Genomic DNA, 144,179 nt, shown 5'->3' with positions numbered 1-144,179 from the left:
TTTTGGTTATAAATCCAAAGGGTTGAGTTAAAAAAAAAAAGAAAAAAAAAAAACTATTGCAACTAACCTCATAATTTTGAAACTTTTTTTTTTCAAAATTAAGAGATTTTGAATGATCCAAAAAATGTCATAAAATAAAGGGAACAACACATGCATAACAAGATACTAGAAGAAAAGAAAAAGCCCTACACTTGAGGTTTAATAAAATTATAGAAAAAGAGGAAATGCATTGAGCACAAAAATCGAGGACCACATGGTTGAAGTGTGGAGATGAAAATACAAAATTCTTTCTCACTTCAACAATGGAAAGAAGAAGCATGAACAATATAAGAGGTATTAAAGGTCCGAACAATAAATGGATCAAAGAAGTTGATTAGGTTAACAAAACAATAACATATGTCTTTAAATTAAGATACACAAAAGAAGGTACTTGAGACATGGAAAATTTCTGCAATGTCATCAATACTATAGTCATAGAGGAGGACAACCAAAGACTAGTAAGAGAGATTAAGGATGAAGGTTCTTGACTTAAATGGCTTAGATGTAGAATTCTTAAAAAAGTTTTGGTATACAATTGGTCAATTATTGAAGGAAAATATAAAGGTTTCATTTACTCTAGAAAAATGACAACATGTCTAAACATGACCTTCACTGCCCTCGTCTCAAAGCAAAAATGCCTAGAATCTATAGACCAATTCAGGCCTATTAGACTATGTAATGCTATTTACAAATCAATGACAAATATCATGGTAAATAGGTTGAAAATTTAGTATCTCCTTACCAATTTGCCTTTATTTAAGGAGGCAAATATGAGATAACATCTTAGTATCCCATGAAATCTTTCACCCTATAAGAAAAAGTTCATGACAAATTGGATTAGGACTACCACGAAGCAATTCTAGAAAATTTAGTATTGATATTAAAAATAATTAAACAGGAGAGTTGAACCTATAACTACTCTTCAGTAAACAAGCAAATCTGATTATAACTTACAAACTAATGGACCAGATTGATCCATTGGGACAAATGTCATTTGCAAACCTGTTACTGATATACCTTACTAAGAAAAGTAGAAAACCAAAAAAAAAAGAAATAAAAGGTCTTCTGAAATCTGAACCTTTTCAAAGATCTCAATTTCCATGGGCGGTAAAGCAAGAATTTGTCCACTATTGTTCTTAATATGTCATTTACAACTAACTATTTTAAGAACTAAATCTCATGACCACTTATTGCATAGTTTACTTCTAGATATAATTTTCTTGAGCATAATGTGGACTGAAGCAACATAACGAAGACTTCACCAAGGTTTTTTTGCTTTAGCCATATTATTGTAAAAGTTGTAGTGTAAATGGTAATTGACTTGTAGCAAAGCTTAGCTAGTAGGAGAGGCAATAGGAACCCAATACCAAACTACCAGTAGCCACAGAAACTAGTGTCAACATCGTTACTTTTGTTCGAAATTACTTTTGTCAATTGCCAAATGTTGATCATATTGATATGAAGATTCAGATTCTAATGATCATTCAAGCCTAAGTTTAGAAAAATTTTGTAAGTCTTTCAAACATGTTGACAACCCCATTACGACATGACTTCATGGTGGTATCAAACTCCATAGTCTATATAGAAAACGGAAAATTGCATATTACTAGTTATATTGAAATCAACCCCAGATTTAGAGACATGAGAGAGAAAGAGAAGAAGAAATAGTTTCCTTTTTCGGAAAACTCAAGAATAGGGCTTACCCAAAGGGAGGTGAGAACACTGAGATGTTGTGCTCTTGAGGATAAGACCTTGAGAACTAAAGACTTGGAGCTCGACGGTTGAGCTTTTGCATAGGTGAGGGTGAGCAACTGATAGAACACTGAGATGCTGAGCTTTCGAGGCTAAGACCTTGATAACTAAAGACTTGGAGCTCGATGGTTGAGCCTTTGCGTGGGTGAGGGTGAGCAACCGATCTTGCCTGCGTCTGCGTGAGACTCCATCCTTCTCACCCTTGACAACCTAATGGGCTGAAAATGAGCGAGAATTCACTAGGGTTGTACTATATAATGCCGATATTGCCCCGCTTTACGTCTATAATGGCAATTTCCACCTTAGACACAAAAACTAGTGCCAACATCATCACTTCAGTTCAAAATTATAAAGTAAATAAATCAACTGTTCTATCTCTACTCTTAGCCCCTACACGATATGATTTCATTGGCCTCTGTCAATTGTCAAATGTTGATCATATCGATAGGAAGAATCAGATTCTAATGATCGTTCAAGCCTAGGTTTATAAAAATTTTATCAGTCCTTCAAACATGTTGACAACCCCATTACGACAAGACTTCATGGTGGTATCAAACTCCAAAAACCATATAGAAAATAGAAAATTGCGTATTTTCTGGTTATCTTCAAAATTAACCCTAGATTCAAAGACATGGGAGAGAAAGAAAAGAAAAAAGAGTTGCCTTTTTCGGGAAACCCAAGTATAAGGCTTGACCAATGGGAGGTGAGAACACTGAGATGCTGAGATTTTGAGGCTAAGACCTTGAGAACTAAAGACTTGGAGCTCAACGGTTGAGCTTTTGCGTTGGTAGGGGTGACCGATAGATACACTAAGATGCTGAGCTTTCGAGGCTAAGACCTTGAGAACTAGAGACTTGGAGCTAAACAGTTGAGCTTTTGCGTGGGTGAGGGTGAGCAACTGATCTTGCCTGTGTATGCGTGAGCCTCCACCCCTCTCTCCCCCAACAACCTAATGGGATGAAATTGTGTGAGAATTCACTAGGGCTTTACTATGTAATGCCGATATTGCCTTGCATTACGTTTAGAATGACAGTTTTCACTGTAGTGTTTTTAGAAAGATTTTGGGTTAGAAAGATGAGCTTTGGCTTTTAGCTTTAGCCTTTAGGATTTTACAATTAACATGGATTCAAGTATGGGTGTAATGTGGGCTATGTCAGTTTGTGTCACACGTAGTTCCGAGGGAATGTGGTATATAAAAAGATCAAAATGAATGAAAGGGAACTACATATATCAATTATACAATGCAAAAATAATTAGAGTAACTCCTTCCTTTCCATGAAAAAGGTATTCATTGGGAGTTCAATTTTGTTGACCACAACAAATTACTGGTCATCTTCACCCATCCACATATATGGAACATCGGTTGTATTGTGGTGATTGATATTCTTAATGTGTAGATGAATGAGCATAGCCAGCAATGTGTTGTGGTCAACAAATCTGAACTCCTTAAGTGGTGCCCCATTGTCTCTATTAATGTTTAAAGGGTTCCTTGGAAGGGGTATGTAAACTTTGACTCAAGGAAGAAAATTAACTAATTTTTGGTTGAAGGGGTGATATCTCCGAGTTGGGATCAACTCTTAACAAAACAAGTTCCAACACTCTATCAACTTGATCTGATACTATATATCTCGCTATAAAACTGGGGCTCACCATAAAAGTGGGATCCGCCTTGTATGAGATGTGTAGTGTTAGATGTTGTTGGTAGGGTGTTGGAAATTATTTCATTGGCATGTGATCTAGACTCATATATAGAAAGGCCCTAATTTTATTTTGGTTCCCTTGCACAAATATAACACAAATACAAATTGTGTTATAGCTTACTTGTATTTTGTTGCAATTGGAAATCAATATCAAATTGCTTTTGTGATTACAAAACCTCAAAAAGGTGCACTTTAACTAGAAGGCTATTCCCTACCCTAACCCTTACCAACTTCCCATTTTTAAGCTCAAATTGTACCCCCCTAATTCTAAGCACAGAGGATGGGACAAATTGGGGGCCAAAATCCTTTCGGTTTTAACAAATGTGGATTAAAGGGGCTAGTATGGAGTGGTTAATACAAACTACTTTGGTTGTAAACCTGAAGGGTTCAAAAGTGTTGATTTTTCAAAAAAAAAAGTTATTATAGCTAACCTCAAAATTTGAAACATTTTTTTTTTCAAAAACAATAGATTTTGAATAATCCAAAAAATGTCCAAAAATAAAGGGAACAACACATATATAACAAGATATGGAAGAAAAAGGAAAAGTCCTATAGGTAAGGCTTAATAAAATTCTAGAAAAAGAGGAAATGCATAGGGCACAAAAATCGAGGAGCACATGGTTGAAGTGTGGAGATAAAAATACAAAAAAATTCTTTCACACTTCAACAATTGTAAGAAGAAACAGGAACAATATAAGGGGTATTAAAGGCCCGAACAATGAATGAATCAAAGAAGTTGACTAGGTTAACAAAACAATAACATATGCCTTTAAAATAAGATACACAAAAGAATGGAAAAATTCCGCAATGCCATCAATATTATAAACACATAGAAGGACAACCAAAGACTAGTAAGAGAGATTGAGGAAGAGAAAACCACTAGGGCCCTGCAGAAGCTGATAAATTACTGAAAATCCAGAGGAAGTTGGATGAAACAAAAATTATTCTTGTGAGTTTTTAATTATTGATTTTGATGTTTAACGTAGTGCTAGATCTGTTGTTTATTTTTATTGTCAATACCATGTAACTCCTTTCCACATGCAAATGTGTCCACTGTCACCATTCAATAGAGCCTGATTTTGTATTTGAGTAGGTACTAGTAGGTGATTCTCAGAGATATGATCTTATACTAAGAGATTTTTGGAAATTATTGAGGGGGATAATAAATAAATAATAGAGAACTTGCAAGTAGTGCTACAAATTGGAAAAAAAACTATAGATATCTAGATTGAGAATAATTAGAAAAATCTGTCGGTAACAGTTTGCAAGAAATAATTGTTTCTGACACATCGGTATAATGTGTTATATATTGCATAAGACATAAGTTGGTACATTAGGATCTCTTCTAATTCATACTTGTTTTCTCATTATGAGAGCGCTGACTGATAGAAATTGAAGCAACTTCAATTTTGAACCCGACTCTACTAAATTGGGGGGGGGGGGGTGAATCCGCCCTGTTCCATACCATAAACTGGCTTCAGGATGGGTTCACCTCAACATGAACCCAGCCGAAAACCCAATTAAGTATGACAGAGTAGAATTTTCATCATATCAACTAAACTAAATGGAAGAAGAAAACCTTCAATTTTTCTTCTGCTTATGCTTTGAAGGGTGTTTGTATTGAGCTTGTTGAAACTTTTGTATTTTTTGATCCATACTCTATGCATCAGTTACTATGTTTTGAGGTAATCTCTTCCTCTCTTAATAAAATTTCACTTTTACTTATCAAAGAACAAAGTATCTCTTCCAGTTATCCAGAATTTTGTGCAGTAAAGTCTTTTTAAATAGTGTCTTGGTTCATCTCTCATTGTATCAAAAAAAAAAAAAAACAGAGCATTGGTTCTCAGTTTCATACTTTTAACATTCTTTGGAAACATTTCAAGTTTTGTGTTGACTATATGACAAAAGTCTTTTGGATGGATGTGGGCTTCACCAAAACTTAATTTTGAGCAATTGCTCATATTTAGATATCAAGTTCTATTATGTTCTCTAATCATGGAGATTACCTGCTAAGGATTGAATTTTTGTAAATAATAGAAAACTGCATGTTTATTCACTTTGGACAAGCATGCATTTAAAATTGAAAAACAAAGTTGATAAATGATATCTTTTGCTTAAATCTAATTTCAAGGACAATTTTGATTAAAAAAAGTAGTCATGTTGATTGTTTTATTCTTATGTTTTTTCCTCCATTTTATTTACCTTTCCTTTTTCAGTTTAATACAGCATAAGACTATTGATAGTATGCCTGCACGAGGTGAGAAACTGGACAGTTTAGTTGAGAAGAGTTCAGATCTTAGTACAGCATCACAGGTACTACCTAGCTTACATTATTCATTTTGTATTGGTCTTAGGCTACATATTCATAGTCATTTATCTACCATTGTATCTATCTATGTATCCACTAGTCTGATTTGTTTGATGTTATATTCTGAAACTGAAAGCATGTTATAGACCATAAATGAATTAATATCCACCTTCACGTTATCAGGACTCTCTCACCTCCAATGTTCTGCTGTCATTTTTGTTCATTTGCAAATCTTTAATGTGAAACCCCATCTTTTCACATGCTCCCTGTTTGCAGTTGTGTATGTAATCATGAGGAAGCTAGAATTGTGGCACTTGTATTTATGCATGCATTATATCAACAGTCACACGGACATCAGCAATGTAGATAAACATGTACTAGCCAACAACTTATATTTTGACTGAGTTCATACCAGTGTTTGTGCATCTTAGAGTAAAGATCATTTCAAAGTATGTATAAGAAAGCTGCAATGCTGACTTGAAGTTCTGGGTGTTGAATGTTGGAACAGATGTTTCACAAACAAGCCAAGAAGACCAATCAATGTTGTACCATATTATAAGTTTATGAAATCTAGAAAAGGAACATTTATTCAACCCTTGGAAAAAGATCTATTTTTAAGGAGTTCATCATCCAGCTATGATCAGAAGATGGCAACCAAATGGGATTTGTTTTCTTATTTTATATATCATTTTTGTAAGTGTTATCGAATTTCTTGGACATGCTCTCCTTTTTTTCCCACTTTCTGCATTATGTCTTCCTTTCTAGTGAAGGAAAAATAGCTGGTTGATCAACATTGTTCTTTCTATAGTGTAAAATACTTTCTACAAATAGATGTGTCCAAGCTTTGGTGGATGTAATTTAAAGATGGGCTTGTTCCTCTCCCCTTATTTCAATTTGCAATCTATGTTTGTGTACTCCTAGGACTTCTAGAGGCCCCATCTTGGGCGACAAATTCAATCTGTAGTTGAAAATTTAAGGTTCATGGTTTGTGTCGAAATTCTTTGAGCTTTTGCCATATGATCAAACTAAAATGTACGTAGCAATAATCTCGATATTGTGAGCAAGATCATCAATTATCTTTCCCTCTTCACTAGCAAGCAAGCATCAACATGCCAGGTAAAATGCTAGACAATGAAAGAATCAGGAATAAAAGCCAACAAATCTCGATATTGTTCTCCATGTGTGGTTGCAATGTTACGTGGGTAAATGTGGGCAGGAGATCCAGATTCCATCCAATGAATCTTGAACACGTCATTTAAGTGGGAGGCAAAATCTATTTCCAAAACACGATGATGAACAACTTGCAACTTTTCCCAAGAATATCTTGTTCTAGGAGGTCCAAACTCAACGGAAAATTGATTGAGAATAAATTTATTTATTTATGGAAAAATTCTTGATTAGTACCCTGTACTTTGGATTTAGTGCTATTTTGGTCCTGAATTTTAAAATGCCACAATTCAGTGCCCGAACTTTCAAAATATGACAATCCAGTACTTGCTGGCTGTTGTTAACTAGTTAAATGGCATTTGAAAAAGACACAAATGCTCTTCGAGTATCATCTATTCTTTTTTATCAACCATCCAAACATTGACAAAAAATTAACAGTTTTAGATCATTGCCTCTTCTATTCAAGAAAGTTGGGGTCACCAGAATGTCCACCCAAACATGACCCCAACTTTCTTGAATGGGAAATGCAAGGATTTGGGAATGTTACTTTTTTGTCAATGTTTAGATGGTTGATAAAGAAAATTAAGTAACACTTGAAAGGCATTTGTGTCTTTTTCAAATGCCACTTAATGGTTGGTTAATAACTAGTTAATGGCAGATATTGGATTATCACGTTTTAAAAGTTTGGATACTGAATTATCGCATTTTAAAGTTTGGGAACCAAAATGACACTAGGCCCAAAGTACAAGGCACTAATTGAGAATTTTCCCTTTATTTATTATTTATAGGAGAATAAGGTAGGATTGTTTGAGTCCCCAAGTGACAAGCAAAGCTATTGACTCTTGATTGTTGTTTTCTATATGCAAAACTCTCGAGATTGAAATAGAGTTCTTTATTCCGCAGATACTGCAAAATAGTGCTGCCTTTGCGAGTTGAGAAGATTTCAGGCGCAAAAAATAAAACAAAATTCAGGGTTTGTGAGGAGAGCTTTGAATCTGGTCTGGTTGCCTTTGTAGGAGTGGCAAAAGCAATGTTTAAAAACCGATCCCTAAGGCCGAACCGTTTTTGTCTCCAAATTGTGGTGAGTCATTGATTTGATTGTCTGATTGGATGGGCCAAACCAGTTTTACATATATTATATATAGAATATAATTATATATTATTTTATTCATATAATACAATGTTGGAGGGTTTTCATGGAGGGTTGAATGGGTTAAACCCATTTTAAATGCATTACATGTAGAATATAATTATACCTTATTTTATTATATGAGCTTTGAAATTGACTTTACATGAACTACAATATTGACTTTTCCATGAAACTTTTTTTTCCGTGCTTTTTCAGAATCTGTACACGCGGTTGGTCGGGACTGTTGGGTCCAAGGTTCAAAAAATCAACACGATCCGACCTGTTCGGTTGTATCATATCGAGAGCACCCCGATACGCCCTTACGAGGGTGTATTGGGGTTCTAATCGGTTCAGGGGGTGGAGGAACCTTAAACCGACCCTTGAACCAGTTTTGAAAAAAAATAAAAAAGTAAAAAAAAGTATTGATACTACCTGTTACGCCCCTACCGACATATCGGGCATATCGATATTTAGAACCTTGATTGGGTCTTCTTCATAATAATAAGAATCACCCGTGGCTAGTGGTCTCTAGTCATCCAAGGCGATCCCTAAAGTCACGATGATGATGAACTGTTACCTAGATTATACACTTGGGTCACCTAAGCAATTTTGATGATGTTTGGTTGATGTATTTATAGGCAAAATCTATGTTGCATCTAAGGGCCTGTTCATTTGCTCTGACGCCTGACCTTTGAAAGTGCAATAATTACATTAAGAGGTAATTTGGTGAACTTTTCTTTTCTCTGAACTCTGAATGTAGAGAATATTGTTCTAAATTCTGAATTTTGAAAAATGTCAAATGTCCAATTTAACCCCATATAAGAGAATTTTGGTTATCTACATAATTCAATAAAAAAACAATATTAAAAATTATTATAATAAATATTACCTAATACTAATTATTAATAGTAATTAATTAATAATAAATTAATGATTAATTCATTAATTATTAATCACTAATTAATAATTAATTATTTTATGATTAATTAATACTTATTATTAATAATTAATATTTATTACTAACAATTAATTAAATATTATTAATAATAAATGATTAATTAATTAATAATAAGTAATAATCATTAATTATTACTTAATTATGAATTATTATTATTAATTAATTAATAAAATATTATTACTAAATAACAATTAAATAGTAATTAATACTTAATATTAATAATTCATAATCAATTAATAATTAATTCAATAATTATTCATCACTAATTATTAATTAATCAATAATTATTTATTTTTATGATTAAATAATACATATTAAATATTTTTATGAATAACAATTAATTAATTATTAATAAGTAATAATAATTAATTATTATGATTAGTTAATAACTATTATCAATAATTAATTATTACTTAATTATGAATTATTATTATTAATTAATGAAATATTATTAATAATTAATAATTAATGAAACTGTATGGTGATAACTAATATTGTAATTAATTAATTTCTATTAGAATATTACTATAACATATTATAATGAATATTATAATATTAATCATTAATTTATAATGTTAATAATATTATATGATTGTATTATAATATTAGCATTAAGAATATTATATTAATATTATATTAATACTATTCATAATTTATAATACTATTTAATATAAATAATTATTTTTTCATTATAATATTGTAATTGGTAAATAATATTCTAAATAATTAGTTATAATAATTAATATAAGTATTATTAATAGCACTATAAGACGATAATGAATAATATCGTTAATGAACTATTATTATAATAATAATATAATATGAATATTATGGTATATTATAATATTACATTTATAATAATATTATGGGGAGAATAAAATATTGGTGGTGGGTCCGATGGGTCTTCATATGAGATGTTATAAGTTAATTGAGTATTAGAGGGGCAATATTGGTAAAATCTATTAAAATAATGGCCTGAGCCATTTGTACTTTATCTATAATTAGACTTCAGTGTTAAGAGCCATCGAACACCTCTTTAGCGCTGAAAGTGGTACAAAACCACTTTAGCGTTAATAGATCAGAGGCATCAAACAGGGCCTAAGTCTAACAAAAGACATGATTTGTTAAACATGATGGTAAGTACATTTTGTTAAATGTGAAAGTACACTTTGTTAAAAGTGAACTAATGAAAAATAAGCATACATGATTGATTAAGATTTGGATTTAATGTGCATGCAATCACTACTATAAAAGTGGGAACAATTCCCCATGGCTCTGTTTTTTTTTTTTTTTTTTTTTATTAAGTAAATTACCCCTTGCTTCAAAATTGATCACTCTATTGAAAGGGAAGAAATTGTAAATTGAATGTTTATATTCGGTCCATTCTAGTCCCCATCATTAAATCTCATATTTAAGGTATTAATTCCTGTTCTTTCTCATTAAATCCTATATTTCAGATATCTTTGCTTCTCAACATTAAATTCTACTAATTAAATCCATGATAATCAATAATTAAAAAAAATAGGAAAAATCTATGATATGGGAAAGACATGGTACCAGAAGAGCTTTGACCAATCAGAGCACCCCCATGAATTTTGATGAAAACCACATGATTGGCCACCTCTTTTATGATATCAATTGATTGACTATAAGTTTTTCCAGTATCATGTCTTTTCAGTATCATATTCAAACAAAAAAGATAAAAAACAATATGGTGAATGTATAATCCATTAAAATTATAGGTTATAGATTTAATTACTGAATTTTCATAGGAAATTAGTAGAATTCAATATTAAGAAACAAAAATGCTTTAATTATTGGATTTAATGAGAGCAATTAGAGTTATATCTTAAATATAGGTCTTAATGAGAGAGAATAAGATAATTTAAAAATTAAGTGACAATCCTAATTAGGTTTTCTACGGTCGTAATAGAAAAGGGGCCAAATTTAAAAACAAAGTATTTCATTCAAGAAAAAGTCTAAAAATTTGGAACCCATTCATACTTTTAGTAGTAGTATAGATATAGCTGCATATAACAAGTGATGATGATTTAACATCGTCATATCAATTGATGATTCATTTTCTAATTTCACTTGGCCAATTTTCATGCAAAATAATGGTTGTGCATCACCATTCTAATGATGTTTTTGTTTTTGGTGCATTATTAATGTGGGAATAGTTCCCCATGGCTTTTGGACTTTTTCTTAACTAAAATCCCTCATTTTGGAATCAGCCGAGAGGGCATAAATTGTAATTTGGATTCTACTATTCAGTCCATTTTCCTCTCATCAAGTCCCATACTTAAGGCATTAACTATCATTTCTCCCATTAAATCTCATACTTAAGGTATCTTTGTTTCTCAACATTAAATTTCATTAATGCCGTAAATAATACTAAAATTTTAAATAGATAAAAATATAAAAAATTATGAGAATTTATAAAAAGATTTGGAGACATTTCTAATATTATATGTTCATCATGTTAAACAAATTTGAAGACATTGATGGTAGCAGCCTAGGTAACCCAAGACTGTTTGGAATTGAGGGAGTTTTCAGAAATGCTGAGGGCCAGACCATAGCCTTATATTTTGGTCCTATTGGTGTGGGAGATTCAGTTAATGTAGAGGTCTAAGCTGCTCTAAAAGGAGTAAAGCTTGCAAAGGAGATGGGGTTGGAACACTTAATCATTGAAAGAGACTCTAAATTGGTTATTGGGTGGATAAAAGAGAACTGCAACCTGATTCTACAAAGGGGCTTTGAGAAGATTCAGATGGTTAACATCAAACATATCAGTCAAGGGTAAATGGGAAAGATCATCAAATGGATTGATAAATTCTTTAGCTAAACAAGGGGTACATAGGAATTAGATTTTTTGGGCTCAATTATAAGCTTGTTGATGCAGTTTAGAGGCGTCACCTCGCACCTCTTTGTGGGATCTTGTAATATGTACCCTTTGTAATCTTTTTAATAAATTCTTTATTATCTATAAAAAAATTAACTATGATAAGTAAAAAGTATTTTTATTAATGATAAATAAGTGGTAGGCCAATATCTCAACCATTTGACTCATATTCGTCTATCCCATGATGTTATAATTAAATAACTAAATTTTTAAAAATAAAAAACATATGAAGAAATATTTGAAAATATAAAAAATAGAAAAAACATATACATATCCCTAATATTATATAGGGTTGGACTATGATATGGAAAAGATATGATATCTGAAAAACTTTTGACCAGTCAATTGGAATCATAAATGTGGTAGCCAATCAGGTGTTATTTATCAAAATTCATGGGTGGATTTTGATTGGTCAAAACTCTTCCCATACCATATCTTTTCTACATCATAGATTTTCCCTATAATATATTGATCATATTAAAAAAAAATAAGTGTGGTAAATAAGAATTATTTTCATTAATGATGTAAATAAAATACAAAATTTTAAATTGAGATAAAAATGAAATCATTTCCTATCTAAATATTCTAACCTTCTAGATTAAATAGGTCAACCCATTATGTCATAATTAAATAATAAATATTTAGAAAGGATAGAATCTTATTATTGACTAAAATATCATTATTTTTTAATTTGGTCACTTTCTAATTGTAAGGGAAAACATGTAATTTGAATTAATATCTTTCACCTCATCCAATTCCCTTTCATTAAGTCTGATATTTAAGGCATTAATTCCTTTGTTACCAAAAAAGCATTAACTCCTATTTTCTCTTATTGAGTATTTTATTAAGTTATTTCTCTTATTAATAAATGCTATTAATTAGATCTATATCCAATATTTTTAGCAATATAAAACCCATATTTCTTAAAATTGGTTTAAAAATGAAGCTATTTTTATGTCTTAGTCCACATGGGCCAAAATGGGTCACCTCGTGATGTTATAGTTGAATAATCAAACTTTTAAAATAGAAATAGATACAAAAGTTATAAAACGTGTAAAAGAATGGATGCATATAAAATATTATATATATATATATATATATATATATTAATCATATTAAAAAAAAGCAATAAGCAATAATTATTTTGTTTATTTTGGAAATGAAATAAAATATTTAAAACCAACCCAAAATTAAAATCATTTCTCTATTTGGTGGCAAATCAATAGTTCAATCTTTTGGATCAAATATATTGGTTCTTGATGTTAGAATTAAATAATAAAAATTACAAAAAGATAAAAATCACAAATATAAAAAATTATAAAAATCCACTAATAAATTGTATTTATAATACTAAAGAATGTGATATACCAAAATTGTTTTTATTGATGATTGAAATAAAAGACAAAATTTAAAATTAACTAAAAAATTAAATAGTTTTCCTATTTGGTGATAGGTCACACTATTTAACATTTTTGATCAAATTGTGCCAACCCTTGACATCATAATAAACAATAAAAAAAATTAAAACATTAAAAACACAAAAATTTGAAAAGATACATATATTTAGTAGAAAACATTTAAGCATATATTTAATAATATGTCCTCATCATCTCAAACAAAAATACAAAAAAAAAATTATAGAAAAAAGTTAAATACATCTCTAATATTTTACATTAATATATCAAATTAAAATAAATATGATAAAGAGAAATTATTTTATTAATAATGGGAATGAAATATAAAATATAAAATTAATCTAAAAATAAAATTGTTTCCTATTTGATGGTAAGTTAACAGTTAAACCTAGTTGTTATAAACTTATAATTAAATAATAAAAATTAGAAAAAGGAAAAACACAAAAATAACAAAAAAATTATACAAAACATTTGACACATCTATATTCATCATATTGATCAAAAAATAAATATGATATGTAAAATGATTTTTATATAAAATAATTAAAGACTTATTATATATCACCATCATCTAAAACAAGTATATACATTTACTGATTTACAAACATTATAATATCAGTTGATGATGAGGGTAGATTTGGCCCTCCAGTGAAATTGCGACACGTGGCACCTTATGACAACTAGGCAAACACCCAAGCAAACAACTTACCAAGTTGGTGTCCCACCTGGGCACCGGTCTGGCTGGCCTGGCGCGACCTGCACGCGGCCAGGCGCAGCCCGCGCGGCCTGCGTGCGACCTGGCGCGGCTTGCGCACGACTTGGCGTGGCCTGCGCGACCTGGCCGGATTAGCTTGGCACATGATCCGACCTGGCCGACCTAGCAACCTATAAGACGCCCACCGAGAACCATTAACGGCATACCCCGTGAGCTCGGTAGCTCACCAAGGAGCTCGGTAGCTCACCAAAGAGCTCGCCAAGGAGCTAGGCAGCTCTCCAAGGAGCTCGCCACCAAGGAGCCAGGCAGCGACATAGCTCCCCCGGGCTTCTCGCCACTTGTAGGGTAGTTCGGTACAAAAGAGTAGTTTGGCGTATCGCAAGAAGATCTCCTGCCTGACAACCTGGCCCAAACACCGACCCGACGACTGACACAGGCGCCAACCTGACAACCTGGTCCGGACACCGACCCGCCGACTGACACAGGTGCCGACCTGACAACCTGGCCCAAACACCGATCCGCCAACTGACACAGGCGCCGACCTGACAACCTGGCCCAGGCGCCGACCTGGCCGCTTGACAACCTTGAGGAGTTCATCACCATACCCCGGTTCTGACGGGATATGACGAGTCTTACCGTTTGAAGGCTTTTCACCCACCTAACCTACGAGGACACCACTATATAAGGACTCCGACCCCCAAAGCCAAGAGAGAGGAAAAAGGATGGTAACCCCTGCTCTCTAGCTCTCTCATTTCTCTCCAAGCTCTCTGTAATCAGAATGCTAACTTAGGCATCGGAGAGTCCCCGCCGGGAAAATACCCCCGAGTCCTCTGATTCAGTTCTCGCAAGTCCCTCAGCTCCCGCCGCCTACAAAGGAGAGGAAATCATCTCACGCAGAGGATAGTCGGGTTGTGCTGCACCAAGGAGCTCCACCATCCTCTGAGTTGCAGGCCGCCTAAGAGCAAATCAAGTGACGAGTCCATCAGAGAATTCGCCACCAGACAGTTTGCCACCAGAGAATTCACCACCAAGCAGCTCGCCACCAGGCAGTTCATCACCAAGTAACTCTCCACCAAGAAGCTTGCCACCGAGCAATTCACCACCAAGTAGCTCATCACTAAGACGCGTCACCACCAGGTCAAACAACAAGATACGTGACCAGAAACGGTTACATCAATTCCCATTCACTAATCATGTGAAAAAAGTCCTAGTTAGACCCGAGTCCTCAAAATCAATAGTGGAAATCATCCTGGTTGATGATATATTGATATCTGAAACTTCTTTAATGCGAATAGCCAATAACCAATTGCCAAAATGAATGAAACCGCCATGAGAGTCCGCACTTGGTGGGCGACAATTGCGATCACTGACGTAGCGTGTCTCCTCCTTCAGTTGCTTCATACAACAGTCAAGACATCCTGTTTTTCCTCCCTTTCATTCAAGCATAATTTTTACCAGAGAAAACAGCAATACTTCAACTCCCTCTCACCATTTTTGTCAATTACCAAAAGAAAGCAAACACTGTATTAGAAAACTCCAAACCAAACATCTACATTTATCCAAAGTTCCAAATAAAGACTTATCCTCACTAATATGGGGCTGGGTTGGCCCAAGTTCCAAAAAAAGAAACCCAGAAACCCACAAAGTTTCACAGCAAACCAAATGAACAAAACCTAGATGGAAATGGATTCACACTAGACAGCTTAATTACACTAAACAACTTTACATCCAAGCAAACTATCTTTATAGGATTTGGAGAAAAAAGAAAAGAAAAAAAAGAAGGCCCGAGAGCGCCTATGGGTTTCCTCTGATGCTTTTGTTCTTTTACTCTTGTTTCTTTCTTCACTAGTATCTTTTCTTATTTTCCAAAGATGGATTTGATCCACCAAATGCCTTTGGTGTCATTGGGGCTTTCTGCTTCCGGTGGAGGGTTAGTGTGAGTTGTCCTGTGGATTTTGCTTACATCATAGCCTTCATCTTTGGCTTTCTGGAGGAGCTGATTGTAGATATCTTCATCCAAGTGGTTTTGCCTGCATAAGATCTGAACAAGCATAAAAGAAATATCAGAGCTATATAGAAGCACTACAAGGACAAAAAAAACTAAAGAATAAAATATTAGAACACACACAGAGGACAAGAAACCATCACAATGCTTCAAGAATGGCCAAAGCAAGAAACTTTCTAGCTAACCCAAAATAAAGTTAATAAGAAAAAGTTCCTTTTTTTCTGTAAGAATGAAGAGAAACTCAAAAATCAAAGATTGCATTTGCATTTACAGACAAAACAAGGCAGAAAGCAAGAATTCATCTCAAGAATAAGAATCAAGGGTAAAATGAATTCGATGCATTAGGATATTAAAAAAAAAAAAGAACAATCATATTACCCATTTCACGAAATAAAAAGATCATAACTCAGAACATCAGAGAGCAGTAGTAGAACAACCGAGGCTCAGCTTGGAAGGAGTACAAATACAAACATGTAGAGTGCAAAACCTTGTATTTTGAATGTATTTGTACTGTGCATATATTTGCATTTTCTCTCCTTCCAAACTGAGTCTAAGAAGCTCAATACCAGGAACATGCAGAGATCTACCATGAAAACACATCCAGAAAACAGGATCAGAAGAAGAAAAGAGAACCATAAACATACCCAGAGATAATTCCTGCTGGGCTGTCCAATCAACGCATACCGGTAATCATCATCAATGTACAGAACCCAATAATCCCCAACAACAGGAATTATAGGCAGGAAAGGAGGAACATAGAATTTAACTTTGAGCTTGGCCTCATCACTTTTGGGGTCGGCCTTATAAGCAGTCCCCTCTATGTACCCTCTCTTTCCACCGCTCCAAGTTTCATTCAGGACATGAACAGTAACATCACTGTTGAGAGTATAAGTAGCCCTCGTGTTGATTCCGTCCTTGGGTTGGAACCTTGAAGGAAAGGAAGCAATCTCGTACCACCGTCCCATGTATCTCTGCAAATCCAAGCCCTTTACAACGTCCATTTCTTTTTTTGCCATTGCTGAACCGTAGAGAGGAAGAGAAAACCAATCAATTCGGAATATTTTGCGATTTGTCTGTCTGGATGGATGAGCTCTGGCTTCCAAAACGAGAGAGATATATAGAGATAAGGGCAAAGCTGGCTGCCGAGCTGTGTCAGATGGGCTTAGATTCTGGGATGAGACGTGGAGCGCTCCAGACCCTACAAATGGGCGAGAGCTTAGCGCGTACGAAGAAGTTTGCTTCACGCTCAAGGCTGCCGGGTGGACCTCGTGGATTCTAGAATCTAGAGACTGGCCGAGGCAAGAGCAGTAGGGGGGCCCGGGCCGGGCCGGGCTTTCTAATTATGATAACGGTTATAATTTAGGCTCACGCCCGGCCCAGCCTGGGTTCCGTGCCTGAAACATAAGTCTTACCTCACATATATATGGGCGTGAGACAGGTTGGGTCTGATTTTGGGTTAATGTCTTTCATATATAAAATATTAAATATTTATAATATTTTATATTAAATAACATAATATACATATAAACTTATTTTATACATTATATAATATAAAATATTACACATAATATAAATTATACATGTCATGTTATAACATTTATATATAAAATATATAATCTAATGTAAAATAGCATGTATATATACGTATACATTATACATAAAATGTGTAAGTTTAAATATATGCAAAAGGGGTTGAGCTTGAAGTATTAAGCCTAAACCCGACCTTAAAATTTACGGGCCTAATGTGGGCCCGGACCCAAGCCGGGCCTGAACACAAACCCAGGCCCAAGCCCGGAATTTCCGGGTTGGGTTGAAATGATCACCTTTAAAGAGTAGGGGTGAGTATTATTCAGTTAAAAACCGAAACCGAACTAAAATTTTTGGGTTTTGGGTAATTCGGTTTTTAGTAATTTTGGTTTTTAGATTTAGAAATTCGATTAACCGAAAAAACCGAATTAATTAAAATTCATTATATAGTATATAATATATAATATATAATATGTTATATATTTATATATTAATATATTATATATAATGTATTATAATGAAATTACATTTCATAATATATATTATAGGTTATAATATATAATATTATATATATATAATTTGGTTTTTAATCAAAATAACCAAAAACCGAACAAAATATTTCGGTTTTATTCGTTAGTCCAATATAAATCCAATACAGATGGATCGGGTCCAATCTAATCCAGATCATGACGTTTGGAATTGTCCAATTCAGTATGTCTTATTCATTTGTCCAATCCATTCTAATTGATTTTGATTTGGACGGAGCTTAACCCAAAACCAATTCATTGACACTCCTAGGCCCAATTCTCCCACACATATGTATACACATGTATATAAATATTAATATTAATATGACACTTATAATCAATCACCCCTAGGAGAGACTTACCTGGCTAAATTTTGTAAAATTATTAAGGACCTAGAATTGATGTAGTGTAATATAAAATCAGGTATCTAACTTGCACTTTAGGCCACATTGGTTTTGTGGTAAATGATTTACTTGGCTAAATGTATTTATCTGAGCAAGTGTTTTTTGGAAAAAAACTTATCTGGATAAGAGCAGTTGCTAGTGTTGTTTTATTCCCCAAGTAAAGGTGTACAATGACCAATTTATTCAAAAGAGTGACAATATTATTGAAGGAACAATATTGTTCCATCACATATTAGCGATTTTTGATGTACATGGATGAGTAATTTGCCTAAGTCTAAGGAGAGTATTACTTTCCTAAGTAAATAAGTTGCTTGGGAATTGTTCTTACAGAAAATGAACATAGGTTTATTTCTTTTTCTTGGGACCTACCAATTTATCCACCCCCACTTTTCGGAAACGAACAAAACATTAGTGCCTTTAGCCCTTCGCCCATCCCTCTCCCTAGATACCATCAAGGTCCCATTCCTTTTTCAAGAGGCCACTTTCTTGGATAAGTGCACTTACCCATAATGTTCTTTTTTTTGTTAAAATTTACCATGGGTAGTTTTGATTGCTTGGGATTTTAGCATTTATTCTCTACTTGAGGAAATCAACTTTCCCAAAGTGGAGAAGGATGGGTAAGTGATACTTGAGAAAACAATTTAAAAACAAATATGAGTATTTTGGTTAATAAGAACCACAATCCTATTGACCAACTTTTACGTCAGAATATAAAAAATGACAAGAGCCCATGTTATGCCTTAGTAGTTCAGATATCCCCTTCTCTCAAGATCTCTATTTCACCTTTTTATGGACATTTTACAGGATGGCAAGTCTTTGCAAGGCAGATAAGACCGCTCCTGCTGTTGCTTCTGTATTTGTCAACCCCATATGGGCAAATACAGGAGATGAAGAGATCCAACCATAGTTTGTTTGGTGATGCTAATTCTAATTATTAATTTATTCTTTCTACTCAAAATCATGCGATTTAGAGGGGTGATACTCATGGATTGAAATTGTTTGTCACCTTTCTAGCTTCAAACCAAGCTATATATTTGGGAAGAATAGATAACTCTTGAATACGACCATTTGTCACAAATCCTTATATTTGGTGTATTATAGACATTAAAAACTGACACTTATTCAAGGTTCAAAGTATCTATACACCCAACATCGTATGTTTTATTTAATGATACATCTATATATTAAATGTATTTTTTTAGAAAATCTTTTTTTCAATAATTAAATAACACAAAAATTAATGACCCATATAAATTTTTGAAAAGAAAAAACTAAAAAATATAAGGTTCAAAGTATCGATACACCCATTTTGAACCATGCACGTATAAAAGTGGCTACTGTTGAGGTTGAAATGGATCCGCCATAATAACCATATTCTTAGATGAGTCGCTTCATCAAAAGGGCCATACCCACACAACTATCCACAAAAATGTGATATTTTGTAATAGAATGAAAGCCATGTAATTGTACCAGTATCTTTGCATACTAATATCAATATCTTGATATATGATATATCCCAATCAGGCCATCACTCTTTCCACTATTAAACCACAATATAAAATGATTTTCTATACAAGGCTTGGTCTGTTTGCGGTGCAATTTTCTATGTACTGGTGTAAAAACATCACAATGCAAATGAGTTGAAAGCAAATTTTCTGTTTTGCTTTTGTTTTATTACATTTTTGCAAAGGGAAATTGCCTAAAACTCACCATGAGTTTTCAGCAGCGTTTCTCTTAAACTCACCACAACTTTTCAAAATGTCTAAAATTCACCATGTCATAACTTGATGTTAAACAAACTAACGGATGTTACCGTGTTAATATTTACCATTTTAACCTTCGTAGAAAAATATAATATATATTAATACTTGAAAAAAAGGAACAGTTAAAAAATATTTTCAAATATAAAATGCATAAAAACACACAAATTACAAAAAATATAGAAATTGCAAACAAAATAAAAAATTATTTTTCAAACTATAGAAACTATAGAAATTGAAAAACAAATTCAAAAAATAAAAATTGTAGAAAAACACCAAAAATATAGAAGGACACAGAAATTGCAAATAAATAACAAAAAAAATACAGGGAAATTTATAGATAGTAGAAAATAGAAAAATGTAAAAAACAGAAATTATAAAAAACATTGGAAATTATATAACAAAACACTAAAAATGCAAAAAAAAAATAAGAAAATTGAAAACTGAAAAAGACTCTTTTCCTCTAACTCGCCTTTCAAGGGTAATTTGGTCATGAAAATTGTTATTTATATTGACATGGACAACTCTGTTAAGAAGCAAATAAAGTAACTAAAACCTGAGGCAAAAAATTAATGAGAATTTGCATTCTCTTTATTTGCACTCCTATACATTTGTGTTAGTGTAAATGAATTTGCACCGTGCCAAAAGGACAAGCAAGCCTCCATTAATTATCATAAAATATAAAATTGTCAAGCACCCTAGAACATACTTTTCATGATTTTTTTTTTCACTGAGTAAACAACATATTCATAAACAACCAGAAGAACAACAGTCAGAAAACAAAAATAACCTCTAGCCAAGCTAGAGGATTTGAGAAAATATTGAAATTCTCGTCTAGAGGAGGACTTCATTTTTTGAGCTACCAGATGAAGGAGTTGGCCAATGTATACACATGGTTTTGTTTTTAAAAAACAAAATCAAAACTATACACATTGCCTAACACCTCCTAAGGCTATGTTTGGTTTGATTTGAAGGAAAAAGTAAGGAAAGGAAAGATAGGAAACCTTTATAAACCTTGTATGGGTTTTCCTACCTTTCCCTTCGTTTCCCTACCTTTTCCTTTCAAACCAAACGTAGCGTAAATGTGCAGCTCTATTCTGATATCTAATTCTACCCAAAAAAAAAAAAAAAACATAACAGAACCAGAGAACACTTCTGAGTTGAGAAATCCTGTCCAAAAGATTGAAACAAAACAAGGAAATGCAGATGAATGCCCTAATTAAGAGAGCCAATTAGCATGAGCTTCAGTTTTACTTTCTGCAATTCTTACGCTCCCCAGGCAACAAACATGACGTTCAGACCAACTAGATCCGCATCCATAGCAGAACTCGAACCCGCACCTGAAAATTCAAACAAAAAGCTTCAATGTATCATCATTTCATCAACCACTACAGAGACGACTACGAAAACTAATCACTACATGGTTCAGAGGAAGAACCTGCAGGTAATATGTATAGAACCATCTCTCTTCTCCACAAAAAAACTTGCACTTGGGGCATCTCTTCCATTTCTTCTGTTTAGCAAGCTCCATCACCATGAGATGTTCTTTCTTACTTTTCTCCTTGTTCAATCTCTGAAACTCCTGACACCCCATCCCCGAATGCCATGGTACCTTACAGCGTGCGCAAAACAATCTCCGGCAGTCTTCATCAGATTATCAGTCGAGGACCCATTGAGAGTTAGCTTTTAAAATCAATATTATGCCTACTAGTAAAGTTGGTTTGAATGTTAATGGCTAGCTTGCATGACACAGAATTTCATGTAGTTACAGATCCTTCATATCATTGATGGTGGACATTATTCATTCAATGTACAGGTAAAAGTTTTGCCAAAGGATTATGTTAAAACTTCACTTCTAAAACATGAAAATAATAAACTACTCCAAAAATTCTGATGGAGGACCAGCTCGAGATCCACCGAACCAACCGGTGCCAACTCAAGTTTAGAAAGGACTCCTTATGCCAACCAACCTGCATCGGATGAGGGTGGACATCGAACGGTGGACGTCAAAGGCATTGACATCGGACGAAGGGCATCGAAGGCATACCGAAGAAGAGTTCGAAGTTGCCTTACAAGTCAAGTTTCCTAGTTGTTTTACAAGTCTAAATTACCTAGTTATTTTACTCTACAAGTTTACCAGTGTCTATTATAAATACTTCTGTTTCTGAGCTTTAATAACACACAAGAACTTTTTTTTATCACTTCTCTCTCTACTAAGGCTCTACGCCTAGTTCTTTTCGTGAGGCTTCAAGTCCGAAGTCGACTCGATCGTCCGGGGGCTTGTATAGTTAGCCTGGTCGAGTACATCACGCTGCGTCAGGTGGTATTAGAGCGGGAGTTCGTCCAGTCAGATGACCAACCAAGACGGTAGCAGTCGCAACCAACCCCGTGACGGAGATCAGGGGTTACAGGCTGTTTGGAGAGCAATCGAAGAGCAGCGAACAACCACTCGTAACATTGAGCAACAGTTGGCAGAGATCGCTGGACAACTACGGACTTTGTTGCGGGAGGATGTTCCAAGGAATAGGGATAACGCATTGCACCAAGCCGGGGGAGACGACCACAGTAGGCCAATCATTGATCCTATACCCAGGAACCCTATTAGTGATGATGATAGCGACGGCGAGCTAGAGTTTGGCGTTGCTGCAGTTATTCCCGATGATGGCAGGACCGGTAGGAATTGGCGAAATCATGACGATTTTAATCGCTGTTGGAATGATGATGAGTTTAAACTCAAGGTGGATATCCCTACTTTTAGTGGAGATTTGGATATAGAGGGCCTTCTAGATTGGATCACCGAAGTCGACCGTTTCTTTGAGTACATGGAGATCCCGGAAGAAAGAAGAGTGAAACTAGTAGCTTTTCGATTGAAGGGAGGAGCATCTGTCTGGTGGGAACGAATGAGGGAGACTCGGATCAGAGAAGGAAGAGGTCCAGTTCAAACGTGGAGACGCATGAAACAATTAATAAGAGGTAGGTTTTTGCCTCCTGATTATGAACAATATATGTTTGAGTCGTATCAATGATGTGCACAGGGAACAAGAAGCGTGAACGAGTACACATCAGAATTTCTGAGATTGGCTGAAAGGAACTAGTTGTCAGAAAGCGACAATCAGTAGGCAACCCGTTATTTGAGTGGTTTGAAGCCTGCTATTCGAGACAAGATTGGAGTCCAGATGGTTATGAGTGTGCAGGAAGCGAGGAACTTAGCTTTGAAGGCTGGGTTAATGTTCCAAGAGAGGACTCGAGCCGATAATTATCGACGGTATAGCGGGAACGACAACAGGCCCGCAGCGGTTGACAAGGGCAAGCCAACTCAAGGGGTACAACCCTCCCACCCGCCGAATGTAGCTAACACTAGTAAGGCCGCCACGGGAGGAAACACTCGAGGTAATACTTCAAACCCTCCTAAAACTATTAATCCCTATGCAAAACCTGCTCCTTTTAAGTGCTTCAAGTGCAATGAAGTTGGGCATAGGTCTAGTGACTGTCCCAGGAGAAAGGCAGTTAACATGGTGGAGAGGGATGAGAAAGAAGTTAGTGATGATGAAGTATATTGTGGGCCCGATGGAGAGGACGAAGAAGGTACTTATGAGCATGAAGAGTACACGTGTGTTGTGAGGAAGCTCATGCTATCTCAGAGAAGTAAAGATGACATACAACAACCAGCTGTTTTGCACTAGGTGTACGGTACAAAGTCAATTGTTTGAATTGATTATTGATAGCGTCAGTCAAGAGAATATTATTGGCAGAGATGTGGTGAAGAAACTGCAACTGATTCCTGAGAAACACCTGAACCCTTACACGATTGGTTGGATCAAGGAAGTCGGGGGCGTACGTGTGGAGGAACGCTGCAAGGTTCCATTCTCTATTGGTAACTATATTGATGAGGTTTATTGTGATATTGTGGATATGGATGCTTGCCATATTTTTCTTGGTAGGCCTTGGCAGTTTGATGCAGATTCCAAACACTTGGGTAGGAAGAACACATACCAGCTTGAGAAAGAGGGTGTGCTACACACTGTTACCTATGACGGAAAAGAACTAAACCAAGGCTTCAAAGGTAGAGGAGAGGAATTTTCTTACCATAACACATCGCCACTCTGAGTTTGTAAGGGAGTGTGAAGATACCCGCGAGGTCCAATTACTGGTTATAAAAGGGGAGAGTATGAGTGAACCACTAGGGGAGAACAAAATTCCAGTGGAAGTGTAGGGACTGCTCGACAAGTTTCATGATGTAGTTCCTGACGAGTTACCCAATGAGCTTTCACCCATGCAAGACATTCAGCACCACATTGATTTTGTTCCTGGTGCTAGCCTACCTAATCTGCCACACTACAGAATGAGTCCTAAAGAGAATGAGATTTTACGGGAGAAGGTAGAGGAACTATTGAAAAAGGGGCACATCCAAGTTGGCATGAGTCCTTGTGCGGTACTGACATTATTAACACCGAAGAAAGATGGGAGTTGGAGGATGTGTGTTGACAACAGAGCAATCAACAAGATCACTATTGGCTACAAGTTTCCCATTCTTAGGCTGGATGACATGCTTGATCAACTTGATGGGGCTGTGGTCTTTTCCAAGATCGATCTTAGGAGTGGTTATCATCATATCAGAATCCGTCCCGGAGACGAGTGGAAGACAACTTTCAAGACAAGAGATGGATTGTTTGAGTGGTTAGTCATGCCTTTTGGACTAACTAACACACCAAGCACTTTCATGAGATTGATGAATCAGGTACTATGCCCTTTCATTGGTAAATTTGTTGTGGTATATTTTGATGATATTTTGATTTATAGCAAATCTGTTGATGAGCACATAGGACATATCCGAGGGGTATTGAGTGCGTTAAGTGAAAATAAACTATATGCTAATTTGAGGAAGTGTACTTTTATGAGCGATAGTTTATTGTTCTTGGGTTTTGTTGTAAGTAAGAATGGAATTAAAGTGGATGAGGAGAAAGTGCGAGCTATTAGGGAGTGGCCAACCCCAACGAACATCACTGACGTAAGGCGTTTTCATGGGTTAGCAACTTTCTATAGGCGGTTTATCAAACACTTTAGTAGTATTGTAGCTCCTATCACTGAGTGTTTGAAGAAAGGCAAGTTCCAATGGGGAGAGGAACAAGAGCAAAGTTTTGCCCTAATAAAAGAGAAGTTATGTACCGCTCCTGTCTTAGCACTACCAAGCTTTGACAAATTATTTGAGGTTGAGTGTGATGCTAGCGGAGTGGGCATAGGGGTTGTGTTATCACAAGAGAAGAGACAAGTTGCTTTCTTTAGTGAGAAGCTATGTGAAGTTAAAAAGAAGTGGTCCACTTATGATAAAGAGTTTTATGTTGTTGTGAGAGCATTGAAGACATGTGAACACTATTTGATTGCTAAAGAATTTGTCCTCTACACCGACCATCAAGTTCTTAAGTATTTAAGTAAGCAAATATAGTTGAGTGTGATCTGCATGCTAGGTGGTCTGGTTTTATTGATAAATTCCCATACAAAATTGTGTATAAGGCTGGACAACATAATACAATGGCAGATACTTTGAGCAGGCGTGTGGACTTGATTAAGACTCTCAGTATCGAAATTGTGGGCTTTGAATGTTTGAAAGATCTGTACGCCTAGGATGAAGACTTCAAGCAGGTTTGGGAGAAATGCATGAGCAGGTAGCCAGCGGGTGATTTCTACGTACATGATGGATTTCTTATGAAGGGAGACCAATTGTGTATTCCTTGCATATCCCTTCGCGAGAAAGTCATTAGAGACTTGCATGGTGGCGGCTTAGCAGGACACCTCGGGAGGGACAAGACGATTGAGGCTGTCAAGGGGCGTTACTACTTGCCTAAACTGAGAAGAGATGTGACCAGTATTGTGAGTAGGTGCTATATATGTCAGACAGCTAAGGGACAGGTCCATACTACTGGTCTTTACATGCCTTTATCAGTTCCTACTGCTATTTGCAAAGACTTGTCTATGGATTTCGTGCTGGGCTTGCCGAAGATCGTGGATGCAACAACAACAGCCAAACTATTCTTCAGGGAGATTGTTCGTTTACATGGGGTGCCTAAGACCATTACGTCGGACCGAGATACGAGGTTCCTAAGTCACTTCTGGATGACCTTGTGGAGGCTATTTGACTCGTCATTAAATTTTAGCAGTACAGCTCATCCGCATACTGATGGGCAGACAGAAGTGGTAAATCAAACTCTAGGTAACCTGATCCACAGTATTTGCAGAGAGAGGCCGAAGCAGTGGGACTTTGCCATTGCTCAAGCAGAGTTTTCCTACAACAATGCAGTTCATACATCTACAGGTAGATCCCCATTTTCTATTGTTTATATGAAAGTCCCTAACCATGCGTTGGACTTGGTGAAGCTACCCAGGGTACCAGGTCTTAGTACTTCAACAGAACAGTTGGCAGGACAAATTCAGTCAGTACAGGAGGAAATACAACATAAACTTCAACGGACCAATGCGAAGTATAAACTTGCAGTTGATAGGCATCGAAGGTACCAGGTGTTTGAAGTCGGGGGTGAAGTCATAGTGTTCTTAAGGAAGGAGCGCATACCCATTGGGAAGCATAGCAAGCTAAAGCCTAGGAAGTACGGTCCGTACAAGATTATTAATAAGATCAATGACAATGCTTACGTAGTGGACTTGCCAAATCACATGGGTATTTCCAAAACATTTAATGTTGCTGATCTTAATCATTATTTGCTGGAAGTGACACTTGCCTATCCTGATCATGACTCGATGTCGAGTTCTTTCCAAGTGGGAGAGAATGATGGAGGACCAGCTCGAGATCCACCGAACCAACCGGCGCCAGCTCAAGTTTAGAAAGGACTCCTTATGCCAACCAACCTGCATCGGATGAGGGTGGACATCGAACGGTGGACGTCAAAGGCATTGATATCGGATGAAGGGCATCAAAGGCATACTGAAGAAGAGTTCGAAGTTGCCTTACAAGTCAAGTTTCCTAGTTGTTTTACAAGTCTGAATTATCTAGTTATTTTACTCTACAAGTTTACCAGTGTCTATTATAAATATTTTTGTTTCTGAGCTTTAATAACACACAAGAATTTTTTTTATCACTTCTCTCTCTACTAGAGCTCTACACCTAGTTCTTTTCGTGAGGCTTCAAGTCCAAAGCCGACTCAATCTTCCGGGGCCTTATATAGTTAGCCCGGTCGAGTACGTCACGCTGCGTCAAATGCTTACAATAAATGTCAATTAAATGTTAACTAGATATTGGCTCATGACATATTAGAGCAAGAGAGAGAATTTTGAGAAATACATATTCGAAAACATCATGCTATTTTTGCCTGATGTTAAATATTTTAAAATCAAGAACAACAAAAACATTTTACTAGGATTCCAAGTTAATGGGTTTCCTGGGAATTTACATATGGGTGCTTAAAAATATCTCTAAAAATCTTGTTTAATGAAACTAACATCCCCACCTTCCTTTATCTTTTCCTGCTAAAAGCTCACCTTATTAACTTGCAATCATAAATAATAAAATAAGCATAATGGTCTCAATCTGATATTGAATTCTTGTTTGGTGACCACCTTCCTTCTCCTCCACCCCGCATAATGAAGGGAAGAAACAAGAGAGATTGATTTCTCTAGATGGCTTCATGTACTAAAATATAAGTTATTCCAGTGAAAGTTGTGATCAAACAACTGCAGCCTATGATCAGTCCGGACTGTTTCTCTTTGGGCAATGGGCCCATCTTCAGCCTTTTCAAAATAAAGAAAGAAAAATCACAATTAGGAGATGCCAACCATTAACCGTCACACAGTACTTGGTCTAAGGAGGTCTACTTAAGCAGGCCCACTGATGGTGATTAAGAAAAGGAAAAAAGAGAACAAAGAAAGCAAGAAAAGGAGGGCCCCTTTAATGCTGTAGACACGTAATGGATAAGATACTAACTCTGTTTTCACAAATTTCAGGCTTATGCTTCAATCAGTGTCATTTAATAGAAGATTAGTGGGTAGAAGTTCTAACCATTGCAACATCTTGAAAAAAGCAGGAACACCTCCATCCTTAGCAGATGAGAAACCACCCTCCAGCACTTGATTTTCCCTTATTTCTTTCTTCATATTGTTGGTTACTCTCTCTCTCTCTCTGTTGGTGATTTAATTAATCGTTTGTTTAACTTTAGTTTTTAGTTAAACATCTCAGCTGATAATTAACTTTTGAAACTACACCTGCACCGACTGTCCTACCTCCCTCCATCAGAGAAAATCTTTGTCCGAGCTATCTGGAGTCTTGCGAGGGGTGGGCTGGACGTGGACCTACTGCATATATTGCACAAAGTGGCATGATGTTTATATAGGCTGGCTAGTTCAGTCATTTAACTATCCACAGAAACCGAAGGGACCCAAAAAGAGTGTCCCCATAGGGTTGTAAACCATATCCATTTCTCCAAATTTGCATTAAAATTTAAAAATCTGATTAGACTAAGGCAGCCAAAATTTGACTTTTAACAGTATTTTAAAATTTTGAATATGAATCCATCATAAACTGAATCAATCGAATTGGTATCAAAAAACATTAATTTGTATGTACTACAGTATTAGCACCTTTCTACAATGGCACAACATGCAACATGGTTATACATTTCTGCATTGTCCATGTGGCAAATATGGAAAATCTGTCCTAGTAACATTTATTTGAAGCAACAACTTACCAATAATAATTCTTGTAAACAGCCCATATAACCTTATCAATATGAATTTAGACTATAAAAAAATATAAAATCATGAAAGCAATGCAGGCATGATTCTCATAACATGAACAAATGAAAATAGAATATTACTAATATTATTGTCTTAAAAAAATAAGTTATGTCATATTTAGAAGATCAGAAATACCTAAGCTTTATCTAGCCATTTCATGAGACTTCAGAAGTTTGTATAGTTCCAGAGGATGGAAGTTATGAGTCAAATTCTATCTGCTTCAAGTGGAACAGAAGATATCAGCTCAAAAACTGCGGTCACATAATCACCGGGCATCACCATCTTAACATTTTCAGGCAATTCCACCTTTCCAGTAACATCTGCAATTCTCATATAAAACTGAGGTCTATAATTTGAAAAGAAGGTTGTATGATGGCCACCATCATCCTCTGAAAGGACATAGGTCTCTGCCTCAAACCTCTTATATGTTTTCACAGTACCAGGCTTGGCAACCACCTACCATTAAACTAGTGGATTTTGTTACCAATCTTTCTTCACATTTTTCATTGTATACTGTATATTTAATTAGATCATCAAAGTAATCATTGTTCTAATTTTTTTATTTTTTGTTTTTTTTTTGTATGTTAAAGATGCAACAAGTGATCTTAAAGCATAGTTGAAGACAATGGATAATTCTTTTATATTTAGAATTTCTCTATTTTTTTTTGAAAGTCATGTAGACTTTAATATGTATTGAGGGAAATTTGACATTTGTAATACATTTTAAACAATGGACGTATTTTTTTGGTAAAACAATGGATGGACATGTATTGAATTATTACAATAATATAAGTATTTGCTACAAGTTATTATATAATTTTTATGTGGTGTATGAATAAAATAGGTGTTGCTTTAAGGTGGCGGTCCTAATTGTCATTATTTTACCATATGAACCTTTTAGCTATGGTTCAGCCCGTGGCTAAAGGTTCATATGGTTTGCGTTCACCCTTTAGCTACGGATAGATACCGTAGCTATAGATGGGCTATAGCCATGCGAACATAGGCTACGGTTGTCTATCCGTAGTTAAATTGTAGCTATAGGTCTATAGCTACGATTTTTTGACCTTTAGCCACGGTTTTGTTCGTAGCTAAAGGTCATATTTCTTGTAGTGATATATTATATGACAATATAATTTAGGGAAAAGTATGGACATGTCCAACTCTAAATTTTGAATTCCGACCCAATCATAGCAGAGTCAAGAAAGATACATAAATCCACTTTTTTGAAAAGTTAGGATAGATTCTCACACAATGTAGGAATTATTGTCTTGATTGATTTGGTGTTAGGCAACATTGCTTCCATGTCAGTCTCCCATTTCCCCTTGAAAATACAATGACTAAATGCCCTTATTATAAAGCAAGATTCATTCGAAGAAAATGTTTGAAAAAAAAATGCAATCTCATCCTAGTAAATGTTTACCAGGTTGGCACAAATGGCCCATCTTCCAAATGGCCATTAAGGAGATGGTGTATACACAATAACCAATATATACTATTACATCAATACCCTTAAGTTAATTGTGATGAAACAATATTACCCATTTGTGATAGTTTTTGCAAGTTTTCAAATTTGAAATTAACCCCTTAATCCCATCTTGGTAAAATTTTACTAAGTTGACACATATGGTCTATATTTGCTAGACGACTATTAAGGAGATGGTGCACATAATAACCAATGCTATTATGCCATTGCCTCTGAGTTGATTGCAATGAAACATATTATCGAAATGAGGATGGCCATGTTCTTTCCAATGAAGTTAGACTATTAGACAACACCCTAAACCCATCATGATAACATTTTACAAAGCTAGCAATTAAAGCATATAATGCCATTATAAAAGGATAACCAAAATAACATCGCCATACCTAGTATATCTTTCTTCCATTATCAAACAATATTACGTATTTATAATGGTTTTTGCATGTCTTTAGATTAAAAATTAATCTATTAATTCCATCTTACTAAATTTTTACCAAGTTGGTTGATATGACTCTTATTGCCAAATGGCCAAAGAACACACAATAATCAATATTGTTATGTCATTGTCCTTGAATTAATTGTCATGAAACATACTATCCAAATGATGATGCTAAGGGCATTTTAGTCTGTCTTTTAAAGGGGAAATGAGAGGTTGATATGGAAGCAATGTTGGCCTGACACCAAATCAATCAAGACAATAATTCCTATGTGGTGCGGAAATATATCCTAACTTTTCAAAAAGTGGATTTGTACGCCTTTCTCTAAATTGGGCATGTCCGTACTTTTCCTAATAATTTATTATCTAGGGGAAGGGGGGTAAAAATTTATGAAATTTTGTCCGTATCTATGACTTGTGCTTGTATTAGTATATCCATGGATTTTTCCCAAAAGAACAAGTAGATCCAAAAATCATAAAAATAATTATTTTAAATGATTTTCATGATAGGAAAGACAAATAGGCCTATGAATGGTCTACCAAATTTCTTGATCCATCAACAATTCATGTCAAAAAATATTTTGTTTTAATTTTTGGTAATTTGTAAAAATAATATAGATAGAATAATTATTTTAGCAATCAAAATTTATGAACTACATATGATATTATATGTACCTTAGAAATTCTAATAGATCTAATATAGTTTTTCAAACTAAGATTTTATATTATTGTAAACTATCAATCATTTAATTCACAATAAATAACAATATATTTATTATTTATGGGAATAAAAATATTACAAACAAAACTAGCTTAAGTTAAATTAGTAACTTTTAAGAAGCTATATAGACATTAACTAGCATATTAAGAATTTAAGGTTAAATTAACATTTTTGTATAATATAAAAAAAGGTAAAATCATAAAATATAGAATAAATTAGGAATCAAGTTATTATATTTACATAAGATTTGCTTCTTAAACGCTTGAATTTATGTCTTTGGAATTTAAGAATTTTTAATATTCCAATGTAAATTCATTTAAATCTTTCTAACGTCCACGGGATACCAATATTTTAAACCTTATAATAAAGACCTGATGCATCTTTCAAAATTGCCAATGAATCCAATAGAAACCACATCCATACATATCTCAATATTTTCACTATATCCTTGTGTATCCAAAACATGTTTCTTAAAATTGCTTATCTTCTAATCTTTACATTTTTTATACTTTAAATTTTGTATATGACGAGTTTTCAACTTCCAACTTTAGTTTTTATTCAATGTCCGCTTCCTTCCACAATAGAATTATAATCATACATACCAGCCTCACAAAAGCAAGAAAGGAAATTGGTTGGAGGGGAGGAGAACACAAATACGCATTCTCAGTTCGTTGATCCATGGGTTCGGAATCACTAAAAGCATTTGAGAATCAATCTATTAAGATTCCAATACCGAGTCTTTTGAACTTCAACATTCCTCTGACTGAATATGAATGAAGGAATATGAGAGAGAGAGAGAGAGAGAGAGATGCCATGGATATTGAGAAGTCCTATGTTCCAGAAAATAACATACTGTAAGCAAGCCTCTTGATACAATATAGAAGCTGTCAAACAACATTAAAACTAATGATTTTAAATGAGGTAAACGAGGAACCGGTATGCCATTCCATGTGACCAGACAGTAGACAAACTGTTACATCCTCCAGAATTAATTAAATAAAACAAAAAGGTATAATACATTATGTCTTTGACACGGTCATCTCTTCCAACTATTACACATGAAAATTGGACCTTTTTGGTCTACCCCTAACCCTTCCAGCCCTTCAACTTGCATGTGGAGACACATAAATGGAGGGAAACCAGAGAATCAACAAGCCATGAAGCTGGCAACACCTTTGAAACCCCATTCGCAGTTTTCAGTGATTTCCCATTGAAATTTGACATGCTGCAGTGAGGACAAATGTAATCTAATCCATCTCTTTTTGCATAGTCCTGTCATCGCAATGTGATTTAATCAGGTATAATACAACTTAAACCTTAACCAAAGGAGTTGAATCCCAATACAAAACATTTAGCTGTTGGTTGCTCTTTTTTTCTAATAAAAGTAAAGCTGGAAACTCCAGGCCTAAAACTAGATACACGCAGAAGCACAAAATACAAGCTCCGATGCTTCAGACATATCAAGGTCAATATAATAACAATATAACAGAATATCGACTTTCCCCTGCACAATACGATCCAAGTCACGATGAAAAAGACTACAACAATTTGACAACATCCAATAGTAATAAAATATCGATGAAAAGTAACTAAACTGATAGAAGATTAAGCCTTAATTACATCTTTAATTTTCAATTTATATTGGGGTTTCTTTTAAATGCAGACTTAGATAACTGCAATAATTCAACATGCAGTTTCTATACGGTAGGTGCACCATACCTTGAAGGCACCGAGGCCTTTACCTGATCGCCTGCTGCACTACTGGTGCAAGGTAGCACCCATTGTCAGAATGTATTTCAGACCCACACCCACCGGTCCCACACTGACACATGCTATGCTAAACATAATTACACTACAATCTAAGATCTTAATGAAGGTACCCAACTATTTTAGCCACCGGGATGTATTTTATGGCCTTTCCAAGCTATCCATCGATAATCTGTACTAAGGTTCTGTAGAGGATTCTCCACAGTCATCAAAGGCAGAACAAGTCATTGAAAAGGCTATTTTGGCTTGCTACTGCTGTTATCCTGGCAAATTGTTTGTCCAAGAGAGAGTACAAACCTGTGATATAACCAGTCTTTTTAGTCTGTTTCTGACTTCTCAACACCCTGTTGCAAGCAACCAAAAATAATGAGACTCCAAAAATCATATTAAAAGGACTAGTGAACACTCAAGAAGAGCAACATAAAATGATATAATTAAGCAAATTAGACCAGGATATTTTACTTATTTTTCTAGTAAAAAACGGTGAGATTTTACAATTTATCACATGCAACATTCCTACATTTTCATTGATATGGAAGCCATGTTGCTCTAGTGAACAACCAACCCCACTAGATTTGCTGCCCACTTAATCCACTATTTTTCCCAATCCAGACGAGTTTTCAAATAGAGTTAACATAGCAATAATTCGACCTTCTTCGTTCCTGAAAATATCACCTATGCTTGAAAGACCTGGGTTTCTTTCACTACTACCATCAAAGTTCAATTTGATGAAACCAAGTCTGGTGCAGTCCAAACAGGTCTAATATCACTAGACACAGGAGCTGACCGAGCCACTTCTTCCCAGTTTCTAATGATGTCTCCTACTGAATAGGCTTCAGAAAGCTTCAAAATCTTGACCCAGTGGGCCACCCTAACATATACAAGTTCTATGAGGGCTTCCTTGCTTTTTTCTTTTCCATGAAATAATCTTTGATTTCTTTCTTCCCAGACCGTCCAGCAAACAGCAGCTCTAGCACATCTCCACAAGATTTTACCTCTCTTCTTTAGACCCCTCACCGAAGTGGAACTGAACAAGATTTTCCACTGGTAACTGAAATAGAAGATCACAGAAAGTTGAACATCCATAGCAAGAAAAAACATATGCATTATAAGAATGCAAAACAGAATTCGACTTACTTTGTTATGCCCAAGTGGTGATCTGAGAACAAGTTGATCAAGGGTCAAACATTCACCTCCAACTTTAAGAATTCTAGTCCTAGTTGTCTCTGTAAACCTCAAGGCAGTCACCTTCAAAGCAGGTAATTCATAAACTTGTGTATTCAGTAAGAGCACCAACAACAACATCAACCTTAGCTTCCTGTAGAATCAGCAAGAACACCACTGTTCCACTTCAGCTCACAGATCCAGCAAAGAATAACAAGGAAACAAACAATAGAGTGAGAGGAAATGCCCAAAAATGTCTAGAAAGCAAGAAACAATGAAAAAAATCTAGATAGAGAAAATTAATTCGGAGTTAATGGTTGTCCACATGACAATCATTCAGAGCTGCCATGGAGACAGAACATCAAAATACTGAAAAAACTAAGGTATGGTACCTGTGGTTGCCAATCAACAAATATTACTCTCTCCATATCTGTTAATTTTTGCTTCAAGCAACCCTTCCTCAGATGTAAAATACACAATTGATGATCTGGATTTCATTGACTATGATCCAGATAAAATCCCCAGGCAAAAAGTCAAATCAATGATCCTCATCATCTTGCACACAATCCAATTTGGCAGTATGAGATATGAATGAATAATCAAGAAGACAAAACACCACTTCCATTTCTAACTTCAAAAGAAAATCAGGAATCAAATGATCCCTATTTACCCCTTGATTTGCTAGGTATCCACCATCCCATTTGCTGATCTTCTAACCTATTGTACCCTCAAAGTCTTGCTGTTAGTTAGCCAGTTAAACTTTTTTATTTCATCCCCATAGGCCCAAATTACCGAACCCGGCTTCTTTAACCATCCCACTACTAACTTGGAGTCTCCCTCAATAATCAACTTATCCATGTTTAATCTTTAGCTATCTGCATTCCTTGAATTACTGCAAGAAGTTCAGCCATGATGGAGTCCGCCACACCCACTGGACCTGAAAACAAAGCAACAAACCTTTATTTCTAAACACCATCCCCACTCCAGGAGTGGGACTCCATCAGACAACGATAAAAGTTGCTTGTTCACCTTGTTTATGAACAAATTTTTCAATATGATGGCATTGAACTTGTATGCTACAATATAACTCCCAAAAAAGTAAAAATCATATCAATGGACTAGAAAAGCTAAAACAAGAATGGAACATGGAAGTAAATATCAACCCATTGGGTGAGGAACTCTGTTTCTCTAAAAGATAAAAGACTGCATATCCCTTCAGAATCCCAGAGAATCCAAGAGTCCAAAGCACATGAAAGAAAACCAAAATAATAACCTCATTACCTCAATTTATTAATGCCATTAACACATAAAAAAACAGATCCCTGCTTTGAAGAGAACAAATGAACCACCAAGCTGTTTATAAGTAATTAGAAGCAGCAATTCATAGAAAATCACCAGAATATATGAACCCATTAAGCATACAATAATAAATAATAACACAACAAAAATGACATAGATCATATGGAATTTTGTAAAAAAACATAAAAGATCATAGCACCCACATTTTTAAAAGGATCCAAAGGCTATAAAACAAAAACCAGAAACAAAATTTCAATGGATCAATGCCTTTAACAGGTAAAATTAAAGTTCCTAATTGTACATATACTTGGTAATACAGAAGTTGGAGATGACTTCGTGTTTGAATGGGTTAGTTGCACAGGCGCATTACTTTGACACCTTTCCACACATTATTTTTCCAAGAGGAATATTTTATATCCAGATAATCCTCAACCATTGTAAAGCAAAGGACTGGGCCACCTGTCAAGGAACAAACTTAACCTTCCTACTCAATTAATAATAGCTGCTGTTTTAACAGAAAAAATATAACTACCATGAATTCAAAGCCATCAATCTCATCCTCCATTTCCGACTGATGAACTTGTATACTAAGGAGGGTTCTAATGCAATTCATAGAAAATGACAAAAATAACATACCGTGCTTTGACAATTTCCGTTGCTTGTGAACATTTCATTTCTGTAGCCCATCTTTATGCCTCCCTTGTAAGGTAGAATGGTTGTGGGTCATGACCAACTCAACTGGACATTAAGAACATTTGGAATGTGGTTCATCTAATCATCTTGCAGTTCCATTGGATGCCACTGTCTGTTGCAATTACAACTTCAGGGATTGATCTCAGGTTGCCACCAATAAAGATAGGGCTGCATCATCTTGTCTCTCCATCAGGTCAGATGCAGAAGACAGGAGGATCCTCACTCTGATATCCAAGTGCTGTAGGAGGTCAAGATTGAAAGAGAATTCTATTTCATTAAGCCCAATGAATACATGTGCTTGAACAATTGAATTGCTTCTAGAATGAATCCTTTCCTCCTCAGCTCCAACATTAGGGAATAATAAGTTGAACAATGGCTTGCATGCCCCTTATCAACCATTTCTTTGTAAAGCTGGAATGCCTTTTCTGGTTCTTTCAATTTGCAATACTTCTTAATGAGTATTTGAAAAGGTACATGGTCAATAACTAAACCAGATTTTTGTACCTTATTGAAAAGTTCTGCTGCTTCCTTCATGTTCCCCTCCATACAATGACCTCTTATCAGCTCAGTGTATGTAATAAAATCTGGCTGGCACCCTCTTCTCAGCATTTCATTGTGCAACTGCAATGCACAACGAACATGCCCAAAATTACAGAAAGCCCCAATTAACAAGTTATAAGTTATGGTATCAGGGAAAAGCCCATTTGAAAGCATTTCTTGCTTTAAGGATTGTGCATCAACAATATTTCCTCCTTTTATTTGTGCATGAATTAATGCATTATAAGTGAAGATATTCGGTGCAACACCAAATGCTATCATCTGATCTCTAACCAGGAGAGCATTGGTAAGATCTCCAGATCTCCCATACCCATCTATCAGTACATTCCAAATGATTGACTCTGGTTTTACAGAATCTTCCAGCATGTAGATGAGGAACTTATTAGCTTTGATGACATCTCCATGAATACAAAGGCCTTCAATAATCATTTTGTAAGAAAGATGATCTGGATGAACACCCATTCTTGACATCATGTTGTAGATATCATAAGCCTCATCAAAACTCCCTTCTTTACAAAGTGCACTGATTAGAGTGTTGTAGGTAAATACATCAGGAAGAAGGCCCCTCTTCAACATGTCACAGACATATCTATATGCAAGCTTCATATGCCAATTCAAACAGAGTCCATGAATGAGGGTGTTATAAGCAACAACATCCATTTGGATACCCTTTTGGGACGTATTATTCCAAAGCTCGAGAGCCTCAATCATATCTCCCTGCCTGCAATAACCATCAATAAGTATTGTTGAAGTCATCAAATTTGATGTCTCATCACTCTCACCTAATATTTCTCCAAGAAGTTTCTTAGCATTGTCCAAAAGACCCTTTTTGCACAATGCATTGACAAGAATGTTACAAGTAACTCTATTTGGGCTGATGCCATTGCTATACATCAATTTGAAAAGATCGAGAGATTTGTCTATGTTACCAACTCGGCAGTATCCACCAATCAAAGTATTGTAGGTAATGCAATTGGGAGGAGGACCAATTTCTAGCATCTCCTTAATTAGCCAATCAGCCTTCTCCAAGTTGCCCACTTTACATAGTACATTTACCAGGTAATTGTGTGTAAGCACATTGGGAATAATGCATTTATGTATCATTTTGTTCCGAAGCCAAAGTGCTGCTCCAAACTTGCCATTCATGCATAAAGCCCTGATTATGCCAGCATCTCCAGTGATATCATTGCCTTGATTACAGTCCCAAAGCCCAGATCCCGCCATCAAAATGCTTTCCCTGTTAAAATTTACAAAAGCAAATGAGAACTAATCAACTAAGTACAAAATCCAGGAATCTAGACCTTGTCCTCCAATTGCATCTAAAAAAAAAGCCCCCAAGAATTTTTTTTTTGGAAAAAGGTAATGTAATATTTATTGAATCAAAAGCAGCACATACAAGCTGAGATCAGTCCCGGAAAGGCAGACTGATCAACTCAGCAATTACATACTCCACCAAGAACTAGAATGAAAAGCAACAGACAAATTACAATTTCTAAACTCCTCAGAAACTGACCCGAATGAGAAGAAAATCCCATCAGACAACTAAACCTGTCTTAAAATCCCAAACAAAATGACATGAAAAGGTTCAGGTGGTCTGAAGTACTTCTATATTAATTTTTTTATAAATCTTCTATCTTAAAAAATTTTGAACCAGATTTTTTTATAATGAGACAACTTTTATAAAAGAAAAGATGATACAGTCTAGGTGATAAGGAATCACCCAAGATTGATAAGAAAAAAACTATGTATTCCATTGTCTCACCGGAAACAGCAAGCCTTACCCTGATCAATCCCTTAATCAAAAACAAAAGAACAGCCCAAGCTGACATCCTCACATTCAGCCCAAAAAGAAAGCCCTCAAACAACAGTAGTCTGCAGATTACCTTTTGAACAACCAATCCCTCAATCAAAATTTTAACCAGATTATCTCAGCCTTCATTATGCATCTTACCTTTATGAGTAGTCAGCTGTTTGGATCAAGAGTAGAGAAAAACTTCTTTCCAAGTTGCAGATATCAACCAGTGGATATAGTAGGATTCAAGAAGTTGTCTGATATAGGATTGTTTGCAGATCTAGAAAAAAGAAGTGGATATCCAATATTTAGTCCCCAAAAAAACTTCAAAAGACTGAGTCTACTAGCAATGGGTGTTATGGCCCCTAAATATTAAAGTGCTTTTGGCTTATTTGTCAAGCATGTAACAAAGGGATATCACTCATATTACCACCAGGAATGATCACTAGTACCAACTTTTTATCAGTATGCCTTACAGGATCAAATGGCCATATTATGGTATAAGCTATCAAATGTTAGATTAAAAAGGCTGACACAGGTGAGAACAAAGTTTCTCTTAAAATTTAATCTCACCAATTAGAACTTTTTTCTGCATGTAGCACAACTTAATTTTTCAACCCAACAACTTTAAAATTAAAGAGCGGGATCTGTGGGCAGGTGTTCTTATAACCAGAGTACCTAAGAGGCAGTTAAATTTCAGAAACCAATTGAAGGACAAGTGTATTAGAAATGCAATTAATTGTTAAAAGAAAATTTCAAAATAGGCAAAACTACAGTAGTATATAACTTCCAATTAACTGAACTGAATGATGACCTAATAATTTTCAGACGATCCAAAGTGTCCTTCAGTATTGTATCCAATGCACTGAAAACAGCCTTAGTATTCTCCTTATTATCATAGTCCTTTTCTGAACACCAATCCCGAGTTTTGATCTGGTGCACATTGTCAACAGACACCATCAAATCTTCATGTATGGTAGGTAATATCTTGACACACCTGGAAAAAGTCCATTAAGCAAATTAATAAAATTCGATTTTAAGAGTTTGTGAAAGTATGATATTTTAAAAGGAAATGACAATTAAGTTATTTCCAGATCCAGCTAAACTGAACCTTGATAAAGAACAGGTCTCCCTACCAAACTACTAAAAAATCTCCCCACTACTCTCAAGGTTACATAATTATTGTCATTTTCTTTTTCTTTCTTCATGCTATGGTTTCCTAGCTGCTATGCTAGACAGAAAGGAGAGAGAGAGAACCCACAATAACTCAACAAACACCTAGAATCAATCTAAGGTTTATAACTATTTACTATAAGCACAATATTCAGAAGATTAATTCTGACACCATTCACCATTTCTTTGATATATATGAATGCTATAGGGGTAGCCAATCCAACATTCCAAGTAAGAAAAAATAGAATTAAAAAAAAAGTGCAATTATCATATTTTGGCACAAAGAAAAACTCCTAAGACAACTTAATCAATGACTTTGAAATTTTAAACATAACTAAACTACAATTAAACAAAGCAGACTCTAATAGACAAGACACCATACATGATTTAAAAATGACAAAAGTACCCTTATTATCCAGAGAAAAATGCATAAAATAATTGAACACAACATCTGACCACTTGGCTCCTATATGAAGGATGCTTGCATTAAGTATTAACCTCAGCAAGAAGTTCAAAACCCTCAAGTTGGACATCAAAGGATGGATCAAGAAAAAACTACAGAGAACCTCAAGTTGGACATCAAAGGATGGAACAAGAAGAAACTACAGAGCAGTGAGATGCAAAAAGGCAATATTTTGCAAAATCAAAGAACTGGATCAAAAAAGAAAAGACATAGACTTTAACTGGGAAGAAAGAACGGAAAGAACTATTTCTAGAGATGAATAGCATAATATGACTCATAGGAGGAGATACCATGGAGACAAAAATCCAGATTCTTAGTATGTAGGGAAACAAAAACACAAAATTTTTCCATAGAATGACATGCACCCACAAGAAACAAACACCATCTCCAAAATCATAATAATTAGCACCCTCTATGATCAAGGATCATAATCCATTGGAAGGCAAGTCGAGTGCCATCCGTTGCAGTAGTTCCAGCTCAATAGCATATTAAATTGTAAAAATTTGGTAAAATCTCCCTTCGTTATTGCTACTGCTTATAGAAGGAAAGAAATTCCAAAACGTTTTATAAAAAGAGTTTTCTGGTAGAAAGACTCATAGCAAGAATTAAGAGGATCATTTTTTGGAATTCCAAGATCTTTATTATTCCGATTATTTTAATTATTGGGAACCTGTAATATTTTCAGCTCTAGATAATGAATAGGACGAAAATATCGTACATGGGTCTTATAATTAGCATAACTTTATTCTTGTAACTAGGATAATCTATTCCCCCTTTCTAATATATAAATACACTTGCATATTAAAAAATTCACCTATCAAAACAAAACCTAGACATGAATTTTATGGGCATAAAACCCAATAATGTGCACAAATTCTATAGGCTCCATTTGTTTCAGCGTAAAATGGATAGGAAACTTTTCATGTCAAAATATATGGGCTACATATTTTTCTCTTTTATGATGACAATTTAAAGGTGAATTTTGACAAAAGCTGTATAGTAGGTCTGAACTTAGAGGAGAGGGAGGTGGTTGAGTGTGCATGCATCCTAGGGTAAGGGTGAGCATTCGATTTAGTCAATTAAAAACCGAACCAAAACTGAAATTTTTGGTTAAAACCGAAGTCAAATTTCATTTTATTATATATTAATATATAAATACATAATATATTATATATAATAATAGAAAATTTGGTTAATTCAGTTAACCAAATTTCTAATTCTAAAAACCGGAACCAAAATTTTTGGTCTGGTTTTTTGGTTTTAACCGAATAGATAGTGCTCACCCCTATCCTAGGGTGTGAAGTTTCTAACTGGCCATTGAAGTATCTTCGATTGCCCCTTGGGGATAATCCACTAAGACAAAATTTCTGAGACCCAGTAGTAGAGAGATTTGAAAAGAGACTAGCTTCTTTGAAGAGAAATTATTTGTCTCTTGGGGGAAGAATCACTTTGATTAAGTCCACATTAGCTAATCTGCCGGTCTACTTTATGTCTATTTTTAAAGTGCCAGAAAGGATTTCTAGGAGAAGAGCTGTTAGGGATTCAGAACTGAATAGTACCTTATCTCTCCTAAACATTCTTGCAGGGGTTTTCTTAGATCCCACTAAATTAGGGTTTGGACTCTGTTAGCCTCTGGGGTCTTTTCTTGTGCTTCCTATTTCAAAGGCTTAACTCAATCATCTATTCTTTTAGGACAGCCTTTTACGGTTAAGGAAGTCTGGTGTAAACCTATTCCACATAGGGTTGGGAGCTTCTGTTGGGAAGCATTCTTGGAAAGGTTCAACACTTGTGATTTACTTCAGAGAAAGAGACCTAATTGTTATTTATCTCCTCATCGGTTTGTTCTCTACAAGGCTATGGGTGAGACTGGTTACCACTTATTGATTTCTTGCTCTTTTACTGCATTTGGAAGTGGTGTTTCTCTTTGTTAGGGTGCAGGTGGTGTCCCCTGTTGGATGTACAAAGTCTTTTTGCCCCTACTCTGCTTAGTTGGCCAAAGAAAAGTGGAAGAGTAATGTGGATATGTATAAGGGCCACTGTCTGTTGGACTATATGAGAAGAAAGGAACAGGAGAATTTTTTCAAATAGACAAAGAAGTCTACAAGATCTTTTGGAGATGATTCTTCTTAGAGTGGTGCATTGACTGAAGACTTTGAACCTGTCTAACAACTTTACAGCGGTGGATCTGGTGAGGAATTGAAATGAAATCACAAGATCAGCTCCAAATAAGGATACCCACTACCTACTTGGATTCCTCCTCCCGGTGGTTTCTTCAAATTTAACTTCGAATGAAGTAGCATTAGAAATCCAGATCCCTCAGGTATTGGGGGTGTTCTAAGAAGTGAGGAGGGCATGGTAATAGCTCTTTTTTCGGGGCTAATTGGAGTGGTGATGCTCTCCAGGCTAAGATTTCTGCTGTTGTAGAAGGAATTCGAAGGGCTAATGAGCTGAACATCACTAAACTGGTTATAGAGGGAGATTTAAACTGGTAGTGGGCTGGATAAAAGAAGATACTGCAAGCTTATGGAACTACAGCAATGAGAAGAAAAAATTCAAGTGGCTGACTAAGGATATTGAAGTGAAACTGAACTGGGTAAAAAGAAGTGCTAACTCCTTTGCTAACAGGTTAACCAAACAAGGGGTGACTAGAGATTCTATGTTTTGGGCTCACTTGTAATTTTGTTTTCCTTTTTTATCTGTTTGTCTAAGGGTGGAGGAGTTAAGAGAGTTTATCTCCCCTTTTTCTGTATTCAATTCTTTTTCTCTTAATGATAGTAATGAGTTATTGATAAAAAAAATGACAACTTTGTTTTCATTGTCATTTACATCAAAACAAATTAAAAGGGGTGGACAAGAAAGTTTTGGAAATAACACCTGAAATATTTCAATCTGAAAAAATAAAAAATGTGTCCATTTTATGGAGAAATGAACTGAACCCAACTCCTATATGGTCATTCAAATAAAAAACATACCATAAAAATAGGGAAAAGTAGAGCTGAAACCAGCAATCCCCCACAATCAAAAGCCTAAACCATTCTAACCTTTCAATTCAATCAAGCTGTCAGATTTTCAGATAAGAATGATCAAATTGGAAAAATACAAATTCACAATAAAACCCAACCTCTATGGTCATTCAATCAAAATCCATGCACCAAAAGGTGGAACCAGTAATCCCCCACTATTAAAAGGTCAAATCTCAATCTTTCAGTTCAAGAAAGTTGCATGTTTTACAAGCGACCAGCCACAAGCCCACATTAGAAATAGCTCTACCATTACACAACAGACAAAATAGCCAATGAAAGCTACGTTGATGGAAGAAGAAAAGTAACCTTTCGTTCAGAACAATGTTGGGTTTGTCGCAGAACATATTTCTGAAGATCTGACCGATGCCCTTGATAATATCTAGGGTCCTGATGTTGGTATTGAAGAGCCAAAGAATAATCTGGAGATCTCCATTTGCAGTTAAAGACTGAAACTTCAAAGATTGAAACGAAATTCAGAAGAACCATCAAGAAGAAAGTTTGAGAATTAAGGAAAAATAACTTAAAAGAAGATGAAGAAGGAATCTCTACTCACCCCCATTTTGATGATTTATCTATTCTTTGAGTTTATTTATATTCTAGCTACGATGGAGGATTGCTCAATCTTCTTCAATGACTCAGCAAATCCTCTCTCTCTCTCTCTCGCTCGCTCGCTCGTTCGCTCGTCTCCTGTGTTGGTGTTAAACCAGATGCAGTGGGCAGCAGGAGTATGGGCGCAAATCGGGCCGGGTTCCCGAGCTGTGGAACCCCTAAACCCTAACCTTAATACTTACTAGCTTCGGGGGAGTCCGGATCTGCTCTTTACAAAACACACCTCACAATGACCTCACAGATTGTTCTAACCGCACATCGAGAATATCTCTGATACTTGTATTAATTATTGATAGGGAGATGATCCCAATACGGGGAAATGTGCTCTGTGAGATCGGTGTAAAGTGTGCTCTGTGAGGAGCATATCCCAATTCGCCGGTTGGGCTCGGATTGTCAGTTGGTATTATTTCTTTTCTATCGTTTTGCTAAGATGCCGTTTGGGAAGAGTGCATATACAAATATGTTAGCTCTCTTTTTAAGGACAATTTAATTATTATCATTAAATAAAAAAGATATACTAATCATACTTCTAAAAATTTTGTCCAAATTGTTTGACATACTTTATGCATAAATATATTCACATATTAAAAAAATAAATATATACTCTTCCCAATTTAGTAATAAGAATAGCAACAATTCACTTCGATGGAAGAATGGGGTTTGAAGCCAAATGGGGAGGTGAACACAATTGCTGAAATCGCCATCGAAGGGATACTCAACGTTGATCATGATCATGGGTGCCCTTGGTGTAGAAGACATAGGCCTACAATCCCTCTTGTAATGGGATGCACGTGATGAGTGGATATGCCTCACATTAGACATGCCTAATAAAGGTAATTTAGTTAGTTATAAGGTTCAAAGTATGGGAAATACAAGGTGCATTGGAAAGGTAATTTTAAGAGACGTATTGAGATATGCTTTGGAAATGTATAAATACGGACGGAAAATCAAGATATGCATGGATACACTAGAAAATAAAAAAAAATCCTTAAAAATATGAACAATAATAAAAATGAGTTTTATGTGAGTATAACTAATTTATTTAAACATAAAAACCATTCTTTAATGATTTATATAAAGTATCGGGACCATTGAAAAATAATAGAAGAACTAAAATGTGTGTGTATGTATATACTAATATTTATTAGTTAATATTTATTATATATACATTTAGATAGTATTTATTATGTACACAAGTTAATATACCTTAATTTTTAATAAATAAATATAACTTGGATTCATGTTATTATTATATAAATATTAATAATCAAATTTATAGCATTTGTTGGGAAACATCCACCAAGGCAAGAAAGATTACTTTAAGTATAAAAAAACATATTGTTCTATAAGTAATTAAGGTTGGCATAATGGTTAATTAATTATTATTATAAGCAAATGACTTGGGCTCAAAACATGTTACCTTTGGTTTGTGATTTTTAACAAGTTATTTCAGTTAAATAACATTTAATGACATATTAAATGTTGTAATTAAAGGTAACTTAAATGAGCATTTATTTAAATTATATTAGCATTTAGTGACGTCTATCGGCGTGTTTCAGTTTTAAGACTTTATTAACTTTTCATTAATCATGTCATTGGCTCAATCCACTAATTCCCTCACCCCTCAATTATTCCATTAATTTGCTTAAAATTCATTGACTCTATTTTTTTTTTGAGAAAAGGAATAACAAACAAAACATAATTAGTTTAGGAATGATGATTAAAACAAAATGACCAAAATGGTAGCATTCTGCTCTATGGTTTTGGTTTATCTCTAAAGTGAGGGCAGCAAATGTAATTTAAAACACTATTACTTTTCACTTCATTGAATTCCCTCTCATTAAGGCTTAACTCTCTTTAGATTTTTTATTTGATTTTTTTTTTTGTTTTTCATCAAAATTCTCCACTAATTAATCTATATCGATTAATTTTAATAACAAAAACTTATGTATTCAAAACCAATATGAAAATTAAACTCCTCTTTTCGTTTGGGTGGCAAGTAGTTCAACCACCCACCTCCAATGGGTCAACTAATGGTCTCATAGTTAAATAATAAAAATTTAAAAAATAAATAGAATTATAAAAAAAATATAAAAATTTTAGGCACATCTCTAATTGATGGTCAATGCCCATAGGGGTGCAACTTGGGGAAAATGTTTTTTGCACCTAATTGATGGTCAATGGCCCATAGAAGTGCAACTTGGGTAAGATTAACTCAAGCCCAAATGACCCAGCTAACAATTTTAGACAACCTAATTGCATTTTCAATCTTCAAGTAGGGCCTAGCCCAATTGTTTGAGTTTTTCTATTTTTGGGTTGGATTGAAGCCTAGCCCTTAGGTAGCTCAAGCCAGGCTTGACTATATACATACATGCATATGTAAACAAGTATTTGCATACATGGATGCATACAAATACATTGGTGTCAAATTTTGTTGTGACTTTAATTGACAAACCCAAGTCTAAGCCCAACCCAAGTGCATCAAATCTCATTGTGGGTTGGGTCAAGGGTGGATGGGTCAAACCTGACTTTGGACTTGAGGCTTAGGCTGCATAAGGTTGAGCTTAAACTCAGCCCAACCTACCTGACTTGCACCATAACAGTCAAGTCGTTTGGGTAAATGGGTCAACTAATGATGTCATAATTAAATAATAAAATTAAAAATAGATAGAAATACAAAAAATTACAAAATACATAAAAATTATAGAAAAATTTGATGTATCTAAAATATTATAAATTTATCATAGTAAACAAAGGTAAGTGTGGTAAACAAGAAATATTTTTAGAATTAATTATGGAAATGAAATAGAAAATTTAAACTTGTCCAAAAATGTGATTGCTTTTCTTTCAAGTCAAATAGGTCAAACCTAATAAAAATAAAGATAGATAAATACAAAATTTTGTCAAAAACACAAAAAATAGAGAGAAATATAAAAATGTAGGAAAACACAAAATTTTGTCAAAAAAATTGTTCATGTCTCTAATATTATATATGTATAATATTAAACAAAAATAAATATGATAATTAAGAAGTATTTTTTATTAACAATGAAAATGAAATACAAAATTTAAATCCACAAACGTATCATGCTTTGATTACTTTTCTTTTTAATGGGTTTTCATATGGATACTGAAATTATTATTATTATTATTATCTAAAATTGTCATGTACAATACATGTGCATATTTACTGGTTGAAGGAAGAAAGCAAATTGCATTAATCAATGTATGTAACCTCTTTCCACCACCATTAAATCCCCCTTTTCCCCCTTCTAAATCCCTCTTAACTCTCTCTAATGAAGAAGGAATATGAATCAGATGGATCGTGTTAGGTTAAGGGATTATCGCAAGCCCAACCTTAGACATGGACCTTGTACCCAAACCCAAACCTATGTCTAGGCCTAAGTTTGTCAACCTGAACCCCACTTAAGCTTAAACCCAACAGAACTTGGGTGGGTTTGGGCAGATTATTTAGGTATCAAAGTCTTCTCACTCATGTTTGCAATTTTTTATTAAAACAAAAGAGAAAACAAATATGGACTCCAAACAACAAGGACAGCAACAACAAGAAAACATAAAACTCAAAGGTCCCCCATATGAACTAGAAACATGTTTAGAGTTTAAATATCCATCTGAATTTCTTCATCTGCTCATGAAAAGGGGATTCCCAAGACACTCCCCATTCTTACACAGCCCTCTCTTAGCAATCTTATTTGCTGTATGGTTGCAAGATCTTCTCATAAACACAAAATGGCAGCTTCTTCATAGCCAGATCCAAACTAGTGAGACAATAAGAAAAAAAAATATAGGGAAGCCGATCAGCTCCTTAAAATCTGATTCCAAAACAAAATGACAAATTCCAAGCCTTTGAGCCAACAACAATACTTGTTTCAACTTACAGCTTCAGCCTGAACTTCAGAGGGGAAATTCATCTTGATGTTCCAGCACAACCAACTACAAAAAATCCACTGCTGAATAGTAAAATAGGATACCATCATCATTCTAAAATTAAATAGCGCTATCTATGAGGAGGATCATTTTTTTTTCTTTTCCCTTAGCCTTTTTGTCTATTTTAATATATATTAATTATTTATCATCATTCATTTCACTTGTTATTAAGCACTATAGAACAACTATTGTTTTGAATAATGTTTTATGACTTATTTTTTTTAAATATTTTAGCGATACTTTGAGTTCAGTCCACCTTAGAATTCATAATGCGGTTGTACAGTTTGGGTCGGTGTTAGGGGGGGGGGGGGAGATTCCCAAGGGATGCTGTTTATAAAGGGAGTGGAAATACATTTAGCTTGTTGGTTTGAAAAAAGGAAAGGAAAGGTAGGAAAACCTGTTCTTTCCCTACCTTTTTCTTTCCAAACAAACACAGCCTTAGGGAATTAATAAATGAATTCTGAGGTGGAGTGGACTAAGGCCAATATTCTATAATCATTGAGCACTTTTTTATTAGTTAATCAATGGAGAGCTAACTCATTGATGTATTAGCTGGTTTGTTCTAGTATTCACATGAAATTGAATCTCACAACTAGCACTTTGGGGAAAATGGGGTAAAGGGGAAGTTATTAATGATGAATGGCACAAAATACAAAAAAAAATAACACTTATTTATTAGTTAATATGCATATAAAACCTCTTTATAGAGCCTATACTGGTTCATGAGTCGTAACACTATAATGATTATGAGGAATATCACATCCTCAAAAGTAATATTTTTCATTGTGGGTTAGTAAAGTTCCCTATAATGGACTGAGGTCAAAGATGAATAATAGAGATTAGACCTAATTAGGATAATTGTTTAGGAGTTCGAACAAATTGCCAGAGGTTTTTAACACTCTAGGCTTTGTTACTCACAAGTTGTTTCCACATCCCTATTCATAGAGCACCATCACCATGTATTGGGAACATCTCTCATGAATGACAATATAGATATTCCCCTTGCGCAGCTGTAATATCTCGTGGATAAAGATGTAAGAACAACTCATGGATAGCAGATTGAAACCCGGTTTTTGAGTAGGTTCATGAATCCTTTATATCTCTTCACTCTAGGGCTGTCAATGGGTTGGAACAGGGTGATTTCAATCCTGAACCGATTATTAATTAGGGCAAAATCACAGATCTAAAATGGTTCCAGTTAATACTTGGGTCTATCGAGGGAGACTCGATACCCTATAAACCCAATTATACTCCCAATTATACTGTATGATGGAGGATTTGGTGCAATGAACTTGTCTACAAGCCTTTTTTTTTTTTAGAAAAAAAAAATCTAACATCGTAAATGTACAAGGGATGAACTATTGACAACCTAATACATTTTTTTTTTAAATTATTTTCATTAATGGAAATGGCGAAAGAAGATATTAGAAGGATTAGGTTAGCAGACTTGAGTCAAAGTATAAAAAGGGTCACCACTCAGTGATTGTCCTGGTCATCAGGGGTCTTGAAAGGGGTTGACTGGACATGGACCTAACCATGCCAAATTCCTGCACCAATGTCAGTTTATTTGTTTTCATACTTCAGAACTGGGTTGTGGGATTTATAAACTTATATTAAATCCATCATTCATATAGGAAAAGAAAAGTAAATCTATGATATCTATCATTCATTTGTCAGGAAGTTGGCTTCTTCCTCTTGTATTTTCTTTGCTTGTTTGGGCTTCATGTCTTTAGGCTGTAACGCATATACACACTCTCTCTCTCATTCATATGAGAAACAATCAAATCAGTCGGTGTCTTTATTCTGGATGGCCGTATGGAAAGTCTTCAATACGGCCAATGACCCAATAGTTGAAGATAGACCTGTTTATCTTCAAATTTTGGTAAAAGTCAAGTTCGAGCCCAGCACATGAATAGGTCTAATTGAATTGAAAGCAAAAACTATACAAACATTGTGAGAACACAAACACCCAATTGCACATCGGGATTATCTTTTCATGAAATTAATATACATGTATTGGGAGATATTTCTGATGTGCAATTAGATGACATACTATCTCACTGATAAAAAAAAAAAAGATAAAACGATGACATGCTATCATAGTATTTGCAAAGATTTTGCTTTTAGGAGAATTGAACTCATTGCTGAGATGGCAATTCATCACCCCATAAAAATAGGTGTAGAATCAAACCCGCAAAACTACAAACTCTCAGTGGAATGGCCAAGGGACCTCCTGTGTGCCTGGCTCCGGACTGGACGATTGAACTAGTTGACCTGAGAATCGGTTAGACAATCACTTTCGTTTCACCCTAAAAAACCACTCCTAAGCCAAAAACCGTTGATTTATCGCTGACCTGGGTGATTGAACAATTGACCCATTGACCTAAACAACATTTTATGACTTTTTATTTTAATTATTATTGTTATTTTTAAATCAGAACTGACCATCCATTCGAACTATGGTCAAACCATTTGACAAGGGAACCGATCGATAGCCAAAACGATCCCGTATCCCATCTGATTTTTAAAACCTTAGGTCTAAATTAGGTACAATGAAAATAAGTGATTATTTTTTAAGTGGAAAACCTAGTTGTCTCAATAAGGATGCAAGGACTAATTCACTAATGGCTTCAGAACTTTTCTAACACCAGACTTAAATTTGCTGCCCCACTTGATACCAGTAAAAAAGGTGAAAACCATCTTATCACGTGGAGATGTTCTTTTGAATGGGCTCACTACATTCAGAGAGTCGTGCAACTTGTCCGGACTCCGGACTGAGTCGGAGTAGGGCTAGCCTAAGCGGCTAAGCCCAACTTTGATAGTCCAATATGTGGCAAACTCAAGGTAGTTAGCCCATGTCCAGCCCAAAATAAACCTTGTATATAGATAAAAAAATCTGCTACTACTGTGGTCACATGCGACCCCAATGAAAAAAAAAAAAGTTGATGTGGGGGTGGCTGCAGTATGTATACTAGTGAGCTGAATGGGAGTCTTCAAGTGGGACATAATTGATATAGGATCTCCTGCCAACACCCTACCAACAATATTCAATACCGTACATCTCACCATGAGATTAGGACCCTCAATATATGAGATGTGTGGTATCAGATCATGTTGGTAGGGTGCTGGAACTTATTTGATTGGTAGGTGACCCAGATTCCTATGAACTGTGGGGTTTAATGGTTCCCCTATCTGATGGATGGTCATCAGATCCCTCCAAGTGGCCAAAATAGGCTGATATGCATTGAACCTGTTAGAGATGGGTGGCATTGAAGAGATCTTTTAGGCTTCCAAAACAGTAATTAAAAAGTAGACGAGATATATGTGATGCACGGGCTGGTGTTAAAAAATGTTTATGTTACATTTTCTTTCCTTTCCCTATCTTTTCCTTTAAACTAAACATAGTCTAGTGTTGCGTTGTTTGGTTTGAAGGAAAAGGTAGGGAAAGGAAGGGAAAGACAGAGAAACCAATATGAGGTTCGTAAAGGTTTTCCTACCTTTTCCTTTCTTTTCTTACATTTTCCTTCAAACCAAACATAACCTTAATTCCTTAACTGAATTGGTTGTGGGTTAACTTAAATAGCCCCCATGTTTAATTTTTTTTTATTTTAAAAAAATTTAAAAAAAATCACAAAATTTTAAAAGGTTTGAAAAATAATTTGAGGAATTTGAGTGGACAATTGCATTTGACTAAGGGGTATGTAAGAGTATAAATATGCCTGGTTTCATGGACTTGCTAAGGCTCAGTTTGGAAGGAGTACAAATACAAATATGTATTGTGCAAATACATACAAAATACAAGGTTCTGCACTTTACATATTTGTATTTGTATTCCTTCCAAATGGAATCTAAGTATTCATTTGGATCTGATGTAAAACGTCATCAATGTAAAAGTACACTGATGACTTTTTATACTTTACACTGAATTGTATATATAGGTGACCTTTACATTTTGAAAATCGATGTAAAAAAGTATAAAGTTTTATATTGATAAAATCGGTGTAGTTTTACACCGATTATTGATGTAAAACTTTATGCTTGATGAGGTTTTACACCGATTCACGTAAAACTCCACTTCATCCAAACGTCAACAAATCTAAATCGGAGTAGAATTTTACGTTGATCATAATTACATGCTCCTTCAAAATACCTACAAAACCAAACCGATGTAAAATTTACATCAGTTATTGATTTACATCACTTCCAAATGCAGCCTCAAATATCTTGTGAATCTCAGTCCTATATATATAAAGCCACTAGATAGGCTTTCTGAGATTCGCGAGATGTGGCTGTGAATCTGAAATAGGCTCGTGCTTATGCCGGAAAAACCATGCGGATGCGGGTCAGTACCAAATCCCCTCATGTCTTTGTCCATAACCAGAAAGGGCAAATTGGCAGGGCAGGGGCAGGTTTTTGCATGCCCCGTCCCAGAACCAAACTCAAATACCTCATTCTGAACCCCACTAAAGCTAGAAATCCTGACCCCATCCCCAGTCATTTCTACTTGTAAATTTATTTATTTATTTATTTTTAAACTTATCTAAAACTAGATTATATTATGTAATGTAATATAGTATAATATAATTTATAATATTTGAATATAATATAATCGGGGTGGGTTCGGGGGTGGACAAATACCATCCATGCCCCCAAAATTTAAAGTTTTCCCAAAACCTGCCCCAAACCCCAAACAGTTGTCAAAAAACCTGCCCCAATCGGCGTGGACAGGTCAAATTGCCATCTCTAGAATTCCATTTGAGGTTGTGCATGAATTGCATGACCATCCTTCCCAATAAATAGGGTACATGAGTCCACTCTTGAGGACTTATTTGATACTTCTTCCTTGACATCCTTTCCACCGATTTAGATTGTATTTGATACCATTGCTGTTTTTACATGAAACTTTTGGGTTGATCAACATAAAGTGGCATACAATTGTTATTCGACACTATTTAATTATGGTTGAAATAGACATACCTTAAAAATGCATGTGTTAGAGGCTGTTTGCAGAAACATCGATGAAGTTGGTGTTTCTTACTCTTTGGGTGAAGTCTAATCATTCTAGCTTAAGTATCTCTCACATATGATGTGGCAATACGTTTCTCCCACCAATTTGTATTGATAAACCCAAAACGTTTTCAGTAGAAATAGCAATGATATCAAACTCGACCTTAGATCCTAAGGTTCTCCAAACTCTAATCTATTCATTCTCGCCCAACTTCCAGGAGTTCACAAACCACAGCCACACTACTGTCTTACAGGATGTCTTCTATTGTCTTATAAGCAACAGTCACAGGAGCCAGAAAGATTTCTGGCTTTTAAAGTAGAAGCTCAAAGCCATAAGTTGAAAAGAAGATTCAATTGAAGCCTTTATTCTGTCAAAATTTATTCTTTGAGAGGGGGAAGGTGGGACTGTACTGATGTAGCTTCCACAGGGCTGTGGCTTTCAAATAAAACACCACATGACGATACCAACCATAAATGATCTTTCATTCTTTCTTAAAGCCTAACCACGATTCAACCAAAAAGGGTATGGCAATTTGGCTTGAATTTAAATGGTCCGGGTTTGGGCTGTGCAAGGCCTCGACCCAAGCCCAACTCAAGCTAGGTCAGGCCTGACTATTTGGGCCCATGTCCAACTTGTGCTACACTTGGGATTTGGTTCGGCCTACCTTGCTTGCTTTTACACTCATAAAGTCAGAGTGAGGCTTGGGGCCAGCCGGCCAGGGGGGACACACCCTGATCCCTGCCAGAGGCTTGGGGCCTGGGGGTTTCGTCGCGGCTCCACGAAAGAAAAAAAAAAAAAAAATGAAAAGCAGGGAATCTCGTCTGTGGCTCTTTTCCCTCAGAGGTAGCTCTCCTTTTCCACTGTGAACTCTGCTAGATAAGGACGTGACCGCCCGTCAGCCCAACCTCGTGTTGGCAGCTTCTGCACATTCTCCTCTCTCTCTCTCTCTCGGGTCAATATACAATCATTAAACAAATATCTTATCAACAATTCACGGGAATAGCAGGATCAATGTTTTATTCAGTTTTCACCATAAATTTCTATAGTTTTTTACTGATCATGTTGCCTTTAATTCACTTTCATCATTGTTTGCCATCTTCTGTTGGTGGGTCGATTCATTTTGAAGGGTTGCATTTAACTAAAATTGTTTGCTCTCAAGTTTAACAGTTCAGGATATAGCTGTGCGACTGTTCCGTTTGAAAAAGGTACAAAGCTGTGCAGTTCTGTTTAACTGCACAGTATGTGCTCAAGGGATAAACTGTAAGTAGCTAAGCCGAAGCACAACAGAGAGAAGGAAAGGGATGGCTCAATCTCCAGCTCTTCTCTTTCTGCTTCTCTTCATTTTTGCAACTAAAACGATAGAGTCAACCCAAATATTCTTTCCAAGAGCCACCCATCAATCTCTGATCAAGCAAGCCAAGGATCCAAAACTGAGCATCCCATACAAGACCCAATTCTTCCCTCAGCTCTTAGACCACTTCACCTTTCAGCCCCAGAGCTCCAAAATATTTTACCAGAAGTACCTCATCAACGACCATTACTGGGAGCATGGAGCTCCCATCTTCGTCTACACAGGTAACGAAGGCAACATCGAATGGTTTGCGGAAAACACTGGTTTCATGCTCGACATTGCTCCCAAGTTCCGAGCTCTGCTCGTCTTCATTGAGGTACTGTTTTATATCACAGTATCTAAATGGGTTCTCCTTTTTAGCAGCACTCTGTTTGAAGTTTCAATGGATGCTAAGATTGTTTACTCTGCCTCCCATTTCAGCATCGATTTTATGGAGAATCTTTGCCATTTGGTAAGGACTCATACAAGTCAGCGAAGACATTGGGGTATCTGAACTCACAGCAAGCACTAGCAGATTTTGCAGTTCTCATTCAAAGTCTGAAGAAGAACTTATCTTCTGAAGCTTCCCCTGTTGTGGTGTTTGGTGGGTCTTATGGAGGAAGTAAGTTGAAAGAATCCCCAATAGTCAATACCTCTTTTGTAGCTTCCTTGCTTCTAACTTTTTGAGGAATCAATATGACAGGAATCAGAATTTAGAATGAATAATTCCATTTTGTAATTTTTGTTTTAGTTTTTCCATGTTGTGTGGTCTATAAAAAACGAGGCTTTCTCAATTCTCAGTCTTGTTATTGCAACATCAGTTCCTTTATGATTGCCATTAGTGATCGGCTGTTAATGCTCTACCAAGTTCCAAGTTCAGCTACAACGAATTTCTCAGTGGCCCACTATTGTTATTTTCTATTTAGATTGTGTTGCTTTTGTTTTGCTTTCTATGTAATTTTGACTTTCTCCCTCTCTCTCTCAGTGCTGGCTGCTTGGTTTAGACTGAAATACCCACATGTAGCCCTTGGAGCTTTGGCATCTTCAGCCCCCATTCTGCAGTTTGATGACATTACTCCATGGACAAGCTTCTACGATGCTGTAACTCAGGACTTCAAGGTCTGCCATCAATGGAGAGTGGTGTATACTTAGCAGAATTTCTTGTGCTGCTTTTTTTATTCTTATTTTAGCTTCTGCAAAGGTGCTTTTCCCGATTTACTTTTTCATTATTACTACTTTAACGGGTATGCTTTCTCATCCTTTTCCTTGTCTTTCCTTGCTTTTTCATTACACTATTAATGGGTATCTGAAGCAGGACGCAAGCCAGAATTGTTACGAGGTGATAAAGGGAAGTTGGGCTGAGCTGCAAGCAGTGTCTGAGCAGAAAGGACTGGCGGAGCTCAGCAGAAGTTTCAGGAGTTGCGAGTAAGACTTCGAGCTCATCAATCAATGAAGTAATAATAATAAAGTAATAAGCAACTCAAAATATACATCTGGGTACTGCACTCTGGAACTTGTAAGCCTTATAAAATTGTACTAGTAGGCAGCATGTGAGAGTTCAGTCCCATCTGTAAGTTGTAACCACTCCCTCTCCATGGTTGACTCTATGCCTCCATCAACTTAGAAGGTTGTTCCTCTCTCTCTCTCTCTCTCTCTCTCTCCTTCAAAGAGGATGTTGGGCATGAATAGAGGGTGGAGAGGGGGACATGTAGGGCAAATACTGTTTATAAATTAGTTCTTCTGACTAACTTAAACCAGAGAAATAGACTCTGGACAGCTAAAACCACTCAAGGGAAAACTCAGAATAGAGCAGATGTGTATTGGAAAGGGAGTCAAAACTTGGTACACGGGGAGGTAGTACAAATCTCCTGTAATCACTGTTACAGCCTTACAGGTATCTCCTTTCACCAATAACCACCAAACAGAAAACAACTCACTCACCTAATTCGTGTGACCACTGACTACGGAGTCTGACTACATTTTGGATAAACTACATAAACTGTTAATCATTTATATCAGGACCATTGATCTTTTTCTCTGCCCCAATTACACCCATACATCACCCATGTTCGACATCATTCTTTTCTTTATTTATTTTTTATTTTATTTTCTTAGTTTATCTTCACATGTTTTTGTCTTAATCTCGAACCGTCGTGGCTCCCTCTGTCACTCTGCAACTCTTTCTATCCACACTACTGTGGAAACACTTAATCCCATACCAAGACTAATCCGAACCATCTATCCCACGAATTTGTCTGAGCCTTTGGAAAGAATACAAAGAGTTAAATGCATACAAAATAATACAAAATACAATGTTTTTCATTCTACATATTTGTATTTGTATTCTTACAGCCTTACGAAACCGAGCCAATTTACATCTGTCTAGTTATGGAATCATCTGCTCTTTGGCCTAAATGCAAAATACATCATTTGACCCATTTACTCCCCTAACACATATATGGGTTGGGCCATATGGGTCATATACCCAGGGCTGTTGAAAATTTTTCATGCCCTACAAAATGGGCCATGGTTCACTAATTACCAATGTTTTAAAAATCAACCCAGAGGCCAAACCGTTTTTGCCTCTGGGTATATATATAAACATATTTTACCAATAAATAATATATATTTATATAATTATATTTTATATATAATGTATGTATTATTTTATATTTTTAATTTTTTATTTATAAAAAATATTAAAAATTATAATTTGAGGCCAAAAAGCTTTTTGGCAAAAATAGCTGGGCATGGCACCTATGATTTCTTGAGATGCATAGATTTAAAAAATAATTATCCAAATAAAAAAAAAAGAATCACCTCATTTGGACATCTAAATGCAAAGTTATAATCACTGAAAGTTTAGGCATATATTGAGTGTGCAACTTGTGACTTAGTAATCGGGTTAAATGGTCAACGTCTCAACTGCCCAAATTGAATGGCTTTTGACTAAGTCAACAGATTTTGATCAAATCCTAGGTTTTAGCCAAACTACGGATCAACGTTAAGTTGAAAGCAGAGCTAATTACCATGGTTGTAAGTTGTACATTGTAACTTTTCAGCATGGCCCATCAAATATCATGGTGATCTGCATCTACGTACCAACTCTAGAATAGGAACTAATCAGCAATTAATCAACTCATGGTTTTTAAAACCAAACTGGTCATAGGTTCGGTTATCGGTTCGAACGGTTCATTCAAATTGAGTGCTCAGCCCGTTTTGACAAAAAAAATCAAAAAAATCAAAAAAACAATCAAAACGGTTTGAACAATTAACCACCCAATTCAGTGGTTCGCTGATCAAAATCAACGGTTTTTGGAAGAAAATCCGGTTTTCTTGGGAAAATAGAACCGATTCCCAATTTTTCCAGTCCGACCATCCAATTCAGTCTGGTTTTAAAAACCATGAATCAACTTATGTGGCGTATATTTTGTTATAATATAATTAACTTTTCAGAATTAACGAAATATTGGGTTAATTAATACTTGATGTAATGATAAAATTGTGGGCTGACAAGTGAGAGAATATGGGTTTGAGTAGAGAGCCGTCACTGTTGATATTCAGTTGAGCTCCTCTCCAGATAACTTGAACCAACCTTCGGTAACTTTATGGCCTTTTAACATCCTAAGTTCCATACCATCTAATATATAACAACCTGTTTGTATAAATCCCTGAGTTGAGAGATCACTTCAACATTATTTCTTATATTTGTTTTAGGAACCTTCATTCAATGTATTCGGCACGGAACTGGTTATGGACAGCTTTTGTTTATACAGCCATGGTGAACTACCCAACAGAAGCCAATTTTATGATGCCATTGCCTGCTTACCCTGTAAGAGAGGTATGACTACTTCTTCATACATATTTACTTCAGAAATATATCCAAATTTGAAATTTATTATAGAACTGGAATTGCTTTCATCTGCTTACCTTTTATTTTTGTGGGGTGTTGAAGATGTGCAAGATCATTGATGGGTTCCCTCCCAGGGCTACCAAGCTTAGCAGGGTTGTTGCAGCGGCAAGCTTGTACTACAATTATTCTCGTACAGAAAAATGCTTCAAAATAGAAAATGCAACTGATGCTCATGGGCTCCATGGTTGGGATTGGCAAGTAAGAATCCTAATTATGTTTCTTTATACCGTTGCCCCCAGATGCAGCATCACAATTTAAGGGCCATTGTCTGGTGCAATGGTAAAGTAAAACTTGAGGTTGAGGTTTGAGTTTGAAAGTGGCCATTTTGTTTAATGACAAAAGAAGTCAATGGTTAGGCCTATATCAAGTTTATCTCCTGAGACCCCAGATTATCAGGACCATTTTGTAATGTGAATGTGGATGCAAGTAATGATTCATCATCATCATTATCATCATCATCATCAAGCGTTGTTTCAATCATAGAACCTTGTTTTGTCATTCTGTTCTGTTTAATGTCATATCCAGTATTAAATTATAGCTCTTAAATAATTTTTCACACTACAAGTCCTGGTTTTTGAACCATTGTTGGCCTTGATGGTCACACCGTTTGGCCTAAAAACCATCTAGGCAATCTGTTCTGTTTCACCCCTGAACCAGAAATTTGCCAACAACCATTGATTTGATCAGCGACCCGCTGATCTGGCTGGTTGAGCTGTTGACCTAGACAATGTTTTTGACAATTTTTTTTTTGTTTTTATTAATTTTTTATCTTTTATTTTTTAAAATTGCAATGGATCATTCATTCAGACCAGACACAGAAAGTAATGGCCAAAGCGGTTCTGGTTCTAAGCTGGGTTTTAAAACATCGCTACAAGTAGTGAATATGCCATTGGTTAAGGAACATGTATGAGATTGTATTTATTTTAAAAGAAATCAATTTCTGATCATTAGGCATGCACGGAGATGGTTATGCCTATGACTTGCTCTAAAGATAGCATGTTCCCTCCATCTACTTTTGACTACAAAGCGTTCAGTGAGCAATGCATGAGGAAGTATGGAGTTCTGCCTAGACCCCACTGGATTACAACAGAATTTGGAGGCAATGTATGCTATTTTCTTTTTTCTTTCTTGGTTCCGTTTTATGGAGTTCACAGTAGCTCAATCATGGGTTAAACCATTTTAGTTATTTATACTTCTTTTCAATGTCCATGCAGAGGATTGAGCAAGTTCTTAAGAGATTTGGAAGTAATATAATATTTTCTAATGGAATGCAAGATCCCTGGAGCAGAGGGAGGTGAGTGAGTATCTTAGGTTACCAAAAAAGTTATGCTCAAATACCCTGATTTTCCAATCAAAATAGCCATTTGATTCTATAAAAACTTCTGGCCTAACCCAATAATTTGCCCATTTTCAGATTTCAGGGAAAATCTTTTTCAGAAATGAAATGTGAAGCTCTTAGCCTTTTTGTTTTCTTCTTCCTTGAAAAGAATGGAACTGTCATGGAGTGCCCTCTAAGGTACAAAGGGGCAATACTCCTAGTGTCCTCTCTAAGAAGGGTATTAATTTTCAAAAGTGGCCAAATATCCTAATTAGTTCATAGTATATATCAGATAGTTCAAAAACCAATATGTATTATATAATATGCACCGATAATTGATCAAAAAAAAAAAAAAAGAAATGCATCAATACATATCAATACTTTGAGCCTTGTTTCTATCTAGTTAAGAGTGTTAATGGACTGGTTTTGGATTGGACCCCGTCCAGTCCAAAATCAATTTGGACAGATTAGACAGACCAACAAGACATTGGATTGGACCAATCCGATCCAAAATATTTATTAGATTGGATTGGACCTGGTCTGTCCGTAACAAATTTATATTGGATTGGGTTGGATCAAGCCAATATCTGGTCCATTGATATAAGATAAGAGTATATGTGTTAATGGACCGGGTTTGGGTTGAAACCAATCTAAATCAAAATGAATTTGAACAGATTAAATGGTCCAGACATTGAATTAGACCAGTCCAAATTGGTCCAAAATATTCATTGGATTGGATTGGACCTGGTCCATTTATAATGGACTCACATTGAATTGGATCGGATTGGATCAAATCCAGTCCAATTGACACCCCTATTAATCTAGTCTCTTATTATTGTTTGGATCCTTTATTTAGTCCATTCTTCCTAAACTTAATCCAACTTAAATTCGGGTTAGGCTGAAGACCTGTATGTATAGCTCCTTTGCTTCTCTTGTATGGTAATATTAACTTAATTGTTATTTATTTGAAAATGTTCAGTGTGTTGAAAAATATATCAGCCAGCATCATAGCACTGGCCACTGAGAAAGGTTAGTCATGGAGATTCAATGAACTTCCTTCTCTTATTTTTTATGTTCTTAGCTTATCAGTGATATATATATATAGAGGTTTTCTTTAAATGTCATCCTAGTGTAGCTGTGGATTTTTCTTTTTTCTTTTTTTTTTTTTTCTGCTGCAGGAGCTCACCATGTGGATTTCCGATCTGCTACAAAAGAAGATCCAGATTGGCTTGTAGAGCAAAGGAGACAAGAAGTGGAGATCATCCAAAGATGGATTAATGAATACCATTCAGATTTTAAATGAGGATGGATTATGTGAAGATCTAGTTAACTTGAGAGCAAATTATGACATTTATGACTCAGAGATTTCTGTTGGTTTCAACAAAATAATCTCTTTTAATTTCTCCCAAATGAAAGAAAAAAAAGGAAATGATCTTCCCTCTAACAAGAAAAGTTTATTCGGTTATTTAATTGTTTAGTGAATGACAGATTGCACTTTAGGTTATTTAATTGTTTAGTGAATCCTTCAAAGTCAGGTAGTGAAGACAGCCACTTCTCAGGGTTGAACACATCGATGCAAGCACAAACAAGAGACAGATAAAGAGCTATTACTTCATTATTGATGTAGCCTTCCAACCACAAGATAACATCTCTTCATATGCCAAGTTGATTCCAAATGGCTGAATTGGCCAACTCCAATAAACAGCCTGAACTATTCACAATGGCTGAATTGGCTGAATAGGATTTCAGACAGCCCATTCTATTTCTAGTGATTCAGATTGATTGATATAAAAATATAAAAAAGTTGAACAACCATGAAAACATTAGAATTACTTATTGTTCAAAGAGGGAGCACTTTCTTCTAGTTGACAGAGCAACAACATACTATGGAAGATGGGGAAGCTTGCAGACAGATACGGTTTTGTATCTTGAAATTCAATTATGTTAGGAGTGGTTCTAAAATTATGCATACTATGACTTGAAGAATCCATGGAAATCTAGATCATATACCTTGGTTTACTCTGAGTAGCAATGCACCTACCTCCGAACCATAATTAGTGAAAAGGGTAACTTTGAAACAATAACAAATAAGGAGAAAAAGGAAAAGGAAAAAACACCATCAAATAAGAAATTACCTATATTGCTTCATTTTTGGCCATTTTTACCATAACTGTCTTCATTCTTAGGGCCCATTTGATTCTTGGGAATAGGGGTCTCTGATTCCAACTGTTTGGTTAGGTAGAATCGGAATCCCATTCCCATTCTTGCTGGAATGGCTTCCCCATCATTCTTTGGGAATAAAATCCCATTCTAGCTTATTTCAATTCTGATTCCAATTCCAGTTTGAACCAAACAGACTAATGGAATAGACCATTCTGATTTTGATTTCAAGGGATTTCGATTCCAGTTCTGATTCTGATTACAACTGCAAATTAAATAGACCCTTGGTTTTGCATGCAAATAAGAGGTCAAATGAGTCACGATCTTAAGCAGGTCTATTCAATGGTAGAATGTGCTTGTGGCCTAGTCTTGGGGTAAAATAATGGTTTTCAAACCACTGTTGACCCGGATGGTCATACCGTTTGGTCCAGGAATCGTCTAGACAACTGGTTCCGTTTTTCCCCAAACTTGACCCCTGGCCAGAAGCCGTTGAATTGGTCAATGACCCAATGATCTGGGGTAGTTGAACTGTTGACCTGTTTTGACCTGGTCAATGGTTTCGGCCATTTTTTATTTTAATTATTATTATTTTTTTAAAATTTTAATTTTTTTGTCAGAATAGGCCGTCTATTCAAATCGGACAATCGAACCATTGACCCAAAACCTGATGGCCAAAATGATTTTGATTCTATGTCGTTTTTTAAAAACATTGGGTAAAAGTGATATAAATAATTTGTATAGAGAAACTATGATAGATGAAAAAGTAAGCTAAACTCGAATGCCATATTCCAATAGATTGTAACATTTTTTTTATGCTTACAGTAATAAATGCTTTACTAAAATGGAACCAAACAAATCAATCTTTTCAGAAAAAGAGAAACAGAAAATGAGATGGGGATCGAGAAAGGAGGGACATGTCCCGTTTGTTTTAGTATATAATATAGATACTTGGTTCAAATGCTACTAAAAATTAATGAAATGATTTCATTTTTATGTTGCATGTGGATTTAATATATTGGTAGAAGATAGGGGTGCGATTTGGGCCGGGTTAATTCAGGTTGAAGTCAACCCTAACTCAATTTGAGTTGTTGAATCCCTAATCTCAACCCTAACTGAATCTAAAGTTTTTGAGTTGGGTTGGGATTGGGTTTGCCCGACTCTTCTACTTTAGCCAAATGTACTTATTCACGAGTATAGGTAATTAATAGAAAATCAAGAGAAAGAGACCAAATACACAGCCTAAATAAACAAGCATGCTTGGCAATAGAATGAGTCACATGGTCACACATACAATGAATGAAAGAGATTGTCGACTGATTAAGGTCATGTTTGGGAGTGCTTATTTGAAAAATAGGTACTTAAAAACAAATGCTTATACTGCATAAGTACTTATTTGTTTTTGCTACCCAATTTTTTCAAATGAATATTTTAAAAAATAACTATTTATTTTATATTGGGCATTTGGTGGTCTTTTTCTTCAATAAGCACATATTCATTTAGAAAGACAAATTTAACCTTCATTTTAGGAGTGCCACATCACGAAGAATGTTCACCAACCTAGATGCGAGGCTTTTGGTTTGAGTTTGGAAAATCCCTAACCTTTTAGTATTCACACAAAAAGAACGAGTAACATAGTTGGATGAATGTAATGATTGTTTGGTTGAAGATGAGAAAACGAAAAAAAAAAAAAACTGAGTAGAGAAGAATGTCCACCAACCTGGATGCACAAGCTTCTGGTTCAATCATGGAGTAGTTTTGCCGTTGCAATGGAGTTTGTGGGAAGAAGAGTAGGGAAGAAAGCTTCACTGAATAGAGAAACTCTATGTTATTTGAGCAAAGGGCAGTATTGACATTTTAAAATATAATCAGGGAGTGTTTTGAAAGGAAAAATTCAAATAAGTGCTTATTGTATGTACACTTAAAAATAAGCTGGAATTTTGAAGTTTATTTCCCAAACACCAATAAGTGCTTTTTTGTGTGGTCTCAACCCAAATAAGCACTGCCAAACTTGGCCTAAAATGATGCAAAAGTTCTCTACAATGGAATTCACCAAGAAACCCCATGACTTGGGTCCAATAGAGATATGACAACCTTTTGTTAGGGGTGAGCAAGAAAAACTGAAAAATTAAAAAGCTGAACTGAACCGATGAGACCAAATCGGTCTGCTTGATTTCTGTTTGGTATTTTTAAAAAATCGAAAGTATTGGTTCGATTTTGATTAACCAATATAAAAAACCGGTAGTTAACTGAGCTGACCGATAATACATATATTTCTATATATTATATGCATACTTATGTATATTATATATTTTTCATTTATTTTATATTATCCATATATTATAAATTAATAAATATATATTATATATTATTTATTATTTAAAATATAATATTTTATATGTATTTCTAATTTTTTATTATATATTTATATATTCATTTATAATATATAGTATAAATATAAAAAAGCCAAAAAATCAACGAATCAAGCTGATGACTAACTGAACCAATCAACTAATTAATCGATCTGCTTTGATTTGGTTTTAGTTACTGATTTTTCTAGAAACCGGTAATACTGGTTCAGTTTCAAAAGTAAGTTCACGGTTCGAATAACCAAACCGTTATTCTAACCGTGAAAACCCCTACCTTTCTTGCATTTCCTTTGAGACTGAAAAAAGAGAAACCAAGATCATGAACAAATTGAATACCATCTTTAAATGCCAAGGCTTCAAGTGTCTTTACTCTTTAGGATGGACTTGATTCTCCATCCATGTTGATCTTAACCATAGGAAATTAAAAAAAAAACAAATACAACAACAAAATGAAGAAAAATAGAAAAATGGGCAAAATATAAAAAACAGAGAATCATTAAAAATACAACAAAGTAACAAAGGAAAATACAAAAAACACTAAAAATTACAAAAAAAAAATCTAAAAGTACAACAAGAGATAACATGCTTTAACATGCAATTTTTTGTTAAGGATCATGTATGGGCTGAATTCGATTTGAGCTTGGCTTAAGTGGGATTTCAAGAAATGTAGTTAGTAATAAATGTAAAAGATTTTTTTTTGATAGTAAAAGAAATTACTGGAATGGATAAAAGGAAAATTAAGCAAAAGATCGAATTGAAGAAACATGTCCCAACATCTTACATATTCAAATCAAACGGATAAAGAAAAAAAAAAATCTTAAACGAAAAAGAAAGATCTAGAAGATTATCCATCACCTAATCCATAAAAAGGTATATGATATCAATAGAAAGCCTCTTAATTTTCTGTTTCTAATCACCAAAAGTTCTTCAAAAAAAAGGGGAAAAAAAAAACAGTAGGCCTGAATGGTTATAAGGCAGCCTTATAAACCTTCATCTTGAACCTTGGCCCATTCCCCTAAATTTGATACCTTGAAAAACTTCATTTTCAACTTTCATATTGCATATTTACAGATTAAAATCTTGAATGAAAAGAACTACAACTTATTCCTCTTTCCAAAATTTTGACCTGCTCCCTTCTATGAGGGTCCCACTTACTCCCTATTTTTCTTCCCATTATACCCCATTTTTTTTTCCTTCAATTTTCCCATCCTCTTATCTATCAACCATGATTTCCCTAAACACCTTTATCATGGCTGTTGCAATCCCTCAACACCTTTATCAAATCAATAGTTACATTTTTTTTTTGTTTTTTCCTTGTTTTGCAGGGCTGCTCTAGGGCTGTTTATGGGTCGGGTTGGGTCGGTTTACTGTGATTTTTCCAATCGATCCAACCTGGTCGGGTTACCTGACATAGAAACTGAAATCGACCAAGTGTTAAGCAAAACCAACCTGGTCGGTTTGAGTCGAGTTGAGTCGGTTTCGGTCTAAGTTCATCCCTGTGATAAAATCTTGCTAATTTTAAAAATAGTCATAAATTGAACATTATTTCAGCTATCTCCTATGATAAAATTTAAATGAAAAGTTAATCACAAAAGTTGTTCATTAATCACTATTCACTAATCCAAAGTTTCTTGCAACCATTCAAAAACTAAGTGGACTAATGGGCTTTGAAACTTCATGTTTGAACTAAGTTGGTTTGGTTCGGGTCGATTTCGGTTTTCTTGTGTGAAAACCAAAACCGACCCAAATCATCGGTTTAGGAATTTACACAACCCGAAACCAACCCGTGCTAATGAAAACCCGGCCGACTCGGGTTGAGTCGATCCGGGTTGGTCGGTTTGGTCGGGTTGGGCCTTCTTATGAACAGTCCTAGGCTGCTCAATCTTTCTATTAGAGGTTAGAGAAGAACAATTGATATTTTATGCTCTTGGTTCTATGATGAAATTGAGTATTGTGTTTTGTATGCCACATATGTAGAAATGAAATTAATTTATTTTCCTTATGTTCCTTCTTAACTTGTTTCTAATGCTGTCTCTTAAAATGGTTTATATCTGTTAGGCAAATATTTCATCTTGCATGTTATTGAAACATAATTAAGCTATTGAATGCAGATTTTAATAAACCATAAGAAAAAACAAACAAATAAACTGCTTTCAGAGTTTGGGCTAAGTTTAGCATGTTCATTATGGGTTTTGTATTAAAATATAATTGTCATTATCTTATTCAAGTTTGGAAAGAAGTCCATATTCTTATTAGAATGAGAAGCGAAATAAAAAAACAAAAAAAGTTTCATTAGAAGAATTGATGTCTATGCTATCTTAGTTATTTAAGAACACTACTTGTGTCACTTTTGTTATTGGAGAATTTATATTTAATTGGGGAATTTAAAGGGCTAGGATATATTTGGAAATTGGAGATATTAATGTGTCATGTAGTTATGAATTCTCTCTCTCTTAGAGTTCAATTACATTTCATTGGTATGTTCACGTCTTTAGTCTGCATAACCTTTAATTAGTTTAATGTAGAGGTGCAACTTGGAGAGGTTTGGGTTGAGTATTTAGTAAGTTTTGAAAAGGGGTGTGAGCCATGTCACCTTCTTTAAATTGGGCATCTGACTTTCATCCCTAATTTATTGACTCAACTATGTGTTTACGCCCATGGAGTTGATGCTTAACAGAAAAAGGGGCTTTATTTCATTTTCTAACATAAACCATAAAAGGAAACATTTGCAGTTTGTTTCTTTTGATCTCTCTTATAGATTCAACCAAAATCTTATTCAATAGTGTTTGTAACTCTGGCCCATTTACTTTTGCCAATTATTTACTTGTCTAATCACGATACCTTTTACATATTTTGTACACATATTGTGGTAAAGATGACCCAGATGTTAATGAGGAGATGAACAAGTAGTTTGTCGACCTCTTGATAGAGGAGTTGTTGCAGAAGAATACTTACACGTAGAGGTGTAAACGGTATTCTAAAATTTGATTTCGAATTCAATATTTAATATATAATCAAATTGAATTTGGATAATTTAAATATTTAATTGGTCAAATTCGGATAATCTATTCTTACTGAATAGTTAATCAGATTCGAATTTGGATATAACCTGATTCGATTCGATAAATATCCGAATTCGATCGATTATTTAATTCTTATATATAATATATACAATATTTTATATAATTTATATATAATAATTAAGTTATATAAATAATTTATATATTTATATACTTTATATCAATAAAATATTTATTTTATTATTTATTAATTATTTGAAATAATTAATTAATCAAATTCGTATCGAATCAAATATTCGAATATTTAATCCGATTCAAATTCGGATATTAATTTTCAATATCCGTCGGATATTGAATCGAATTCGAATTCAGATATTGCCTGATCCGATTTGAATTCGATTCATTTACACCCGTACTTACACCACATGAATATTACATATGCAGAAGCAAGAATTTTGGGTTATCAGTACCAAAGGGAGGCTGAGAAATGCAATGTTTCAACATAAACCATGGGGAAAGGATTACTGGTGGGTGTCGAATCCAACCAAAGATAAATGTCCTGTTCAAATTAAATATTTGTATATAGTGATGAGCAAGGTCGTCTCCATAGGGATTGGGTGGATTTATTTCCAAGTAAATGACGTAGGGGGTTGTAAAGATAAGGAAAATAAGATGAAATAAAAGAAAATAATAGAAAGCAATGATCAAATCGATGGGAGATAGCTTTTGGTTGAAGGGACAAGTTCAGCTTTGACTCTTATCATTGATCATCGATGCAAGGATAAATTCATATGTTTATGAATAAATTTGTTATAGCCATTAACAAGCTCTAACAGCCAGCCTCTATTCGTATTATTCGGCAACCAAAACAATATCTTTGATTGCTTCTCTTATTAATAGACAGTCCTAAACAAGCTCTTAGGATTTAATCTATTAATAGCACTAAAAGGGGAGAGACCCAATTCTAGTCAGCGATATCACAAGCTCAGACCGTTTAAACCAGATCATATATCTTCCTAACATAAATCGAAAATTTTTCTATAATCAATTATGTTAGTTGCCACCATGATTAAACCTACCAATCATATACAAAATTGGAGGTTCAATCGGCCATAGATTATTCTTGTTGAATGAGCAAGGGCGCCTTCTTGCTTAATCAATAAAAATAATCTTCACAGGAAATCGTAGAAAACATATGAATACCCATAAACAATGAACTGAAATAAAAATCAATTAGATCTCACAATGTTTATAGAATCAAAGCTTTACTAACATTTCAACCAGAAAATAAAACCTTACACACACTTCATGATGAAATCGTAGCTTCCAAATGAGAGGGGGCGAACTTTACTTCTTCCTCCTTGGTTGCTGATTGCTCTCTTCGAAGGTTGAAGCTCTCTTGGAGGATTTAATGATGCCTTGGGTGCTAATCTGCCCCCCTTTATATAGCTTTAGGAGAAGGGGCTGTTTCCAACTCCTTTTTAGAGTTCTTTCTCAAAAATAGAAAGTCTTATTTTCTAATGGGATAATGATTAATTCAGATCTAATCTTATCTTTATCTCTAAACAAAAATCCTTAACTAAGATGAACTCTAACTCTTTCTTTCTTTTTCTTTTTAGAATTACAAGAATTTGAATATAATAAAACTCTTTGATGATTCAGCCGAATTTTTATTCTTGCATGTTAAATTCGTATTGGGCTTTCTCAACAATTTGGGCCGCTGCAAGGCTTCTCTTTGAACTGGGCTTCTGTTGTGAGTTTTCTTAGACATCGGGCCCGAGTTTGACATCGATGCAGTTCGAATCTATCAAAACTTAAAATATAAAAGTTGTAGAGTTTTTCTTTATCTTTCCAATACATCTTTAATCATATCAATCGGAGTTCGGATGAGAGAGTTATGCCCAAATTACCACACGGCACCGAAACTGTGAAAAATTACCCGATCAACTTTATTTTTCTCCTAGCGCCTCTTTTAATGCCCTAAATCAAAATACAAGAATAGTGGGTCCAATTAGGTACTAAAGAAGTATAAAAGACTGAATATTAAGGGGTAAAAATATGATAATTTTCATTCTCATCAATTACTCCATTAGACAAGTTCTTCAGTAATTGGAAGCATGGTTCTAAATATCGACATGGGCTGGCGTATTGGCCTGTGTTGGTGCTTTTTTTTTATGTTTTACTTATTTTTTTTGAAATCGGTTCAGAGGGGCCGATTTAAGGCCCAGCTACCCTTTGAACTAGTGGCTGACTCGATGCAACTCCTATTGGGGCCTATTGGGCCACCAGCACAATACGTATCGACTAATACAGGCTGATACATGTCGATACTTTGAACCTTGATTGGAAGCTTTCATGTATTCTGATTAGGGGCAGTTGGACCCTATTTTCTTGTAGATATCTTAAGCTCAACTCATCTCTACCATGCCCTTTTCCAATTATATGGGGTGAGCCATGTCAATTCTATTCCCTCATTTCACTCTGTTCAGTGCCATATTTCTTAAATGTTCCGTCTGGTCGGCCCACTAGCTCTTACCTTTCTGCTTGCAACAGAGAACTTCTCATCTTAATGAACTATGGGCTAGTTTGGTTTGTGGAAATAGGGGTCTGAAATTAGAATCCAACCATTTGGTTGGGTGGAAACAGAATTTCATTCCCATTCTTAGTGGAATGGCATTCTTCATTTGAGGGCTCTCCCCCTCCATTGGGAATGAAATCCTATTCTAGCTAATTTCAATTCTAATTTTGATTCTCGTCTAAACCAAAGTAGTTAATTCCAATTTCAATTATGAAAGATTTTGATTCCGATACTGATTTCAACCGCAAACTAAACAGATCCTATAATATCCAAAATTTTTCATATGGAATGTTCATATGGAGTACTAATCAGTGACCCATTGGGCCTTCGAAAATCTAGGCTGCACATAGTTTTGTTGGCACCTAAAGAAAATTCTCCAATTAAAGATAACTAAGTCTGGATAAAAGAGGGTTTTGTCAGGTTGGCAGTTACACACTTAGACACAATAACCTCGTCCAATATAAATACAAGTTCAAGATCATTCCATGGCTAAAACCTTAATGCAAATTTAAAATCATTCTGTGGCTCCTGTGATTTGAAAAACAAAATCATACGCATCGGCAAACACCCAAAGTTTAAATATGAGTTGACAAGAAAACCATCAATTTAACTTAATACTAATGAAGATTAAGAGAATATGAACTGAAAATACAAGAGCAAAATTCATTTGAAACTCTCAGATATGGTTCAAAACATCGAGTCTGATACGCCAATACGCCAATTGGGGCATGTATGACTGTATTGAGGCTTGCTTCTTTTTTGTTGGGTGAATCAGGTCAGACTTCGAAACACCCATTGTAGAGACGTATCAAGAGGCTATTAATATAATGTGTCAATTGATACGGCCTAATGCATATGGAAATTTTGATCCTTGCTCTTAGATATTGATTTAAAACAATAAAACTGAAATAGTACTAACCTATCTTTACCATTTTACTATTTCTCAAATATGCGGTTGGTTGCATGTGGTTGTGCCTTGAACAGACAATTTCTTACCCTACAAACCTGGATGCCATAACACCTAATCTTGATGTTAGAACTTTTTAACAACTCCAACTTAATATGTAAAAACATCACCAGACAAGGATTGGGATAGGACGTTAGGTTTGTTCTGAATATGAAGTAAAGCTAATAAATGTCATACTTCCATTTATGATGCTTCACTAGGGCAGGACCATCATCTGATGTAGAGGTCTTGGTCACAAATCAACCCAATAAATAATCATATAGCCATCTCATCTTATGCCTCTACATCTTTTTTATTTCTCTCTATAAAATTGCATCAGATGATTGATTCACTCAATAAGGTCAATTTCTGAATAGGAGACTTCTTGTACAGGAAAGGAAAAATGGTGTTACACCTACAGTTCCCTTGCAATTGTTCTGCTTGTAGCATCTTACCTCTTACAAAATTCAACTACGACTTGGAACTAATTTTTCATCAGTATTCTCAGTTTTGTAAAAGAAGTGCCTATTTCCCACTTTCGCTCCTCCAAGTATTACTGAGGAGCCTTGGGGTGATTACAGGTCTCAAGTTGATTCAATGGTGAAACAGCATGAGAAAACCGGAATCACATAATGGAAAATGATGGCAAAAACCTGCTGAAGTTCCCAGATATGGCTAGAGGTGTCCACTGTTCAATTAACTGAACCATGTGCAGTTTTTGTAAATCGAATTGGTATCACCAGTTTTTTCATTTCCCCAAATTGAAACCCAACTGTTTTTACTGGTTAACCGGTTTGTCGGTTTCGGTTTTTTAATTTTTTATATTTATAATATATATTATATAAATATATGTATAAGATTATAATAAATATAATATATATAATGAATATATATTTATATATAATATATAAAAAATATGTGACATATATTAAAAATATATATAAAATATACATATAAATATATATATACCGATCGATTTGGTTAACCACCATTTTTTTGTAGATTAATTGAAAACCAAACCGATTATTCAATTTTCAAAAATACCAAACCAAAACGGAGCCAATCGGTTTGGTTAATCGCATTTTCTAATTCGATTTTTTCGATTTTTCAAATTTTCATGAACACCCCCTACATATAGCTACTACTAGTACGGACAACGATGCTCTTCGAGATTACTACTTCCTGGACCATCAGTTCATTGAATTCCCATATGAAAGATTGGATCCTACGGTACGGCTGTCACTCATAGCCACACAGACATCATTTAGTGACATCGACTATCCCTCTGTTGGAGCATCAGCACTAGTTGGCTCTTATCAGTCAAGAGATTTTGCTCATCCTCGTGAAGGGAAGGCTATAGAAGATTTGTTATCTGAAGAAATTCGACTACAGAGAGAGTTCAGACTTGTTGGAGAATGGTGACATGCAGCAGCTGCTGAGGATACTTAAAAACAGGTATTGGGGTTGGGGTGTAAACTGCTTTGGTTCATTTACATGAGGCTTGCTATTCCTCCAACGCTCCATGTTAGCCTTGATAAAGCCTTGGGCAACATGGACAAACTGCTCTGAGGGGTTCTTGGGCCGTTGGGCTCTGAAATCTCCCCTGAATTTTCTAGTTGTTTCTGAAATCTTACTTTGAAGTTTGATAATTGTAATCATCTCCTTTGAACTTTTTAACATAGTTGTAATTGTAAGTAGAGTTCTTTTGTTAGAATCTTATAAAAAAGGAATGAAAATATCCAAAATACCCATACAATTATTTTTGACCAAAATGTTTATTTTTCCAAATTTTCTCTTCATATGAATCATTAACCCAAACCCTTCCAATCTCTTCTGAAAATGATTTATTTTTCAAATTTGCCATTCATATCAATCGCTCAAATGTAAAGGTGCAACTTTAAATTCTTTATTTTTTATTGTTTATAATGTTTGTTTTTTTTTTTTTTTTTTTTTTTTTTTTTTTTTTTTTTCTGTTGAAACCAATCTCAATAGTAATTGTATGGGTATTTTGGACATTTTTGTCTCTTTTAAAGATTTTAATAAAGGGGGTCTACTTGCAACTGTGTTAGAAAGTTCAGGAAAAGTTACAACAATGGTTAGAAACTTCAAGAGAGGTTTCAAAAATTTACCTTTTTTTTCTTGATGATAAACCTCTTGTATTAGTTAATAGGAGTGTCAACAGACTTCAAAAACTGGATACCCAATTTTACATTCAATCTGATTATTCTATATTTTTGAATATTAAACTTGCATATGATAATAATTGGATTTGATAATGGGATGTAAGATTTAAGCCTTCAAAATCCAACTCATACATATGATACAATTAAATAAAGTATATGAACATTTGTTTTTTTTTTTTAATTTTTTCGACCACTCGAATTTAATTCAAATCCCACAGGATTTTAGATCGGATTTGGATATAACGTTTTGATAACTGGATTTGGATTAACGTTTTGAGAATTTGAGCCCATTCAATAGTTCATCATCCATTGTTTACTCAGGGTGAGCTGTTATTCGGGGATAACAGAATGAGAACTGTGAGAAGGTACAATATTTATTCAGTAGAGAAAAATAGTCACTTCCAAATAATTTGTTTCCGGTCAAGATTCAAAATATCATCACGTATTGATTTGTATCGGCTGATATATATTGTATTGGAGTCTTATTGATATATCGTTACAGCAAGTGTTTTGGGTCAACGAATGATTCAGGGGATAGACCAACCTTAGACCAGTCCTTCTGAATCAAATAAAAGAAAAAAATAAAACAGTACCGATACAGGCCGATATGCCCTACCAGCGTATCACCCTGTATGAAGCTTACCTCCAGCCAAATACTATTAGTTTTTTATTCGAAGAACCAAGAGTGGAGATAGTAGTCGACACTTATCATTATCAGAGAGAGAGGTAGAGGGTTTTGGGTGGGGACAATAGTGCTGTAATCACCTGAGAGAGGAAAGAGAAGGAAGGTGGGGAGACAAGAGGATTCCAATTCTCTTCACATAAGTACTTCCAAAATTTTCTGTTCTATCTCTTAGTTTTCTAACCAATTTGTTACTTGGAAAATGCTTTTGTTGCTGGCATTGCCGGTGAATTCTTGACCCATTAAAGACCCAAAGCTTAATTGGTCGAGTTGTCTTATATTATTGGGCCAGTACGTAGCTCTTCTCACTGACCTGGAGAGAGAGAGAGAATACGGAGCCATTAGACAGTCTGGATAGTGGATACCATCTCTGCATATGGAGACATTAAACTGCATTAATAATATCAACTTTTCTCGGTGGAGTTGCTGGTCAGATTGTTTAGTGAAGTGATTATTTATTTATTTTTTACACAGAGAAAGCAACTACTTTAAATGGGGTGTAGCCCTGTCCCAATAATTTGCAAAACCTACATAACTGTCTGTTTATGTTTCCTTCTTTATTTGGTAGGAAATTAAAACATTGTTTATGGTTCCCGCTCTACACACAGAGTGTTGCTTAAATCTTCTTTTAATCATTTATATATTGAAGCTTAGATCACCCATCAAACTTCCATCTTGTTGTTTTTGGGCCCACATATTCTTCTTACTACCCCATCTGGTTGAAGGACAAACTCCACCAGATTAAGATCAAATTCAGTATATTGAATGTCAATTATAATTAGTTAATAAAAGATATCAAAATATTATTTATTATTAATATAATCTATATCTATACTATATAAAGTGTGGATGTAAAGTGAAAGTTTTTTTTTTGGACTAAAATTATACTCTACTTATTTATTTGAAAAACGAGTATAAAAGTCATTTTATTACAACTTTAATGTTAGCTTGAATGACTAATAAAGTGCCCATATTTGTTTATTTAGTATATCTCTAATTGTAAGGGATGAAAATATAATTTCAATTATTAATTTTCACCTCATTTAATCCACTCTCATTATAGTCTTATACTTAAGGTATTAACTCCAATTTTCTCTTATTAAATCCTATATTTAAGTTATTTTTCACTAATAAATGCTACTAATTAGATCTATATGCCAATATTTTTAACAATATAAAGACATATATTTTAAAACTGATTCAAAACAAAACCATTCTTTATCTAAATGGTAACTAAGCAATTCAGCCATCTGAATCAAATTGATCAACCTTTGAGGTCATAGTTGGGTAATGAAAATTTTAAAATAGAAATAAAGATAAAAAATTACAAAAATGTAGAAAAAACTAGACACATTTATGATATTTTTGTTAATCAAATTAAAAAATAAGTGTAATAAACAAGAATTATTTTTATTGATAATGAAAATGAAATACATAATTTAGAACTAACCAAAAATGAAATTATTTTACCGTTTGAACCAAAGATAAAAATTCTGTTAGCGTATCATCATATCGACCCCTCCCTGATAAGTGAAATATTAAGTATTTTAATATTTTAATATAACCACGGGTAGGCCTTCATAAGACCACCACCCTCTGTAAAATTTTGAAAAAAGTTAAAAATAGGATGGGAAGAGTGTTGATCAAAACCCTATATGTCTGCATATCTGGATATATCGATATTTAAACTTCTTTTTTTGGGTGTTAAAAATGGAATTCAGTCTTGTGTTTAAATCTTAGTTAAATGATTATTTCTTTATTTTGTTAAGGTCAGGAGTGTTAGATCAAGCTCTTGCATGGTAATAGATGTTGCTAAGGTAGGGAGTGCCAACCATTTCTAGTTTTCTGTTCTGCAAGCTAAACACAAGATCTATTACTCCTGTTCCATAAAAATTCTTCTCAGACGTGTGAAAGGTTTCCCATTAGCCCAATAGTTTATCAAATTTGTACGAGACAAAGAAAGAACATGATTCTGATTCTTCGTATGAAAAGAGTTGGCATAAAAAGACAAGGGAAGAACAGAAAAGAAAGAAAGAGAATTCCATATTTGGGAATTATTATTCCTGATTATTTGACAAAGAAATACTACAATTGCGATGATGATTTATCCTAGAACGTTTCAAATTGCGTTTTGAGTTTCTTTCTCTAAAATGAATCTTTGACAACTTAGAATTATTCTAGCCTGCTTTATGCTTAGTTACAGCACATGATTCAACGATTCAACAAGTGGCCTCATGGGAAATAGACACATTGGGTTGGATTCAAGGTGGGGGCTTAGATGTTAAACAGATTGAAGTCTGTGAATAAAAACCACAACAACCTGCTACCATCCTCACACAAGAACACTTACAAAGAAAAACAAAGTAGGAAAAAAAGTATATAATTAAGAAAGACAGTGACCTATGTTATTGATTTAGTTAGTTTTGTGAAAATAGAACAGTCTACTCAAAAGAAAAAATGGGGTAAATTGAAACCACAATATTATAAGAATCAATTAAAGGTTTTATTTTTCTCCCTTTTGACCACTAGAGTGGAATAGCCCGGCCCCAAAAATCCTTAGGCTGTGTTTGGTTGCAATGCAAATAAATTTGCACTGATGCAAAACTATGACAGTGCAAGTGATTTGAGTGTATATTCTGATTCATTTTTGTTTCAAATTTTAGTTTATTTTGTTTGATTGCAGTACAAATGAAGTAAATTAAGACATAAAGCAGAATAAAGTAAAACCTAAAATAAAATTAAATAAGAATTTGCATTTTTTTTCATTTACACTTCCATGTGTTTGTATTAATGCAAATAAAATTGCACTTTAACCAAACACAGCCTTAGGTTCAATTTGGAACGAGTACAAGTACAAATGTGTACAGTACAAATATACATACAAAATAATACAAAATACAAGATTTTGCACTCTACATATTTGTATTTGTACTCTTTCCAAACTGAACCTTAAATTCAATACTGGTTTCCATCACAAGCCATCTTCCAAGCATCTTCTATATTGTAGGTTAAGATGGCATTCCTAGTAACCTATAGAAAAAAAAAAAAAAAACATTATTCAATGTTGGTCCCAGGTAGGGTCTTGGGAGGAGTAAACAAAGGATGAAGCATTATTCTATAAAGAAAGTTCTTTCGTGGTATATCTGTCTATTTATTAATTTATTTATTTGGGATGTTTTAAAACCTCCCAATTATAATATAAAAAATAATGCTTGAATTATAAAATTTTGCAAGTTGGAACATATATAATTTATTCTTGTTGTTTTTATCAAGAAAAATGTTCAACTACCATGCCCAAGTTATTTTAATAGGGCTGTCAATGGTTTGGATCAACCAACAGACCAGAAATGATCAACCCTATTATCTATCTAGGACCTAATTCTAGGGTTATATTTTAGTCCTGATTATAATAAGACCGGAAACGATCAACCCTATTAATACTTTAATAGGACCAGAACAGACCCGACTCAAGGAAATTAAACCCAATGCCAAATTTGCATAGACACTAACAAGTAGAGTTTAGGAGTGTTTATTTGAAAAATAAGTGTCTATTCTAATAAGTGATTATAAGCCGTTTGATGAAAAAAATACTTATTTCAAACAGGGGGTAATATAAGTATTTTCAAAATGACCTGTTGGGTAAGACAGGCCAGAAATCCAATAAGCACTAAAAATAAGCTCAAATATTTGGGCATCTTTCTTTTAAATAAATGTATTCCATAAATACTTATTCAAATAAACATCTATTTTCAAACACTCTCAAATTCGGCCTGAGTCCCTGACTTGAGTTGGTCTGACCTGATATGGGTTAGAGGGTCGATCTGGTCTATTACAAAGTTGGTCCAGTCTATAATATAGCTTACAAATTAACGAGTAATTAGTACTAATTACAGTACTGAGAGCACACGAAATGAGGCCAAAACACTAAGAAATGAATTTTAAGTTATTAATAAATGGTAGTGATCCAAAGTTAGTCAAATCATGAACTTAATCATCACAGCAAAACTAGACACCTGGTTTCGAGCCAGAAGTCACTTCTTTTTGTGTTACTTGTAATGACCTCCTGTCTTATCTTTAAAGATTCGATGGAGTTCAGTAAACTTCTATTTGTTTTTCTTCATTAAAAATCTTTTAACTCTGTTTGTTAGGCACAAGTTTCCAGTTTGAACACTTTTTATATCTTTTCTTTTGTTTTCCTGTGAAGAAAAAGGAACAAACCGCAGGTCCACAAGCACATTTTGATTCCCTGATTCATTCTTCTTGGAAACATATATTTGTATGATATGTTCATACATGCAGCCATGAGCATGCATGCATGCATCATGCATACCCAGGTATATGTACATCACATGCTGCATGGAGGCATGATACAGCATATGTGCATGCAGTCCATCCATGCAAACTAAATGTGCAAAGCATGCAGGTCTTGATATTCTGTGATTACAAGAAAGCTTTTAACTAGAAGACATGAAGAAGAATACATTCCTGTAGAGTTGTTTAACACACACACTATAGCATATAGGAGCTAAGCATTGTCAGAGAAAGATTTGATTTATATGAATTATGTTGGGGAAAAGCTGAAAAGGGTGGATGGGAGAGGGGAGGAAGAAAAGGAAGAATAAGAAAGATTAAAGAAATGGAAAAAGTGTGTTTGAAGTCTCTGGGAAAGGGCCTATTGCTGGGAAAGAGGAGACAGTAAGACAAGAGTTGGGCTTTAGTTGCACGCATGCTCTCCTACAAACCAACAATACCCAACCCCACCTCTCAACCTCTCTCCCTTCACTAAACCAATGTCCAAATTCTCTCTCTCTATATATATCTATCTCTCTCTATCTATCTACAGTGGGAGGACAATGAGACATGACAACCTGTTATGTTATTCCAACAAAACTCCAACCCCCCATCCGTCCTTGATGCTTCAATCACCACCAACCTTACTTTTCTCTTAAAGAACCAAAAAAAAATCGAACTTCTTTCTCAATGGCTTTTGTAACGTGTCTGTGTGCTTATTTTCTTCTAAAGCTCTCACCTTTGAACACCTGAACCATACAAGCAGCGACTAACCAAGATCTGAGTAGCCTTCTGGTTCTTTGCTGGCATGTTCTGATCCGAATTTCAATTGGGTCAGTTCCAATCCGGATATGGTTATCTGGGTTTTGTTTCCCCATCCCAGATGATCGACCATCGAGTCACTGACCATTGAATTGAGCTCGGGTTGGGTTTCTCAATTTGACCCGGCTGTGATCATCACCTGCCCAACTCGTTGCCACTTGCCACCCCAAATTTTTATTGATACTTTCTGGATTCACACTCAGACAACAACAATCCCCACAACAGCTGCAGCAGCAGCAATATTATTACAATAAAGAAAATCAACCAGATTTGGACCATTGTATGAACAGATGACGAAAGTTGGGTTTTAGGTAATGATCATGTTTATCAGTCGTTGGATGGCCAAATGGGACCCACACTAGGCCCTACAGGCTACAGTCCTGGACTAGTTGGTCAACCCCCTTCCATTCAGTGGGAGACAGATAATCTAGTCGGTGAAGAGCAATTGGAGCTTTATTTTTGTTTATTTTTTTTCATTTTCTTATCACGAGTACAAACAGTACCATGCAAGGCACTAGACATATTGATATAAAAGAAGCAAAAACAAATCATTCTTGATCATGTCATAAAGAAATGCAGAAGGAGACACAGGTCGCTTCCTAGGAATCTAAGCTCTCTCTTTATATATTGCAATAATCCTTCTCTGTCGAGGAAGACCAGGCCGAGAGAACAGAGAGGTGATCAAGAGAGTTAGAACCCATGGCCACCCAAAAGCAGAATTGTCAGAAAGTCTCCATAACAAAGACAGTATCCGTCCACCCCAAATCTCTGCAACCTCTAGAACTACTCAGTCTTTCCAATCTTGACAGGCAGTGCCCAACACTCATGTACTTGGTCTTCTTTTACAACCCATGTCATGCTAACCAAAACATGTCAGTTGGGTCGCTCTTCAGTGGCCTGAAATTGGGTCTGGAGGAGACTTTGTCAGTCTGGTACCCAGCTGCAGGGAGGCTGACCTTGAACCAGACTAATGGAAAACTAGATCTCTTGTGCAACAATGCAGGTGCAATTCTGGTTGAGGCAGTCACACAAGTGAAGATCTCAGAGCTTGGAGATCTCTCAGAGTACGGTAGCTTCTACGAGAATCTGGTGTTCAAGCCTGTTTTCAATGGCAGCTTCTCTGAGATGCCTCTGGTTGTTGCTCAGGTGAGAACATGAACTGAAAATTACAGCTCAATTGCAATTCTTTCGAATTTGCAAGGTTGTTAGTAGAGAAAGGAAATTAGATTAGTCGGGGTTAACCAATTAAGAACTGATCAACAGTCTCAGATAATCTTTCTCTTTTCTTTGTCATGTAGGTGACAAAATTTGGATGTGGAGGGTATGCAGTGGGTGTTGGGACGAGCCACTCTTTGTTTGACGGACCATCAACCTTCAATTTCCTCAGTGCATGGGCTTCTAAGGCTGCTAAGAGATCAAATGGAAGTTTAGAGCTTCATGAACCTATCCATGACAGAGGCAGATTGCTGGTTGGTCGCAGCCCAACACAACACCAAATTACTAAATTTTGTAATAACTACAGTCTGGTGACAAGGGTTGCAGCCATTGAACATCTACTCCAGTTGATAAAGCAGGCAGTTACTGACCCGAGTCTAGACCATGAAGAAAATCTTGGAGGGTGCAGGTTCTCTGAAGTAGGGTGCACTACTCACTGGGAGAATTATGTTCAGAAGACATTTCGAGTAAGCAGTGCAATGATCGAGAGCTTGAAGAGTAAAATCTCCTGCTCAAAGAATGGGACTGGTGCATGTTCATCCTTTGAGGTGGTGGCAGCCCATCTGTGGAAGGTAAAATTCTGAACTTTTTTATGCACCCATTAAGGTTCAACAGACCTTCATGTATATTATGTATTATATACATGAGGAATACTTGGTAAGTTAGGATTGACAGACATAGTTTGATATATTAATTGTTGAATGGTGGCAAACCTCTAGAAAAAATACTGTTACGGTTAACAAATGGAGCCTTGCACAGTTTCACTGATTGGTGTTTGGGGAGACTCTGATAAGACCACCCTAGGCTATGCTTCAGTGGAAATCCTGTTGGAGACTCCATTGCTTTGTTCCAAGAGGATTCCCCAACTTGTTATATATAGGGTTTAATGACTTAATCATCAAAGGAAAAGTATTTATATTCTGGTTTTGTTTACAGTTTGACAGTAATCATGATCTGATATAGGGATGCAAAACTTCAGCATCTCTTAACAATTGTTAACAGTTTCAGTATGATTGCATGATGAACTATTTCCGAGGTTTGAAATGATGTATCCTTCAAAAATGGAGTTTGCTAGTACAATTTACTATAGGGATTCGACTGAATTCCTGAAACTCAATATTAAAAAGTAGAGGAAAATTTGGATGAACTCTTCAGATGAAAAAAAGGTAAACAAATGACGGAACTTTTCTCTGAATGGAGTGCGTCAGCATGATTACTACCTCTGGATGTGTATCCACTCTAGTGGTATTGATCAAATCAGGTAGGAACTTCTGAAATGTTATAATATTTGTTTGGTTCGTAGATTCAAGTTGATTTCTCGTAGCATGGTTCAACTCTTAGGATCTCAAGACTGGTCGTTACAGATCTTTTTATCTTGTTTGTAATTTCTTTTCCTTTTATGCCGAGTTGATACATACGAGTCGCAACTCGCAAGTAGACATTGATTCAAATCATTTACGGCCCGTTTGGTGTGTCTTTTTGGAAAGATCTTCGAGTAGTTTTGACATGCAAAAGACGTAATGAGCTTTTGTATGAAGATCTGAGTAATCTGAAGCACGTCTTTTTGTGTCTTTCTGTGTGAGAATAAAATGTGAAAGATACGAAAAGCTTTTCGGCGCTCCAGCCAAATCTTTTGCAAGTCAAACGGAAATAGACTGAAAATCACTTTCTGACTCATAAACAACTGAAAGACCGTGCAAAAAGATATGCCATATGAGCACTTAATTGACTGAATGGAAATCACTGAATCGACTCGGTGTAACTAATGAAGTGCTGTACCCCTGCCACCTAAGACCAATTGCGTGAATTCATCTGTTCGGTGGATTCCAATTTAGATTTATGTGAAATCATCCAAACAAGTCAGGGAGTTGGACACAAGCCGCAGAAGCCATTTTATTTATCAAGGGTTTTACACCATCCCTACTGCTTTAATTGACATAAACACTCCCAATATTTTGACTTTTCTTCTTGCCAAAAGGTGGCTTTTTTTGTCTTTTCACTAGGGATTTGCCTAGTTTATCAAAAACCCAGATGCGCCCAAATCAGCAATCAGTCCCCAGAGAAACATCCAGCTTTTGTTTTGATGCAGAAACCCCAATAAAGTCAAACCCATTGTATGATTGGAGGTGCGGTTGGGCCTTACTTGGGGCCCATAACTATCTCTTTACCCAGACACGTAAACAAATCATGGCAAATTATCCAAATGAGATGCGATCTTCTGTGATTTCATGCATTATATTTACTTACATTTGAAGCATTTTTCTTATCTCAGGCAAGGACAAAAGCTTTGGGACTGACAAAGGAGAAGATGGTTTGCCTGCAATTTGCCGTGGACACAAGGAACAGGACGGTGCCACCATTGACTCAGAGGTTCAGTGGGAATGCTTATGTGCTAGCTTCTGTAAGTTGCAGTGCAGGAGAACTTGAGGAAGAAAGTCATGCCGCCATTGTTGAAAAGATAAAGGAAGCCAAGAGATCTGTGACTGATGATTATGTGAAAACTTATCTTGAGGCATTGGAAGGGCCACAAGCTACCCTTCCCCCACTGAAGGAGCTAACTATAGTCTCTGATTGGACGAGGATGCCGTTCCACAAGGTTGATTTTGGGCATGGAGAAGCGGCCTATGCGTCTCCTTTAGTCCCTCCATTTGCGCAGGTCGCTTACTTCATGCAGAACCCAACCGAAACCAGGGCCATTGATGTGAGGATTGGTTTGCTTCCCCAACACCTCCAAGCCTTCTCTCACTTCTTTCTCACCAAACTATAATAAATGGAGCAACCACAGTCTGCGGTTCTTCTGTTGCTAACATGCATTACCTTTGAAGTTTACTCTAGCATTAATGCTGGTTTCTATCTTGTCTCTTGATTCCAAACACCAGCAGTAAACCATCACCACTTCAAGCAATAAACCATCCGTTGATGCTAAAACCTAAATGTAAAAGATGTTGGTTGCCAAATGATGCAACATGATATCAATTGTCAACGTTTCTAAATAATGGAGAATAATGGAAACCACCAGAACCCTAAGGTTAAGGGTCTCTCTCCATCTCTTGCTCCATTCATTCCATCAGGAAAGAGAATAAAGAATATTGAAAAAAAAAAATGAGGAAAAGGAAATGAACAAGTAAATAACAATTGGAACCTGGGAATAGAATTTGATGACATACAGAGATAAATAATAAACAAAAGCAGAAGAAATACATGATGATACAAACTCCTCAAGGAGTCATTTACTTGTTGCAATCCTTTTCTCTTTATGCCGTGGTAGCTACCAAAGTTTCACATACATGTTCCAAGTGGATAAACATCATAGCCAATGTCTCCATCCATTAGTGTAACCTCGTCTCTTTCCTGCATGCATAAGATCAGTATCATCATCAATGAAAAGTTATGGTACATATGTACTAGGTTCAAAATAGAAAAATTGACATCAAGTAGAACATGGGTTCCTCAGAAAATCAAAACGAAACAATGCTTATACAACTAGACAACCAAGAAGGGATATTGAAAGTTTTCCTGTAGTACTGGAATTGCATTTAACATGGATATATGTGTTCAAAGTAGACCACACTTTTGTGATATCTATACCGAAAGTTTTTTAAGGTCAATTAGCTAAAGATTCTAAATTATTCTAAGACTGACAGTAACATAGTATGAAATACTTGGTAGAAACAAGGAAATCAGCATGTACAAAAGTCATCACAAATCCCCCTCAAATTCACAGAAGAGAAATACGAATTAAAGAAAACTTTCAGGTACAAGGCATATAAATTTATTGAAATTAATAAATAAAAGTCGTATACACATCTGTACTACTTGGGTTTATGACAGAGAAGTCAACCATGAGGTTATTTATTAGGAAATTAATCAAGAAATTTAAGAAGAAACGATTTTCACATTACTTTGTTCGCAAAGAAACGGAATATGGTATAGCATTCACAATAGAGTTCTCAATAAGATGATTTGGTGGGTCTTAAGGCAAAAGTTTCATTGGATGTGATAAAAGCATTAAGGAAATGTATAAGGGAGCACTTCCTGGCATATGAACAATTGGCAGAGAGATGACTGTTACAATAGGCCTAAATAAGCAATCAGCACTGAATTTACATCTTTCTTGTGTATTATTAACAAGTTAACTAGGTATATAAAAGATGATGTCTATGGTGAATCTTCTTTACAGAAGACAATTTTGATTGATGAACATAGAGAGGGGGTAAAGACAAGGCTAGAAATGTTAAGTAACAATTTAAGAATTCCAAAATATACAGAATACATGAATGTAATTCTCACTAATCAAACGTTTATTTATTTATTTTTTGTTAGATTTCACTAAATACATAGTTAGAAACAAGGAAGATTTCCCCTACTTTCTCTTTGGTCACATTATCCCTCCATGTGTAGAACTATGACAAGTCATGCAGGGAAGATCCCTACCTGAATCAATCAGGGAATCCTTGATATTTGATCACCCTTTCTTAAAAAGAAATGTACAATACCTTGTCCCTTACATAACTGTTCACTTAAATATATAGCAATAATGGTTTTAAATAAATTAAGATAATGAGCCTCTCCATTGCATTTCTTAAACAGTGGCCTTTTATTAATTATTTAAGCAACGTGGCAAAGAGGTGCATTAGAGCAACCATTTCCTTTATCCCGATTCAACCCTCATGAGGGAGAGACTGATGACAATATTGTGAATATACTCAAGGATAGGTGGATGAAATAGAGATGCCTTCAAAGGTCTTATTTAACTGCTATTACCAATCAAACTGAAGCAGCAGTTCTAGATGTTCTTCAAATCATGAGATAAAATACAACAACCTAGAAGATTAAAATACTTAAATACAATGCAAACAGCTGGAAGGGGGAGGGGAGAGGGATGTGCAGTATGCACAATGTGGAATTTGAACCCTCAACCAATGGCACATATCGTAAAAGGCTAGGCAGTTATACACAGCATCATTAGTTTTCCCTGTTTTGGGTACGATTTCTTTTCTCTGGGAGTAACAAAAGTGTAAAAGTTCAAATAAAATCTTTTATTTATTCAGGATTTGATTGAATACAAGTATCAGTTCATTCTTTTTTTTTTTGATAAATAATATAAGTATCAGTTTATATCTACATCTATTTATCTGGTTGCATATGCAAGTTATCTAGTTATCTTTAACTAATTAAAGAACCTAGTGAGTTTAAACAACCAATATAGCAGTTTTAAAAATTTTAAATAACACTATATTAATAAAAGTATTGTGTAAATTTTCAAACCTCAGTTCTAGCACTTCTTGCCATGCACGCTCACCAAGCATAAAATAGCAAATATCAAATACAATTTTTTTATAAATAAAATATCATAAATATAATATACCATTCTGTAATATAGCATTTATATTCTTCATACTATCAATAATATTTTTCAGTTACTGATCAAAAAGGAAAAAGGGACTAAAGTTGGTCTTTATGTGGGATCATGAGATAAGATAATAGAATGGTATTATACAACTAATAGAAAAACTTCCTACTAAGAACATTGTCAGCATGCATATATTAAGTCACACCAAGTAGATTTGCAAAACTTCCCAGTACAGAGTAATCTACAAGGATCATTTACAACTAAATGCAAATACGCAATATAAGAAAAGGTAATTACAAAGAAATCTATTGAATTTTACCCGTTTAATCATTGCACTCATTAAATCTTCCAAAGAGCCGCAATTATTAGAAACAAACCCGTCCTGGGACCTAGATTGCTCCAGTGAGTTCAGCTTCATAGTTGCATCCATAGCTGACTTGCCAACATCATTATTCTGCATGAGAAATGGAGCAGCAGTATTTGATTGGCCAACCAGAATGACATCCATGTCTGTACTGCAGACTGCACTATTTTGGCCCAAACTTTGGTTTAAGGGATTTACAACACCATGGCTAGGCAATGAAGAGTTTAAGGAACTGAACATAAGATTTGATCTGTCGGTGTAATCCTGTTTATGGTCTTCCCATCTTTGCTTTGGGGCATATGTCATACTCTCGCTTATACTATTATTGAAACCTCCAAAATTTGAGAATTTTGTGTTGTCATGTTGGGCACAGTTACCAGATGGGCCACTAGATTGGCATTGTACATTTCTTCTTGAATCCTGCAATGGTGTAGGTACTACACTGGTGGCAGAAATATCAAGTGGGTTGTTCCCAACATGTGAGCTAGTTGAAGAAATATTGTCTCTCAAATTACTAGCAGATAAGTCACCATGATTAAAAGGGTTACTTGATGGCAAAGGGCTTGCTGAAAATCCAGTTAATGGGGCAGCACTTTGCCAATTATCATTACATCTACCTGGATCAACCAAGTGAGAAGAAACACTAGTACCAACATCAAAAGGGTCTGCATTCAGTGGAGCCACTTGAATGGAGGATTGATTTGCCAACCCTCTATTTTGTGTCTGTTGCTGGTGTCCTTGTAACACCAAAGGGTTAGTTTGGACACTGAGAAAAGAGCTGCTTGAGCTACCAATGGTCACGCCAGTGTCTGAAAAGCCATTACCAACTGGAAAAATTTTTGGATCACTGACCGAACCGAACTCTCCAATGCGGGAGGTGCCCTTGCTCTGCTGCAGTTGATCAAGGTCCAAAGATGTTGGCATCCCATGGAGTAAGTTTGCACTTTGGTTTCCAGATAAGGTAACCTGCTGGAACTTTCCAAGATCATTGATGGAGTTGCTGATGTTCTGAGAGCGACCTAGTTGAATCATTCCAGAAGAAGCAAGCCCACGCAAGCCCAATCCAGCAGGGGTGTTCAATCTATTAAGCATCCCACCTGATGGAAAGAGCATGAGGGAAGCACTGGGAAGCTGTGCTGATCCAGTCAAGGCATGAAAGTCTCCAAGTCCATCCAGTGAACCCATCCGCAAATAGGATGGATCTTTGACCGCTAAAGCAGCAACCATATTAGCTTGCTGGCTTGCTACACAACTGATCCTTTTCAGGTAAAGTCTATACTTCTGCAACCACAAAGTGGCTAATGAAGTTCTGTAGAAAAAGGGAAAAACAAAAGCCATAATATAAATGTAAGAAAGGATAGAGTACCTGAAGGTGGCTTGCCACATTTTCTCTAGTAAGCCTTTCTACATTCATCAGGTCTAAAATCCTCTTTGGTACAGCCTCTGCAGCAGAAAAATAAAATCCCAACAAAATAAAAGAAATAAGATGGTATTAAGGAATGAGTGATTCCATATATAAGCTAAAAAGCATTACAGGTGACAGGAAAGGACATACTGTCAATGCCCAATTGATTAACAGCTGCAACGAATTTGCGGTGCAGTTCCACAGACCAAACAACCCGGGGCTTCTTCTGGGTAGATGGGTCTTCATTCTCATGCCCATTCTCCTCAGTTTCCTCATCCTCATCTTCATTCTGGTCCTTCCTTTTCCTATTGAGTTTTCCATTTCGATCGGTGTTTCCTGTTGCATTGGGCCCTTGTCCTCCTTCACCAGCTCCATTATGAGACTTCTCTTGATTGTTGTAATTACTTTGGCCCTTAGAATCAAACTTCTTTCTCCTGACTACATGTTGCCAGATATTCTTGAGCTCCTCAAGTCGAACCGGTTTCAACAAATAGTCACAAGCACCATGGGTAATTCCTTTCATCACGACATTGGTATTGCTATTTGCCGACAACACTAAGACCATTTAAAGATCAAAACCCGATGTCAACACCCTGACAAATAACTACTCCTTCCAATCCTATAGTTTTTACAGAAACACTACATATTGATCAAGTTCTTTTATAATTTGACACAATAAAGTACATTTTAATTATTTCCTATGACTTATCCTTCAAAGAGGCCGAGGATCAAAGGATAATCACATTGCAACAAAATTCAAATTCATTTCTAACGTCTACATTTGATATTTCAGTTATGGTTCATGAAATACAAACAGATTTTTGTTTTGCATGGGTGTTATGTAAACTGTATAAATTTTTTTAATTATGAATTTAACGCCTTCAGCAAACAGCCAGACGTACACAGACAAGAAAAAAAAAGGGACAAAGAAAATATTATTCCATATCATATCAAAATCCTGAGACAGGGTTCCTGGCTTACTGATGACGGGTAGGTCCATCTCGAGACCCACAAGCTCGAGAAGCTTAAAACCATCCATGTCCGGCATATGGACATCACTGATAACCAGGTCGAATTTGTTCTTGTTCTCTCTCAGCAGCTTTAGTGCCGTGATTGCCTGACTGGTCGTTGTAACTGCAAAAATCATAAAAGCAAATTGAAAAGGACCCACTTTTAGCAAAAGTACAGAGAAGCAAGCAACCGCTATGACCAAAGAAGATCAAATCCAACGTAACACGAAATCAAAACCTGATCTGAGCTGACAGAGGAAGGATAATCAGAATTCAAAAACAAAAAAGAAACCCGATATTAATCTACTAAGAACCTAAAAATAAATCCTCATTTGATAATGAGAAAAACTTGAAAATCAATTTATGGAACTTCTATAATATACAGAAGAAAGAAAAAAACGCATAAAAAAGAGATTATAGCAAGAGAAGCCCAAAAATGAAAAGAAATAGAAACCCAGAAGTACAGCACTGTATTCAAAAAAAAAAATCCATAGAAAAATAAGAATGAAAACTCCTGAACTTCTTTTTTTTGGTAATAAAAACTCCTGAACTAAGAACCGATGAAATAAGAAGAACTCGTTTACAAAATTTAACTTTTAATCTGAAAAACGCAATCAATAGACATAAACTGATTAAAGTCATCAAAATCTAAACAACCCAAATCCTGAAATTCGCAAACAAAATGAACAGGATGGAAGTTTTATGAGTCGGACCATTATACTGGCATCGACGTAGCAGAGTATCCAACAACCTCAGGCAAGTGGGATCGTCGTCGACGGCAAGAACGCGCATGCCCACCGGAAACTGATCCCTCGGCTCATCGTCCCCGAGAGTCCCCAGCCTTTCCTCAACTGTCATTTTTTAGCAACAACTATTCTCCAGAACCAAAGGAGAGCAGAGAAACAAGACCAAGGATGGAATAGTTGCAATCTTCAGGATTCAACGCTGACGAAACCCAAAACCCGCTCTCCTCACTCGATTCCACCGAACCCAAAAACCAAACTAAAAGAAACCCAGAGCAGAGACAACAAGAGAGACTAAACTCAAAACAGAGAGTCTAATCAGACGGGTAGTCAAGGAGTGATAGAAAAGATTGACGCAAAGGAATGTCTTAACTCTTAACAGATAAAAACGATTAAAGTCACAACTCAGTCTCACACAACTCACAAGTCACAACAGAGCTCGATACGGACGGAAAGACCAGGAAGAGAGAGAGAGAGAGAGAGAGAGAGAGAGGTGAACAAGAGGTCTTTACCCAGAAAACATAACAGAAACGGAAAAAGAAAATACAGAATAAAACTAGACTCTCTCTCTCTCCTCTGTCTTCTCTTTTTTCTTCTAATTTGACATAAAATACTCTCAAAATGTTCATAAAAAGAGCAAATTTACAGAGACTTTTGAGGGAATTCTTATTGATCTCGTTAGATAAATACAAAATTGGTAATAATAAGCCTTCAAAAGCTTGATTTTCCTTTTTTTTATTAATTTTTCTCCTCCTCAGAGACCAATGGCATCTTTGGAAGTGTCAGACCTGCTGAAAACGACATCAACTTCAATGTTATTTCAAGGCTTGAATCGCTTGATTTTGGAGTTTCTCAAAATTTTTCTGGCACAAGAGTTTCTTAAATTGGGATATAAACAACCCAACTGGTCCATCTCCACAATGGGCCCAGCTTCCACGTATCATTGAGCTGGGCCCACACTTCCATTGTTTTCGGCCTTCTGATTGGTGGTAGCCCACATCCAGATTTGAGATTTGGAACCAAAACCCATCGCCCCAAGAGCCAAAAGGAAATGATAGAGACAAATTTTTAATCGAGTCTGAACAATTTTCAGCCGTCAGATTGGGATCCCAATTGTAAAAAGATGTGGCTCCGATCGGATTCCAATCTGAAGGTTACTGTACATTTGCATGTGACAAAAGTCCCAGTTGGGTCCGGGGCCACCATAGCTTAATGGGCAAGCAAGTGTTACGAGTTACGACATGAGAAAGAATTAAATTAATCAATTAAAAAAATATTAGCAAACAAAAAATCCTAGAGGGGTATAATGGTCAGAGGATGGAATGTTTACCACAATTGCGGTGGCAGATCCACACGGAATCCTGTAATTATGTTGGCTTTAAAGGCTAATGATTCATTCAATTTCTTTTCCGAGAAGCCTTTTTATTGCTTCTGGCCATGACAAAGTGGATTAATTAATTAATTATTGTTGCCACTAATAATGCAGTGGCAGGTTTCGTAAATATTGCAAATATGAAGGTACTTTTTATTACGTACATGAAGGATTCATTGGACCACGTGATGGAATGTTATTGGCTGGGTAGTGGGTAAGCCCAAGCGGGGCCCACTGGTATTCCAGGCCCAGAAAGAAATGCAGCTTTGAAAGTGACGTGATGGTCGAAGAGAATTAGAATCTGGGTGGGGGACACGTGTAGGGACGTGATGGGAGATACTCATCGCAGCATCAACCGCTCCGGTATGTAGCGGATCGGAAGCGGGCGTGCCGTATCGGGATTTGCGGAAAAGGAGGGGACCACGCAGGGGGGAGGCTCTGTGGACGAGGGTCGAGGGGTTGAAGCAGACACGCGTGCGCGTGCTTCGCGCGGCTCATGGCGCAGTATGAACGGCTGAGAAAGATAATAGTTGTTCTTCAACTTTCTAGCTTCTCTTTTTCGTTTTTGCCTTTTTAGGTTTGTCTTTTCCTTTTTTGTTTTTTGTTTTCTTTTCTGCTTTTAGAAGCTTTTTTTTTTTTTTTCAATTAATTATTATTATCGAATTTAAGTGCGTATCGGCTCTTGACTCTTGAAGAAGACATGAACCGATATTTTCTGGTTCCTATCGGTCTGCTCGTACTAAGGCTGTGTTTGACTTGATAGAAAATATGGGAGAAGCAGAAAGTTTTGGAAGAGTTCTAACTTCTAAAGGACTTTTAGTGGGAGTGATTATTGTATACATAAGTGCTTATGAGTGTTGGCCTGTTGGGTGAAAAAGCATTTCTTTCAAATGGAGCATAAAAATGAGCCAAAAATTTTAACTTCTTCAAAACGGGCTTATTTTCTGGAATAAGCATTTATTCGGCTTTTCACCTGAATGTGCGTAAGTGCCTATAGCAGCGGCTATTAACCAAACACAGCCTAAATATCAAGAATCTAATCCTTAAATGGGCCGGGTAGATTTATATTCTACTAGGAGAGTTTTGAAATGATGCTTGGACCCATGTTTCATTTGTTCTACTTATGATTTATGAACCTGCCCTACAGTCCTAAGTTAAAAATTATTTATATGGAATATATTTTAACCGTTTGATTTTGTCAAAGTCAATAAAATCAGTATGATCTAGGTCTACTCATTTGCATAATTATACATGCGTTTTTTCGTTTTTTTTTCATCCTGGTAAATAGATATTGGGTTATTTTCTTGATCTCCTATAGGTGTGAATCTATGCAAGGTTTTTAAAATTAAACCGGACAACTAACTGGTCAAGGGTCTGGTTCTCGGGTTGAACGGTTTGACCGTTTAAACCGAACAGATGGTCAGTTCTGACAAAAAAGTTAAAAAAATTAAACAAAAAAAAATAAAAAAATGGCTAAACTGTTTGATGGTTTGAACGGTTTAACTGCCCGGGTCAGCGGTTTACTGACCAAATCAACAGTTTTTGGCGAAATAATGGTTCTGGGGTAAAACAGAATCGGACCAGTTCTCGGTTTTCCAGTCCAGTCCAGTTTTGAAAACCATGAATCTATGTGTAGGAAGCATTTAGAATCATTTTTCTATATATTTAGAGATTATATTATATTTACTATTATTGTGATAATTCAATGAACCAACTTTGGAAGAATGAATGATCAGGGCTGAATGACTAGGATCATCCCATTGGGTCAGTTTTGCCACCTGTTTTTGCATTTGACACAACCCTAATTATTCAATTCCTTCTTCATTCCAGGTAAAACAAGTTGTAGAGAGAATGAATTTGCCTCCATTTTAATGGGCTGTGACTAAGTGAGGGTCAAGGTCAATTACATTAGGCAGAATAGTACAGACTACAGAGACACCCTGTGATTCCCAGTTGATGGTGCAGAAACCCTAATTTCAGTGGAGGACGTACTATTTGTCTCCAAAAACAAACATGGAAAACTGATTGCTGTTAGGATACCAAATTTATGATGCTAGTCTAAGCAGTACCAATCAAAGAAACTGATTGAGAAAAGTAGGGTTTCATTGTTTAACATAGTGTCATCAATCTCTTCAAAGAAATACCTAAACTGAGAACCAGCTTTTTGGACATCTGTGGCTAAAAAGAAAACATGTTAGGATATGGCCTCCCCTTGAATTTCACTTTCAGTTTCAATGTCTTGTAGAAGTAGAACATAGAACATAGGCTTCCTTCTAATGGGTTCCTAAGAAGAGTTGTTTATGATTTCTAAAGCTATCATTGCTTCTAAAAGACCCCAAAGGGACCACCCAAGGCCCTACTCCTTTTCATTGAAGTGGAAGTGTAACAAACTTCTATTGAAGATTTAAAAAAAAAACCATTTTTTGTTTAAATTCGAATTAGAATTAGCAGAGAAGGCTGGTTCACCTCTATCAGAATTCCAATCAAACAATACAATAAGCAGTAGAAAAAAGAAAAAGAAAACCAAAGCAAAGAGAGAGAGAAATGAACAAAGGAAATAGGGAGAAAGAAAAGCAGAAAGGGGACATGATCCACAAGCCATGGAAGCAGAGCCACCTTTTGGGAGAGTTGGTGGAGACAGGCTAAGGAGACCTAATTAATACAGGGAAAGCCAGCAAATCACATGAGATTTGAATGCCCACTCCCTTAGTGGAGAGAACTATTTGCCTTATGGGTTGGAATTTGGAAAGAATAGAACATCAGATAAGAGATGCTTTATCATTATCATTAGATGATTTGATGTTTCTTCTCTATCAACGAGTTTGGCCCTCTTTCACTCCCTTCCCTCTGGTTTCTTTTGGATAAGCTCTAAGATAGAACTTAGGGGGCATGTACTTACAATCATATATTACATGTGCTTGTAATAACATACTTAACAAGATCCCATCTTCACTCCTCTGAGAGACAAGTTCAATCCCTCTTCTACTTGAAAGGAGGATGTAAAGGTTCAAATTAAGCAAACGGGCAAGATCGATCCCACCGAGAAACAAACAGGGGCATGTCGACACAGATCGACGACGACACATTATCATGTCAAATCGATGTATGATTCAAGATCAAGTGGGCAATGGAAGAAAATATCAAAATACAACCACTTTCCTTTGTGTTGACATCTTGGTTTGCATAGACACTAGCATAGAGATGCACATATTATTGAAACATTCCACCAAACATACAAGGTTATCCTTTTCCACTATTGTCTTGAAGCAACCCATTTCCACATGATAGAACTACAGAAGCAAACAAGAGAAACCCAATGACCTCCTGATCTTTTAAGCCATCATTCGTTGACTGCACATTGAGATTCAAAAGGGTTCAAGTATTGATGTAGGGAAAAGCTCTCTCATTTCTTGTTTATAGTTTATCTAATGCTTATGGGTGATTTGATATTTGTTCTTGTGTACAGAAAATTATTGTTTATATAACATAATAAACCTTGGAAGATTCATTTTTGGTTGTGAGATCTAAGATTCCTTGCTTTTTTAAAAGTCACATGACATCCCTTTGGTATGAAATAAATTAAAGTAGTGGATGCAGAGACGTGTACATCACTTAGTAAAATGCATATTTATCTTGTAATCTACCTAAAACTGTCTTCCATAAGGATATATCTTGATATTAAAACACTATTAAGTGGTTTCCCATAAGCTTCCTTTATATTATTTAATTTCCTGAAATCTTGCTTCACCACATAGTTTCATGTACCTAGTTCCCATTTAATATGCACCTATCCAAAACCTAACTAGCAGAGTAACAGTTACCCATGTATGGATTATGAAGCTCTTCTTTAGAAAATTGTCTGTGAGAGAGAGAGAGAGAGAGAGAGAGAGAGAGAGGGGGCCCTGGATATTTTATTGTAAGTCATTATGTTTTGATCTCCTTAACTGCTTTGGTTTGATTACTGTGCCCCTGGATATTTTTATTGTATAAACAAATTTATCCACTAAATGATAGAGCAATAAGTCATTCAGTTCAGCCGTTTCAGCCATCATTTAATGACTATTCTTCTAGAAGACAAAGGTTGAAGCCTGCAACAACAATATCTGTTCCATTCTCCAGTCCCCTTCACCATCAGACCTTAAATTTTCTATTCAAACCCTAAATTTCCTCATAATCAAGCTGAGCTCTGGACACTCCATGGATTATCTAACTGTTTGATGGGAACTTATGATGATATAACCAGTTCCCTTGAACAAACCAAACGAATGGGTAATATATTTTTGGCAACCCAAATAGACAACAAGAAATGGGATTTGCTGATATTAATCAAATTCATGCATCTTGGGTGTTCTTGATTGGCCCATCAACTGCAGTCCGAGATTGACAAGAGTTTCTAGCTGATGAAGAGTAGTTGAGGGAATGGTGGCTGCTTACAAGGACATCTTCTTTCTTGTATATTATTGTAATCTATCTTGATGTGTGCTTGTATCGGATATTCCTTAGCTTGTTGGATGCCAATATGCAACGCTGAATTCAAACTAGATGAACATTTTCTTTCATTCTATAAAGAATAGGGTTTAGGCTTCAATTATTTTACTAGCTATTGGGATTAAGAATTATACAACTTGGCTGTGTGGGTCCAAACTTAGATCTTAATCAGCGTCATATTTCCATTAGATCTGTCAATGGGTCAGGTTTAGTTTGGAACAGGATGGACCAGTCCTGAACTGATTATTAATCAGTTTTATAAGATAGACTCAGAACCGAATTAATTATTAATAGGGATAATTGTGTGTGACCTGATTAGACTAGATATCTATAATTACCTATGATAATAACTTAACATCTCCAGTTTTTGGTGATATGATCTTAATAAAAATGAGAGTAAAATAGCAAACTGTTTATATGTCGATGACACAAGTGTTTTAATAAAAAATATGTTATATACTGTGCATGAAATTTATCCTTTTAGACATAAAATATAGTAAAAATTACAAGAAAACCTTGAAATCTCTATATATTATTAACTATATAATCAGTTCGAAACAACAAGAACCTGTCCCAACCCAACTATTAATCAAGAGACAAACCACAGAACCAGAACTGATATAATCGGTTCATTTGGTTTGGTTCTGTTGGGTAGACTCTACCCATTGACAGCTCTGCCATATATGATATATCAGGTTTACAGAATACAGACCACCTGATGCAGTATTTTATTTGATTTGAATCCTCCATGTGCAGTCTCAGTTAATTATAAGATGCACTTACTCTTTTTCTGTGCAAAAAATATTCAGTACGTTATGTACCTTCCAGAATAGAAAACAACTTGTCAAATAATAAACAGAATTAATCTTTATAATAACAACAGAGTGTTGTCTTCTCCTTCTGCACATGAGTCTGAACTTCTTCCATTTGGGTGGATGTCTGTTTCACACCTGTGCTGCATTAATGAGATAGACATTCAAGGGGTAGACGTTAGGTAGGGAGCCGAAATCTAACTAGATGAGATCAAACGCATTCATTTTATGCTTGAAGATTAGGACACAAAGAAAGAAAAACTGCTAAGCTTTGGTTGTTCAGAGTTCACATGCATCAAGAACACATGAAAGTTGCACATGCCGTGGGAATCACACCAAAAGATCACATGGGAAAACAAATAAAGAAGAAAGCAAGAGGATCGTGTCTTTTTTTTTCTGATTTTTTGGTGAAAGAAAATAAGAGTTAAGCAAAAGAAGACAAATGTAATCCATATATTTACTTTTGAATTGGTAGACTTTACAAAGCATCGACTGTGACTAATGATACATTGAACCCAGATTCAGGAGAATAACATCTTGCATCTTGATATAACATTTCTCAACTTGTATGGTAAGCATAGAACATGAACTTGCCTATTGATCATAAACATGGCGCTTGAACCTTATCTGGAGCAAACATCTATGTATCATTTCTACCAGTTCCCTTGACACAGCGTAAAAGGCTTGGCTGTAAAATACTGGGTTCATGAAGAAAGCAAGCTCAACTAATCCCCCTGAAGACGGTTCCCCATGCAACATATGGCAGCTGCTCGCCTGCATTGGCTTTTGGATTGATTAAAAAGAACCAGTTATCTCTTGGAAAATCTCAAGCATTTGTTATGTTTTGTTTCTGTCATAGATGGATTTGGAAGAAGGGCTGGTTTTGTTTCTTTCATAAGAGAGAGCTTTTCCATGGCATTTATGAACTTCCGCAAGTGTTTGATATACTCGGGATATGTTTCCAGGTTGCAGTGGCCTCCACCTTTAATCCATAGTGGATCGTATTTTTCCTTGGAAAGTTCCCACAAGCGCTTTCCATGGGAGAAATCAACAATGTCATCACTTGTTCCCTGAAAAATTTTATCATTGGCAAGCAACACATCATTACAGGCAGAAAGAATATGCAGAGATATGACAGCACAGGTTTTATGTACCTGCTACAAACGTAATGCTCAGCATATTGAAAAATGTCTGGGAGGATCATTGAACAACAATAGAACTTTAATAGAATAAACCATACATTGCCCTTATGTTAGGTTCTAGGTTAGAAGAAACTCCCACCTAGACTTGATATCAGAATATCAAAATCAAGAAAATGGAAACCCTGAAATTCCATGTTTTCCAATAGAGGGCCAAGGTTTCAAGGCACCTTTTTGAGAAAAGGTAAAGTATATTGTATTACTATCAAAAGTATGAACCTGAACAATGAGATGCTGTACAGATGTAATCACATTTAAGCTCCCCTAAAAATAATCTACCCTCAAAAAAGAATCAGAAAAAACATCATTTTTAAATACATTAGAGAGGGACATCCAGCTCTATTCCTCTACTACTAAATTAATCATTCTGCATCTGATTTTGTTTACTGTTTGAAAAACCTGCCATTCTTTTCAAGCTAAAAGATCCCCAAAAAGAGTTGCAATTGGATCAGCTGCCCAAAGTTTGAAGGCTCTAGGAGTTCACATGCTTCCAAAATTTGAATGTTTTAATTTTTTAGAAACATTAAGTAAATATTATAAAACCATGATATTTCGTTTTGATCATATATATGAGCAGGCATATAAGATGCATACAAAAAAGGTGCCACTACTGACTACCCATTACAAAAAGGAGCACAAGTGCTATCAACTCCACAATGGTGGCTCTTCTCATGGATGATGAGTGTGCCACATTACACCATCCATCTATTTAGATGTATTAAATTCAAGCAAAATCATGTTTTTTTCATGGATTTTCCAAATTTTATAGTACTTAACTATGGAACATAAACAATTTTCATACAAAAGAATAATTAAGTAGAAATTTACCTGTTAGACTAACATTATTGGTCATTCTTCTACTATTATGTTGAATATATGTTTTTGAATTTTAATATCTTGGATATTTATTGAACTTTCTATGTGCCTCTTACTTTTATAAGGCAGGTGCATCATAGATTGAGAGAAAATAGTTGTACTTTGCAATTTGCACCATTAGCACCTTAGTCATGGAACTAAGTGTATCTTGGGTATATGATCCTTGCCTGTAAAAAACTGTGTGTTTCCTGTAAGACAACATAAATGCACCCATAAACATATTCCAGCTAATCAAATGATCAATGGTCAAGATTTTCCCAATGTTGGGATACAAACAAGTAAAAGCTAACTCTGATGGAACCTGGTATGCACATCCCATGTTAAAAGGTAATGTTGCTAGGAGGTTACTGAAGAGTTTAATAAAAGTTATAAAAGGTGATCTAATTGGAAGTTTCCTTCCTCTACCATCTCTGAAGCCTCTTATCCTTCTATTGGATTTATCTTCATATGAATAACCTTCCAACTTCCCAACTTATGAAAGTTGAATCCAATTCAAAATCTAATCTAAACTTCAACAAACCCTGACTATCATGAATACATGGGTGGAAATAATTTCAATTGAAGTTCTGAATTCAAATCATCATCCAAACCTAAATACTCAGTGTTTAGGTGCTCAGAACGCTTCCAGAACATGCTTGCATCGTGGGGTGCGGACTACTGATTTGGACTGCTTTCTCCATAGGATTTAAAATAGGAGTTTTAATAAATTTTAATAACTCAATTCATGTATTGCTATGTTTGGTTTGACACAACATAAGAGAGAACTAACATCAAAAAATATTTTTTTGAAACAGGTGAAGTATAAATAAATAAATAGAAGTGATTTTGGATTTTAAGGAGATTCTTTGTGCTTGTTTATTGATTTGAATTATTAGTAGTATTTAGAAATTCCCAGAGTAGCCCAGTTTCATCTTTCCTTTTGTTTTTGTCTAGAAAATCTCCAGTTATCTTTTATTTTTCTTTTCTACTTTCAGAGTGATTTTAGAGTTTATTTGGTTCCTTGTTGACAGAAAAATGAAATAATTATTGGTTAACATTTCAAGGTCCATTTTTTTTCAAATAAATGAATGTAAATATTCGAATATTGAATATGTGATATTTGTTCTAAGAACTACTTTTATAAGCTTTTGCATAACCAACTATTTATCCAGAGGTTCCATCCAAATGTTTTTGAAATGGTAGAATTGCCATTTACAATCTTATACCAAAAGTTGTAATTTTTTACTTTTTCTTCTTGGTATTACATTTACGACAATACCATTTCTAAAGCTAGGTTGATGTACCATGTGGCATCTTCCTTTGTAGGCCTTTTTATTGATTATTTTCTCATTAAGCTCTTCCCTTCTTAACTTTTTGAATGGAAATCAAAAAATTAAGGAGAAGAAGAGAGAAAATATGCAAAATGCTCAAGATTTTAGAGAGAACTTGACGCAAAGAAACAGTAAATTAACTGAATACTATGGTGAAACAAAGAGACCCCCAGACAAAGAATGACTCACCCTAATAACCTGAAAGAAATTCCTGGGGCTGCTAAAATAACCCTTATGTCACTCAGTCATAATATGCAAATGTTCCCCCACAATACACTACTCAAACCCAAGTGAATCTGATAATTGTAGCCTTCATAGTAATGCAAGAATCTTCTCTCTCAATGGGTTTCCTTCACCAATAGATTCACAGAAAAAGTAGTGAGCTATGCCATGCTACATGCTGATCAATGATTGATGCCTTCATGTTTCTCCTCAAACCACTCATCAAAGATAAATGTTATTTCTATTTGGTATTCTGTAGGGGAAAGACAACTGGGTAATTTCTAATTAAAAGGACAAGACAGTGGATGATTTGTACCAGTTCCTAACAATCAAGTCGCTTGAGATACTATCAAACACATAAGAGTAATAAGTTCATGAGCCACTCTAATAATAAATAAATCAATAATTTCCCAAATAGAGCAAATTACAGCCTGAAGATCAAAGAGTACTTATCCTTCCTAATGGTCCATATGATGAACGAAGAATCACATCTCAAAAGATCTTCCTTTTGGAAGTACTACCAACCATGGTTCACAATATTGATGGTATTTCGTGAAATATCCCCATTTGCTAGGTGGCAATATAAAATATTTCAGGAATCATTTTTTACCAAATGCCTGATATGTCGGCAATATTTCAGATGTCATCATAATTTTTAAAAATATTTTCCTAAAAGAACAAGTGGGGAATTGGTGACTGGAAAATTGGCTCACTACTTTGATATGATTCACTTACTAAGTCACTATAATTCAAAAGAAAAAGAAAAATGCATATAACTACAAGAGAGTATTCGCAATCTAGTCAAAACATATAGTAACAATAAAGATAAACTTAAAATAGCAAAGTAATGAACATATATAAAGAAGAGAAGATGACTATGGACCAAAGGGAAACAAAGAGAAACATATAGTAACAATAAACTTAAATGTGCACTTATATTTCTTCTAATGAACTCTTGAAGGTTTATTAACTAACTCTATGTTTATAGAAAACTTTCCTAATTTTTTTAGATTTTCCAAATATCTTAGCGAAATTAGTAAAATATCTCTGAAATTTCTCAAACTCTACATGGCGAAATGTTGATCGATTTCAAAATTACAAACCATGCTACCAAGTACCAACTCCACAGGTGGTCTCTAACATGTCACCAAGAAGAGACCACCAAACAGGGCCAAAAGATGATGGTATGAAATAGTCAAAAAATTGCAAGATGGTAGATGGACCAGTGAGGTTACCATACCCCATCAGTCACCAAATACACAAAAATGGAGTAATAATATCAACAGTTTGTCAGTGCTTATATACTGTTCCTTTTCCACAATCTTCTTTTAATAAATTTCTTTCATTATTGTTCACCCCAACAAAGTGAAAAACTTTCTTTGGAGCACATCATAAATTTTGATCCTTTTTGAGCTAAAGCCTATTCATCAGGATGGAAGAGATCAATAATTCAAGGAGACTACCAAGTGATTACTGAGTGGAAGGTTTCAGCAGGAGAAGCTCCTTGGGCACTGAGATTTGGCACAGGAAAGACGAAAGAAATTGCCTACACTTTGAAACTTGTTCAAGTGGGTTCCTAGATGGACCATTATCTTGGCAGACATGTTGGGCAGAGGAGGGATGGTGGGATTAAATATTGTTCAGGGTCCCCAGTTTCTGGGGTTGAACAGCAGTTCAAATGTAATAGCTTTTATTCCTGTTTATGTTCAGTTTATTTCTAGTTTTCATTTCTGCATGTATTGTTCCTTGCTACAATCTATAAGATCCCCACAGCAGTAGAGGTCACCTCTCATTTCCTCATTCAATAATATCTTTGGCTGCATTGATCAAAATTCAAGGAGAAAAAAGTTTTTGTAGACGAAGTTCTCCTATTAGAATCCCTCCTTTTCCTACTATTTTTTTTCCATCACAAGGAAAATACCTATTCTACCAAGTTACTTGCATCTCTGTTATTTTCAACACAATTCCTACAGAAATTGGGATATAGATTTTTTTAATCACTAACCGTGGATTGCTTGGCCTTTCTTAATTAACCCCTTTAGGACTTCTCTTAATTAACCCCTTTTACTGTCTTTGCCTGGCCTTTCTTCCAAACCTATTTCATTCTTCAATTTTCATATCTTTTTTTGTAGCAAGCATACTTCATCATCTTAACCTAGCCTTATCCCAGATATATGGGGTTGGTTGATGAATCCTGTTTTGCCATTCCATTCTGTTTAATGCCATATCCATTGTTAAATTATGAACACTTAAATCATTTCTTACTACTTCGACCCATGTTCTTTTTAGTCTGCCCCTAGCCCTTCTAGCCCATTTAACTTGTAAGTTGTAACAGATCACTTCTTACAAGTGTTGTAGGTGGTCTTCTATGCATGTGACTAAACCATCTTAGTCTATTTTCTCTCATTTTATCACCTATGGGAGCTACTCCTAGGTTTGAATGACCACTGTCAAATTAAAAAAATGTTTTTAATTAAATTAAAAGAAAATGTTTTGACACCAAATAAGTTGACCCAAGGCTTATTTCAGTTGAGTTGTGTTGACACCTAAAAATTTAACTTGCAAAAAGTCTGAAGTACCTTAATTAAAACTTAACACCCTTCATTGAACGAGAGAAATAGTTTATTGAATGAGAGGAATAGGAGAGAATGAAAGGATATAACATGCAACAGCCCCTACACAAAAATGACATAGATAGGCCATCAGCACAGAGAGATAAAATACAAGAACCATAGAAGCTATTCAGAAAAGGAAGGCTTTCTGAAATACCTTCTTGAAACCTGCCTTCAGCATGACAGTCAGCCACCAAACTTGGCAGACCATAATGATACATTAAGAACTAACACCAATGATACATTGAACGAGATAGCCTCCTTCATGATGCTTCTCAGTATTTAAGACCCAGAAAAAGTGCAAATCATTCATCTTATAATAACTTGATAGTCTCTTCCATTATGATATCGAAATCCAAGGAACAAAGTAATCTTTCCAGTTTCCCTTTGTAATATATCTGAAATTAAGATATAGGTTTAGCTGAATGCAATAGTTGTCCAGAAGGCTGTGGAACTAATAATAACGCTCCACACCACTCATACATGGATCCACAACCATCCAACCTTTTACTGTGGGCCCATGTAATTTTTCACTGGCATGGGGCGTTATCATTGGTTCCACAGCCCACTACGCAGCTAATGTGTTCAGCTAATCTGAATTTATCTCAGCCACCATAAGATTGGAAAAGGACAAGAAAATCATGCCATCACTATTCCTAACACCCAGCAACCCTAGAGAATAAAACCATGCCATCATTATCAGAATCGAGTTTGATGACACTCAACTGAATGAGTTGTCAGCCTTAAATGATTTTTAAAATACTAGAGGATTACTAAATTCTAAAATATCACTCAAACTTCTCTCCTAACAAATGCCCCACAGAATAATCACCTTTAAATATCTCTACTTAATCTTCCCCTGCTTACAAAATAGAAGAAAAATGCCAACTCCACAAGATGTCCAGCATGTCAGCAGGATAAGATCTAAGATACAATTCCAACTCCCTGAAGCATCCAAAGCAAAAAGGAAAACCTTATAGGTCTAATATCCCTCTCTTAGGGAAGGAGATATTTTCATTGAAAGTATGAAATAAAGGGTATAGCCCGTCTACAAATGATACAATATGTAATTATGTACAAGCTATATATTTATCATTTTCTGCCAGTCATTACAAAATTAGAGAATTTCAACAATTTGAAACCTGCTGAGATAAATGCTGAAAAATACAAAAAGGTGCTCCACCTTTCCAATGATTCTAAGAGTTTGGAGATTCAATCTATTATGCTGCCTCCAAATGCACCAACAGATAGAAAAGGGAATGGAGTTCCAAAGGATGCATTCACTATAGAAGAAAACCCTTGCAGGCCAAGTTTAGAAGAGCAAAGACAAGTCTCTAGGAATTACCTGATTGAATATTTAAGAAACAGAAAGATACAATTGTATGACTCAATATCAATAAAGACCTAATTACTGATGCGCCTGATAAATGCTAATTATACTAATAAAAACAAACGCAACTTAAAACCACAAAATTAAGAATAGATTTGATAACATACAAGAATGCATTGCCAAGCATACCGAATAGTGAATCATCCACTAGAGAATATTTTCCATAAATGGAGTTTATTCAGATTAATGGATTATACCACCATAGAAAAGCTTGGCATAACAAAAAAATCAACTGGACAATTGGACATGTATAGACTGTCTATATGCTAGAGAACACAATCAAGCAAATAAATTGAAAACTTACATGTATAACAAGAACTGGGCAGTTGACGTTCCGTATTTTGTCAATATTCTAAAAACAATGAACGGAACTTAATCAGCATGTGACTAAACATTTAAAGAATGAATTTCAGTCAAAGAGGAGCACAGCCCTGGTTGAATCTTACTTTAAAGATGTCAAACCAGAATGTCATCTTGACAGGGTACAACACCCGTATGCCTGATAGGATAGCACTATGAAGAACAACACCTCTCAGCCTTGGTAAACGTGCAGCCAAGTGTAGAGTGGGTCCGCTCCCAACAGATTGCCCATATAGAATTACATCCTCCTGCTTAATTTCATACTCTCTCTTCAAACAATTGTACACTGCCTCTATGTCATAGTACGTATTGAACTCGGACGGCTATCATCATTATCAGGGAAACCATTACCAACTGTTAAAAATTAGAAGGATAACTAGATGGGGTCCAGGAAGAAAAAAGAAAGAAGATCCAGAAGTGGGTTCAGTGCTTATATTAAAAGTTCCAACCCAAAGGAACACCAAAAACAAACACATGTAAGTTGCGCTTACCTTACCAGTGGAGGCTCCATAACCTGAATAATCATAGCTGGAATAGGACACAAGAAAAACCATCAATAGAAAAAAAAAATATATTCATATTGCAAAGTAAATAAATGCATTGCACCACCTACAAAGAATTATGCTTGTCAAATTCACCCTCAATTTAAAATAAGATGTTCCTCGGATTCTTTTGAAGCCATCAGAAGAAAGATCTTGGGATGCTTTAAACTACAACCAGACTGATCACTTGATCAACACCCAAAATCATCCCTAAGAACCCCTCCCTACAGTTCCTAATACTATCAGCCAGTGGTCACCACAACTAAACATTATACATGTAAGCTCCGATGACTACGCATCAAACATAAATTAAAAAGAAAAGGCAAAAAATTGTCACGTTGGTGTTAAACGCATCAGAACATAAACAAAGAAATTGATACGAGTATCTAGCACACAGACCAACCAAGGTACAAATGTGGTTAGATGAAATTATAGAAATATGAATTTGGCATCACTCCATAACCAAATTCCAAAAATGCAAGAAATTATTCAGATGGATATCAGGCCCCTGTTGCCTACACAAAAACTAATCCAAACATTATAGCAATCTCAATCAGGAAATGAAAAGGAGGAAAAAGCTATCTGGACATTAATCCCCATTCTACTCGCAAACCTCATGGACAATATGATATTCATCAAACAAGTCCAGAAACGCAAAAGCATAGACAGTAACGATTAATGAAAAATCCACTACGAATAACTTAAAAAATAAAACAACTAGAATGTGTGTTTCATTTAACCAAGTACACCATTAAATTTGATAAACATCACAAAAGTCGACCCCTCCCACGAAGAATTAGCAACCACCAAGCCATGATCGAAGATGAACAAACCCATGAAATCTCAGATTCCAGAACATTAAACTTACACAAAAACATAGAACAAAATGTATATAAAAATATAAAGGAGAAGCCGAAATACCTCATAATGTTGACATGCAGATGTGCTCTAAGCTCAATAAATAGCTCCTTCATCTGACCCAAATCAGCAGCGTTGCCATGAGAATACAAAACTGTTAGCCTCGCATCTGGGTGTCTCCAAAAGGTTGCAACAATCTTGTTCCCTCCTTTTGTTTCTAGCAAATGCACGTCCATGCTCTTATCATTCGTGACTCCATTGAAAATATACTTCCCATCCTCTCTCTGCACAACATCATAGGTTGGTGGGTCTGGAGGAAAAAATGCGAGTCTTGCAGCAACACCAGAAGTAACATTGCCCATTAAAGCAAACCCACTGCAGAACAACAGGTAACTGACAACAAGAACTACTCCATCAACAATTTCAATCTTTTAAGCTCTCTCTTCCTCTGTTTCTGTCTTTGTTTTTCTCCTGTTCTTTCAGAGACAATAACATTCCTTCAATCCTTCCACACCCAATAAAAAATTATTAGAAAATTGGAAAATTTTGGGATTGTTACTGCGTTTGATGCAATCCAAGTGGCGCCAGATAAAATTCAATGTCTAAAAGTAAAAGGGTGGCAGGAAATAAATCCGATCAAAGGGGTGAGCTGGAAGTCTGCAACTACTCAGACAAGCAAAACCCCCCAGAAATTTAGAAAGAAAAATTAATTAGAAAAAGGTGGAAATTAAAAAGATTGGATATCGGGCTAGGTGATGGACGGTTGATATTCGGTCAAAAGCTGCTGAACTCTGATGAGAAATGCAGATTAGGGAGTCAGAGTCGGACATTCCTCATTTGCTTTGCTTAGCCAATGGTCACGATTCACGAAAGGTGGGCGGTTGGTTAACCTGCTTTTGAATTTTTGGTGTTGCACTTGTTAATTATTACCACCCTACTTTCCAATTATTACAAAAACACCCCTGCTTTTGTATCCCGATTTCCGATACCCCTTGAAACAAGAGATTGGGCCTGACCCAATTAAAAAGTAGTTATAGAAACACGAGCCAGGGCCAGAAAGCCAAAGCCCAACCCAGCCCTTAACAGATTTTTTCAGACCCATGATCCAATCCTGGGTTATGTGTATGAAAGTTAATCCACACTAATCACAAGCTAATCCAGGCAGAGGTAGTTTGACAGGATTTCTTCTGCTGGGTCTTCCATTCTCAACACAACCTGCCCAAACATGGGCTATTCTGACCAGGTTGTCAAATGCCAGCCCAGCCAGCTCAATGTCCTGAATCGGCTAACTGAAACATTTAAGGCATCGTTTGGAAGTGCTTATTAGATAAATGCTTATTAACAAGTGTTATCCTAATAACTGCTAATGATGTTTGGTGAAAAGTGCTTATTTAAAATGGGCTAAGATGGGCCAGAGATGCAATAAATGTTTTTTTTTTCAAAAAACACTTAAAGAAAGCCAAAATTATGAGCTTATTTCTCTAAAAAAAAGCATTTATTCAGCTTATTTTCCAAATGCATATAAGTGCCTATTGATGTGGTCCCAGACTCAAATAAATTCCTTTTCCAATAAATACTTAAAAATAAGCACTCCCAAATGGGTGTTAAGCCACACAAATCAAACAGGCCTCTTTATCATTCTGATTTCTAGTCAAGGGCCTTATGGATCAAAACATCAAACATGTTTGCTTAGTTGTGGTAAGCCTGTTTAATTTCCTTAAACATTTTAGTTTTCATTTTTTTTTTCTTGTAAATAAAGAGGTGACAAAGTAGGCCCAAGATGATTGCCTGAATAACAAAAAAGGGTGAAGATGGTGACATGTAGAAAATACTCAAGTCTAAAGAAATTTGTTTGTCAGGTACATATGATTAGTGAATGGGTGTAGGGATCTTTTGTCTAAATTGAAGACACCAACTCTGTAGAAGATTATCAAGTACCTTGGGCTTAGTTTAGAAGGAGTACAAATACAAATGTATATAGTATAAATCTATACAAAATAATATATAATATAAGGTTTTGCGCTTTACAAAATAATACACAATATAAGGTTTTACACTCTACATATTTGTATTTATACTCTTTTCAAATGGAACCTTAATTTCTTTCTATTGGTGCATCCAAACAGACCCTCAGGCCATCTTATTAGCTTCTGTGAACATGGTCAAAACAACTTTCATGTTTGGTGGGTGGGCTACCTGGTGTCCATCATCTACTGTTACTTTATTATTTTGTCTCTTTGTTTTGGGAAAACCCATGTCAAAGTTGTGAGGTAAAGTTGTAATTTGATCCTCCTTTTATTTTTTGTTTATTTTTCTGACAGTTGGACTAACTCAGCCTTAGTCCAAAGAGAAAGAATGGGTCAAAATTATGCTTGAAAGTTCGTGTTCTAGATAACAGAACCCTGATTTTAAATTAATTTCATGAATTTCTGTTTGGAATATGGTAAGAAAAGCTTTGGAATATGGGCTAAAATTTAAGGATTTCATCACTTATCTTGTTTGCAATTTCAGAGTTTTATATTAATAATAATGAAACTAAGTAATAAAAATATAAAAAAATATTAATAAAACGATAAATTTTCATTAAAAATTTAACCAAAGTTTCAAAAGAAATCGTTTTTTATCGTGAATATGAAATTTGTGAAAACTTTCATCTTGAAGGCAAGGTTCAAAATATTGTAATATATCGGTCCGTATTGATCATGTATTGATTTTCATAATCACCGATATATGATGATACAGGTGGTTATATTCAACAGTTAATACCCTTCACAGAGATGGCCTTGTTGAAAATAGATGCAATGACAAGAGGGCAGGTTCAGGGGGAGTATTGTAAATTTTAGACCCTATCCACCTCCCTAATTCTCCCAATTTATACTTGCCTCAAAATTTATAGCAGGTTGGATTTTGAAAATCCAAAACCCTCCCCCATTCAAGGGTAGGGCGAGTTGTGTTTAGAATCCACATTTAATTTCCTATTATTCTTGTTATATAAGCAATTAATAAGTAAAATAATATGAATAAATAACAAAATTTTCAATTATTTGATTAAGACATAAGAAATACAAACTATCAATTTATCTTTCACATAAAATTCTAAAATATTATTAAATTCAACACTTTAATACATAAGTTCATTTACTTTCCAACAATATGCAGGTTGGGGAGGGTTGAGATTAACCTAATATCGTATCCTACCCATACCCTTACAAGTTTGTAGAATCCCAAAACCTGTCCCACCCTAATATCCATTCTTCAAGCAAAAGAAACCCACCCCATTGAGGCAGATAGGGGCAGGTACCCACTAGGTAGGGCAGAAATTGTCATCCTTAGTTGAAAAATTGAAACCAAAAACAATTTCTATCTATATATACAACCCCTTTGAATCACGTGATATGCAATTTTTGTGTATCACATGTATCGATACTTTGAACCTTGGATGGGCAGGCGAGATCTGCACAATCATCGCCTACCTTCATTCTACTACCAAATATTCTGCAGGATTGTGGATCTCCCAAATATTCCAAACAGTTTGTGATTTACTAATAAAATATATGTAGTGGGGAGAATGTTGCGAGTGAATCATTCTTATCTTTTTGTGTTGAGTTTATTTAATGAGAATGAAGATTGATTATGGATCAAAGAGATTAGTATAAAAACAAGAGAAAAGTTGATATTTTTGGTAAACTAGAAAGGTTGAATTGGTTTATGTGGAAGCTCTTATTCTTTGACGTTTTTGTTTCCTAAACAATAAATATATAAAAGAAAGTCACCACACTTCATTTTTAGATACTAAACTCGGACAAACTTAAATGTTCACAAATTACCATGTAATTATTTAATTTTACAATCTTCAATTTTATTTTCGCAATATGTTGAATATGTATTTCCTTTTCGATGTGAATTTTTTAGTTGAAATATATATATATACGAAATCACATAAAATTTCTCTCCAACTTATCTCATTTATCTTTTATGGTTAATCTAGCCATGGGAATATATTAGAAAAGTGATACAAACTTCAAAAATCCAAAGATTATTGACAGAACCAGAAAATGACCTAGTTTAATCTTGAAGAAAAAGGGAAAAATCCAGGACCACCATGTTCCTAACTCCTAAGTTGGTTGAAGACTTTTCTTTGGTCTTCATCATATTCTCTAAAGCTTCACAATACACATGGTTAAAGGAAAAGAAAAAAAAAAGCAAATGAAGGAAATCCTGGTCAGAAAATGGGTCTAAAGGATGGTTAATAACCAAAAAGTCCATGATTGTTTTTGTTGTTTTATGCTTTACAGGCCCTAAGGCTTGTGGATGTGGCCCATATGGCTAACATTCCACTCATTCGAAAACCGTTTCATTACTTTCAGGGTTATTATCTGCAATTCCCTTTCACTTTTCTACTTTTCTCTTATACTTGCCTCCACTTTTTGATACCTCTAGAGACCCCTTGTCACATCCCTTAGAAAATGAATGGAGTTTATAAGATTACAATGATCCCTCTATTCAACTCTATCCTTTGAACCAAAATCCGAGAATAGGCCCATCCATTCATTCATATTGAATCCTTAGTGAATCAGTGAACATGAGAAATCAAGGGTATTTGAATCCTTAGTGCATCAGTGAACATGGAATAATGATGAGAAGGGTAATCATGCTTCAAAAAATTTTTGTCTTGAAACTTAAAATTGTTGATATATATGAAGTTAAGTCGGATTCAGATTAGGTCAGGTTGGCCAAGGACTCAACCTTAACCCAATTCGAAGTTAAAATTGGATTCATATTTTTCTCAACCCTAACCGTAACCCAAACTTCAACCAGTCTTTTTCGGTTGAGTTTGAGCTAACCTGGCCCAAGAGTATTTTAACTTTTGATCAAATAACGAAGAAATAATTAGAAGGGTGATGTGGGATACATCTTTCTTGGCTTTCGGTTCAGAAGCTGTATAGAGAAATTCCACAGAAATACTTAAATCAGATCTATTATTTTCTTGATTTTATTTTGGCTATCATGATGTAGGTGTTTTTTTATAGTAACTCACTTGTACATGGTGATTACAGTGTATTTTTGTTATATAAAACATAGTTAATAGGATAGAATGGTAGGTCAAATTAATTTTATTCTTAAAAAAATATGCTTTATATGGACCATTTCCATTGTGGTCACTAATCTTGGCTTGATAAAAGGTATATTATGGATGAAAATGTCTAACAAGGGGGACTTTTGGAGGTGTCAAAAAGTCTAGATAACTTTAGAAAAGTGAAAGGGTAATAACCCTAATTTTTATAATCAAAAGTAAATTCAAATTTTTATCTTCCTAAGTTTTTTCAGAGTGTTTCATCCTTTTTTTCCCGGATTTGAATGGGATTTAGGCCGGCTTAAAATCCGGTTCAAAACTATAGACCCCCAACACCCCTTTTAGCAAGTTAAATTAAATGAATAAATAAAGTTCTTATTTCCATTATATATAGCTTACCCAAAGTAAAGAAAAAAAGAATCGATTTTGTTGCCATAACACCATGAAGCCCACATGGATCTCATTCCTTGATTAAATATTTTGTGTCCGGACAGGGTTACAGTTGTCGAGTAAATCAAAGTATCATACTCTCTCCTGTGTGCCTTGTAAATCCTTAGTGGTTTATATGAGATCTAACTCTTCTAATATATGTATTGTGAGGTTATCTTTAAAGAGTATATAGAAATATTCTGGTCATCAAAAGCAACCTGTCTTTTCATATTAATTATTAGATTGGATTTGGTTCAATCCGAGCCAGTGTATTGTGAGTCCATTACAAATGGACCAGGTTCAATTTAATTCAATGAATATTTTGGATTAGTCCAATTTAATGTCTGGATCGTTTAATCTAGCTCAAAATTGTTTTAATTTAGATTGGTTTCAACCCAAACCTGATCCGTTGATATCTATATTCTTATCTTATATCAATGGACCAGATATTGACTTAATCCAACCCAATCCAATATAAATTTATTACAGACGGACCAGGTTCAATCCAGTCTAATAAATATTTTGGACTAAATTGGTCCAATCCAATATATCTTGTTGGTCCATCCAATCCATCCAAATTAATTTTGGACTGGATGGGGTCCAGTCCAAAACCAGTCCATCGACACCCTTATCCTCTACAAGGTTGTCATGGTTTATGAGCAATTTATATTAAGACTTGTGAAGGAAGGCAAGCAAGAATAGGGTACGTTGAAGCAAAACTAGAATTTCATTGTCTCTGCAATTCTTATTACCAAATTCCCATACAAAGTCTCAACTAGAGTGAAGGCTTGCATTGTCCCTTTAGATACAGGCCACATAGAGGTTTCATCTTTCATAAAATCTCTGTTGACCTTAATTAATCTTTTCACTCTTAGAACAATCAAATGCAACTAATTATAATTAAAGAATGGAATGAGGTATGTCTATAAACTGGAAGATATGAAATTAAAAATCCTTCAGAATTAAAGCATTATAATGAACACCATACAATGAAAACCAATGGACAAGTCTGTTTAGAGCAAGATTTTCACAAATGAGGCACACCCTTGATAGGCTCCCACACATGGAGGATTTGTTGTAGATGAACAACAACTAACAAAAGTGGGTTATTGGACATGGAGCAATTAAGTATTGACCTGATAATTAATCTTTTGAATGATGCCCCCGTCATGGATAAAGCCCTTGGTACAGAAGGGTTGGTTGCATGTAAATGAATTCCTGGATAGTAATGCAATGTGATAACTGAATCATATCAACTAATGAAAATACAAATACAAACTATCTCAGAATCAGGAGAATAAAAATATTTCAGAGAAGGAAAACTGGGTCATACGGATGAGTACGAGTAATAGTGAATTGTTGATGAAGGCCACCTATAATTCTATTAGATGTCGATCAGAATAGGCGAGATGGAGAACAAGCTTGTGTTGAATTGAATACTTCCTACAAAGATTTCTTATCTTAAGTAGAAACTCTTCAACAACAGAATTTGAAGACTTAGAATTAAACTCCTAGGTAGGTATTAACATTTACTCCAAGTGCAATTTCTGTCAAGTTTCAACATAAAGCAACATGGAAGATCTTAACCATCTCATTGCACTAGCTAGTGAGGTGGACATATATATTTTGCTAATATTTTGGTAATTTCTTACCAAATAAAAACTACACTAATATTTTAAATATAATAATACAAATATGTACAGTATAATATACAAGGTTTTGCATTGTACGTATTTGTATTTGCACTCTTTCAAAACTGAGCCTAATGCTTTGTAGGTGGTAGAAACTAGGAAAGAGATCAGAATAAGACCAGATCTCCCGATAAAAAAAAATGTGTACACACCCAGAGAGAATGGCATCCAGCCGTATGTTGGAAGTATCTCCCCATGAATTTAACATATATATACAAGTATGGGATCGGAGAGACATTCCCAATGTGTGACTAGGTGCTGTGCTCTCAAAGCTTGTGCATAGTTTTAGCTTTTAGGAGATTGGGGCTCAATTTCATCCTTTTGGAGATATGGAAGAGATGCTGAAGGTGGATGGAAGGCCAAGCTAAACTCCTTCAATTGATCATAAGGCTGTGTTTGGTTGCAATGCAAACAGATTTGGACTGATGCAAAACTAAGATGGTGCAAATGATTTGAGTGTAAATTCTGACATATTTTTGTTTCAAATTTTAGCTTATTTTATTTGATTGCAATACAAAAAAAGTAAATTAAGACACGAAGCAGAATAAAATAATACCCAAAACAAAATTAAACGATAACTTACATTTTTTCATTTGCACTCTCATGCATTTGTATTAATGCAAATAAAATTGCACAGCAACCAAACACAGCCTAAGAAAAATTCAATAATTAATTCAAGAGTTTACATACCCATTAATATATATATATATATATATATTTATATATATTTATATATATATATATATATATACTTTCTAAAAGATTGGAGTAATCTTGAATGATCAAATTAGAACAGCTTAATATTGTTGCAATAGGAAGAGCGAGCACTCAACACAAATGGGTATATTGGGAAGCACCACCATGAGTAACTGTCAAGCTAGCTTCACCCTAGATGGAAAGTTAATTAGAAATCATAATGGCTACATGACATTTGGTATAGCCCATGCTTATGATAGACATACAGTACTTAACATGGTACCAGAAATCAAGACTTCAAAACAATTCTGATATACTACATTGACTACAATTGTCTCACTCTAATGAACTTTGTCATGATACATGTAAAAGGCAAATTTATTTGATGCAAAACTATGGCAGTGCAAATGTTTTAGGTGTAAATTTTGATTTATTGTTGTTTCAAAATTTACCTTATTTTGTTTGGTTGCAGTACAAATGAAATAAAATAAGACCAAAAGAAGAATAAAGTAAAACCAAAACAAAATTAAACCAAATTTTGCATTTTTTTCCATTTGTACTTTCATACATTTGTACTAATACAAATAAGATTGCACTGCAACCAAACACAACCTGAAAGACACTCAATGGAGCTTCTCCTTCTATAGCTTGAAGATATTCCATGGGAGATTAGGAGAATAATTAGAAAGATAATATATGGGTCTCTCTTATTAGACAATTTTAGAACAAGAGAAATGTGATTATGATCTTTTGTTCTTTATGTAAGGAGTCAAGCTATAGAGGTGCATAGGAGGAAAGCTTGCCATTTTTGCAAGGCACTGTGAAGCCAATCTACCTTGTTTGTGCCTTGGGGAGAGATGGAGAAGGGAGGTTCAACATATCGGGTGGGGTCTACCTGAAGCTCCTGCATCCCTGGCCATCCATCTTTTATAAAGAGAAAAAAAAAAAAAAAAACTGAAGGGGTGCAAAATAACAGGTTTTACCTACAAAATAAAAGGTTTTTTACTTTTATATAGTCTGAGAGGTATGAGTTATTGGAAGATAAGAGGTGTTATACCTGCCTCCAAAAACCGGTCTTTTCTATAGATGCAATCCATCTTAGATCCTAGACCTAAACATAACATGAAACTTCGAGTTTCAGCATTGTTAAAAGGGGAGAGTAAATTTTTTCCTCCATGTATATAAAAAATAGCCCTATGAAAATTGATTTTGAAACCATATTGTCATATATCTAGGGTTCCATTTATGTGAAAGAAACACATAGGGATGATCCTTTGACTTCTCCAAGGCATCTTTGCACTTTCATCCATGTTATGGACTCGATATATATATATCTAAACAGAATTTTAAATGATTTATATATGTATATATGTATATATGTATGTATGTATATAGAAATATGTACTAATTATCCGGAAATTGTTAGAGATACATATCAATTCTGTTCAATCCATTCTGTCTCTAGGTGTTAATATTTTATTGAAACGTAATTTGAAAGGTAAAATTTCATTCAAGGGTTATGGGAACCAAATTTAATGTAACAAATTCTTATTGATGTCGCGTGATCCGGTCACTCCTAGCTGACATTCACGTGGCTCCTGGAAGGTACCTGAGATGAAAGAAAAGAAGAAGGATTCCCGGGGGCTTGCCCGACGGGAATACTTCGATGCATAAGTTAGTACTCTGTAGGAGAAGCAAAGAGAGGGCGAAGGCTAAGAGTGAAGATAACGCGTTCTCACTATACTCGAGAGATTAGAAGTCTCAAGAAGAAATTCTTCTTTTTCCCTAAGGGCTTTTTAACGGGGCGCTCATGCCAGGTCGGACGTAACCGCCACTGAGCTCCTGCCACAGCCGTTACCCGCCAGGGCCGCGCAGGTGGCCGTTGTGACGTACTTCTTGCCTAGGTGAGTGACACGTCTCCAAAGTGGAAGGCACGCCTTCGCCTGCCGAGAGATGTGGATGCAGACTATCGAAAGGACGGGGACTGCACCGTCAGTAAGGGATATGGCGCAGTCTGATGGGTATGACCTGTCAGATAGAAGCTTCCTGAGGAGCACCCATGCGGATCATTCGCGAGCTATTTTGTAGCGAGCTTGGAACACTCCAAGATTTTCCTTAGTAGAATTGGTCCTTGGGATGACTTGTCTGCTTGGGAGCTCGGACGAGCTAATAACTTCAGCTCGCGAGCTAAAATTGCCTCGGAGTATCTCTTCAAAGATAGCTCGAGGAACTCGGAGCTCGCGTTGTGGTGAGCTTCTCCTTTTGTGAGCTACAATGTAGCGAGCTACTTTATGGGCCCGTCACTTGGTCGCACCAGGCTACAACGCTGAGCTGTCGCTCGTGCTGAGTCAGTGTCCATGTGTCACCACTTCACAGGTTGGATCAAATCGTCCTCCATCAATTGCCCCCCACTCCTCGGGCTGAGAGCACTGTCTTAGCGCGAGGAGTTCATGAAGCGTGATTGACTGATTTGACCGAAATTCAAACTTGATTGACTACTCACATTAAATGCATTCGCGGGAATCAAGAGATTTTTTGACTTTCCTGACTTTTCAAATTCCAAAAACATGCTGAAGTGGCTCTTAACTCCGAACGCCGTGCGGCCGTGATTACCTTAATCATGGAAGACGTGCCGCCAATCACCTTCAGTTTTTAGAAGGCGTGCGGTCAGTGTGCCCGCGAGCCATTGGATCTGCTTTGATCTGGGCCGTCAATTTGGAGGAGTGGAGACTATAAATAGGGGGCCTTCTGGGCCTCATTTTCTCCCACGCCATCTTGTTGTCTTCGGATTCTGAGGTCGCGCAATCATCTAGTCTACCCGAATTCCTCAGTTTGCTTCGTTTCGTCTCTTCTGGTGAGTCCCAATCGCTGTCAACCATGTCTGGGTACTCATACCACACCTACCACTGGGGCGATAACCAGGACGACGATGCTCCCTCGAGCTCGGGGGGAGCCTGGGAGCAGGTCCCAGAGGCTCGGGAGGCCTCCGGTGTTGTAGCATCTACTTCTAGGGGGAGGGAGCCTGACACTTTTGGCCCTTCCTCCATGATAGCGGAGAGACTCATGTCTCTAATCCGCTACTTTCGCCTCCCTGGGGACCTGGCCTACAGCCTTCCTACTGGCAACTTCCCTTGGGAGCATGGTCCCAATGACATAGTAATCTTCTAGGAACAGCTCGAGGCTGGCTTGCATCTCCCCCTGCACCCCTTGATAGTGGAGGTGCTAAATCATTTTAACGTCACCATTGATCAGCTTCATCCCAATGCCATTCGAAACATGGTTGGGACTATATCTTTGTGTTACGAGTACTGTCTTCCCTTGAATCTTAACATTTTTGTCTCTATTCTTTGTATAAAAAATGCTACTCCTGGGGTCCCTCTGAAGAGGCGCTTTTACTACCTCTCTCCCCGTCGCGGCTATAAGCTCTTGTACGAGCTGTCGAATAAGATTCCCGCCTGGAAGCAGGATTACTTTGTGGTCCGCAACCCCGAGGGGTGGCCCTTCCCAACTTCTTGGAGGGGTGCCATCCAGGACCCCGGGGCCGAGCTGGACCCCGAAACTCAGAAAATGATGATGTCCTGGGCATCGGTAGGCTTCCTCTATTCGGACTACTTGGCCGAGGAGAAGCTCGTGCAAGCCGGCTTGAGCCCGGGTAGGTTGTCTTTTTAGGTCGCGTGGTTTCTGTAACGACATCGTGCTCATATTCGCATGTATATATTTCATTCTTACTGAACTAACACTGATGTCTTTTTGGCAGCCATCATGTCTAGTATCGATTCGCGCCGCCTTCTCTCAAGCAACCAGAGGCGCCAAGCGAAGAGGACGTGCCCCGACCGGACTCTCCCCTCGGGAGGTACTGAGTTTGGGTGTTCCGAGCCGATTTTATCCTCCCCTCCGCCTGAGATCCCGGCACCCCCATCCGAGGGAACTAGTGGGGTTGGTTTCGGAGGGGATGAGCTTCCTCAGCAAGGGGCTGCTCCCTGTAACCCCCTCCAGCCACGCCCTTACCCTCTGTTCCCAGTGGGGAATTGGGAAGGGGTGAACGACTACCTCGTGGCTCGCCGGAGGAGCCGGAAGGCGATTAATAACGACGAGGTCGCTCATTGGGGGAATATGGAGCCCGGGGACCTCGCCCTGTCCGCCTCCGCCCACTGCATGGTGGTAAGTGATTCCTTCCCTTTTTCTTCTCTCATTTTGCTTCCTTTCACTATCCTCTGATTTTATCTTCTGTTGGCAGGTGAATTCCGCCATCCATGCCATGGCTCTCCAGACGTGCGTCCACCGCGGCGACGCCCTCGACCAGTGGGCTACTAATAAGAAGCTCTAGGGCAAGCTCGACCGGATCCGGGGCGAGCTCCATCACACTCGCAAGGGGAGCGAGTCTCAAGAGCTGCTCGTCCACGACCAGGAGGCTCAAATTGCCCGGCTTTCTAAAGAGAGCGCACGTTACAGGAAGGAGTCATTGAGGGTGGCGGCAGAGAGGGAGCTCCTCAGGCAACAGGTGCGAGACTTGGAGTCCACTCTTCTAGATCGGACTCGAAACTTTGATCAAATGGTGGAGGCTAAACGAGAGAAAGCGGTCTGGGATTTTAGAGACTCCCAGGAATACCACGACCTCCAGGTGGAATATGGTTCGAGTTTGTACCGCTATGGGTTTAAGCTCTGCCAGTGGCTGGTTCGGAAAAAGTTCTCCAAGCTCAACCTCGACGGCATCACTATGAAGGGTCTGTCTCCTGAGACGGCGGACCAAGCGGAAGAAGAGGAGCCTGACTCCCCAGAGGATGAGGATGAGGAGGCGGATCCCTGAGGCGGTGTTTCTCTAGACTTCTAGTGGCTTCCGGGTGCCATAAATCCAGTCTTTCAAAGGCCTTTTGGTTGGGCGATTGTGCCCTGTTACTATCAACTTTCCCGAGCTGTTTAGCTCGGTTATCGCATTGTCTTTTCTTCCTCTTTCTGTTGTTTTTTTTTTGTTGTTGTTTTTTTGTTTTTGAAATGGTAATGAAAGTTTTCCTTTTTTCCTCCAAGTATGATATGCTCTCTTTATCTTTGCTAAGGCAATCTCAGCACCTAAGCTATTAGAGCTACATACCCGAAGTAGGACTCCTCGATAATCAATATTTTGAAATGTTCCTTGAATCGCTAAAGGCATCTCTATGGTGTACGGCAAAGTGATTACCACGCGTGCCCGAACTATATGCTCACCGGTCATTCTCTAATTCAATCATCGCACTAGAACGAGCTATGCTTGGTGGGGTTTAAGCCCGAGCTGCTTACACTCCTCATTTGAAGTTCGCCCATGTCATGGAGACGACTGGGTCTTATTGCACCGAGATCGTGTTAGCTCAGCATTTTGGCCCTTAGGCTCTGGGAGTGACTTATAGTTCACTTTTGAAGTTCGCCCATGCCTCAAAGGCGACCGGGTCTTATTGCACCGAGATTGTGTTAGCTTGGCATTTTGGCCCTTAGGCTTTGGGAGTGGCTCGTGGCCTACTCAGTTGTTACAGATAGTATTGTCTTAAGTTGACAATATTCCATGCCTGAGGTACTTGCTTCCCTTCGAGGGTCTCGAGCTCGTATGTTCCTTCCCCGAGTACTCGTTTCACTCGGTAAGGTCCTTCCCAGTTATACCCAAGCTTGCCAGCGCCGGGCTCAGGTACCATAACCTTACGAAGAACCAGGTCGCCAACGCGGAGGTTCTGCTTCTTGACCCTGGCGTTATAGTACCGAGCTACTCTCTACTGGTAGGCTGCAGTCCTGATGTACGTGAGGTCCCTTACTTCGTCGAGTAGATCGAGGTTGGTACGGAGCTCATCTTCATTCGTCTGATCACTGTATGCTTCTAGTCGCAGCGTAGGGACTTCGATCTCTGCAGGGATAACTGCTTCGGTGCCGTAGGTGAGATTGAAGGGTGTTTCTCCCGTGGCGGTCTTCTCTGTGGTCCGGTAGGCTCATAGGACACTAGGTAGCTCATCTGCCCACAACCCTTTAGCTCGGTCCAGCCGTGCCTTCAGTCCGCGGAGGATGGCTCTGTTCGTGACTTCTGCCTGACCGTTTGCTTGAGAGTGTGCGACTGAAGTAAAATTCTATCAGATTCCCATGTCTTGGCACCAGTCTTGGAATTTGATGTCCTCGAACTGCTTGTCGTTGTCAGAAATCAATACCCGAGGTAACCCGAAGCGGCACACGATGTTCTTCCAAAAGAAGTTTTGGATGTTCTGGGCTGTGGTCGTTACAAGGGGTTCAGCTTCTACCCACTTGGTGAAGTAGTCCACTGCTACTACTAAGAACTTCCTCCCACTCGTTGCTGGTGGGAATGACCCGAGTAAATCGATGCCCCACTATGCAAAGGGCCACAGGCTGGTGAGATACTTGAGGTTGGCAGCGGGTTTGGCATGTCTCTGGCATTTGTCACATTTTCTAACAAGCTCAATAGCGTCTGCCTTCATTGTTGGCCAATAATACCCCTATCGAAGTGCTTTCTGGGCGAGGGCCCTGCCCCCAAGTGCCCGCCGCACAACCCCTCATGAGTGTCACGGAGTATGAGCTCGGCTTCAGTAGGTCGCAAGCAACGCAGGTAGGGGAGCGTGTAGGATCTCCGGTACAGTCGTTCATCTATCATGACGTATTTGGTAGTCTGGCGCCGCACCCTCTTCTGGCTGCATTGCGATCTGCAGGGAGGGTCCCGTGTAGCAAGAAGCTCGCGAGCAGGTCAATCCAGCTCGACTCTGCTTGAACGACGGTAGCGACCTCCTCTGTCCCCCCGAGAATGCTAGGCCGAGGCAAGTCCTCTATGTACACAGTTCTCATGGTGATGTCGCTGGCGTTGGCTAATCTGGACAGGGCGTCGGCCTCAGTGTTCTCCGACCTTGGGATTTGCCTGATAAAGTGTGACTGGAAGTTGAGCAGGGCCTCTCTGACTTTGGCTAAGTAGGCGATCATGGTTGGCTCGCGAGCTTCGTACTCACCAGTGACCTAGTTGACCACGAGCTGGGAGTCATTGCAGATAACAATGTGCTTAGCTTTTACTTCTCTGGCTAGAGCTAGTCTAGCTATCAACGCCTCATACTCCGCTTCATTGTTAGATGTCGCGAACTCGAAGCATAGCGCGTACTCCAGTTTCGTGCCACTCAGGCCGTGCAGAACTATTCTGACTCCGCTGCCTTGTTGGTTCGAGGAGCCATCTACGTGAAGGATCCAGGGCTCCTCATTCCAGCTCGCGCTTGGCCGGACTAGGAGAGATGCCACACAGGCTGCTACCTCATGGGGCTCGGACTCGATCGGCCTGGGAGCTTCGGGCTCACCCGAGCTGGGAGCCTCGTGCTCAACCGGCCTGGGGACTTCGGAGTTGAATGTGCACTCAGCGATGAAATCTACTAAGGCTTGGGCCTTAATGGCAGTTCGTGGCTTGTACTGGAGGTCGTACTCGTTGAGCTCAACGGCCCACTTCATCAACCAACCAGAAACCTCAGGCTTAAGTAAGACTTGCCTCAGAGGCTTGTCGGTGAGAACGATAACAGTGTGAGCCTAGAAGTACAGGCGGAGCTTCCAAGCTGCAATTACCAGTGTGTATGCTAGCTTTTCTATCTCTGGGTATCTCGTCTCTGCTCCTTGCAATACTTTATTAACATAATAGATGGATCGTTGAACCCGATCTACTTCTTTTATTAGTACAGAACTGACCACTTCGTCGCTTGCCGAGAGGTACAGTTCTAAAATATCGCCCTCCTCAGGCCGGGTTAAGATCGACACACTAGCGAGATATTTCTTAAGCTCATCAAATGCGAGCTAACAGTCTTGGGTCCATTCGAACCCTTTGCTTTTGATTGCCTTAAAGAACGGCAGACAGCGGTCCGCCAATTTGGACATGAAGCGGCTCAGGGCGGCTATGCGGCCATTCAACCTCTAAACCTCCTTCGACTTCCGGGGTGGTCTCATATCTAAGATGGCCTTAATTTTATTCGGGTTAACGATGTATCCTAGGAACTTGCCCGATGTCACACCGAATACGCACTTGTTTGGGTTCAGTCTCATAATAAACTTACGCAAAATTTCAAAAACAGAATGCAAGTCTTGTATTAATTCATGTGAAAATTGAGTTTTGATGACTATGTCGTCTACATAGCATTCTACTTTTCTGCCAATTAGTGGCGCAAAAAACTTATTTACAAGCCTTTGAAAGGTTGCCCCTGCATTTTTCAACCCGAAGGGCATAACCTTGTAACAGAATAGACCGAACTCCGTGATGAAGGCAATCTTTTCTTCGTCCACCGGGTCCATCTTGATTTGGTTATAGCCCGAATAGGCGTCCAAGAAACTTAGCAACTCGTGCCCTGAGGTCGCGTCCACCAAGCGGTCAATTCTGGGGAGTGGGAAGCAGTCTTTTGGGCAAGCCCGGTTTAGGTCGGTGTAGTCGACGCACATGCGCCACTTGTCGTTGGCCTTCTTTACCAGGACGGGGTTGGCTACCCAACTAGGGTAGTGGACTTCTCTTATGAAGTCAGCTGCGAGGAGCTTCTCGACCTCCTCATCGACCGCTTTCCACCGCTCCGGGGCTAGGTTGCGTTTCTTCTGTCTAACGGGCCTAACTACAGGATCAGTATTCAGCTTGTGAGTTATAAGGTCGGAATCTATACCGGGCATCTCTGTCGTGGACCATGCAAAAATATCTAAATTTTGAAGTAAGAAGCTTACCAGTTCGGATCGTAGAGGTTCCTGGATAGAAGCCCCGATCTGAAGCGTCCGAGCTAGGTCGGCTGTTGAGGTCGGAACTGCGACTGTTTCTTCCGTGGGCACGACTCGTTCTTCGCCTTGCTTCATAGGCCGCTCTAGTTCGAGGTCATCGGCCACCTTGGTCTTTCCCTTCAAGGTGGCGACATAGCACTTGAAGGACTCGAGCTGGTTGCCCTGCGCTACCCCCACACCGAAGTCTGTTGGAAACTTCATAGCCAAATGATAGGTGGAAACTACCGCCCGCAGGACATGGGTGATCGGACGGCCTATTAAGGCATTGTATGGGGAGGGGGTCGCAACCACCAGGAAGTCGTGTTTGAATCTAACTACGCAAGGTCATGTGCCGACTTCCACAGGTACTGTTATTTTCCCAAGGGGGCGGACTTCTTCTCCGTTGAAGCCCACCAAAGGAGTGTCCACAGGCTTCAGGTCGCTTCTCTGCAATTGAAGCTGGTCGAACGCAACTTTGAAGAGGATGTCGGCCGATCTGCCCGAGTCAACGAGTACGCGCCTGACCTCGAAGTCGTTGATTCTCAACTTTATTACGAGTGCGTCATCGTGGGGGTAGTGGACCCCTTGCGCATCATCTTCAGTGAAGAAAATTGGCTCTTCTGTCCTCGGCCGCTTTAGAGGATTCTGTTCTTCTCGGGCGGCCTCATGAACTGACGTCCGAGCTACTGCTGAAGTACAACCCGCGACGATCGAACCTCCCAATCATGTAGATGGTCCCCCGAACCGGCCTCTCTTCCGGAGGCTGCCTCTGTGGCTGTTCGGCCGGCCTGTTGCTGGACTCGGGAGCATCCTTACCGTGCTCCCCTTGCCGACCTACTTTATTATTAGTATTATTATTTTGTACAAAGTTCCTTAAATATCCGTGACGGATGAGGTCCTCAATCTCGTCGCAGAGGTTTTTACAATTTTTGGTGCTCTGACCATGATCTCTGTGAAAACTACAGTACAAATTCTTATTTCTCTCATTGGGATTTCCCCTCAAATGGGGTGGCCACTTCACATACGGGGTGTCCTTGATCGCCATCAGGATTTCGGCCCGCTTCGCGTTCAGTGGAGTGTAATCAGTTCGGTCTGCTACAAGAGCTCAGAACGACTGACCCGACTTTCCCCCCCGAGCTGCATCCTTTTTCTTCCGGCTGTCCCCTTGACTGGAGGGCTTTACTTCCCTCTTCCTCTTTTCGGGTGCGCCCTTGCCCTTCTGGTTGATCTCCTCTTCGGTGGCTATGAACCTGTCCGCGAGCTTAAGAAATTCGGTTATGGTCGCTGGTTGGTTGACGACCATGTGCCATTTGAACTCTTTGTGTGTCACACCTTTCTTGGCTGCTGCGAGGCGCACGGCGGGGTCCAAGCGCGGTATTTGCATGCAAGCGTCGTTGAACCACTTGACATAGCTCTGGATGGATTCTCCCTCTCTCTGCACTATGTTAAGGAGGCTTTCTTCAATCTGTGGGCACCGCTTTTTGGTAACGAAGTGGGACGTGAAGGCTTGCGTAAACTGTGCCCAACTTCTTATTGATCCGGGTGCCAGGTTTCGGTATCATGTGCGGGTTGCTCCCCTGAAAGTGGTGGAGAAGGCCACGTACATGCACGACTCACTGGCTCTTTCCAAGTGCATCTGCGACTGGAAGGCATCTACGTGATCATTTGGGTCGAACGACCCGTCGTACTTGTCAAGATGGGGGAGCTTAAAGTCTTTAGGCATTGAGACTGCCAGGAGCAAGGGAGATAGGGGGGATTGAACTGAAAGGATGGGAGCCTTGACTTCGCCCGAGCTTACTTCTTCTTTGCCTCCGAGCTCGGACAGGTCATGGGTGGCAGATTGGCGAGCTCGGCGGCGGCGTCTCTGTTTCTTGGCAAGCTCGACATTTGTACTGCTCACCTCTGTGCTGTCCGGGATGGTGTGTGCAGGAAGTAGCTTGGGTCGCTGGTGATGACTGCGAACAGAGGGATCCTGCTTAGAGCCTACGGCCAGAATCTTGAACCGGTTCTCTAAGAACGGGGTATCGGGCTTAGAGGGCTGAGGCGACGTGAACTTGGCGAGCTGAGGTCCTTCCGACCTAACCGCCCGTGGCGAGGCCGGAGTGGCAGATCTTTCTTGTCTGCCGTGAGAGGAGGCCTGGCTCCTTGGAGGGTTCTAGGGGGCCTCTCCTTGGCGAGAAAGGTGCTCCTCCTGACGACAAGACCTAGCCCGCTGTGAGGCTGGGTGCCGAGGAGGGAGCTGCGATTGCTGAAGTTGAGGTTGAGGCAGCTGGGGAAATTGCTGTTGATACTGGTACTGGGAGACCTGGTGTAGCATATGTTGCTGATAGAGCTGAAACTGTTGGAACTGCTGCATTTGAGCCTGCATGGCCCGCATGCACTGCACCAAGTCTTCTATTTGGTTCGGGCCGGCCGCTGGGGGCACCACCGAGGGTTCGGTGAAGGTTGCTCCGACTGTAGTAGGGAGCGGAGCGACGACGGGTGCCCCTGTATTAGGCACGTTCAAACTAGGGATCCCATTCGCTAAGAGGGGGACGGTGAACTGTTCGATGTAGACAGTAGGAAGTTGGGACTGTTCCCTGGAGTTATCCATCTCCGTGCTTCGTTCGATGTTGCTAGAGGAAGCCATGAGTGTTGAGTTTTTGAAGAGTAAAAAGATGTGAAAGTTTAGAGAAAGGCTTTTCGAAGCGTTTTCCCACAGACGGCGCCAAATGATATCGCGCGATCCGGTCACTCCTAGCTGACACTCACGTGGCTCCTGGAAGGTACCTGAGATGAAGGAAAAGAAGAAGGATTCCCGGGGGCTTGCCCGACGGGAATACTCCGATGCTTAAGTTAGTACTCTGTAGGAGAAGTAAAGAGAGGGCGAAGGCTAAGAGTGAAGATAATGCGTTCTCACTATACTCGAGAGATTAGAAGTCTCAAGAAGAAGTTTCTCTTTTGCCCTAAGGGATTTTTAACGGGGCGCTCATGCTAGGTTGGGTGTAACTGCCACTGAGCTCCTGCCACAACCGTTACCCGCCAGGGCCGCGCAGGTGGCCGTTGTGACGTACTTCTTGCCTGGGTGAGTGACACGTGTCCAAAGTGGCAGGCACACCTTCGCTTGCTGAGAGACGTGGACGCAGACTATCGATAGGATGGGGACTGCGCCGCTAGTAAGGGATATGATGCAGTCTGATTGGTACAACCTGCCAGATAGAAGCTTTCTGATGAGCACCCATGCGGCTCATTCGCGAGCTATTTTGTAGCGAGCTTGGAACACTCCAAGATTTTCCTTAGTAGAATTGGTCATTGGGATGACTTGTCTGCTTGGGAGCTCGGATGAGCTAAGAATTTCAGCTCGCGAGCTAAAGTTGCCTCAGAGTATCTCTTCAAAGGTAGCTCGGGGAACTCGGAGCTCGCGTTGTGGCGAGCTTCTCCTTTTGTGAGCTACAATGTAGCGAGCTACTTTATGGGCCCGTCACTTGGTCGCACCAGGCTACAACGCTGAACTGTCGCTCGTGCTGAGTCAGTGTCCATATATCACCGTTTCACAGGTTGGGTCAAATCGTCCTCCATCACTTATAATTACAATTTCTTCACAATCTGTTCATTCAACATAAAAGGCTAGGGCTGATTGGGATTGATTGAACAATTCAAGGAATTGTTGACCTCTAGCTAATTGATTCTGAGTAACCAGAAATGAGTTCTGCAAGGGCTTCTAAATCTCTTAATTGAAACAGTTCCATTTTTAATTTTCCCACTACTTGTTTCTTGAGATGCAGATCTAGATCCTGCTCAAGAGACATAAATACGTACATAATTGAAATAATGACTGAAAAAATTTACAAGCTAATATTGGTTAAGTATAGATAAAGTATAAAATCATTGCTTATTATTATTATTATTATTATTATTATTATTATTATTTTGTATTTGTTTCAAGGGAAGAACTTTGGTTATCTTAATACAACTACTACAAGGCTCAATCTATTTGCAGTGCGTTTATTACATTGACATTGTCACTGAAACTACATAAGCAATCCTCTTTTATGAATTAATCTTATGGAGCGACCACACTCAACTGAAAGTCCAAAATTGCTTTCTGATATAGTACTTTGTACCTTTCTCATTCAGAGATCTTCCGAAGACTTAGCTTATCTGAGGAGATAATACAGCTCTTTCATCAAGGAAGAAAATGGATATCTAGCGTGATGACAAGAGGTTGTCAACTTAGCCAAGAAACTTGCCTATGAACCACGAAAGGGATTATAATAATCAGATGCATGTAGAGCAGCCTTCAGGCCATAGGCAAGTCATCCTTGGCTACTGATGATGCACAATCTGGCCGGTCTTAGCTGTTGATGATCTTGCCTCTGAAATGAGTAACAGGGACCTGAAACGGGAGGAGAAGAGAAGCTCCGGGGAGAACCCGGCGTAAGGGCTCCGAAGCTCAAGTTAGAATCCTTCAAAGGCAAGAATAACCAGATAGCGCGAAAGTTAGCATACCTCATCCCTGGGGGGTAGAAGCCTTTTATAACCATCTTGCGCACTCACTTCCAGGCCTCCGTCAGGTCGGGCATGATTACTTCTGAACTCCTGCCAGTTCGGGTGTCATTTCCTTTGGTCGGACAGAACCGCCACTGTTCCTTTTGTCGGAGCCGTCTCTGCGGCTAGTGACGACGGTTGCAGGTGGCGGTGGCAGGAAGCCGTTTGAAATGCGGCTGTCAGGCGTCAGATCCCAAATCAGTCAGGTACGCCGCCCTTGGATAAAGACGTCCATGGTATCGGGTACGTCTGGCTGGCCTGGTGCTTTGGAAGTGAAGTGTTGGAGTGGCGAGCGAGGTGCCTTGAGTTCGGTTTGGAGTGTTCCGAGCTGCCACGGGTCAGCTCGGGTCAGCTTTGTGAGGCTTGGGGCCCAGTACAATTCGTGCTCCTCGCAGGGAGCTCGGGTTCTCAGGAGGGAGCTCGCTCTTATCAGGGAGCTCGGGCTCTTAGTAGGGAGCTCGGATTTAGGGAGCTCGGACCTTTAACAGGGAGTTCGCTCTTAACAAGGAGCTCGGACTAAGTACAGCGGTCTGGAGTTCGGGCTCGGTAGTGAGTTTGGACTTGCTTCCGATGTTCGCTTTGGGTGCTCTACTGTCCCGAGCTGCTTGCCTTTGCCACGTGTCGGGCGATCGCGAGGTCGGGCCAAATTTCCCTTCATCAGCTACCAAACAGCCCCTTATCTTCATGTAAGACCTTCCTTCCACTCAATATCTCTGCATGCATGTGATGGGTCAACCTCCAAATGCTAGCTAGCGTGTAGTTGACGAGCCTCTGTTCATAGCCAAGAAAAGTAGGTCTAGCATGAAAGACAAAAGTCAGTCAGCCTAGCCAAGGAGCTTGCCTATGAACCATGTAAAGACTAGAGATGGGTCCTCACTCCTCAGGTATTGAAGCCTTTGCAAGGACATAGGCAAGTCATCCTTGGCTACCAAACAGACCTTTACGTTCATGCAAGACCTCTCTTCCTCTCAATACGTCCTTGACAGTTCAATGGGATATTGCCAAAACCTGACTCTCTTCAAGAAAAGTAGGTCTAGCATGAGATATAAGAGACTGTCAATCTAGCCAAGGAGCTTGCCTATGAACCATGCAAATGGCTTTGAGAACATGGTAGAGCTGATGAGCTCTTGAGGCCCTTGTAATGAGACATAGGCAAGTCATCCTTGGCTACCAAACAGACTCTTAATTTCATGCAAAACCTCTCTTCTTCTCCATATGTCTTCTGTCCTACAATGAGATGCCAGAACTTGATCCATGAGTCCCCTATTTATAGTAAAAGAGGAACAGAGATCAGATTGCGCATTTGCAATAGAAAATTAGCACAAATTATTACCAGCTTTGGCAGCTTTCCATTATCTGGGTGCCTCTGAGAGGGAACATATTCTCATTATCTGCAATTGACTTGCCATATCCACATTGGCTACCAACTTGCATTGAATTTAGACCTTGGGTGATGATTCAGCGGGAAGATTCACTTCAGTATACCGTCTGAAACCCTACTTTTTCATCATTCATTTAGCCCAAAACATTAAGTGGGGCTTTGACCATATTCACCAAAAAGAAGAAGATACCCAGAAATATTTGACTGTATATCTAATTAAATCTGATTGTTAATATTCTTAGGGAACCCTAATTAAAAGGTGACATGGGTCACTTGTCCCCCTCTTTTATGCCATTTCATGGGCTCATTTATTCCCTTCCTACATCATCCCCCATCACACGTCTACTTCCTTTTACCACTGAACAAAGTTTTGTTCTCCCAAATAAGATGGTTGACTTGTGTGTTTCTCTCTCCCACCACGCATTGAATTTCTACTTGTCTAAGCCATAGTAATCCAACTTCAAAACAATATACCAAGCTTCTTCACCAAAAAAGCTTGGCACCAAATGATACCAACCCATCTATCAACCTAGTTGCCTTACATCCTTTTGCGCCTCCATGGAATAAGAGACAGTTGATGAATGATGATTTCCACCTAGCTACAAGGTGAGATGTATGCATGTGTCTAGTTTGTATATGAGCATTCTATTTTTCAGGCGCACCTTGTTAATGCTCTAATAGATATATCCCCACATCTTTAATGCCTAAATTGGATTCTCTTTACATTATATAAGAATTTGACCCATAATTCATGCATGGCAATTCATGCCAGAACATGTTCATCAACTTTGAATGAAGCCCTCCATGTAGAACATGAAGAACATAAAGATAAATTAGTTTTTTTATATATTTTGAAACGACAAGATAAAGTTATAATATACTTTTAGTATTTACTTCAGGGATGAAGTTATAGTATAAAGTTAGAAAAGGAAAATTGCTCAAACTTCCCCTATAAGTTTTGAAATTGTTTGAAACCTACATTGATTTTCAGATTAGGCTTGAACATTATTGACCTCCTTCCATTAGATATCCATCACATAGGATAAAAGAATGTCATCACATTATTTTAATAAAAATTTTCATTACATGAAACCAACTATTGAAAATTTAGATTTTTTTGAGACCAAAATGGCCATTGATAATAGGTCTATTAGTACATATAGATATTAGGGGAGGGGGGGGGGGGGGTTTCAACTATAATACTGGAAAAACTTATAACCAATCAACCAATATAATAGAAGTGGTAAACAATCAAAGTCCTTCCGGTATCATGTCTTTTCAGCAGTACAGATTTTCCTGTATTTTGGAAACATAAATTGCATAGAAGCATCGTTTGTCATTTAGGCCTCATTCGCTTTTCAATAAGTTACTTACTCGAGTAAATGCAATTACTTGGGCAAATTTTTCCTGGGAAATACTTATCCGGGTAACTGCATTTACCCATGTTCTTTTATTTCCTAGGTAAATATGGTAATGACTATTTTAACCTTAAAAATCCATTATTAAAAGGGGCATTTTTGTCCCATTCAAGTGTTAGCAACTTTCCCCCTAGGTGGAAAAGTTGTTTACCCACCTAGGAGATAGATACCCAGGAAAATAGACTTTCCCTAGTCCCCACATAAATTTGAAATATGAACATGAGATTCTTGGTCAATGGGAACCAAAATCCCATTGACCAACTTTCCCCCCTCTCAAAATCCAAAAAAAGAACACCCCATTAATGGAAATGTTTTCCCGGATTTGGATCTCAATAAAAAGAAAGAGAACAAATTTATTTATAATCAAATCAGATTTAGATCAACCCCAATTTGATACGATTGATATGATTAAGATTCAATTCCAAATTAGTATACATGTGAATATGTCAACATATATAATTGAGGTTTCCTTAAAAAAACATATATAATTGAGATGTAGTTACTAATAAAATTGGTTTAAATATTATATTTAAAGGCTCATAAGTTTATGTATTATGAAAAATTATTTTTAATTCTTTTTGTTAACCATTGGAGTTTGGCAAAAGTTTTAATTAATGTTGGTTGTTTATGTTTGTAAGGGGCAGGGTTGAGATTGTGAATGAGAGTTTGTTCTATGTTTTAAATGATGGCTGCCAAATCCCTGACGCAACCCTCCTTTATTCAGTCTTGGGACTGGCAATGTAAAATAAAAGTTAGCACGCGGAGCTTTAACTCATTTTGTTAATCAAATATAATATCTTGGCCGCTTTTTAGTTATTAATACTAGATAATATCTAAATTTGATCAAAGTCTAATCAAAACCCAATAGATAAGATCCGATCTGTAGTTGAATGTTAATGGAATCAATTTCAAAATCCAAGTAGATCTGGAATGCTACTATTTGCTAACTGCTGAAATAGCTGCTGAAGGTGAAATTCAGAAATGATTCCAAACTTGCAATTGGCTTAAATCCAGACGTGTTATTGATAATATGATAAGGTTTTAGAATTAAAATAATCACCCCAATGCCTGTAATTCATCATTCAGCAATTCAGCAGGTCTGAGTTACTAAAATTCTGAATGGCACACTTTTAAATTTGGAACCTTTCCAGCATTCTACTTTCTGCTTCTAGTTCTCAGTAGTTATCAAATGCCATCTACCCTACAACTAATTATTGATGAAACCATGTTTTTTTATGTATTTAGAGATTTTCAGTTGGTTGGTACAGATGGATCAGGCCAGCCAGTGGAACCTAAAAAGCCCAATCTGGTTGGGCCAGACTTGGACATAAAAAACCTGAGTTACCTCATTTAGCCTGGGTGTTGCTGTGCCTAATATTGGGTATGCCTAATGGTGTGTTTGGTTCCCACTTTCACGTGTTTGGTTATTACGATGGGATGCGAAAATGTGGTATGCGGTTTCTCAAAAGTTAGGATGCGGGGTCGTGCTGATATGGTGCAACCCCGGTCGAATCTCCAATGATGTCTCAGGCAATATCTGGCCAAGGTAAGGACGGATCTGTAACCCCTAAACCCTTTTTGGCTTTGTCACTCTCTTTCCTGTCGGTTGTAACACACGGTCGTTTGCCGACTAAACGCCATTGTTTCCAGCGGTATCAAGCCTTGTTTTTAACAGATGGGTCTTTGCCCATGCTTGTTTGAATAAGTGTCTTCCAGATCTGACATTTTCTCTATATCTATACTGTTGTACAAACTTGGTTTAATATGTTTCCTCTTAAATTTTCTTAGAAAACAGACACAGGAAATGAATTTTGATGATATTGTTTCTCGCGAAACAAGCACCGAATGCAAAAATGGGAAAATAATATATTCCTTTCTCATTCCATCCTTTCTCGACAATCAAATGGACCATAAGAAATCTTTTCCTACACTTTTTTTTCTATTCCTACACTCTTAAAACTCCACACTTTTTATAATATGTATATAATTTAACCTAAACTCACACGGATGCAAAAGCATGTACAAATACTCATATGGTGCATATTTACATGAAAACATCTTTTTTTTAATTTATATGGATCTATGTAGAAATATGTATGTATATACATTTATTAAAGAAATTTATGCATAATTCAATTTATTCTATACCTAAATTGGGCTAAGGGGCCCATAAAAGGTGCATTTACAAGGCAAATTCAAAAAGCCTTTTAAACCGACCAAACCTGAGCTGGGCTTGAATGATATTGGGCTAGCTTGGATTGGGCTTAAGTTGGTAAATTCAGGCTTGACCTCAGGTTGGACAGGGTCAAGCCTAAGACAAAGTTAAGGTTGGGCCTGGATTGATCATCAACCTAAACTAACCCCCCTCAAATCACTATTTTGTCAGTGAAATAACAAAATAACTGCGCTGTTTCCACTGGCTCTCTTGCCACATGGTACGTTGTTAGTTCATACAGCCATAACTGAGGGCCCATTTGGGAGTGAAATGGGCTTTGACATGCACAACTTAGGTATCATCTCAGTCCAAGTAGCCCATTAAAACGAAAGAAAATGACTATATTGGACAGCCTATGCTGTTGAAATTGACCACTTGGACAGCCTGCTACTTTGCATGAAGTTCATATGAACTGATGTGTCACGCACAGGGAACCTATGTTCAGTACAGGGCTGTCCAATATAGCCAATTTCTTTCGTTTTTATGTGCCACGTGGACTGAGATGATACGTAAGGCTTGCATGCCAAAGCCCATAATTAGCCCAAATTTAACCTTTTTTAAATTTGCTTAGTTAGTTTATTCATCCTCTACTGACTAATTCCAGCCCAATAACAGCCCATGGAGTGCAGTGACCGAAATTACCGCTTTCACTGGACAATATAACGAAAAGCCCAATTATCAGTGGTGGTCTAGGTCTAGGGCTGATGTGGACAAAGTGCATGCCCATTATAACCATCAACTGTTTGATGGACATTGGATTGGAAAACTATTAACTCTGAAATATTTCAACTTTTACATTGAAGACAAGGTAGCCTTATTTTAATAATATATACAATAAAAAGTCGCTTTATTTTGCCACGTGGCATAGAATTGTACACATGCATACCCCAAAACGTATGATTTTGGTTGCAAGTGTTCAACTTGTTGGCAGCATCTTGAAGATTTCTGATAAAATATCGACCCATTTGGATGCGGCTTCAGTTCTGATTTGTTGGTATTGGTTTCAAGGGAACTTTGGTTTGTATTTATGCATCGATCCATAAATTTAACACACATTGTCACAGGAAAATTATAAAAGCAATCCTCTTGTATGAATTGTTTTATTGAAATGGAACATCTAAATTGAATTGAATGAATGTCTGAAACTGCATTCTAACATATGTTGTAGTCTTGTATCTATGCATCAATCCTTAAAGATTAGAATGCACTCTAATCTAAGCTCTTGCTGGGGCTAGTCCAATGAGACGGCACTACCCTTTCATCAGGGAAGAAAAGTGGGTCTAGCATGATAGATTAGAGTTGTTCAAGTAATCATCCTTGGCTACAAATTGCTTCTTGTTGATATGTCCTGGTCCTCGAAATGCCTGAACAGGGGGAGTCGGGGGGAGGCTGAACAGGGAGGTGGGATCTGCTCCTCACACAGGGCATTTGACAACGATCTTTACAGGCACATCCCACTATGCATTGAAAATATCTCTCGTAAATAATAATACATAAATATGGGAGATGTTCTCAATGCACAATAGGATGTGCCTGTGAGTTGATGTGAGACGCCATGTGTGAGGAACTGATCTGGCCTCCTGAGCAGGGTGTACATGAAACCCACTAGCCATACCACTGCGAGCCTATAGTTCTATAGGATATTGATCTCTTGCCTTCTCTTATTTGGAGGGGTGCCAAGCGACCATCTCAACAACTGGGTCATTGATTCCAAATGCGTGGTTCTTGAGCCTTCATAATTCATAGGTAAGAAAAGTAGGTCTAGCATGAAGATAAGGGCCAGCCAAGTTAGCCAAGGAACTTGCCTATCAACCATGCAAGGGATTCTAAGATGAGGTAAGAGCTCAGGCCCTTGCAAGGACATAGGCAAGTCATCCTTGGCTACCAAACAAACCCTTAAATTCATGCATGGCCTCTCTTCCTCTCCATACGCCCTCCTTCTTCCAATGGATGCCAATGCTAAGGCTTTCAAGAGTCTCCATCTCTGCTGCTCTAGCATGAGAGATAACAGTCAGTCAATCTATCCAAGGAGCTTGCCCATGAACCCACAACCTAGGCTGTCAACAGAGCTCTCCCTGCATGTAACAGCATTGGCCGGCGCTAGATGAACTAACGTGTCACACATTGACAGCCCGGGCTGTCGAGCAGTGGATAGCCAAAGTTTTTTTTTTTTTTTTCTCGAAACCTTAATGAGGACATAGCTAGGCAAGTCATCCTTGACAACCAAACAGACCCTTATATTCATGCATGCAAAATTGCAAATGCTTCTCTTCCTTCAAGTCTGCCTCCCATCTTCGATTCCAATGTGGCCAAGAAAAGAATGTCAGGCATGAGGGATAAGTGTGGGTGAGGTTAGCCAAGGAGCTTGCCTATGAACCATGCAGATGGCATCTTAAGACAATGAAGACGCTCTGCCATTAATTAGACCCTTGACAGGGGCATAGGCAAGTCATCCTTGGCTACAAAACACACACTTATCTTCATGCAAGACTTCTCTTCTTCTCAATACTTGTTTTCATCCTTCACTGACATGCCAACATTTGGCTCTTGAGTCTCTTTATATAGCAGATGAAGAGAATAAAGATAAGAGAATATATTCTCATTATTTGCAGGACCATTTTCAAAGGAAGATCAGTTGCATTTTCTTTCTTTCAACTTGCATTGGGTCTAGGCTTTTAGCTCTGTGAAGAGCTATGTATATATGTATCTCTTCTCTCGTCACAAAGTCTTCATCAACCCGAGGATTTAATAATAATAAATTGAACGACGATCATTCTCCTAGAAGAGGAAGATACCCAGAAGCCCAAACAAATATTTAACTTCATGACTAGATCTAAAATTAAGGTTGGTTTTGTTGGAAATTCTTCAGGGAACATGAATATAATCACTAGTCCCTCTCTTTTCATCCCACTTTATGGAAACCTTTAGCCCTTATTCTGTGCAGACACCATTGGCATTCGCATCGGATTACATCTCCACCCAAATTAACAAAGTCAATTCCTTTTAATAAAATGCTATATAGGCATAGCCTATGGTTTGAGAGCTAGAACTTTGGTGCATATGAGGCTATATGGGGTTGTGAAACAGAGCCCAAACCATAGAAAGCTTCTTCACTCAAAAAGGCACCAATTGACAGCACCCCTCAATGCACCCCACTTTAGATTCTTTTGGTCCTCTGTATCAGGACTTTATTTTTTATGCCCAAATTGGATTCTTTTCTTTAATTCCCATTATAGTTGACAGATGGAAAGAAGTCAGAAACATTGTAATCGATGGTAACATGAAACTTATAATAGAAATCTCAAGCAGGTACAATGTTCTTTCAGGAATTCGTTTTCAATTCCTTTCCTTTCCTATTCATTCAACTGAAAATTGAATAAATAATAAAGCTTGTTTCTTGAATAATTGAACGAGTTATATCATTAAACATAAACCATATGCGGCTTTTTCTAAATAAAAATCAGAAAAAGGAAAAGAAAGAATAATATTAAGGATCGACACTTGGTACATAGCATAATATACGGGAGAATGACGGTTCAGCCCAGGGACAGAATGTTTAGGCCCAAAGTACAGTTGGAATGGGTACCAGCTTGGAATTGATGTCAATTTACGGGTGGGCATTGATGTGTAGAGCAAGGTTCAAAATATTGATATGCCTAATACGCCGGTATGGGCGTATCAAGTGAATCGATATAGCTTTTTTGAGTTTTTTTTTTATTTTTTTTACAACTGGTTCAGGGGAGCCGGTTTAGGCCTCCTCCACACCCTGAACCGGTCAGACCATGGTTTTTAAAAATGAACCGGTGACCAAACCGGTCAGGGGTCCGGTTACCGGTTCAAACGGTCCGACCATTTGACCCAAACGTCTGGCCCATTCTGACAAAAAAATTAAAAAATTAAAAAACGGTCAAAATCATTCAAACGGTTCGAACGGTTAACCGGCTAGTTCAGCGGTTTGCTGACCAAAATCAATGGTTTTGGGGGAAAAAGCGGTTTTGGAGGAAAACGGAACTGGCCAGGTGACCGATTCCCGTTTTTTCCGGTCTGGTCTAGTTTTGAAAACAGTGGGTCAGACCCCGATACACCCATTGTAGGGGATTTTGACATAATGAAAACAGTGGGTCATATCGGCCGATATGAGCCGATACGTGTTGATACTTTGAACCTTGCGTAGGAATTGAAATACTCATCTTCCCCTAGTGAATTCACTACTCATAATTTACCTTTAATAATAATAATAATAATAATAATAATAATAATAATAATAATAATAAAGAGGATGAATTACACTACCTTATAATTTGGGGCTAGTGACACTTAGTGCTCTAACTTTCATTTGCGACAACGACCCCCTATACTTTCAGATTCTAACACTTAGCCCCTCTCATTAAGCCTTTTGTTTAAGGTATTATTTCTCATTCTCTCATTAAATCCTATATTTAAGCTATTTTTCATTAATAAATTTACGATTTTTTGCTTCAAATAAATTCTACAATTAGATTTATATCCAATGCTTTTAGCAATACAAAAATCATGTTGCTTTGAAAAATATATATATATATATATATATAAACCATGTTACAAACCGTCCAAAAAATGACATCATTCTCTATCTTGGTGGTAGTAACTGGTAAGTAATTCAACCATTCAAGTCAAATGGCTCAACTAGACTCTTCTCTAATATTTTATATTAATCATATTAAGGAAAAATACGCATTGTAAACAATAATTTTTTTATTGATGTTGGAGATGAAATTAAAAAATTAAACCCAACCCAAAAATGAAATTATTTTCCTATTTTATGGAAAATTGATAGTTCAACCTTTTAGGTTAAATGTGTCAACCCTTGATGTCAAAGTTAAATAATAAAAAGTATAAAGTATACAAAAATAAAAAAGATCGCTAATGTTTTATATTAATCATATTAAAAAAAAACTAAATGCGACAAACAAGAATTGTTTTTACTGATGATGAAAATAAAATACAAATATAAAGCCAACCCAAAAATTAAATTGTTTTCCTATTTGGTAGAGGGTCATCAATTTAAATGTGTTAGGCATTAATATCATAATTAAATAATAAAAAGATTAAAAAATTCAAAAAATATTATGAAAATTTCCAAAAATTATGTAGAAAAGATTTGGGTACATCTCTAATATCATATATTCATCATATTAAATATAATATCATATATTCCAAAAATCTGCTCTCCTCTGCTCCACCCTTGAAAAAAAAAAAAAAAAAAAGATGGTTGGAGTGCAATTTCATTTACACCGGTAAAAATGCATAGGAATGCATACAAATTATGGTTTACTTTTTCATTTGGGGTATTAATTTATTTGGCTTTTGGTTTTTGCATGGTTTTTAAAAATGAACTGGTGACCGAACCGGTTAGGGGTCCGGTTACCAGTTCGAACGGTCTGTCCGTTTGACCCAAATGGCTGGTCCATTCTAATGAAATAAATTAAAAAATTGGAAAATGATCAAAACGGTTCAAACGGTTAACTGGCCGGTTCAGCGGTTTGCTGACCAAAATCAACTGTTTTGGAGGGGAAAAACAGTTTTGGAGGAAAACGAAACCGGTCAGGTGACCGATTCCCGATTTTTCCGGTCTGACCATCCAGTCCGATTCTATTTTGAAAACAGTGGGTTTTTGTTTGATTCATATGCAATTATGCATAAAAAAAAAAAAAAAAAACAAATGTAAACCATAATTTGCACTCCCATACTTAGCACCAGTGAAAATGAAATTGAACCGGAAACATATTAGGCCTTGACTTCATGATTAGGGATGTCAATGGGCCAGGTTTAGTATGGATTTGCTTTGACCCTAACCTGACCCTCTAATAATGTTCCCACCCAAATCCTAATTCAAATCAGCCCCCCACAATGTCCCACAATATATCCCTGCCATGTATTAAAAACATCTCCAGATGATGACATCATCATTTCTTATACTATCAGCAAAAGATGTTCCCAATGTGCTGTAAGACGTTATAAGGCACAGTCTTGTGGGGGACTGATTTAATCTCTTCAAATCCAAACCTGACCTGAAACATGCAATTTCTGAACCCTCCCCAACTCCTAGCCTTTTAATTTTACTTTTTAAACACATTATGAAAATGTAAGAACCATTTTGGAAACCACTACTCAGTCGTTATTGTAAGACGTAATTGTAACACTGCAGCTCATAAGGTGGGGGTTCTTGGGCCTATCACTTGATCTTTATCACCAGATTTCCTTCGTAATGTTATTTCCTCTGATGTATTGGACCATTGAGTATTTGACTTGAATTAATGATTTTGTCATAAGGTGTAGGAAATATATATATATATACTTATAATCTAAGCCCCCATACTGGGTCTTGCTGAAGCTGATCGGACCCAAGATGTGAGTTGCAACCCTAATAAAGGATGTAGAGGCAGACACAAACCACTGAGGCAGCTGGCCAAACCATGGTTCATGGAGAATCAAAATCTGCATTTTATGGATATGGGCTTGAACCCAAATCTTCTGATCAGAAGGAAAGGGTAATTGGATGAACGTTTAGGAATGCCATCCGACTGTGGATCGTGTAGGGCCCATATATAGCACAGTGTTCTATCATACGTGAACCACATACATATATAGTTCTCCTATTTAAAGGGATTGGATATCTTTCTCAGGTAATGAATATGCTGGGGGTGGGCTTCAAATTTCAAGCGTTGAGATGGACCCGGTCCAAGGAGTCAAACGTTGGATTAATACAAAATTAATCCAACTTTACAATTGATATGAACCGTTTTATAGTCTATATATTTAGATTCACACATATTTGCATCGTGTTCAAACACAACCTAAGAAAAGAAAAGAGGTGAGAAATAATAAGACCTGCTTCTTCAAAAATTTTATCAAATAGCAGTCAACCAAAGTTGCATCCTTAATCTTGTCGTCTCAATTTGACAAAAATATTGTAGAGTCGTGGTTGTGATTTTAAATTTAAAATTGGAGCATGAAGAAGTTTCGCTTGACTAAGTTCGAGTTCTCAGTTGGACGTGTGTAGGACGGTCCAGACAATGACCATGTCCCAATCGACCACTTGACCAATGAATGAAATCATGGTAGCCAGTTCTTTCTCCAAGACCAAGACCAAGACCAAGAGGTACACATTAATTATCTATTCAGCGAGGTGACTAAAGTGACCATCAAAAATGATAAACTATTAAAAATTTAATAAGAAAAATAACCGGAGATGACACTTTTTTTTTTTTTATTTGCCTTTTTCCTTCTTATCTAAGAATTTCTAGAAATTTTACTTTTTCTAGCATACTTGGAGACACTCGTTATCAAATACAAGTGTTACGGAATTTGTTCCTTAGACTTACATGTATATAAAAATTGTATTAAGAAACATAGTATATAAGGTTTTGTATTATATATGTTTGTATTTATATTCTTTTAAAACTGACACTTATGCTGTGTTTGGAAGGAGTATAAATACAAATAAGTACTGTGTAAATACATACAAAATACAAGGTTTTGCCTTAGACTGTATTTGGTTGCAGTGTAAATAAACTTGCACTGATGCAAAGTTGTGGCAGTGCTATTTACATTTTAGTTTATTTTAGTTTATTTATTTATTTTTTTTTGCATTACAAATGAAGTAAATTAAGACATGAAATAGAATAAAGTAAAACCCAAAACAAAATTAAACAAGAATTTGCATTTTTTTTCATTTGCACTCCTATACATTTGTACTAGTGCAAATAAAATTGCACTACAACCAAACACAGCCTTAGGCTTTATTTGGGAATAATACAAATACAAATATGCATAGTATAAATCTTAGTTTTGTATTTCTAAACTTTGTATTTGCACTTTACATATGTATTCTTCTCAAACCGAGCCTTAACAATCTCTAAGGGAGGGATTCTAGCTTTTAGATTCTTTCTCCAATATATGAGCTAGGACCAAGAAGTGAGGAAAGTCAAATATATGGAACTAGTGGTGTAAATCAGGCCGTGTTGGGCCGGCACAGTATGGCCCGCGTGCGGCCTATGCAAAGTGTGGGTCGAACCAGGCCGTGCTTTCCTCCCTTAGGATACTTCAAGGAGTCGGGCTAGCACAACCCATGGCCCAAGCCTGTGTGGGCTTGTGCCACGGGCTTGGGCTGGGTGGGTTGCAGGTCGTGTTGTGGGCCAAGCCCATATCAAGCTACGGGCCTAACCTTGGGCCTGGACCTGGGCCGAGCTAAATTGTTTTTTTTTTACATTTTATTTTTTTTTATTTTTTTGCTAAAATACTTTACTTTCCTTAATTCAATGACTCCTTTGATCTTTAGGAACAAATTGAAAAAATAAAAAATCTAACAAAGAAATTAAAAAAAAAACTTAAATGCTTAACAAAATACAAAATGGACAACAAATTGGAAAAAGTAGGAATTTTATTTCTTGAATTTGAACAATACAATGGTCAATGGACAGTCGATGAATGAAATATAGAAAATGGAATAAAATATAAAAAAAAAATATAATACAATTATAAATTGAAAATAAAAAATTACATTGTTGAAAAAAAAACAACTAATTTAAATAAAATTGAAAAAAAAATATAATAATTTTAAAAATTAAAAAAATACAATAAATTGAAATAATAAAACATTAAGTATAGAAAAAAAATATTGACTTCATCATTTTGCCTCAAGTTCCACCTCCACCTACATCTTCATCTAATCATCTCCTTGATTGTCATCATCTGCTTCAAGTGAAACATCAGGTGTAATGCCATGCCCTCCTTTGTCTTATAATCTATTCTCAACATCCAATCAATTTTAAGGCAAATGCACATCTCTACGCTTTTATCATTCATACAACTTTCCTTGTTGTCCAACACCCTAGTAATTGCACTAAAACAAGACTTCGGTGGAACTGTAGACACCGAAAGGGTTAGTAGATCGCGTGCCATGGTGGCAAGGATTGGATAGTTTTTTTTTTTTTTTTCTTTTCATATCCTCTTCACTAGGCTAAAATATCAAAATTATCTCATCCCTTATTGTCGTAGGGATCAATTAAAGTAGAAATACTTGCTTGTAAATAAAAATTAAGTTCAGTAAATGAACTTGCTGATGAACTAGTAGTAGATTTTTGCCTATTATGTATTAGAGACTGAATTTTGCCTTTTCCACTACTAGAACTAGTTGTTTCAGAAGTAGAACTTGCACTTGTACAAGATTTCGTATGCCCTACCACTTGAGATTCATATAAACTATACATTTCAAATAATAAACTATTAACTTTTTGTTTATATGAATAAACAATTTTTAAAGCATATTTTCTAATAGTATTTCTAGAAACATTATTCTGGATTTACAGATCCACATAAAAATTTTTCAAGTTTAATATCTTCAACTAATAAAAATTGATGTTCAGCATGCATAATATACTTTGCTAATTCTTGCCTCATTTTTTCTTGAGAATGTTTGAAAGTACCAAAAGTCTCACTTCCTATTTGTGCTTGTGATGTTTCTTTCTCTTTTTCTTTTTTCATCATATGGCATTTCAAACGTCCGCACAAGTGGCTAGTACCACCACTACTATTATAGCTAAAGTCACTCCTACATTTTTGACAAGCGGCTTTCTTTCCCTTCCTCTCAACCTCCTCTATTTTAAATATTGTCCAAACCTTGCTAATCAACCTAGTGCTTTCATTTTTTTTCCCTTACCTCTAGTAGCAGTACTAGGGGTGGGAATGTCAGCAATATCCACAACATCCATATCAACACTCACACTATCATATTGCGACTGAACATCGACATCGTCGACATTAACCATGTCAAGGAATTGGTGTCGAGAGCAAGAGGAGGAGCCAACCATTTTTTTAATTATAAGAAAACTACAAATTAATTTAATTGTACTTACCTGGATTGACGATTTGTAATTTCAACTTCATTTCAACGGTTGAAGCCTCCAAGTCTCCCAAATTGCTAACTTGAGATACCCGAGCAAGACTTCTTCTTGTTGAAACTTGAATCAAGTTGAGAATTGAAAAGTAGAAAGTGTATGAGAGTATATGTGAGAGAATGATGTATGAGAAGAGATTGAGATTTGAGAGAATATAAGAGAGTATGAGAATTGGTATGATAAGAATGGTGGAGGATAAGACTATTTATAGGAATTAAAAATAATTTAATTCCTCAAAATACCCTCAAAACTAACTATTTTTTAGTTGTTAGGAGGCGTATTTTGATCATTATAAAGTCATTTATCACTTTACCTAAATACCCCCCTAAAATAGCTATTAATATAGTTGTTGGGGGGCATTATTATCATTTTATCTCCCCCCAAAGATAAAATACATAAATACCCCTTATATAGTTGTTCCACCCCCCTTCCCCTGAAAAAAAAAAAAAAAAAAGTTGAAACTAGCCGTTGGAGGGTTGGAGGGTCTCCAACGGCTAGCTCTTTGGGTGGGCTGAGCGTGGCCCACTGCAGGTCAGGCTGTGCCAGTTCGTGGGCCATGAGTGGTACGACACGACAGTACGGGCTATGCCGGCCTTGCTTGTTGACCTGAAATTCTAAGCACGGCATGACCCATACAATCGTACCATGCGGCACAGCCCATGAATCATCGGATCAGCCCGATTTAAAATTGTGTCGAGTCGCAAATGGCTCGGCCCTATTTACACCTCTATCTAGAACATCCTTGAATATATATCCTTCCCATTACCCAAATAAAGGGATAATTTTCTTATACCAGAACTTCTTATATCAAACATCTGAAACCATGTGTGAGGGCCTCACCAAGAGTGTTATAGATGGGGGACCCACCTGGAGTCAAACAATGTTTCAGGTGCCTGGTGCGCGATCCACTTTCTGGAAAAGCAAAAAAAAAAAATATATATATATATATATATAGAGTTGGCATTGCTCTAGAAAATATAAACTTGTAAAGGAAGATAGAATTACTGAATGATTTTATCATTGTTAATTTTAAAGTCCAATTTGGAGGTTGAACCATTTTTCATTCATGTCAATAGGTCACTTTTTTTTGCTAGAGTGCAAATTGAGTGAGGTTCAACCTAAGCCTTTATTTAATTCGATCATGTCCAATATTTTATAATATACGCATCTATATATTTGCATATTGCGTACTAATAATATAAAATATATTTGGTTATGATTAATTTAACTCGCACCATTCTACCCAAAATAAGGTTTATAAGTCCAACAAAAGATAAATTATATTCAAAATTACCTTCAAGCTTAACTCACCCAGCCAAGCCTGAGCCCAACCCGACATTTGTGAGGCTTGGTAAATTCGGACTTGACCTTGGGTTGGGTCAGGCCTGAGCCCAAGGTTTGAGACTTAAGATCAGGTCTGGTTTGATCCTCAACCCAACTCAAATCTCCCAAGTTGCTCCCTTAAGTTCGACCATCTAGGTAAGGGTGCCAGTTGGATACTCAAATTGAAGAATTCAAGAATTATATTGTTTAGGCTGGGCCCATTCAAATTTTGATCCATTCTCAATCCATGCTCGTCGAAGTTGCACCTGTAGATTTAGGTGGACGATAGGTCATTATTATAAAAATTTTTAAAAATAGATCGATAAATGGCATTATGATAATAAAAATTTGAAAAAGAAATAAATTTATAAAAAAAAAAAACGGATGATCCATTGAATGGGTGAGATGGTTCAATCGTTTGGGTTGGTGGATCATTCATTAACTGAGTCAAACGTGGGTTTTGGGATATAATAGATTAGGGGTTGAGATGAAGCTGGATTGTGACAGATCACCAATCACCATCCGATCTGCCGAGTCAATGATAGGTTGAAAACAATAGATTTCAAAATTAAGAAAGAATATGACTCAATGTCCCTATAACAGTGATAAATATTTATATATCATCAAAAGTCAAAAACATAGCTCGCGAAGGACAACAATTAAGATGTTAGCAGTTAGGGACCGTTCTAGTCCGGATCTGCTCCTCACAGATATTACCTCACACCGACCTCAGCTCCATGCCATCATGTATTGGATAATTTGTGTTATTATTCATGGGGGAGATGTTCCTTAACCACAATTACACGGTTAAATGCGGTGTGAGGTCGGTGTGAGGTGTGCTATGTGAGGAGTAAATCTAGATTTATTCTAAACTCTCCACATTGTAGAAATTCAATCAAGCCAAAGAAAAAAGAAAAGTTTTATTCTAAATATAAATTTATGGCTTCATTTGGTTTTCCTTGATTTATTGGACAAAGGAGTGGATAACTTTTATTTTAAAACCAAGAGAGACATTGATGTGAGTGAAAGGAATCAAGTGGGCCGAGTTGGTCTAAGGTGCCAGTTTCAGGTACTGGTCCGAAAGGGCATGGGTTCTGATATGGCGCGATCCGGGCACTCCTAGCTAGTTGCTGACGGGCTCCTTGTTGGCAATGAGCGGCACCTGAGAAGATGAAAGGAAGGATTCCCGGTGGGAATACTCCGATGCTTAAGTTAGTACTGTGTATGGGAAGTAAAGAGAGAAACGAAGGCTAAGAGTGGAGGTCGCGCTTTATCACTATACTCGAGAGATTAGAGGTCTCTAGCCGAAGTTTCCCCTCTGCCCTGAGGGCTTTTATAGGAGCGCTCTTGCGAGATCGGGCATAACCGCCACTGGGTCCCGGCCACAGCCGTTACCTGCCAGGGCTGCGCAGGTGGCCATTGGGGACGTACTCCTTACTCGGGCGAGTGACACGTCCTTAAAGTGACAGGCACGCCTCCGCCTACTGAGAGACGTGGGCGCAGACTGTCGAAAGGACAGTGACTGCGCCGTCAGTTAGGGATGTGGTCCAGTCTGACTGGTACGGCTTATTAAATAGAAGCTTCCTGAGGAATGCTCGTGTGGCCCATTCGCGAGCTACTTTTCAACGAGCTTCGAATACTTCAGAAGTACCCTTAGTAGAATTGGTCATCGGATGACTTGCCTTGTTCGGGAGCTCGGGCGAGCTGGCTTTCTTAGCTCGCAAGTTAAAGTTTGCCTCGGAATATCCCTTGAAGTAGCTCGGGGGACCTGGAGCTCGCATTGCGGCGAGCCCCTCCTTTATCCCGCTACCATGTAGCGAGCTACTTTATGGGCCTATCACTAAGT

General features: G+C 36.8%; 6 protein-coding genes across 19 annotated transcripts; 2 read left to right on the top strand and 4 right to left on the bottom strand.

Moving 5' to 3' along the window:
* Window positions 1–15,586: 15,586 nt before the first annotated feature.
* Window positions 15,587–17,199, bottom strand: TIL (temperature-induced lipocalin). The gene is made up of 2 exons (XM_010277435.3): window positions 16,735–17,199; window positions 15,587–16,126 (listed from the first exon to the last, which is right to left on the bottom strand). Exons 1-2 carry the CDS (start codon window positions 17,104–17,106, stop codon window positions 15,944–15,946), a joined length of 555 nt encoding a protein of 184 aa, XP_010275737.1. The 5' UTR covers window positions 17,107–17,199; the 3' UTR covers window positions 15,587–15,943.
* A 15,305-nt stretch (window positions 17,200–32,504) lies between these two features.
* On the bottom strand, window positions 32,505–44,375 carry LOC104610691 (Tetratricopeptide repeat (TPR)-like superfamily protein). 12 transcript variants are annotated; one of them, XM_010277427.3, is made up of 9 exons: window positions 44,170–44,375; window positions 43,923–44,068; window positions 39,772–39,954; window positions 36,551–38,402; window positions 35,008–35,552; window positions 34,589–34,769; window positions 33,972–34,502; window positions 33,749–33,795; window positions 32,505–32,956 (listed from the first exon to the last, which is right to left on the bottom strand). In XM_010277427.3, exons 1-4 carry the CDS (start codon window positions 44,173–44,175, stop codon window positions 36,875–36,877), a joined length of 1,863 nt encoding a protein of 620 aa, XP_010275729.1. In that variant the 5' UTR covers window positions 44,176–44,375; the 3' UTR covers window positions 32,505–32,956; window positions 33,749–33,795; window positions 33,972–34,502; window positions 34,589–34,769; window positions 35,008–35,552; window positions 36,551–36,874. The 12 variants fall into 12 exon arrangements, with proteins under 12 accessions (XP_010275729.1, XP_010275733.1, XP_010275731.1 ...); XM_010277431.3 differs by having other exon boundaries at window positions 34,103–34,502; XM_010277429.3 differs by having other exon boundaries at window positions 34,127–34,502.
* Window positions 44,376–54,020: 9,645 nt separating this feature from the next.
* LOC104610689 (alpha/beta-Hydrolases superfamily protein) lies at window positions 54,021–61,194 on the top strand. Of its 2 annotated transcripts, XM_010277424.3 has the most exons (11): window positions 54,021–54,848; window positions 54,953–55,133; window positions 55,497–55,630; window positions 55,827–55,936; window positions 58,229–58,352; window positions 58,467–58,622; window positions 59,376–59,528; window positions 59,639–59,718; window positions 59,839–59,940; window positions 60,722–60,771; window positions 60,921–61,194. In XM_010277424.3, exons 1-11 carry the CDS (start codon window positions 54,483–54,485, stop codon window positions 61,043–61,045), a joined length of 1,581 nt encoding a protein of 526 aa, XP_010275726.2. In that variant the 5' UTR covers window positions 54,021–54,482; the 3' UTR covers window positions 61,046–61,194. The 2 variants fall into 2 exon arrangements, with proteins under 2 accessions (XP_010275726.2, XP_010275727.2); XM_010277425.3 differs by lacking the exon at window positions 59,839–59,940.
* An 18,154-nt stretch (window positions 61,195–79,348) lies between these two features.
* Window positions 79,349–82,997, top strand: BAT1 (HXXXD-type acyl-transferase family protein). Its single transcript, XM_010277423.2, has 3 exons — window positions 79,349–79,935; window positions 80,088–80,576; window positions 82,277–82,997. Exons 1-3 carry the CDS (start codon window positions 79,489–79,491, stop codon window positions 82,769–82,771), a joined length of 1,431 nt encoding a protein of 476 aa, XP_010275725.1. The 5' UTR covers window positions 79,349–79,488; the 3' UTR covers window positions 82,772–82,997.
* A 110-nt stretch (window positions 82,998–83,107) lies between these two features.
* Window positions 83,108–89,584, bottom strand: LOC104610687 (two-component response regulator ORR24-like). The gene is made up of 6 exons (XM_010277422.3): window positions 88,850–89,584; window positions 88,108–88,260; window positions 87,277–87,681; window positions 87,088–87,164; window positions 85,677–87,002; window positions 83,108–83,355 (listed from the first exon to the last, which is right to left on the bottom strand). Exons 1-6 carry the CDS (start codon window positions 88,992–88,994, stop codon window positions 83,284–83,286), a joined length of 2,178 nt encoding a protein of 725 aa, XP_010275724.1. The 5' UTR covers window positions 88,995–89,584; the 3' UTR covers window positions 83,108–83,283.
* Window positions 89,585–95,350: 5,766 nt separating this feature from the next.
* Window positions 95,351–105,572, bottom strand: LOC104610686 (uncharacterized). Of its 2 annotated transcripts, XR_016079889.1 has the most exons (6): window positions 104,984–105,572; window positions 104,012–104,048; window positions 103,607–103,843; window positions 103,465–103,512; window positions 96,146–96,621; window positions 95,351–95,694 (listed from the first exon to the last, which is right to left on the bottom strand). XR_016079889.1 is itself a non-coding variant. In XM_010277421.3 (5 exons), exons 1-5 carry the CDS (start codon window positions 105,280–105,282, stop codon window positions 96,361–96,363), a joined length of 882 nt encoding a protein of 293 aa, XP_010275723.1. In that variant the 5' UTR covers window positions 105,283–105,572; the 3' UTR covers window positions 95,976–96,360. The 2 variants fall into 2 exon arrangements, 1 of the variants encoding a protein (XP_010275723.1); XM_010277421.3 differs by lacking the exon at window positions 95,351–95,694 and having other exon boundaries at window positions 95,976–96,621.
* Window positions 105,573–144,179: the final 38,607 nt, after the last annotated feature.

Source organism: Nelumbo nucifera, chromosome 8 (assembly GCF_055504915.1).
Source record: "Nelumbo nucifera cultivar China Antique chromosome 8, China Antique-T2T, whole genome shotgun sequence".
Taxonomy (NCBI): domain Eukaryota; kingdom Viridiplantae; phylum Streptophyta; class Magnoliopsida; order Proteales; family Nelumbonaceae; genus Nelumbo; species Nelumbo nucifera.
This window is presented reverse-complemented; position numbering and strand designations above follow the sequence as displayed.

Excerpts from the sequence above, each read along its gene's own strand:
- TIL (XM_010277435.3), bottom strand. The coding sequence starts at position 17,106 with ATGGCAAAAAAAGAAATGGACGTTGTAAAGGGCTTGGATTTGCAGAGA. Across the intron at positions 16,127-16,734 it reads CCAGCAGGAATTATCTCTGG|ATCTTATGCAGGCAAAACCA; the intron begins GTATGTTTATGG and ends ATGCTTGTTCAG.
- LOC104610687 (XM_010277422.3), bottom strand. The coding sequence starts at position 88,994 with ATGACAGTTGAGGAAAGGCTGGGGACTCTCGGGGACGATGAGCCGAGG. Across the intron at positions 88,261-88,849 it reads ACGTCGATGCCAGTATAATG|TTACAACGACCAGTCAGGCA; the intron begins GTCCGACTCATA and ends TGATTTTTGCAG. Across the intron at positions 83,356-85,676 it reads TGAGTGCAATGATTAAACGG|GAAAGAGACGAGGTTACACT; the intron begins GTAAAATTCAAT and ends TTATGCATGCAG.
- LOC104610686 (XM_010277421.3), bottom strand. The coding sequence starts at position 105,282 with ATGGGCAATGTTACTTCTGGTGTTGCTGCAAGACTCGCATTTTTTCCT. Across the intron at positions 103,513-103,606 it reads TCTGGTTTGACATCTTTAAA|AATATTGACAAAATACGGAA; the intron begins GTAAGATTCAAC and ends CATTGTTTTTAG. Across the intron at positions 96,622-103,464 it reads GCCCAGTTCTTGTTATACAT|GGAACAAGTGATGACATTGT; the intron begins GTAAGTTTTCAA and ends AAAATTTTTCAG.
- LOC104610691 (XM_010277428.3), bottom strand. Across the intron at positions 39,955-43,922 it reads AACATTGTTCTGAACGAAAG|GTGTGTCAAGATATTACCTA; the intron begins GTTACTTTTCTT and ends GACTTTTTCCAG. Across the intron at positions 38,403-39,771 it reads GATCGTCTGAAAATTATTAG|GGAAAGCATTTTGATGGCGG; the intron begins GTCATCATTCAG and ends AAATTTTAACAG.
- LOC104610689 (XM_010277424.3), top strand. The coding sequence starts at position 54,483 with ATGGCTCAATCTCCAGCTCTTCTCTTTCTGCTTCTCTTCATTTTTGCA. Across the intron at positions 54,849-54,952 it reads CTCTGCTCGTCTTCATTGAG|CATCGATTTTATGGAGAATC; the intron begins GTACTGTTTTAT and ends CTCCCATTTCAG. Across the intron at positions 55,134-55,496 it reads TGGTGGGTCTTATGGAGGAA|TGCTGGCTGCTTGGTTTAGA; the intron begins GTAAGTTGAAAG and ends TCTCTCTCTCAG.
- BAT1 (XM_010277423.2), top strand. The coding sequence starts at position 79,489 with ATGGCCACCCAAAAGCAGAATTGTCAGAAAGTCTCCATAACAAAGACA. Across the intron at positions 79,936-80,087 it reads TGCCTCTGGTTGTTGCTCAG|GTGACAAAATTTGGATGTGG; the intron begins GTGAGAACATGA and ends TTTGTCATGTAG. Across the intron at positions 80,577-82,276 it reads TGGCAGCCCATCTGTGGAAG|GCAAGGACAAAAGCTTTGGG; the intron begins GTAAAATTCTGA and ends TTCTTATCTCAG.